Raw genomic sequence first — 144,179 nt, 5'->3', positions numbered from 1 at the left:
CAACACAAACACCCAGTCCCTGGGCAAAGAAAATCATCACCCCCGGTGGGAATCGAACCTGAGACCCCGTGATCCAGAGGCAGCAGCGCTAGCCCCTAGACCACGAGCTTCGGATATTTACAGCCTTGCCAATACTGGCCCCCTCATCTCCGTCATCTCAAACCCATCTAGTCTATGATGTGGTTTTGCAGGCTACAGTGTCAGTTAAGTTGAACTCCAAGCGATTTGTGTTATCGGTAACAGTACAATATTTTCGTTAGTAGGTACTTTCGAAATGGGATAAAATAAAAGGTTATCATATGCTGCCGGCTATAAATTGAATGTAATAGCATATGCAGAAGAATATGGAAACATAGCATCTGAGAGGCATTTTGGCCCTCCACCAACAGAAAAAACCAGTCGCGGTTGGCACGCTAGTAAGAATAACTGAAAATAATGAGGAAAACAAGATATGCAAATAGAGTACTGAATGCAAACTGGACAAAACTAGAAGATGACGTATTGAAATGAATTGGAGGACTCCATGAAATTGCCACTGCAATTAACGTTCGTATGTTTTTTAGTCTGGCTTTGGGATGTAAAATTGTTTTAAAATGTTTTAAATTGTTTAAAAATTAAGGCCTGTTTCATAGTCTGTAAAATACGGTCACGCGCTAGCTCATCTCATGGAGCACCTGCCGTGTTTACCAAGACGTGACTCGTCTGTTCATGTCAGTAGAGCTGTGAAGTTTCACTTGACAGCGTCTGTGTTAAAAATGTCGGGTAAGAGGAAAGGAAGTGTGCCTGTCGAGGGAAAGAAGCCTTACGAAGCTCGTATTCATTAAAAACAAAGACGGAAGTTTGGATCGCTATAGGAAATATGTGCGTATTGTTGACATTGAAAGTGCTTTGAGACTTGGTTAATCCTCTGTGAGAACTGTTTGTGGCAATGCGGAATCCATCTGAAAAACTGTTCATTAGTCATTGTTCAGCTGCGCTAATGTGTTTAAAGTCACCATATCCCGCTCTGGAGCTGCAGCACTAGAGTATGTTACGATGGAGTACGACTTCAGATATTTTGTACGTGACATAAAAGAATGTGATGGACGCAGTATGTAATACACCACATAGCAAATGCACTTGATAATGACTCACGGTCTAAATTAGCTAACAGCACGATTTCAATAAAACACAATACAGCATACAACATACAATGTTTTCTTTTATATGCCACGAATTCCCCTCATGTGCCAACCTTTTCATCTCAGAGCAGTACTTGCAACCTACATCCACAATTATTTGCTGGATGTATTCTACTCTGTCTTCCTGTACAGTTTTTACTCTCTAAAGCTCCCTCTAGTACATGGAAGTTATTGCGTGATGTCTAGACAGGTACTAAGAGTAATATCATCTTGTCCCTTTATCTTGTCATTGTTTTCACTATATTCCTTTCTTCGTCGATTCACCGAAGAACCCCCTCGTTCCTTATGTTATCAGTCCACCTAATTTGCAACATTGTTCTGTAACACCACGTCTCAAATGCTTCGATTCTCTTCTTTTCTGGTTTCCCACAGTCCATGGTTCACTACCATATAATGCTGTGCTCCAAACGTACATTCTCAGAAATTTCATTCTCATATTACCGGCTATGTTTGATGCTAGTCCATGATACTTGCTTTCCGCAAAACCTTGGCAGGTTTCCTCAATTTGAAAATGGCACCTGTGCCTGAATATCGCCTACGACAGTTTGCATGATCAAACTTCAGTACACAGAATTTCTACTTGGTAGTTCACTTTATGTTGAAAGGAGAGTAAATTATTTAATTGGGCTGTAATACCATTTTACAGAATATTAATAAAATATGAAAATACACCACTATATGGATCATATAAACATAATTAGTTGCACTGAGCAGTTTACTGAAAAATAGATTAAATTTTGAATGACTGAATTGAAATTATAAGGAAAATATGGTGCTGCTGCGAGAAACAAAGTTAAGAATTTTATATAACAACATTTATTTCCTGGAAAACAAGAAAATACCCATTAATCACTCACGTTACTGAATAATGTGATTCTATGGAATACTGGCCCACCATAAGAAGTACAGAATAAAAGCAGTAATTTTATACAACCTGCCAGTCATATAACCAACACGTGGTACATAATATTACAATGGCTTTTCTTAACATGAAAACAAAAGTCTGCTTATAATCTCAAAATCATTGAATTACAAATGGTTCAAATGGCTCTGAGCACTACGGGACTTAACATCTGAGGTCATCAGTCCCCTAGAACTTAGAACTAACTAAACCTAACTAACCTAAGGACATCACACACATCCATGCCCGAGGCAGGATTGGAACCTGCGGCCGTAGCGGGGAGGGCGCACGTGGTTCAGGAACCAGTCCCGTTCATACACGTAAGATAAATCTCCTAGGTTTCCCGGCTAACACGAAACAACATTATCAAATCACTCGCGTGAATTTAAGTAGAAGGTTCAGCTCGAACATGAGATGTGGTTATGTCGAGCTGAAGCTTCTCACTAACAAGAAACGCACTTAGGTCGCATGACCATGTGTTATCAGTCCTCTCCACAATTAACATTCAACAAACAAAATTTACAATAAATACACTTTACATACACACTTCACATTCACACAGTAAAATGGCAGTTTAAGTAAAACTAACCATTACTTGGCGATGAGCGCTTCTTCAATACCAAGTGCAGTGAACAAAGACTGGTTCGAAATTAGCTGCTAAACACCATAGTGTGTTTCATTAGCACGGAAGCTGCTGGAAAGTGCAACGTGAGCATGAATGCCTCAACATTCGCTAACTGTAAGAGCAACCACGCAGGGCGTCCGTACTCGCCAGAGTGTAAGCACGGAATGCCTAATCGTCTTTCCTCGTCCGGGATCCACACACGGTGGCCTGAAAGGCTCAAAGAGTCCGTACAGCGGCTATTTGCCAACCTGACGCGACCTGCTAACGCGCGGGGAGCTTATGTCCCTCTGGTCCAGTGCAGTCGCACTCTACGCAATACAAGGTTTGGCTAAACTGTTTCTACACAGTGATAGAACACACAGCAGACAGTCCGCGCAAACAGCAGCAGACGACTCTCATTCACATTTGCAGACAATATTAAGAGTAATAATATTAAAATAATTGTTTATACTAAATACAATTCCGAATAATAAATATTACACTGACCTTCACTGAGTGTCAGAAGAGCACTCAGGTGTGTTTAGAGTGTAAAACTGTTGTGTCGAGCCATGTAGCGGCTCACATGGAGCCGTTACATATGTTTTACCTGTCCACATAAGTTTCAGCATTGTTCTGTAATGCAACATCGCAAATGCTTCGATTCTCTTCTTTTCCGATTTCCCACAGTTCATGCTTCACTATCACATAATGCTGTGCGCCAAACGCACATTCTCATAAATTCTTTCTCATATTAACGCCTATGTTTGATTCCAGCAGACTTCTCTTGGCCAGGAATGCACTTCTTGCCAGTGCTAGTCTGCTTTTTATGCACACCGTGCTCCGTCCGTCACTGGTTATTTTGCTGCCTAGGTAGCAGAATTCCTCACAGTCATCTATTTCGTGACTATCAGTTCTTCTCATTCCTTCTACTTCTCATTACTTTCATCTTTGTTTGATTTACTCTGAATCCGTAATCTGCACTCATTATGCTGTTCATTCTATTCAACAGATGCTGTAATTCTTCCTCACTTTCACTGAGGGTAGCACATAATTAGCTAATCTTATCATTGATATCCTTTCGCTTTAAATTTTTTTAATTCCACTCCTGAATCTTTCTTTAATTTCCCTCCATTACCCCTTCGCTGCATAGATTGAATAGTAGGGGAGAAAGACTACATCCTTGTTTTACACCCCTTTTAATCCGAGCACTTCGTTCTTGGTCTTCCACTCTTATTGTACCTTCTTGGCTCTTGTATATGTTGTATATCAGCCGTCTTTCCCTATACCTCACCCCTAATTCTCTCAGAATTTCGAATATCTTGCATCACTTGACATTATCGGAAGCTTTTTCCAGGTTGAAAAATCCTTGATTTTTATTTAGTCTTGCTTCCATTATCAACCGCGACGTCAGAGTCGCCTCTCTGGTTCCTTTACCTTTCCTAAAGGTAAACTGGTCGTCATTTAACACATCCTCAATTTTCTTTTCCTTTCTTCTTCTGCAATAAAGTTAATTCTAAGTGCTTCAGATTTACCAAAAGAAGACTGTCTCGGTCGGCTCAGGTGGGTTTGATAGCTTAAAGCACCGTTTTGGCTTTCTCAGCATTAAAATGACAGGAGAGGCAGCTGCGGCAGACGAAGTTGGATCTGAGAAATTCAAAAAGAGGTTTAAAGAAATTGTGACAGAGAAAGGCTATACTGCGGAGCAAGTGTCCAACCTTCGTAAGAAGGGCTTTTTTTGGTAACCAATTCCTATCCGCACGTTAATTTCTACTGAAGAAAAATCGGTCCGGATATAAGGCTGCCAAGGACCGATGCACACTTCATTACGGAAGAACTGCTGCAAGGAATTGCAAATTGAAGCCCCTTATGATATACCATTCTTAAAGTCCTACGGCACTGAAGCGTTGTGACGCGGACAGGCTGAGAGTTCATTGGATGTGGACAAATCTTGTTAGTGTGTTATCATGTGTTTCAATATTAAAGTTTTAGTTGTATAAATTTTGTATTAAAATGCGTTTCAGAAAAATTGTAAAGGCTATTTTTGGCAAAAGTACTAAGGCAATCTGCTGCTTTAAACTTAGTGTGTGAGTAAACAAGAACCTTAGAAGATGTATCCCCTCCCCCTCAAATGTTACAGCTGTGACCACGGTACTGACACCATTCGAGCTAAACTGCAGTGCGAGAGTGGTAACACTTGCATGTCACCGAGTCGGAAAAGATCGTAAAATTGGTAAGTTGTACTGATGTGGTGTCTTCACTCAAAGTAGTTGTGCCACGGCATTAAAGAAGGCGAGGTATCGGATCTTCAGCAGACACTGTTGGCTGAAATCGACTGCTGCCGCATGTGTCTCGGATACTTAGCCTCAGGTACACTGTTGGGTCACACGATCAAGATTTAAAAAGTGATGGCAGTTGTTCTGCTCAGAAAGTTACCGTTCGTTAAAGTAACAAAGCCAGAGTCGCTACAAATCTGCATACTAACATCGATAAGCGATCTGCAAATACACACGCAAAAGTAATGCGTATATGTAATAATTTCATACACTAATCAGCAATATATAAAATCTGCCGTAGTATGTAACTGGAATCCATTGCTTAGGGAGTTCCTGCACGAAAGACGTTCCTACAGACTGCCGACCAAATCTGATATTTAACCGGCTATCATGCTTACAGTGGGGTGACAAAAGTCATGGGATACCTCCTAACATCGTCTCGGACCTCATTTTATCTGGCGTCGTGCAGCATCTCGACGTGGCATGGATTCAACTAGTCGTTAGCCGTTCATAACTGAAAAAGTGTGACCGGTGCAGGACTTTTTGCACGAGCTGACTTATCGATTACGTCCTAAAAATCTTCGAAGGGTGGCCAAATGGGTCACTCGAATTTTCCAGAATGTTCTTACAACCAATCGCAAACTGTCGTGGGCCAGTGACATGGCGTACAGTCTGAGCCGTGTGCGGCTCGCGTTGATAGGTTGGCATCATGCAATAGGGATAGTGGCGACTCGTTTTCTTCTTCTGTTTACTGGCGCCACTACGTTTGCTAGCGTAGTCTGTCCGTGAGTGGCAGCAGCAGCGTTTATCGATATCTAGTACCGATACTATCTCTGGAAAGACGAGAAGGGTTTTCCGGGTCGGGTGTGTCGGTAGTTTGGTTGGGACGGAGCAGCAGACAGGTCCGGCAGCGCGAGCACATGCAGGGACCGCCGGCAGCACTCAGGCATTGCCGGATCGAGGGGCTGTAGTTGCGAGGGCCACAACCTCATTGTCCACCGGACCTAGCACGTTTGAGTTGAGTGAACATTACCCAGTAGTGAAACCTCCACTATTTTGTGATCACGCCGTCTGTTCATGCGTTGATGCTCGAGGGTCGCCGTGAGACATAAGCAGCAAGTGGAGCGAGTCGAGTTGGCGGAATCTACACTCCTGGAAATTGAAATAAGAACACCGTGAATTCATTGTCCCAGGAAGGGGAAACTTTATTGACACATTCCTGGGGTCAGATACATCACATGATCACACTGACAGAACCACAGGCACATAGACACAGGCAACAGAGCATGCACAATGTCGGCACTAGTACAGTGTATATCCACCTTTCGCAGCAATGCAGGCTGCTATTCTCCCATGGAGACGATCGTAGAGATGCTGGATGTAGTCCTGTGGAACGGCTTGCCATGCCATTTCCACCTGGCGCCTCAGTTGGACCAGCGTTCGTGCTGGACGTGCAGACCGCGTGAGACGACGCTTCATCCAGTCCCAAACATGCTCAATGGGGGACAGATCCGGAGATATTGCTGGCCAGGATAGTTGACTTAACACTTTCTAGAGCACGTTGGGTGGCACGGGATACATGCGGACGTGCATTGTCCTGTTGGAACAGCAAGTTCCTTTGCCGGTCTAGGAATGGTAGAACGATGGGTTCGATGACGGTTTGGATGTACCGTGCACTATTCAGTGTCCCCTCGACGATCACCAGAGGTGTACGGCCAGTGTAGGAGATCGCTCCCCACACCATGATGCCGGCTGTTGGCCCTGTGTGCCTCGGTCGTATGCAGTCCTGATCGTGGCGCTCACCTGCACGGCGCCAAACACGCATACGACCATCATTGGCACCAAAGCAGAAGCGACTCTCATCGCCGAAGACGACACGTTTCCATTCGTCCCTCCATTCACCCCTGCCGCGACACCACTGGAGGCGGGCTGCACGATGTTGAGGCGTGAGCGGAAGACGGCCTAACGGTGTGCGGTACCGTAGCCCAGCTTCATGGAGACGGTTGCGAATGGTCCTCGCCGATACCTCAGGAGCAACAGCGTCCCTAATTTGCTGGGAAGTGGCGGTGCGGTCCCCTACGGCACTGCGTAGGATCCTACGGTCTTGGCGTGCATCGTGCGTCGCTGCGGTCCGGTCCTAGGTCGACGGGCACGTGTACCTTCCGCCAACCACTGGCGACAACATCGATGTACTGTGGAGACCTCACGCCCCACGTGTTGAGCAATCCGGCGGTACGTCCACCCGGCCTCCCGCATGCCCACTATATGCCCTCGCTCAAAGTCCGACAACTGCACATACGGTTCACGTCCACGCTGTCGCGGCATGCTACCAGTGTTAAAGACTGCGATGGAGCTCCGTATGCCACGGCAAACTGGCTGACACTGACGGCGGCGGTGCACAAATGCTGCGCAGCTAGCGCCATTCGACGGCCAACACCGCGGTTCCTGGTGTGTCCGCTGTGCCGTACGTGTGATCATTGCTTGTACAGCCCTCTCGCAGTGTCCGGAGCAAGTATGGTGGGTCTGACACACCGGTGTCAATGTGTTCTTTTTTCCATTTCCAGGAGTGTATTAGCCGTCTTCTAACGCCTGTTATTAGTTTTGAATTTTGTGTTAGTATGTGGTGAAGTGCAACCAGCGGTATTTTACTGCCTAGTGGCCGCTAACGCCCCCCGGCCGGCCGCGGTGGTCTCGCGGTTCTAGGCGCGAAGTCCGGAACAGTGCGACTGCTACGGTCGCAGGTTCGAATCCTGCTTCGGGCATGGATGTGTGTGATGTCCTTAGGTTAGTTAGGTTTAAGTAGTTCTAAGTTCTAGGGGACTGATGACCACAGCAGTTGAGTCCCATAGTGCTCAGAGCCATTTGAACCATTTGAACCGCTAACGCCCCAGTTATCTGCCCTGGAGGTTAGCGCATTTTTGCGACAGTGTACTTTTCCTCGTCTTGCCGATGCTGTCCAGCATGACGTGTAGTTCAACAGCCTCCTTGATTGCGGTGTGGATTGTGGTTTCCTTTGACTGCCTTGGTTGTAGTGGTTACTTCTGCCTTGCGATGTTTTAAACACTGGATTCTGAAGACGCAGTGCTATCTGTCACTTCGCCCTCCCTTAAATTATTCGATCGTTGTACTGGTTATGCCGGCCGGGGTGGCCGAGCGGTTCTAGGCGCTACAGTCTGGAACCGCGCGACCGATACGGTCGCAGGTTCGAATCCTGCCTCGGGCACGGATGTGTGTGATGTCCCTAGGTTAGTTAGGTTTAACTAGTTCTAAGTTCTAGGGGACTGATGACCTCAGAAGTTAAGTGCCATAGTGTTCAGAGCCATTTGAACCATTTTTTGTACTGGTTATCACATTTTAGTTGGATTTGATAAGAGGATTGATCGGTGTTTAAAGTGTCCCTAGTTTGAGTTGCCATCCTGTTAGGTGAACACAACTTTTGGCTGCCTGTCTCACCGTTTACGCAGCTGTAGGGAATTTTCTCATGTCGATCCTTGGAGCTCTGTCTGTGGATCGCTCCCCTTTTTTATTTGGTCTGATTGTGTCAATTGTTTAAAAACAATATTTTGTTTAAGTTATTCCTATTGCTTGTGGCCTTCAGCCGACACATAATTTTGAATTCTTTGTTAATGAGGCCTTCAACCATCAGTGTAGCTTATGTTACAGTCAGTAATTTTATGATTGTTTTTAAATTTATTTTAATATTTTCAACGTGTAATTGTCTTCCTGATTTGTAATTCAGGCCTTCAGCCGTTAACCGTTGTGTGGTATTGCTTGTAGCTTTCAGCTGACAAATAATTTGAGTTCTTTCTTAATAAGGCCTTCAGCAGACAGTGTAGTTTGTGCTACAGTCAATTTCTTAATGATTGTTTTAAAAATTATTTTGGTAGTTTCAACGTGTAATTGTTTTCCTCACTTGTATTTAGGCCTTTAGGTGCTAATTGTTCTGAAGTATTGCTTGTGGCCTTCAGCCGACAAATAATTTTGAATTCTTATTTAATAAGGCCTTCAGACGTCAGCCTAGCTTGTCTACAGGGATGTGAAGTCCATTAATGATTTAAATAGTCTCCAAAAAGCCGAACATAACCGTTTCCAATCAATGATCTGTTCAGTTGGACCAGATCTAGTCCATTCCAAGTAAACACAGACCACGCCATTATGGAGCCACCACCAGCTAGCACAGTGCCTTGTTGACAACGTTGGTCCATGGCTTCGTAGGTTCTGTGCCACACACGGAAATCACCGTTAACTCTCACCAAATGAAATCGGGACTCGTCTGATCAGGTCACGGTTCTCCAGACTTATAGGGACTAACTCTCTAACCGATATGGCCACTTGACCAGGAAAACAATTCTCGTTGGTCGTCTGCTGTCATAGCCCGTTAGCTCCAAATGTCGCCGGACTGTCCTAAAAAATACATTCCTCGTATGTCTCACGTTGTTTTCTGCAGTAATTTCACACACTGTTGCTTGTCTGTTATTATTGACAACTCTACTCAAATGCCGCTGCTCTCGGTCGTTAAGTGATAGCGTTGTCCGTGGTGAGACGTAATGCCTGAAATTTCTTATTCTCGGGCCATTCTTGACATTGTAGATCTCGGAATACTGAATCTCCTAACGATTTCCGAAATGTAATATCCCATGCGCCTAACTACAACTACCAATCCGCGGTTCATTCACGTCGTGCGGTCATAATCACATCAGAAACCAGTCGGCAGTTGTTATGAAGAGATTAAGAGGCTTTCGCAGTGTGCACTAGCGCGAAGAGTTACATCAAACAAGACTTCTGACTGGAGACCACAAGAACAATAATTTATTATAATCTGTACATCTGTATCGTCTTCTGCTTTTTTTTCCTCAGTAGTTGGACACATTCCTTCCTATTTTTTCTATTATGAGGAACCTTACTCCTAAGGTATTCCATGGATAATACTTTTATCCTTTTTCTGAGTTCGAAATCTCACTCATTACAGATGGGTGCTGCCTCTGTTTTTAGTTGGAAAGCTGCGGCATACGAACTGAAATATAATATCGTTGCTATGGTAATGATTAAAATTCAGCATGAAAGGATACCAATGGTAAGATTCGCTTATAACATTGCTGTGCTCAGTGAAAGTCAAGAAGATTTCGGAATCTACTGAGTAGAATGAACAGTTTAATGAGTACAGTACATGGATTGAGTGTAAATCGAAGGCAGACGAAAGTAATGAGACGTTAAGAAATGAGAACAGCGAGAAACTAAACATCAGAATTGGGGATCACGATGAGGACGAAATTAAGAAATTCGAAGTTTACTGAAGTTAAAAACTTTTGGACCGTTAGGCAGCATCATATTTCTTCAAACAATCTACATTTCAGCCCCTCTGCTGGGATCTTCTTTAGGATCTTGTGCTGTCCATTGTAAATAGAGCACTGTTAAAAATTCTGCTACCTAGGCAGCAAAATAACCACGGAGCAAGGATGACTTAAAAAGCGGGCTATGACAAAAAGTGCTTTCCTGGCCAAGAGAAGTCCAGTATCAAACATAGACCTTAAATTAAAGAAGAAATTTCTGAGAATGTAGGATTGGAGCATAGAATTATATGGTAGTGAAACATGAACTGTGGATAAATCGGAACAGCAGAAAATCGAAGCGTTTGAGACGTGGTGCTATAGAAGATTTTTGAAAATTATGTGGAATGTTGAGGTAAGGAATGAGGTAGTTCTCCACAAACTCGGCAAAGAAAGGAATATATGGAACACATATACAAGAAGAAGGGGCATTTGTTGAGACATCAGGGAATAACTTCCATGGTTCTGGAGGGAGTTGTAGAGGGTAAAAACTGGAGAGGACGACAGAGGTTGGACTACATCCAGGAAGTAATGGAGGACGTAGGTTGCAGTTGCATCTCAGTCTGCAGACTGATGACTCAAATAAATAAATAAATATCCTAAAGTCAGCTGTTTGGGTAGCGCTACATTATGAAAATTTTTGTGTATGTAACGTGTACAGTGTGAAGAACTTCTTCGCAGAACAATGTAGTACAGTGGGGAGAAACCGAATACGGTAACACCCTTTTAAACCGAATATTCTTGTATTCGGGAGAGAGGAGGCTGCAATCTTCGTCAGACAATCCGTAGTGACTCCAACCTACTTCAGGTAAATGCCGGGATGCTAAACCTATAAGGCAACGGGCAACTGCCTGTCCCATCCTTGCGTATTAGATTTATAAGTATATAAATGCAGGCATAAACGGATAACATTATTTTTGTTGTTCTTGAATTATAACGGCAAGATACATTCAGATTCCTTGTAACAGTGTCCTGCGGATGAAAAATACTACTAATACTATTTACGAAGTATTTCTCTTTTGTGTTGTCTTGAGGCGGCCGGTGTGGCCGAGCGGTTCTAGGCGCTTCAGTCTGGAACCGCGAGACCGCTACGGTCGCAGGTTCCAATCCTGCCTCGGGCATGGGTGTGTGTGAGGTCCTTAGGTTAGTTAGGTTTAAGTAGTTCTAAGTTCTAGGGGACTGATGGCCTCAGATGTTAAGTCCCATAGTGCTCAGAGCCATTTGAACCATTTGTTGTCTTGCCTACTCGTATTGACATTTCGGAGTTGCCATATCCGCATGTGGTCTCGCACTGCAAGTCTTCTCCAGAAAGTTGCTGAGACTAAGGGAAGCCCAGAAAATTACAATAGTGGACGAGACATGCAAGGGACATCAGCGTCAAACCTGACGAAACCCCCAAGCAAATCAGCTCTCGATTATCAGTACCTCGATTGTAATCGTGAAATTAAATGCGATGAGACCAATATTGTGGTAAAAACGCGAAGTTTGTTTGACGGCATAATGAAGGTGCCTGTAGAAATAAAATTATCAAAATATCTAATAGACGGGCACCGAGGCTGCAATTTAAACAAGGCTTAGGGCCCAGCACTCAATTTAGATCCCGCCGGCCACGCTCAATGTGCGTTTCTCGGAATATCTCAAAAGTAAAAGGGGCATTATTGGGCGTAATGGAATCGGGAACCGGAACGACTAACATGAAAACTCTATTGAACACGCGGAAGCACACGACCAGACAACAAACAGTTACGTATCGCGTACTTGTGTAGGCGTGTACCAGTGGGCCACTGAAGGCAGGGTTCACCATGTACCGGGCGGTTATAATGTAAGTTCAGCAACTAACAGATGTACAGTGTGGGCCGTAACTATCGTATGGCAGCGAAACTTGGTAGATATGCTAATAAGTCAATGCGATACGTATTTACGCTGGAAAAATTAGTTCCAATTTTGGCCACCAGGCGCAAACCTAGCACTGTGAATGCGTGAAAGACGTATTAAAATATTTCCATATGTAACGGATTAGGCAGGAAAGGTCAATCAAGAGGCATAATGTTGATTCTGTTATTAACCGACGCTTACATAATTTCCACTCCATAAAATATCATCAACTTCGATCCGTGCCAGAAACCGAAGGGCAAATTCAGAACGTTGCTGCGAATCGTGAAGTATCAGTTTCCTCTCTATCTTATCCGGGTGCCTATGTAAAGTCACAAAACTATCCATACTGTTTACCACGTGATGGACAACTCTCGTGACACTGCACGGCCACTAGCATTACCCGGGGCACATGCTGCATGGTCAGTTACAGCAACAGCTATTTCGTCAATCATTATCCACGGCAATAGGACGCCTTGCTCTTCCAGGCGCATCACCGAGCTCACCCTTGTTTTCGAGTTTTATTATCATCGCCTTAAACCATTTAATAACATCGGACAATTCCTTAGGCCTTTCAGTCGGCGATACTCTCTCATTGCAGCACTGTAATTGCTGCCTTTCACAGAAAACAGTTTCACTAACAGCGCACGATCTCCTTTCTCGATGGCCATACTGTTCAGTAACGTAATTTTTTTTTTATGTCATCAGTCTTCTGACCGGTTTCATGCATCCGGCTAAAAATTCCCCTCCTGTGCCAATCTTTTCATCTCAGAGTAGCAATTAAAACCTACATCCTCAGTGATTTGCTGGATGTATTCCTCTACAGCTCCCTCTAAGACCATGGAAGTAATTCCGTCATGTGTTAACAGATGTCCTACAATATTGTCACTTCTTCTTTCCAGTGTTTGCCATATATTCCTTTCGTCGCAGATTCTCCAGAGAACCTCCTAATTCCTTGCCTTATCAGTCCACCTAATTTTCAAGATTGTTCTGTGACGCCACATCTCAAATGTTTCGATTCTCTTCTGTTCCACATTTCCCACACGCCATGTTTCAGTAACATATAATGCTGTGTTCCAGAAGTACTTTTCATAAATTTCTTCCACTAATAAAACTGTATGTTTGTTACGACTTCTCTTGGCCAGGAATGTCCATTTTGTCAGTGCTAGTCTGCTTTTTGTCCTCACTGTTCCGTCAAATATGGGTTGCTTTGCTGGTTAGCTAGCTGAATTCCAAATATGTTGTTACGTTTCGCGGTGTTCTCATATCTGCTACTTTTCATTACTTTCGTATTTCTACGATTTACTGTCAGTCCATATCCTGTACTCATTAGGCTGTTCATTACATCCAGCAAATACTGTAATTCTTCTTCACTTTCACTCAGTATAGAAATATCACCAGCGCGAATTGTACCATTGATCTCCTTTCGCCTCGAATTTTAATCCCGCTCTTGAATTACTTTACTTTTGTTTCCGTCATTGCTTCTTCGATGTAGAGATTGAACGGTAGGAGCGAAAGACTAAATCCCTGTCTTACACCCTTTTTAATCCAAGCACTTCGTTCTAGGTCATCCAGTGTTATTGTTTCCTCTTGGCTACTGTACATATTGTACATTACCGTCTCTCCCTATACGTTACCCCTATAATTTCTAAGAATTTCGAACAGCTTTCCCCATATGTCGATGCTTTTTGCAAGTGGTCAAATCCTATGAGAGGGTTTTAATTTTTCTTTAGTATTGCTTCCATTATGAACTACGTCAGAACTACCTCTCTGGTACCTTTACCTGTCATCTGACACATTCTCAATTTCCTTTTCCATTTTTCTGTGTATTATTCCGGTCAGCAACTTGGATGCACGTGCTGTTAAGATGATTGTGCGACAAATCTCGCACTTGTCGGCTCTTGCAATTTTCTGAATTCTGAGGATTATGTTTCCCCGAAAGCCAGATGGTATAAGCCGGCCGGAGTGGCCGAGCGGCTCTAGGCGCTACAGTTTGGAACCGCGCGATCGCTACGGTCGCAGGTTAGAATCCTGCCTCGGTCGTGGATGTGTGTGATGTCCTCAGATGATAAGTCGCATAGTGCTCAGAGCCATTTGAATCATTTTGAACCAGATGGTATATCACCGGACTTGTACATTCTGCACACCAACGTGAATAGTCGTTTTAGATAAGATATCTGTATGGTGCAAAAAGTGGCAATTCACCCTGACTAAATGAAAGTGTGAAGTTATTCACATGAGTACTAAAACAAATCTGGTAATTTAGATTACGTGATAAGTCACACAAATCTGAAGGCTGTAAATTCTGCTAATTACTTAGGTATTACAATTACAAATACCCTAAATTGGAACGATCACATAGATAATATTGTGGGCAGAGGAAACCAAAGACTGCGATTCATTGGCAGAACACTCAGAAGGTGTAACAGGTCTGCTAAAGACACTGCCTACACCACGCTTGTCCGCCCTACTCTGGAGTATTCCTGTGCGGTGTGGGATCCCCGTGCCGTTGGAGAGTGGAACGGTAGAGAGACAGCTTGAAGGAGGTTCATTGAAACCTCTGCCAGGCACTTTATTGCGAATAGCAGAGTAATCAAATAGATGTAGATGGTTTGTTGCCACTTCAACCACTAATTTTAGAAGTTATAATGGAATGTTATCAATCCCTTCTGCCTTATCTGAAGCCCATCAGAGCTCTTTCAAATTCTGATTAGAATACGGGATCCGCTATCTCTTCTGTACTGACTCCTGTTCCCTCTTCTATCACGTCATCACACAAGTCTTCAGTCACGTTATCGCTTGTTAAATGACGGCGCGGATGTCATACCATTATACAGGTAGTGCATAGCGCCAGATTTGCAACCGGCGACCAAAAATGGAACTAATTTTTCGTACGTAAATCCGTTTCGCATTAACGCTTTAGAATATGTGCTAAGATTCCGCTGCCATACGAAAACTGCAGCCCACATTGGACGTCCGTGAGTAGTTTCACTGTAATTCTTAAGTAATAGAACCCAGTACGTTGTCCTCGATGGTGAGTGTTCATCGGAGGTGAGGGTATCATCTGGAGTGGCCAAGGGACGTGAGGTAGGTTCGCTGTTGTTTTCTATCTACATAAATGATCTTTTGGATAGGGTGGATAGCAATGTGCGGCTGTTTGCTGATGATGCTGTGGTGTACGGGAAGGTGTCGTCGTTGAGTGACTGTAGGAGGATACAAGATGACTTGGACAGGATTTGTGATTGGTGTAAAGAATGGCAACTAAGTCTAAATATAGATAAATGTAAATTAATGCAGATGAATACGAAAAAGAAAGTAACGTTTGAATGCTCCATTAGTAGTGTAGCGCTTGACACAGTCACGTCGATTAAATATTTGGGCGAAACATTGCAGAGCAGTATGAAGTGAGACAAGCATGTAATGGGATTTGTGGGGAAGATGTGGTTCACCTGTAAAGGAGACCGCTTATGAAACACTAATACGACCTATTCTTGAGTACTGCTCGAGCGTTTGGGGTCCCTATCAGGTCGGATTGAGGGAGGACATAGAAGCAGTTCAGAGGCGAGCTGCTAGATTTGTTACTGGAAGGTTTGATCATCACGCTAGTGTTACGGAAATGCTTCAGGAACTCGGGTGGGAGTCTTTGAAGGAAAGGAGGCGTTCTTTTCGTGAATCGTACTGAGGAAATTTAGAGAACCAGCATTTGAGGCTGACTGCAGTACAGTTTTACTTCCACCAACTTATATTTCGCGGAAAGACCACAAAGATAAGATAAGAGAGATTAGGGCTCCTACAGAGGCATGTAGGCAGTAATTTTTCCCTCGTTCTGTTTGGGAGTGGAAGAGGGAGAGAAGATGCTAGTTGTGGTACGAGGTACCCTCCGCCACGCACCTTATGGTGGATTGCGGAGTATGTATGTAGATGTTGATGTACATGTGGATGTAGATGTAATTATAACAACCTGGTACACCGGCTGTGGCCGGCCGGAGTGGCCGAGCGGTTCTAGGCGCTACAGTCTGGAACCGCGCGACCGCTACGGTCACAGGTTCGATCCTGCCTCGGACATGGATGTATGTGATGTCCTTAGGTTAGTTAGGTTTAAGTAGTTCTAAGTTCTATGGGACTGATGACCACAGCAGTTAAGTCCCATAGTGCTCAGAACCATTTTGGATACCGGCTGTGGCTAGGTAACTGTGGCCGACATCGGCCCCTCCTATTGTAGGGCGTGTGTCTACGTGAGTCACAGGAGGATACCGTTGTAAGCAGCCAGACGCAGCTCCATGGTACTCAGTTGCAAAGTGACAGGCTGCGAGACGGAGCCGCATTCCACGCGCCAGCCGCCACTCCCGGCCGCTGCAGACCGCAGTCACCGCCCGCCTATGACGATATGACTCACGCGCACCGCTACTGCGGCTCGGAATGCCAAGTGGAATACTGATCCCAGCGACTATCTGCGGGCTAAGGCGATTTTTTCCGTTTGCCCATACGCTCAGAGAGAGATTGGCTCATACCAATCTGCATCTCTCCCAAGGAAATCTATAATCAGATCTTCAACCTAAGGCAAATTTTAGAAAAGACAACTGAACTCGACATTGTCACACGTCACCTATTCATCAAACGCAAACCAGTAAATGACAGCATAGATGGTTAGCAAATGTGCCGTTCTTTGAACTAGCAACTCCTATCTGTGATAGATGGCGCTGTAAAAGTCAAAATCATATGGCTCACAATTTTAGAAAAACAGTTGGTAACAAGTAGGTTTTTTAAATTAAAAAACAGAACGTAGGTACGTTTGAACATTTTATTTCGGTTGTTCCAATGTGATACATCTACTTTTGTGAACTTATCATTTCTGTTACAGCGTCATTACCTGTAAATACCACATTAATCCAATAAATGCTCAAAATGATGTCAGTCAACCTCAATGCATTTGGCAATACGTGTAACGACATTCCTCTCAAAAGCGAGTAGTTCGCCTTCCGTAATGTTCGCACATGCATTGACAATGCGCTGACGCATGTTGTCAGACAATGTCGGTGGATCATGATAGCAAATATCCTTCAATTTTCACCACAGAAAGAAATCCGGAAATGTCAGATCCGGTAAACGTGGAGGCCATGGGATAGTGCTTCGACGACCAATCGAACTGTCATGAAATATTCTATTCAATACCATTTCAACTGCACGCGAGCTATGTGCCGGACATCCATCATGTTGGAAGTACATCGCCATTCTCTCATGCAGTGAAACATCTTGTAGTAACATCGGTAGAACATTACGTAGGAAATCAGCATATGCACCATTTAGACTGCCATCGATAAAATGGGTACCAATTATCCTTCCTCCCATAATACCTCACCATACATTAAGCCGCCAAGGTCGCTGATGTTCCGCTTGTCGCAGCCATCGTGGATTTTCCGTTGCCCAATAGTGCATATTATGCCGGTTTACGTTACCGCTGTTGGTGAAAGACGCTTCGTCGCTAAATAGAACACACGCAAAAAATCTGTCATCGTCCCGTAATTTCTCTTGTTTCCAGTGGCAGAACTGTACACGAAGTTCAAAGTCGTCGCCATGCAAATCCTGGTACAAAGAAATATGGTACGGGTGCAGTCGATGTTGATGCAGCATTCTCAACACCGACGTTTCTGATATTACCGATTCTCGAGCAATTTATCTGCTACTGATGTGCGGATTAGCCGAGACAGCAGCTAAAACACCTACTTGGGCATCATCATTTGTTGCAGGTCGAGGTTGACGTTTCACATGTGGCTGAACACTTCCCGTTTCCTTAAATAACGTAACTATCCGGTGAACGGTCCGGACACTTGGATGATGTCATCCAGGGTACCAAGCAGCATACATAGCACACGCCCGTTGGCATTTTGATCACAATAGCCATACATCAAAACGGTATCGACCTTTTCCGCAATTGGTAAACGGTCCATTTTAACACATGTAATGTATCACGAAGCTAATACCGTCCGCACTGGCGGGACGTTACCTAATACCACGTACTTATACGTTTGTGACTATTACAGCTCCACCTATCACAAAGCGAAAAGAGTGGTCCAATTAAAACATTCAAATTGCTTTACGTACTACACGAATATGTAATAAAAAATAGGGGTTCCTATCTAAAAAACGCAGTTGATATCCGTTTGACCTATGGCACCGCCATCTAGCAGGCCAACCATAGCGCCATCTGTTTTCCTCCTTCAAGCTAGACGAGTTTCGTTGTTTGCAGTTTTTTCGTTTGGCGCTTATTTCATGAGATATTTAGCCCGGCCACTGTCAATATACTGAAAAATTGTATGTTTTAGTCTGTAGTCGCAGTTTATTTACTTTGCCAACTGATTAACGGTTTCGGTACATTGAACCATCTTCAGGCCATCCTATGATTAAATAATTAGGTTACATAGAACAGTAGTGGAAGAGCAATTGTCAGGAATATTACCCACTACGACGGCAGACGTATAGTACATGGCGAACCTTAAATTGTAGGTAGACTATTACCCCTGGCAAGCAGTAAGTGTGTCAAATACTAAAAGGAAAGGTAAATGTTGAGCATTACATAGATGTAAACTGCTACCAGCAGTGATAAGAGTGTCCCTTACGAACAGAGTTTATTTAATTTATTTTTTCCTCTTTTTAATCGTTTTGAAATGCCGCAATGTAAAAGACATCTAAAAATAGCATAAAACTTTAAGTTAAGAAATTACATAACTAAATAGTCCCCACTGTACTGCACTGTACTGGCTACTGAAACTGGAAGCTAGTGGGGAAAATAGATTAAAACACGTACTTATTCAGTATTGCATTGATCGTTGTTCCACCGGCAATATGTCGAGAATATAGGATGGCGCACGAAATGTGATACCATATTGTATTTGAATATAAACTTTATTGTCAACACAATCTGAAAGGAACAGATAATAAATGAAGAGCCGTCCATGGAGATTTGTTCTAACTCAGCACATGTTCAATATGTCCACCATTTCGTTTCCTAACTTCCTTCAAACGAACACTGAAGTTGGTGATTACCCTACTGCACATGTCTTCCGTATTTTCACTGCAAGCTTGACGAATAAGCCTTCTGAGCTCCATTAAATCACGTGGAAGTTTCCGGACAATTTTTTCGTTTAGGTACCCCCAAAGAAAAAAGTCACATGGATTGAGGTCTGGACTAGTGGGTGGGTGGGGGGGAGGGGGGCAATTTGAAGCCACCTGGAAACGTGAGTGAAATGATCCGCATGTCGAAATGCTCGTGTAAAAACTCCAACACAGTGTTTGCAGTATGTGGCCTTCCTCCATCTTGCATGAACCACTGCGTGTTGAAGGGCAAGGCAGTAGCAAGAAGCTGTGGAATTAAGCTATTGTGAAGCATGCTCAAATAACTCTCGCTGTTCACAGTTTCTTCAAAGAAAAAGGGTCCAATAAGCCCGTGACTGGAAATTTCTGCCCACACTGTAATCCTCGGAGCATAATGTTGTCGTTCATGAAGCACTTGTGGGTTTTCAGTGGCCCAAAAGCGTACATTTCGTTTGTTAACCACAACGTCTAAATGAAAATGCGCCTCGTCTGAGAACCAAACGTTGCTAAGCGTTTCTTCCCTATCCTCCGCCCACTGAGCAAACAGTAGTCTCTGCTGCTTGTGTTCTTCAGTGAGCTTCTGTGCACAGGTCATCTTGTATGGGTACATATGGAGGTCACTTTTAAGAATGTGTTGAACGGATCGTCTGGATATTCCCAATTACACTGCTGCCTTTCTACACGATTTCCCGGGACTTCTCTGTACAGCAACTCGTACCGCTTCAATATTCTCCGGCGAACAAACAGGCTTAGGACGAGGTCGCTTAGCTTCCAATACTGTTCCTTCCTGTACAAATTTATCGTACAACCTGTGGATGGTCTTCTTGCAAGGGACCCATCGTGTGTTAAACTGTTGTCGAAAACGCCTCTGAGTCACAACAAGGCTTTTCGTTTTATGAAAAGGTAACACAATTGCCGATCGTAGTTGTGTCGTCAGTCTTCCATTGTCAGCCATTGCTGCTTACTAGTTTCCTTAGCGGCAGTATCTAAAATTACACGTCATTTCGTAACTCATTTGTTTTTCCAAGGTCTGCTGGTACTGCTGTAGAGATCCCAGCGGGATATCTAACGTGCGTCGTAAATTGCGAAAGAAACCATTGGTAACACATTTCGTGCGCCACCCTGTATGTGACATAGATATAGTTGCAGAAACTCAGAAGGTAACGGAGGAGACATTCGTAGCACATGAGCAAGTCAGTAGGCATATCGGACTGAAAATCGGTCAGTAAAAAACAAAATATACGGTTGCTGGGAAAGTACTTAAGGAGGACATGCCACCCTCAGTAACAATGGGCGATTCTACTTCTGCGAGACTTGAGCAGTGTAAATACCTGAGATCGAGAGTCACCTATTCAATTGACACCCAGGGAGAAATTAATAAATAAATAGTCCAATATTCTAGATATGAGCATAGGTGAGCAGATCCAGTAATCCTACAAACTCCTAGAGGAGGTGGTTTGTCAGTGTCTTCCTCCAACCTGTTATTAAGTGTCAGATGTGTACCTGTGTTGGACTGTGATGAGTGTTTGCACAGTGCATCAAGAGAGCCAGATGCCCTCGCTTCATAAGACATAGCGGAGGGGTTTAGAATTTAACCCAGGACACTGGTGCAAAGACTGGTGAACAGAAATGGCAGCGAAAGTATCGCCTACCATCAGAATTCGAAACGGGTTACCTCCTAGTCGAGTGCCACCGCACAGGAGTGCGGCAGCGATCTCCACCACGGAGGCGGGTCTTATCAAATTATACGGAGATTAATAGCTGCCAATAGAACCTACTTTACACCGAGAAAAACTCTGGGACATTCTGTTTATCGTAAGTCCCCTCACACTGATTTGTACTTTCACACTTCAAGTTGCCATCACTTGTCCCAAACCATGAGTGTGCTTAAAACTCTCGTACACAGGGCTCATACAGTGTCGGATGTTGATAGTTTACCTAAAGAGCTTGCGCATTTAAGAACAGTGTTCGGATACAATGAATATTCCACCCGGCAAATTAACAGGGCATTCTCAGCTAAAATAAGGAACCGGGAAGTGGATAAAGAGGAGAACGCGCCAGCGAAGCCCCCAGCTTTTCTTCCCTTCGTTGGAAACTTTTCCTTAAAAATAGCTAGTATCAGTAGTAATTTTCAGGTGAAAGGGATTTCCTGCCCACCATCTAAGATTTCGGACCTGCTCGGATAGGTGAAGGATATTTATTATTGCAGAAGGTGGGAATTTACAAAATACCTTGCAAGCATAGTATGGCCTATGTAGGACAAACAACACTCACAGTGAAAGAACTTTGGACAGAACATAATCATTGCACTCGCCTTCTGTAATCAAACAAGTTCGCAATGACAAAACAATTTTGGGTACAGCAACATCTTTTTGGGACTCCATTACAAAAGAATCCGTTGAAATACGCACAGCGGAAAATCTGATGTACCATGGCAGCTGCCATTAGCAGGTTAATGTGTGGAATCTCGTCATCTCCTGTCCGCCCCAGGTAGCTGAGTAGCAGCCGGCACTGTAACTCAGCGTGTTCGGTCAGAGGGTTAACTGCCCTCTGTTATAAAAAAAACTGAGTTAATAGGTCAACAACGAACTGAAACGGGTGCCTTGCGACGTCCGCAACGAGCAGATGAAACGAACGTAAACGAACAAAAGTGGTCAGCGCGACGGACTGTCAATCCTAAAGACGCGGGTTCGATTCCCGGCTGGGTCGGAGATTTTCTCCGATCAGGGACTGGGTGTTCTGTTGTCCTAATCATCATCAGTTCATCTCCATCGACGCGCAAGTCGCCGAAGTGGCGTCAAATCGAAAGACTTGCAATCACGTGAGCGGTCTACCCGACGGGAGGCCCTCGTCACACAACTTTTTTTTTTATCTCCGAGATTTGCTCCAGATGAAGACGTGAGTATACTCCGATAACCCCGGCGAGCGGCAGCGCCGAACACAGCTGATCCTTGCAGTTCCACCATCGAAGGACCGGCCGCCGGGCGGAGTGGTCCTTCTGTCACAGTGAATCTGACGCACGCGCTACATAAGGTGGAGCATAGAACGTCTTCGGCAGTCTTCGATGGCTCACCTTAAGACGACTGGAAGGTATCAAGTAAAAATTTCGTGGACTAAATTTTACGACGACCGGCTGCAATCCCCAAATCTCTTCGAACATTGAAAAAACTATCTTCCTCAAGGTATCACTAGAGTCATGATTTATTCATACTTAAGAGACCTCGGTTTACATACGCCTTGGAAATTTGGTCATAAACATGAAAGGATATTGGAATGCTAGATACCTTTGGGAGAAAAGGAATTCCAAGAGTCATTGACCCAATTTGTGATAGAGGAAAATGGTGGAGAGCAACAAGCATGAGCTGTACATTACATATAGAAAGCTCCTCCTATTATAAGAATAGTGAACTCTGTACAGTTTATAGAATAAAAGTCCACTTCAATTGTCAGTGGTTGCTTAATTTATTCCGAGACCAGTTTCGATGCTTAAACCTTCATCTTCAGGTGCCACCAAATAAATAACGAGAACATAAATGTGTAGCTGTCGGGCCAGTCAATCTTCGGGGGTCACACCGACGTCAAACAAATGCGTGGGAGCGTAGGATCAACAACAGCGCCCGCCTGGACAGCACGATACGGGAATGACCGATGACATAGATATAGCTGGAAGAACTCAGAGGGCAAAAGAGGACACATTCGTAGCACTTGAACAGGCCACTAGGAATATGGGATTGAATATCAACCAACAGAAAACAAAATATACGGCTAGTTGGAAAGTACTCAAGAAGCACTCTCAAGGATTAGTCACCTCCGTGTAGAACTGTGCAGGTGGACGCTGTGTTTGCTGGTCCAACGCTCCTGAGCATTTGTTTGACGTGGGTGTGATTGGCCATGACTTACCAACCCGACCGTCACACATTTATGTTCCTATTAATTATTTGATGGCACCTGAAGACGGAGCTCTATACTTCGAAAGCGGTCGTGGAACAAATTAAGAAGTTATTGGAAACTACATCGGATTTTTATTCTCTAAATATTCACGTGATCAAATATTTTGAAATAAGCCAGACTAAGATGGGTATGACACGTTTAATGGGTAAGTGATAGGAAACAACTAAAAGGATATCATATCGAAATCGATCGAGAATGAATAGATTGGGTCATAGAGCAACTGCAGAAAAAAACTGTAGAGGATGGGGAGTTCGAGCGTTGAAGAGTCGTAAGTTACGGGGAACTGTTGAAGTGACCAAGGTTCACACTGAACTGTAGAGCCTCAGAAGAAAAAGAAGTAGTCTGGACGCTTTGTAAGAACTGTAACAGTACATCGCTGAGCAATTCAGAAACTGCTCCTTTTTTTATAGGACTTCTGACTAGTTTGACATGTCCCAGCCACAAATTCTTCTGTGTCTACCTCTTTATCCCAGAGCTTCACTTACACCCAGTGGCCTCAATTATTTGTTGGATTTACTTTAATCCCCCCCTACTGCTTTTACGCTCTACAGCTCCGTAGGTCCGCTTCCGTAGCTGATGTGACGGAAATGTATTAACAAAAAAATAAATAAAAAGTTTTTATTATTATTATCGTTAATTCCCCATTTACGAGAGCGTTAAAACACAATAAATTTTCATGGCACTTTTTTTGCCTCTTCCAAAAAACCTCTCCTATATGCACTGTGTTTCTTCTTCCTCTCTTCTGTCCACTTCTTTCCTGGTTTCTTCTCTTTTGGTGTATCCTCGAATTTCTGTTTCCTGATTTTTTTCTCTGTTTGGTATTCCTTCTGTGCAGATATTTAGTGTCTTGAGGTCTTCCACGGTTTCCTATGCCCAGTTAGTTTTCATCGCATTACTCATCGCTATGTTAAAAATCTTTTTACTCAGCCTATTTTCGTTCATCTATAAAAATGCCCATAGAATTTAGCCCTTCTTTTTCTGATGTTGTCTGTAATTGTCTCTGTCTGTTTGTACAGCTCTTTTAGCGGTCTTTTTATCCAGATCCACTCTCTCTGAACTGGTCCACAGATCTTTCTCACAATTTTCCCCCCTTGCTTTTCCATTTCCTTGATTTTCGTTCTTCCCCTGATTACTGTCGTTTCTGAGACCTACAAGGCTTCTGGTAAGACTACTGTTTCGTAATGTCTTAATTTGGCATTTACGGAAATACTTCTTTTGTTGTAATGGCTCCATGTAAGTCTGTAAGTTTTTTGTAGCTCTACAGCTCTTTCTTCCCTGGCTGTCAAATTTAGTCCTGTTTTCTGTATAATAAAAGTTTTAATGAGTCTAAAAAAATAAAATATACCTTCCTTGTACCCATCTTTCCTGTTTTGAAGACTGGGGCTAAGCTTGGAGAGGTGCTGTCTTTTTTTTTTTCTTTTCCCGTTTCCCCAAAGTAACGATTCACTTCCATGTAATGCTGTGCTCCAAATATTGCTAGACACTCCGCAATCAACCTCACACCATTTGGTACAGGGAACATGTGGTATCGTTGTCCTGTTCCCCTCTACTCCAGAATTCTGAGTGGGAATAAACCAAGCGGCCATTATTTCTCTGATTTTATGGTCATGGTCATTACGTGATACATATGCGGGAGGAACGTACGCTCTCAATAAACCTCTCCATGATACACAGTCCCTCTCTTGTAACCGCTGTAGTTTGCTGAGAATCTTCGTAATGCGTCGGCGCCAACTACTCGATACCGTGACGAAACATAAACATGTTGCTGTTCGTTGTATCTTATCTACCTCTTCAATTTATCCTCCATGGTAATGGCCACAGAAAGATGAACAGTACTCAAGATACGGTAGACCATTTTTTTTTTTTGTAAGCTGCTTCTTTCGTGGACGAATTACGTTTTCTTAATATTCTTCCAATAAATCTGAATCTGCAGTCCGATTTCCCTATTGTTTTTATGTTATCAATCCACTTTAAGTCGCTCCAGACAGTTATTGCCAGGTATTTCACTGTTGTCGCAGTTTCCAGTGGAATTTGACCTATAATGCAATCGAACCGTTGTGGATCTCTTCACTTACGTGCATCCCGTTACATTTATTTACATTGGGATTAACGACCAGTGCAAGATAAAATCTTCGATAGTACGTAGGTTCACTTTGGTATTCTGGCGTTGCGATCACCCAGAAGTAATCGTCGTCGCCCCAAAGCCTCATGGAGCTTCCAAAGTTATCCACTAGCTTATAACACTCGCTTGTGGTACTTCAGAAATGATTTTTACATTTGCAGATTTCGTCCCGTTAAGACTAAAATATTCAGTTCCTGAGTCTAGTTCCACAATTGTCCGATTGTCGTTAAGCTCGGAAACGAGCTAATTAGACGAGAGTGCACACTACATCTAATGCCTTCTCGAAATTGAGAAACACACCGTCAACCTAGACGCTTATTTACGGCGCTCTGAATTCCACGGACAAACAGAGATAGCTGTCTCTCGCAAGTTCCCTGTTTGCGGAATTCATGCCGCTACTTCTCATTAATTTCGTCTCTTTACATTCAGTCCGTAGTGCGCCTTTATTACAGTATTCATTCCATTTAATAGGTCTTGCAATTCTTCTCCGCTTTCACTGAGTATGGGAATGCAGTTAACGAAGTTCGTCATTAACAGCCTTCACTTTGATTGAATTTTAATTCCACCTCGGAGCTCTTCATTTATTTCCGTCACTACTTCTTTGATTTAAAGAGGGCATTAGGGACGAAAGAATTCATGTCCTTCCTGGACCCTCTCAAATCGGAAGGTTTCGTTCTTCATCTTGCATTCTCCTTTTACTCTCTCGGTTCTTGTACATAATCCGACTGTACACCAATTTCCCTAGGCATTTCTTACGACTTGCACCGTTTTACTGGAAAATCTGGGGAACATTTCTAGAGATTTATCAAGGTTTGTTACCACTCGCAGTATCAGAAACGCCTCTCTGGTGCTTTTACTTTCCGAAAGACAAACTAATCGTAACATAAAAGATCCGCAATTTTCTTGTCTTTTATTCTGTATATTGTTCTTGGTTGGTTGTTTTGGGGAAGGAGACCAGACAGCGAGGTCATCGGTCTCATCGGGTTAGAGAAGGACGAGGAAGGAAGTCGGCCGTGCGCTTTGAAAGGAACCATCCCGGCATTACCCTGGAGCGATTTAGGGAAATCACGGAAAACATAAATCAGGATGGCCGGACGCGGGATTGAAAGGTCGTCCTCCCGAATGCGAATCAAGTGTCTAACCACTGCGCCACTTCGCTCGGTTATTGTTCTTGTCAGCAACTGAGACGGACGAGCTCTTAAGTTGATTGTGTAATATTTCTCACACTTAAGTGCCATTGCCGTCTTCGGCACTGAACAGAGGATATTTTTCTGGAAGTCAGTGTTAAGTCTACAGTCTCGTAGAGTGTACAATCTAACTTGAGTAGTTCTTCGGTTTCAACTACCTCCAGACGACTTTAGAAACTTTGAAGGAATGTTATCTGTATAGAGATAGGAAAATGATCGTGAACCCAGATATTGAAAAAATTGAAGAGCCGTCCTCTTTCATTAGGGACGGTCACAATAGCGAATTACAAAAATTCGGTTTTCAGCTAATGATTAGGCAGTGAGGCACAGGCCCCAGTTTTACTAACTTCTAGGAAAGCCTCCTCGAGGAAGTGCACTCTGCAGAGACGGGTTGGTCCTACCGTCGCAGAGTGGCAGATAAAGTGAAGTCACGAGTCGAAAGTAAATTCGGTTGTGGGTCGCCAAACAGCCTGCTTTCACGCAGTGCTCCTTTAAAACCTGCGTTCCGAATCGCGGGAAATATCTCTCGTCTTCTCCTCCCCATCTTTCGCCCTTTCTCTCACTCCGTCTTTCTTCCGCTAGACGGACGTTTTCTTCCCACTCCCTGGTGTTTTACAGCACATGAGGCGATCTCTCTCAGTCGACCGAACTTTTGCATAAAAGTGCCGGCAGAGGGGCAAGTTGGGAGTCTGCAAGTTATAAGGGGCGGCAGGAAGAGGACTCTGGAACCAGAGCCACTCAGGGGGCCGTTGTCATTTCCTCTCGCGACGGCTGCGATTGGCGGGGAGTTACACAGCGTCTCTGTTCTCACAGTCAAGTTGGCCGCTGGGACACCCGCTAGCGGTTTGGAAAACACGCTGTAAACTGACAGCGCTGGCAGTGTTTGTACAAATGTTAGGTGCATGTTTTAAACCATTTGGTGGTCATATCCTCTGAGATCTCACATACAAATACTTTTTCATTAATGCACAGGTGACTAAAATTCTTTTACAGGATGTGCAAACTATAATTGACCCGGAAAAAATGTCATGCGCCTTAAGATAGTTAACCCCAATTACATAGCCCGCAACCGGGGTGGATGATGTAAGTTGCGTTGTCCATCTTAAAGTGTGTGAAATACGAGTTGTTTATAATTAAAGTTCCAGTTTCAAAACGCCGTACAAAGAGAAACACTGATCAAAATTACGCCAAACTTGAGCAGCATATTATTGACGCAGAGGAAAACATCGTGGAACAGAAAACCATTTTACGAACATTTTACCAATAATTGGCGCTGTAAGCGTCTTAACGTAAATGGAGTCGGCTACAAATGGCAGATGAATCGCTAAACGACGGTTATGGTTTGACTTACACATTACACCAACCGTACTGTTTAATGTGCACGGCTGTACAAGCTCGGCAGTCAAGAGACGTGACACTGTTAGTTAGGCAAGTCCACCCCATGGGGCGGGAAAAATCAGTTTCTAATTGTGCTGAGGCCAAAAACAGCATAAAAAACAAAATGGCATCAGTTTTTAATTGCTCTAGGGGCAAAAACAGCATAAAAAGCAAAATTACGTTGGTTTCTGATTGTTGCGAGACTGGTGCAAGATATGTTCAGTATGATGTCCACCGTTTTCTTCCACAAGTTGAAATCGTGAAACAGCACGTTTCAGAACAGATCGGAGTGTCTTGGGGATCACGTTCAGAATGCGTTGCGCAATGGGTACCTTCAGTTCAGCTACGTTCATAATTGGATCACTGAACACAACTTTTTCACGTAGCCCCCATCCAGAGGTCGCGTGTATAAGGTCAGGTGATCTGGACGGCCAGGCTCTAGAGAAATGAATACTGATAATTCTAGCATTTCCGTAATACCTCTGTAGTAGCCGCTTCACTGGCTGTGTAATGTGCAGAGGAGGGCCACCTCGTGGCATAAAAATGTTCTTACCCACACATCCACGCTGTTGGAGGATTGGAACGACGTTGGTGCGCTGAAGATTCTCTTAGCGTTTACCCTTGACGACACATGTAACAGAACCCGCAGGACTCATCTTCTCGAAGGTATACGGCCCTGCTTTCAACGATGCCGTCAACCCACATCACATAGGTGACCTATGCTGAAAGGTACCGGTTGATGTGCGTGCGGATTTTTCCTTGCTCATAATCTGCAATTCTGCGTATTGACATGTCCTAGGAGATGGAACTGGGCTTAGTCTGTCCACACCATGTTCCATGGTCATTCTTTGTTCATTTCCATACGAGCAAGAAATTCCACACTGAACGTTTGTCTTGCTGGCAGTTCAGCAGGAAGCAACTTATGAACAGGGGTGATTTTGTGTAGATACCAACACCGATTGTTTATAGGATCTCATACACCGTGCTCGCTGGCGTGTTCAACGTTCTGGCAATTCCCCCTGCATTGTACGGTCCCACACCACCCTTGGACCTCTCCTGCAATGCTGTCGCCATTTATTCGGTATACGTCGCGGTTGGTTGGTTGGGACCGAACAGCAAGGTCATCCGTCCAAGCGGGTTAGGGAAGGCATTTTCCTGGCGCGATTTATGGAAATCACGGAAAACCTAAATCTGGATGGCCAGACGCGGGTTTGAACCGTCGTCGTCCCGAATGCGAGTCCAGTGTGCTAACCACTGCGCCACCTCACTGGGTGAGACGTCGCGTCAACTACTTTTCTCGCTCTGCCAAACTGCGCTTTAAACAAACCTGCCTTTCCGAATTTTGTAATCATTTTCTCCAGACCCTTGGCAGACATCGGCCCAGTGCCTTCTCTCATACTCCGAAACTTCCGCAGGGCTACTGGCACGTAGTAATCGTTCTTGTACAAAAGCTTTTATCAGCAGCGTACAATCCATGATGGAAACTGTCAAGCTCAGTGTCTCGGTCGCAAACTGAGGAACAACCGTGTGCCGCGCGTCTGTTGGTGTCTTTCCATGACTTTTCTCCCTGCGTCAATAATATGCTGTTCAAATTTGACGGCATTCTGAGCAATTAGTCTCTTTCTACAGCGTTTTCAAACTAGGACTTTAATTACGGACACACTATATTTTAGCGCAACTAATGAAGGATGGGTTGCCTATCTTAAGGCGCATGAAATATTTTCTATGCATTTTACGAGGGTTGGAACTTTAATAGTGTAACTATTTATTTACGGCTCGTACAAAATAGATAAGTGTTTGAAAGTTTTACTGACCTTCGAAGTACTCACCAGCATTGTGTATAACCCTTTGCCAACGATGTGAAAGTCGTAGGATACTCTTAGCAGTGGCAGTTGTGTTGACAGTTCGAGCGGCGCGGTCTATTGCCCGACGGATTTGTAGCAGCTCTGAAGCGAATGCTGTGAAGTGTTTCCATCAGTTAAGGAATCGAGTTGAGCTCACGAGAGCTTAGGTCAGGGGAGTGCAGTTGGTGGCAGAGCACTTAGCAGCCCCATCAGTCAAATAAATCAGTAACAGCTAGCGCTGTACGTGCTTGAGCATTGTCCTGCAAAATGATGGTCAGGTTCTGCAGAAAGTGTCAACACTTCTGCCTCTAAGCTGGTCGTAGGTTGTCTTCCAAAAATGAACAGCATAGAGACAGAAGTGATGACACTCTCTGTACGACCTGACCATTATTTTGCAGGACAATGCTCAAGCACGTACAGTGCAAGCTGTATCTGATTTGTTTGATTGATGGGGCTGCTAAATGCTATACCACCTACTGCACTCCTCTGACTTAAGCCCTCGTGAGTTCAACTCGATTTATAAAGTGAAGGAAACACTTCACGGCATTTGCCTCAGAACTGCTACAGATTCGTCGGGCAATAGACCGCGCCGCTCGAACTGTCAACAGAACTTGCACTGCTAATAGTATCCCAAGACTTCCACATCGCTGGCAGCGGGTTATACACAATTCTCGTGACTACTTTGAAGGTCAGTAAAACTTTGATACACTTATCTATTTTGTACGAGCTGTAAATAAATAGTTGCCACTATTAAAGTTCCAACCCACGTATTTTGTACGCCTATGTAAATAAGTACCTTAATTTGGCCATGGACTCACTGCTCCTTTCAAGCACCTGTTTGGTGGTAAAACTAACTTAAATAAACGAAATTGTCAAGAAGAGTATTACGCTCCTCTGCCGATCACGTGGAAATCGTATGTTTTCTTGCATTGTTGCTATCAACCATGTGTACCGTTCACGTAACTGAGGCACGAGTTTATGAAGATGAGTAGGAAAAACAAATCCCGTAATGTTGGAATACATGTCAGTGGTGTGCTGTGTGACACAGTTACGTCGTTTAAATATCTAGACGTAACGTGGCAAAGCGACACGAAATGGGAGGAGCAAGTAAGGTCGTTTGTAGAGAAGGCGAGTGGTCGACATGGGTTTACTGGGAGGATTCTGGGGAAGTGTAGCTCATCTATCAAGGCGACCGCGTACAGAATACTTGTGCCACATTTTCTTGAGTACCGTTAGAGTGTTTAGGACCCGCTCTAGATCAGATTAAAGGAAGACTTCGAAGCAGTTCAGAGCTATTCATTTATTATTAGAAGGTCTATTAACAGAGTAATATTACAGAAATGCTCCGTGAAGTGAAGCGGGAACCCCTGAAGGAAAGAAGACGTAAATTATCGCGAAAAGCTGTAGAGAATGTTTTCGGAACCAGCATTTGTGAAAGATATCAGAACGATTCTACTAAAACCAAGGAACAACTCGCGTTAAGCACCGCGAATAGAGCAAAGATGAGCGAAATTGGGGCTCATGCGGAATTATAGAGGCAAGCGCTTTTCCCTCGCTCGGTTCCAGAGTGGAACAGCGAAGGGTATGATTAGTGTTGGTACAAGGTAACCTCCATTATTTACTCTACACCATATGTTTTCCGCCATACAATGTATGGTGGCTTGGGAGTATTTAGGTAGATGTAGGTATACTGAGGTGACAAAAGTGATGAGATAGCGATATGTAAATACAGGGTGAAAAGTATTTAAACCGACAAACTCTGGGAGGCTATAGGGGACATCAAAACAAATATTTTTCAATAATGTCATTTTTCCTATGAGGAGTATTTAAACAGGTAGATGAAGATTTCTCTGGCGCCAAATTAATTAAACCAACAAACACTTTTCAATTTTTTTATGACCAAGAGACAACACATTAACACAACCCAATTTCAATGACAGTAGATTTTCAAAACTTCCTCCATTGACACGTAAACAAAGGCTAAACCTTCGGATCATGTTCTGTCTGACACGGGCAAAACCCCCGGGAGTATCCTGAATTGTTTCTGCTGCTGCTACTATCCGAGCAACCAGATCCTCTTCTGATGCAACAGGAGTGGCGTAAACAAAGTTGCGCATCTCTCCCCACACAAAAAAGTCCAGAGGGGACATATCTGGGGATCGAGCAGACCATGGTACAGGACCACCTCTGCCAATCCACGTTTCTGGGAATCGTCGGTCCAGGAATAGACGCACACGAAGACCGAAATGTGCCGGCGCCCCATCATGTTGGATCCACATGCGTTGTCTTGTAGGGAGCGGGACGTCTTCCAGGAATTCTGGCAACGCTGTGGCGAGAAAATTTGTAATAGTGCCTGCCATTTAATGGCCTTGGTAGCAGATACGGCCCAATTAAACAGTCCCCAACAACACCGACCCACACATTAACGAAGAACCGCACATGATGAGCGCTAGTAACTGTGGCATGTGGGTTATCCTCACTCCAAACATTCGAATTGTGCATGTTGAAGACCTCATCACGCCAGAACGTTGCTACATCGGTAAACAACACAGAGGATGGAAATGTAGGATGCATTTCACACTGTTCCAGGTACCACTGCTCTGGGTGTATAATCAACTGGTTCCAGGTTGTGGACACGCTGTAAGTGAAATGGAAATAACAATTGCTCTCGAAGGACTGTTCTTACATTCGGCTGATTCGTCGTGCAATTGCACGAATGCTGAAGGATCCCTCTGTACATGCTGCAAGACAGCTTCCTCAAATTGCAGCGTTATTGCAGTGCGACGGCGTCCCTGTCTAGGTAATCTGCTAAATGACCCGGTCTCACGCAGACGTTGGTACACAGCAGCAAAGGTCGTATGATGCGGGATACGGCGATTAGGGTAAATGTTATTGATAAACCCCCTTTGCAGCTCGTGTGTTGTGGTGCGCTACGTAGTAAGCACCAACCATATCAGTTTACTCCTTCCAGGAGTATCGCTCCATTAGTAAACAGAGACAAAGCACTACTACACTGATGGACAACAGTTGCCTATACAAGTGAAGAGCGTAATATGCCGTGTAACAACTGAAGATTGTAATACGGCGTCTAACAACTGAAGAGCGTAATACCGCCTCCACCGGGTTAAACAATCCTCATAGGAAAAAAGACATTAGGGAAAAATATTTGTTTTGATGTCCCCTTCAAGCTCCCAGAGTTTGTCGGTTTAAATACCTTTTTTTAAAAAAATGGCTCTGATCACTAAGGGACTTAACATCCATGGTCATCAGTCCCCTAGAACTTAGAACTACTTAAACCTAACTAACCTAAGGACATCACACAACATCGAGTCATCACGAGGCAGAGAAAATCCCTGACCCCACCGGGAATCGAACCCGGGAACACGGGCGTGGGAAGCGAGAACGCTACCGCACGACCACGAGCTGCGGACTAAATACTTTTCATCGTGAATGGAGATGGCGTTAGTATCACGAACACAAGATATAAAAGGGCAGTTTACTTACGGATCTGTCATTTGTACCCAGGTGATTCATATGAAAAGGTGCCCGGCGTGTTCTGGTAGCACGATGGTAATTAACAAACTGAACGTGGCTTGGCAGTTGGAGCAAGGAGCACGGACCATTCCATTAAATCGTTAGGGATTTCAGTATTCCAAGATCCACAAAATCAAGAGTGTGCCAAAAATATCAAATTTCAGGTATTAACTTTCACCACGGCCTTCACCTAACGACCGAGAGCAGAGGCGTTAGCTTAGTCATTGATAACAGACAAGCAACACTGAGTGTAATAGCCGCAGAAATCGATGTGGGACGTACGACGAACGTATCCGTTAGGACAGTGCGGTGAAATTTGGCGTTAATGGGCAGCAGACGAGCGACGTGACTTCCTTCACTAACCGCACGAAATCGCCTGCAGATGCTCTCCTGGACTCGCGATCGGATGCACCAGAGTCGACAGGAAAACCGTAACCTGGTCAGATGAGTGCCTATTTCAGGTGGTAAGAACTGATGGTAGGGTTTCTAGTGCGGAGCAGACCCTAGGAAGCCGTTGACCCAAGTTGTCAACATGACGCTGTGCATGCTGGTGGTGGCTCCATAATGGTGTTCAAATGGTTCAAATGACTCTGGGCACTGTGGGACTTAACATTTGAAGTTATCAGTCCCCTAGAACTTAGAACCACTTAAACTTAACTAACCTAAGGACATCAGACACATCCATACCCAAGGCAGGATTCGAACCTGCGACTGTAGCGCATAATGGTGTGGGCTGTGTTTATATGGAATGGACTGATTCCTCTGAACCAACTGAACCGATAATTGACTGGAAATGGTTACGTTCTATCACTTGGAGACCATTTACAGCCATTCATGGACTTTACGTTCCCAAACAACGATGCATCATGTCACCGTACCACAACTGTTCGCGATTGGTTCGAAGAACATTCTGGACGATTTGAAAGAATAGTTGGCGACTCAGACATGAATGCCATCTAACATTTGTGGGACATAATCAGTAGGTCGGTTTGTGCAAGCATGGCTCAATATTTCTGCAGTGGACTGAGCCAGGACGAAGGAGATCCGACACGGTATTAGGGGGTATCCCATGGCATCTCAGTGTGCACCCGAACACCGCAATGAATGGAAAAGTCTAGAAGAAGCTTCTGATGTAAATGGCTGGTGGTGACTTCAGCAATGTTGCTCCCTGCCGCCGTTGGATAAGCAGCTGCCAGCAGCAAGTCGTATTCTCTTAGCTCACTTATTTGTTACATAGTTTAATTCTTAATTTCTTTGCGTGTTTTTGGTACTTGCATTGCTCAGTTCATAAATTTCGGGCGTATTATAGTATTTGAGAGGTGTAGCATCGCGTTTTAGTACCTGAATAGTGTAAAATCGCGTAGTCTCCTTCCGCCGCCAAGCAGTGTGTCAGCAGTGCGCAAGTAGCAGCATTACTGGATTTACTAGGCACTCTTGTATTTTAATAACCGTTTAAATTTTGTGTCGATTTGTTTGCGCTCTCTGTAGATTAGTTCAGACGTTCCTTGCACAACAGTTTTTAGCATGGATAGGGACTGCAACTGCTGTGTTCGGATGCAGGCTGAGTTGGCATCCCTTCGCTCCCAGCTTCAGGCAGTGTTGTCTTCGGTCACACAGCTTGAGGCTGCTGCCAATGGGCATTACTGTGGGGGTCCGGATGGGGGTTTGTCGGGGACGGCCAGCTCGTCCCACACATCCCTCGATCGGACTACGACTGTGGCTGCCTGGGATACTGCCCACATTGAGACTGACCCCTCACCTGTGGTAGAGTGGGAGGTCGTCTCGAGGTGTGGCAGGGGGCGAAAGACATTCCGGAGGGCTGAACGGAAGGCCTCTCCAGTTTGTCTGACGAACCGGTTTCAGGCTCTGTCTCCGGCTGATACTGATGTTCGGCCGAAGATGTCTGCTTGTCCTGTTTCAGAGGTTGCCCCTCAGTCTGCAAGATCCGGGCAGTCGCAGAGGGTGGGCATACTGGTAGTTGGGAGCTCCAATGTCAGGCGCGTAATGGGGCCCCTTAGGGATATTGCAGCAAGAGAGGGGAAAAAAACCAATGTGCACTCCGTGTGCATACCGGGGAGAGTCATTCCAGATATGGAAAGGGCCCTTCCAGTTGCCATGAAGGGTACAGGGTGCACCTATCTGCAGGTGGTCGCTCATGTGATTTGGTGAAGACTGCCAGTCTCGTTGGCGGGATGAAAGCAGAGCTCACTATCTGCAGCATCGTCGACAGGACTGACTGCGGACCTTTGGTACAGAGTCGAGTGGAGGGTCTGAATCAGAGGCTGAGACGGTTCTGCGACCGTGTGGGCTGCAGATTCCTCGATTTGCGCCATAGGGTGGTGGGGTTTCTGGTTCCGCTGGATAGGTCAGCAGTCCATTACACGCAGCAAGCGGCTACACGGGTAGCAGGGGTTATGTGGCGTGGACTGGGCGGTTTTTTAGGCTAGATGGCCTCGGGCAAGTACAGAAAGGGCAACAGCCTCAAAGGGTGCGGTGGTGGTGGTGGTGGTTAGTGTTTAACGTCCCGTCGACAACGAGGTCATTAGAGACGGAGCGCAAGCTCGGGTTAGGGAAGGATTGGGAAGGAAATCGGCCGTGCCCTTTCAAAGGAACCATCCCGGCATTTGCCTGAAACTATTTAGGGAAATCACGGAAAACCTAAATCAGGATGGCCGGAGACGGGATTGAACCGTCGTCCTCCCGAATGCGAGTGCAGTGTGCTAACCACTGCGCCACCTCGCTCGGTAAAGGGTGCGGGGCAAAGTCAGGACATGCGGGGACCAAGCAGCAATCGGTATTGTAATTGTAAACTGTCGAAGCTGCGTTGGTAAAGTACCGGAACTTCAAGCGCTGATAGAAAGCACCGAAGCTGAAATCGTTATAGGTACAGAAAGCTGGCTGAAGCCAGAGATAAATTGTGCCGAAATTTTTACAAAGGCACAGACGGTGTTTAGAAAGGATAGATTGCATGCAACCGGTGGTGGCGTGTTTGTCGCTGTTAGTAGTAGTTTATCCTGTAGTGAAGTAGAAGTGGATAGTTCCTGTGAATTATTATGGGTGGAGGTTACACTCAACAACCGAGCTAGGTTAACAATTGGCTCCTTTTACCGACCTTCCGACTCAGCAACATTAGTGGCAGAACAACTCAGAGAAAATTTGGAATACATTTCACAGAAATTTTCTCAGCATGTTATAGTCTTAGGTGGAGATTTCAATTTAGCAGATATAGACTGGGACACTCAGATGTTTTGGACGAGTGGTAGGAACCGAGCATCGAGTGACATTATACTGAGTGCACTATCCGAAAATTACCTCAAGCAATTAAACAGAAAACCGACTCGTGGAGATAACATCTTGAACCTACTGAAAACAAACAGACCCGTACTTTTCGACTCTGTAAGTGCAGAACAGGAAATCAGTGATCATAAGGCCGTTGCAGCATCCCTGAATATGGAAGTTAATAGGAATATAAAAAAGGGAGGAATATTTATACGTTCACCAAGAGTAATAGAAGGCAGATTTCAGACTACTCAACAGATCAAAACGAAAATTTCTGTTCCGACATTGACAATGTTGAGTGTTTATGGAAAAAGTTCAAAGCAATCGTAAAATGCGTTTTAGACAGGTATGTGCCGAGTAAAACTGTGAGGGACGGGAAAAACCCACCGTGGTTCAACAACATAGTTAGGGAACGACTGCGAAAGCGAAGAGAGCTTCACTCCAAGTTTAAACGCAGCCAAAACCTCTCAGACAAACAGAAGCTAAACGATGTTAGCGTAAGGAGGGCTATGCGTGAAGCGTTCAGTGAATTCGAAAGTAAAATTCTATGTACCGACTTGACAGAAAATCTTAGGAAGTTCTGGTCTTACGTTAAATCAGTAAGTGGCTCGAAACAGCATATCCAGACACTCCGGGATGATGATGGCATTGAAACAGAGGATGACAGGCGTAAAGCTGAAATACTAAACACCTTTTTCCAAAGCAGTTTCACGGAGGAAGACCGCACTGCAGTTCCTTCTCTAAATCCTTGCACAAACGAAAAAATGGCTGACATCGAAATAAGTGTCCAAGTAATAGAAAAGCAACTGAAATCACTCAACAGAGGAAAGTCCACTGGACCCGACGGGATACCAATTCGATTCTACACAGAGTACGCGAAAGAACTTGCCCCCTTGTAACAGCCGTGTCTCTAGAGGAACGGAAGGTTCCAAACGATTGGAAAAGAGCACAGGAAGTCCCAGTCTTCATGAAGGGTTGTCAAGCAGATGCGCAAAACTATAGACCCATATCTCTGACGTCGATCTGTTGTAGAATTTTAGAACATGTTTTTTGCTCGAGTATCATGTCGTTTTTGTAAACCCAGAATCTATTCTGTAGGAATCAACGTGGATTCCGGAAACAGCGATCGTGTGAGACTCAACTCGTTTTATTTGTTCATGAGACACAGAAAATATTAGATACAGGCTCCTAGGTAGATGCTATTTTCCTTGACTTCCGGAAGGCGTTCGATATAGTTCCGCACTGTAGCCTAATAAACAAAGTAAGAGCCTACGGAATATCAGACCAGCTGTGTGACTGGATTGAAGAGTTTTTAGCAAACAGAACATAGCATGTTGTTATCAATGGAGAGACGTCTACAGACGTTAAAGTAACCTCTGGCGTGCCACAGGGGAATGTTATGGGACCATTGCTTTTCACAATATATATAAATGACCTAGTAGACAGTGTCGAAAGTTCCATGCGGCTTTTCGCGGATGATGCTGTAGTATACAGAGAAGTTGCAGCATTAGAAAATTGTAGCGAAATGCAGGAAGATCTGCAGCGGATAGGCACTTGTTGCAGGGAGTGGCAACTGACCCTTAACATAGACAAATGTAATGTATTGCGAAAACATAGAAAGAAGGATCCTTTATTGTAACAAACACTGGTAGCAGTTACTTCTGTAAAATTTCTGGGAGTATGCGTGCGGAACAATTTGAAGTGGAATGATCATTGGGAGAGTCCTTAGAAAATTTAGTACATCAACAAAGGAGGTGGCTTACAAAAAGCTCGTTCGACCTACACTTGAGTATAGCTCATCAGTATGGAATCCGTCCCAGATCGGGTTGACGGAGGAGATAGAGAAGATCCAAAGAAGAGCGGCGCGTTTCGTCACAGGGTTATTTGGTAACCGTGATAGCGTTACGGAGATGTTTAGTAAACTCAAATGGCAGACTCTGCAAGAGAGGCGCTCTGCATCGCGGTATAGCTCTCTGTCCAGGTTTCGAGAGGGTGCGTTTCTGGATGAGGTATCGAATATATTGCTTCCCCCTACTTATACCTCCCGAGGAGATCACGAATGTAAAATTAGAGAGATACGAGCGCGGACGGAGGCTTTCAGACAGTCGTTCTTCCCGCGAACCATGCGCGACTGGAACAGAAAAAGGAGATAATGAGAGTGGCACGTAAAGTGCCCTCCGCCACACACCGTTGGGTGGCTTGCGGAGTATAAATGTAGATGTAGATGTAGAATGTTTTGAAACGCTGTGTAGTTGGTTGTCTCATAACTCCTTCCTGCTAGCAGCGAGAACGCTTGAATTTGGCGATATGGAAGTAGCGTGACGATTGCGAAAATGCGCCCCACAAGTACACACCACTCTAAAAACGTTTCTGAGATAACATATGAAATGACCTGTTCACTGCAGTGTAATGTGTTCTTGTTCAGCAGTAAGCCTTTTAATTGGGCTCTCCCACCTTCGCCAGCTCACACCGTAACATCCTGTATCAGTAATGTTACATGGGACGTTATATAACGCCACTCATTAGCCCAACGCGCCACACCTAGGTGACCGAGGAGCAGTGTCCGCTGCTCAGCGGTAAAGACCGCCTCGCTTGCCTCTGGGCTCTGCCGTTTGCTGCATAGCTGTAATCACATTAGGCGGCTGACGTGCTGCGTCGCTTCACCTGACGGTATCATCAGTCACAGCTCTGACACATAGGCGGCGCGTCTGTGGGTGCCAACATTACGCTCTCCATAGGCCCACCACCATCTGCCTTTCTAATGAACGGACCCCGCGTATATATATATATATATATATATATATATATATATATATATATATATATATATATATATATATACTCCTGGAAATGGAAAAAAGAACACATTGACACCGGTGTGTCAGACCCACCATACTTGCTCCGGACACTACGAGAGGGCTGTACAAGCAATGATCACACGCACGGCACAGCGGACACACCAGGAACCGCGGTGTTGGCCGTCGAATGGCGCTAGCTGCGAGGCATTTGTGCACCGCCGCCGTCAGTGTCAGCCAGTTTGCCGTGGCATACGGAGCTCCATCGCAGTCTTTAACACTGGTAGCATGCCGCGACAGCGTGGACGTGAACCGTATGTGCAGTTGACGGACTTTCAGCGAGGGCATATAGTGGGCATGCGGGAGGCCGGGTGGACGTATCGCCGAATTGCTCAACATGTGGGACGTGAGGTCTCCACAGTACATCGATGTTGTCCCCAGTGGTCGTCGGAAGGTGCACGTGCCCGTCGACATGGGACCGGACCGCAGAGACGCACAGATGCACGCCAAGACCGTAGGATCCTACGCAGTGCCGTACGGGACCGCACCGCCACTTCCCAGCAAATTAGGGACACTGTTGCTCCTGGGGTATCGGCGAGGAGCATTCGCAACCGTCTCCATGAAGCTGGGCTACGGTCCCGCACACCGTTAGGCCGTCTTCCACTCACGCCCCAACATCGTGCAGCCCGCCTCCAGTGGTGTCGCGACAGGAGTGAATGGAGGGACGAATGGAAACGTGTCGTCTTCAGCGATGAAAGTTGCTTCTGCCTTGGTGCCAATGATGGTCGTATGCGTGTTTGGCGCCGTGCAGGTGAGCGCCACGATCAGGACTGCATACGACCGAGGCACACAGGGCCAACACCCGGCATCATGGTGTGGGGAGCGATCTCCTACACTGGCCGTACACCTCTGGTGATCGTCGAGGGGACACTGAATAGTGCACGGTACATCCAAACCGTCATCGAACCCATCGTTCTACCATTCCTAGACCGGCAAGGGAACTTGCTGTTCCAACAGGACAATGCACGTCCGCATGTATCCCGTGCCACCCATCGTGCTCTAGAAGGTGTAAGTCAACTACCCTGGCCAGCAAGATCTCCGGATCTGTCCCCCATTGAGCATGTTTGGGAATGGATGAAGCGTCGTCTCACGCGGTCTGCACGTCCAGCACGAACGCTGGTCCAACTGAGGCGCCAGGTGGAAATGGCATGGCAAGCCGTTCCACAGGACTACATCCAGCATCTCTACGATCGTCTCCATGGGAGAATAGCAGCCTGCATTGCTGCGAAAGGTGGATATACACTGTACTAGTGCCGACATTGTGCATGCTCTGTTGCCTGTGTCTATGTGCCTGTGGGTCTGTCATTGTGATCATGTGTTGTATCTGACCCCAGGAATGTGTCAATGAAGTTTCCCCTTCCTGGGACAATGAATTCACGGTGTTCTTATTTCAATTTCCAGGAGTATATATATATATATATATATATATATATATATATATATATATATATATATATATATATATATGCTGCCACCTGGTATATATGAAAAGTTATTCCACATTTACATCGAACATAGGTGGTGGTCACATTTAGACGTTTTACGACACTTAACTGGAGAATGAAGATTGTGTGCGGCAATATAGTTTTCCAGAGAACCTTGACTACCATCACTATTTTCACTTTGTCTCTTCTTGACATTGCAGATGGGTCCTGAGACACTCGCCGAGACAGTGCCCTGACTACATTAGTGCAGTGACTCTGTTTAACAATCTCTTCATAGTTCGATGTAATGTTCCTTCTGTCATGGATGCATGTCAGAACGAAAAGACACAACTGACTATCGATAGCCGTATTGAGTTACGAAGAGATAAACAGTACATGTAAACATATGAAACTCTGTGGCTAACCGGGAATCGACCTCGTATTTCCCGATTGTTGAGAGCGGTTGCCTTGAGGACACAGGGTACTTCAAAAGGGAGGAAAAAGGGAATTTCTATGACTATTAAATTCTATAGTCTTTCCTGATTACATAGATATATACTTTATAGGATTTCAAGTCAAAAATGACCTGTATATACCAAATTTTAAAGTTACGGTCATGTATGCCGCTAGAACCGCTTTATTTCTGTTACAGAAACCAGTATTATTTCGAAGAGAATTGTGAACTTCCTGTATCCAGCGATTATACAGATGATACATTGCATATGTTGGAAACAGTGCTGGTTTCTAGTGTGTGTAAATGATTATCTTTGCTAGTATTTATTTTTGTTTCGCTGAAGCAGTTTGTTCACGTGTTACTGAATGTTTGTTGGCCAAGTGCTACATATATTTGTGGAAGTACATACCCTTCAGTGTGCAATAAACACGAACTACGCCACGCATCAAGAAATTCAATAAAACGAAATTCTGTGGTAACCAGTTCGAAAACAAAGCGAGCCACACTGTTGAAAGTAACCTGTGTATCCGTTCTTCAGGGAAGAAACTCCCACAGGGCATGCCGCCTGGTGATTCAAATATTTGTGTTAACAATGACGCTGTTTGTAGCGGATTTGTTGTTGTTGACGTTGGTATCTTATCTTGTTTGATAAAGGAAGTAGTGAAATGTAAACAATGTGATGGTGTAGGCTGTTTCGAAATAACTGAACAACAAAGTAGGTGGAAGGGTTTAGCGTCAAAATTAGTTGTTCTGAGTAGTCCTGCAATAAATCTACCCTGAAAATGACTTCTAACAGTGTGCATAATTCATATGATGTGAAGTCAGTGTATGCAATGCGTGCAATAGGAAAAGGAAAAACGACTGCTCAAAAGTTTTGTGATTTGACGGACCTTCCTCCTCCTCCCAGTAGGTTCGGAAAGTATATAGAAATACTTTTAGGTGCCTTAACGATTGTGTCTAGAGCATCTATGAAACGTGCAGTAGAAGAAACCGTAAATATTAGTAGAAACAGGGACACTGCTGTTGCACTTAATGGGACATGACAACGTCGAGGATATCGTTCCGTGAATAGTGTTGTAAGTGCTACTTTTCTGGAGAATGGAAAAGTTGTGGATGTTGAGTGCTTATGTAGGTACTGTCACACCTGCCATGGTAACACTGAAGGACATATTGAATTATGATGGTTACAGTGAAGGTATGGAGTGCAATGGAGCTCTAAAAACATATCAGAGGTCGGTGTCAGTTTATAACGTTACAGATACGAAGTATCTAGGCGATAGGCACTGTAAAACTTTCAATAAAATTAATGTTCAATGTTTATGGTGATACCTTGGTAGCAAAACTGGAGTGTTGTGGACATGTGCAAAAGAGGAAGCTACGAAGATAAATGAAAGAAAAGTTACTATTTGATGGAAAATCTCTGTCTGGCCGAGTTAGTTATTATGGGTTGTCCATTAGACAAACTGCACCTCTGAATGTTGTTACAGCAATGAGAAAAGCTGTATAGGCCACCTACTTTCATAAGTTGTCCACAAATGACTACCCTGTTCACGGACGTTGCCCTAAAGGAGCTAATTCTTGGTGTGGTTACCAAAAAGCAAAATAAAGTGGTCAAATATATCAGCATAAGCATTCTCTTCCTGAACTTCTTATGAATGAATAAAACCAAATTTTAGAGAACTGAGTTACTCTGTTTTGCTTCATGAGGAACTCAGAAAACAAATGAAAGTTTCAACCACTGCATATGGGAACGATAACCCAAGAATGTTTATGTAGGACTAAATACATTAAAAATTGGTGTACCAGATGCAGTGATATGTTTCAATGATGGAGTGATAGGAAGATTGGAAGTCCTGAGAAATTTAGGCATAAAATGTGGCTCTAATATGGAAGATCACTTGCTTGTGTGTGACAGACAAAGGGGACATGAAGCTGAAAGATTCGCTCTTCAAGTTAACAAAGAAGCAAGCAGTGCTAAAACGAATGCCAAGAGGAAGCTTGAAGATGAAGAAATGCTGTAGGATGAAGTCCATGCTTCAGGAATATTCTGAGGCACAGTTTAATTGGACTCATATCTTCATTCACAATTTCCCGCAAGTTGTATTTTTCAGAATTCAGGTAAAGTATTTCCTAAAGTTTATAAAGCATTGCTGTAATTTTTTCTGGAACTCGCAATAGTCCATATTTATGTAGTAGACCTAAGCTTTATTGCAGAATCAACTAAATTAGAGATAAAATAACATTTCTAGGAAAAAATATAAAAATTAAAATGTAACATGCGATATTTATTATTATTGTAATATACATAATAGGTGGAATTAAATAGGTCTAGTATTTCAGCCATCATGTCATCAACATCTCGTAAAAATCTAGTCTCCTTCAAATGTATAAAACTGGATTAAGTGGTACCTCACTTGGAGGAAGCAATTTGGGAAAAAAATTCATCAGTTTCCTCGTAATTTTTTAATAACCCTAAGCAGGTTCAAAAATATTCAAAATACTTCCAATTTGTTTAGAAAGTGTGCAGGATTACCTGATATCAACAAAAACTGTAAAACATATACATTATAAACAGTGGCTGAAAGAAATAGGTGTTGATTTTTACATAATATTGAGCCAGAAAAGTACCTTGTATCATTAACCACTTTGGCTATCCAAGCATGGTTCCAGGACGGACTCAAATCTCCATATTTCTAAGTCTCTGCTTCCCATCTTGCTCGCACAGTTATGTGATTTCCCCACAGAGAGAGATTTTTTGATTTTCTTCGTCAGGATGTCTTGGATTTATCGTGAAAGATACTAGTGCAGTTTATGTATTTAACAGTTTATGTATTTAACAGTGACTAACAAAAAATGGAAATGAGCATTTGACGGAAGGTCCCATCCGGGTAACTTCGGCCGCCGAGTGCAAGTCTTATTTCAGGCGACGACAAATTGGGCGACTTGCATGCTGGTGATGAGGATGAAATGATGATGACAAAACAACATGCCGGGAATCAAACCGGGAACGCTGTATGCGAGGCAAGCACGTAACCACTCAGCTTAGCAGGCGAACTCAGACAAACAAATCTCTGACGACATAATTGCGACTCCTGGAACCCGTTTTCCACGAGAATGGGCACAGAATGGGTACAGCAATCAACAGACAATGTCGGCTCTGAGGCTCAAGATCTCAGAGAATTACAAGTAACATGAAGACACGGAACAAGAAGAAGATAAGAAGACCGATTTCATACCGTTTTCTGGCAATGTACCGTCAGAAATTGGCAGAAGACTGCGACAACACCACAGACCACCAGTTTTCCGCTTACCAACCAAAACATGAGCTTTATTAGGGATAGTGAAAGACAACATGGGTCTCAAAAAAGCCGGCATGTACCAAGTTCGCTGTGAATGCGGAAAAACTTATATTGGACAAACGATAGGCACAATTTAACATCGACGTACAGGACGTGACCACCGCACCCGCTCTCTGCAACACCACAAGTATGCAACAGCAGAACATCGTACTGAAAATGAATTACCAGCAACGAAAGTTGTAGCTATTAACTATAAATTTTGGTGCTGTAATTTCAAAGAAACGATTGAAATTCGTGTCATTGGTAATTTAAACAAAAGGGATCCTAGCTTCCATCTGATTAAAGCTTGGGATCCAACACTCCCAAAAGTAAAACGTGACACGCGAACGCGCTGCAGACACTTCACTCCGTCAGCATCGACTGATGATGACGTGAAGGTTGTCCGCCGACATATCGTGGACTTTCGACAATCGGAACCGGCAGTACAACCGAGAACCATGATATCGGTGAAGTGACCAAGTGAAATCCCGTCAACCGAACACAAGCTCTGAGGGAAATGTATGATACTCAACTTTGCTACAGAACGTACTTTTCAACTTTATATACACTGAGGTGATACAAGTCATAGGAGACCTCCTAATATCATGTCGGACATCATTTTGCCCGGCGTAACGCAGGAACTTGACTTGGCATGGACTCAACTAGTCGCTGGAAGTTCATTGCTGAAATACTGAGTCATGCTGTCTCTATAGCCGTCCATAATTGCAACGTGTTACCGCTACAGGATGAAGTGCACGAAGTGACCTCTCGATTATGTCCCATAAAAGTTAGATGGGATTCATATCGGGCGATCTGAATGGCCAAATCAGGCGCTCGAATTATCCTGAATGTTTTTCAAACATGACAAGGCACATTGTCATCCATGAAAATTCCATCGTTGTTTCGGAACATGAAGTCCATGAAGGGCTACAAATGGTCTCCAAGTAGCGGAACATAACCATTTGCAGCCAATGATCGGTTCCATGCAACGTAAACAGGCCACGCCATTATGCAGCCACCACCAGCTTGCACATTGCCGAGGACTTGGGTCCATGGCATCCTTGCCTCTGCGCCACAGCTCTTACCAACTGAAATCGGGACCAATCTAATCAGGTAACGGTTATCAAGACGTCTAAGGTCCAACCGACATGGTCACGACTGCAGGAGAGGTGCTGCAGGCGATGTCGTGCTGTTAGCAAATGTACTCGCCTCTGTCGTTTGCTGCAGTAACCCATTAACGCCAAATTTCGCCACACTGTTCTAACGGTTCCGTCGGCGTACGTCCTGCATTGATTTGTGGGATTACTTGACGCATTGTTGCTTTTCTATTACTCCACGCAAACGCTGCTTCTCTCGGTCGTTAAGTGAACCATTGCTTAGTCTGTGGTGATAGGTAAAGCCCGAAATTCCATATTTTCGGTACACTCTTGACACTATCGATCTCGGAATGTTGAATTACCTAAAGATTTCTGAAATGGAATGTCCCATACATCACGCTCCAAATACCTTTCCGCGTTCAGAGTATGTCAGTTCCCGTCGTGCAGCCATAATCTCGTCGGAAACATTTTCACATGAATGACCTGAGTACAAATGACAATTCCGCCAAATCACTTCCTCTTTATACACACATCAAAAAAAGTCTGGCATCACCCCGGTTCCCAGAACGCCTGAAGATAGAGGTTGACTGTGGAGATCACAGACTGTGGATATCACATACACAGTCCCATTGACTGTTCAGAGATGTCACTAAACTCGCCCAAAGATGTAAACAACCATGCATGACCAGCGCCTATTAGACGGAGGGGGTCCGACAGCCAATCAGTTGCAGTCACTCCACCAGGAAGGTGGTACACGGCTCGTGTTGTCTGTCTCTAGTTCAACCACGCCTAGACGGTCAATACCGCGGATCGATCGCGTCCGTATTCTTACTTTGTGCGAGGAAGGGCTCTCAACAAAGGAAGTGTCCAGGCGCCTCGGAGGGAACCAAAGCGATGTTGTTCGGACATGGAGGAGATACAGAGAGACAGGAACTGTCGATGACATGCCTCGCTCAGGCCAACCAAGGGCTACTACTGCAGTGCATGACCGCTACCTACGGATTATGGCCCGGAGGAACCCTGATAGGAGCGCCACCATATTAATTAATGCTTTTCTTGCAGCGAAAAGACGTCGTGTTACAACTCAAACTTTGCGCAATTGGCTGCATAATACGCATATGACGTCCATGGCGAGATCCGTCTTCGCAACCACGACACAATGCAAGGCGGTACAGATAGACCCAACAACATGCCGAACGGACCGCTCAGGATTGGCATCACGTTCTCTTCTCCGATAAGTGTCGCATATGCCTTCAACCAAACAATCGTAGGAGACGTGTTGGGAGGCAACCCGGTCAGGCTGAACGTCTTAGAGGCGCTGCCCAGCGAGTGCAGGAAGGTGGAGGTCCCTTGCTGTTTTCGGGTGGCGTTATGTGGGGACTGCGTACGCCGCTGGTGGCCAGGGAAGGCGCCATAACAGCTGTGCGATACGTGAATACCATCCTCCGACTGACAGTGCAACCAAATCGGCAGCATATTGGCGGGGCATTCGTCTTCATGGATGACAATTCGCGTCCCCATCGTGCACATCTCGTGAATGACTCCCTTCAGGATAACGACATCGCTCGACTAGAGTGGCCAGCATATTCTCCAGGGCTGTTTATGGACGACGTGACCAACCAAACACTCTGTGGCATCTACGGCGAATCGCCGTTGAGGAGTGGGACAATCTGAACCAAGAGTGCCTTGATGAACTTGTGTATAGTATACCACGACGAATACAATTCAAGAGGACCTGCTGCTGGGTGTTAGAGGTACTGGTGCGTACAGCAATCTGCTAGACCACCACTTTTTAAGGTCTCACTGTATGGTGGTACAACATGCAATGTGTGGTTTTCATGAGCAATAAAAAGAGCGGAAATCAAGTTTATGTTGTTCTCTGTTCCAATTTTCTGTACTGGTTCCGGAACTCTCGGAACTTTTTTTGATGTGTGTACCTTGTGCACTTCGCCGTCCCATGACTTTTGTCACCTCAGTGTACAGGTCCTTGACAAAACTGGGATAAGTTAAATACATTAGCTGTTTACAGTGCAGAAATAAACGTAAGTCTTAAGGCCAGTTCTGATGTACTACTACGTTCGACTGCACTGTGGCGATCCCTGACTGCTGCTAACTGGAGCTAATCGACCAGTTGGGCAAGAACTCGGCAAGAGCTGCACTCGGGTAGCCTCTTATCCACGTGGTCTGGCGCCTTAGCTCAACGGGCGTGGCACTCCAGCGGTCGGAGGTCGGGCGGCGCCGGTCGCTGTCGCTGTGAGACAACAGGTGACGCTCTAGTGCCAACCTCTGTACACGAAACGATTGTCCCTGGGTCGTATAGACTGACTATGACATCACATGCAGCATATTCACTGCGAAAGTCTTAGGTCACATTAGAACAATGACGTTCAATCTTATCAGAACTAGAAGACAAGTATTTTTATCGTGCTTCTAATTCGCTTTCTTTCATTACGTATATCAGTCACCTTATAGTTTGGAATATTTTCTGCCGTTGGAGTTGAATGCTGAAAATTCGGACGAACAGCAGACATGTAAAAAATTCAGAGACCCGCTGTTAATACCGTAAAAGGTCCGTACAACCTATATGTGTAAACGAGATGCTTCATCAGTTTAGATGGTAATATTTGTGAGAACGGCAACATTGTTTTCACGAAACACTGTTTGATAAATTTGGAAGACTTATATTCCAGGAAAACTATGTGAGTGTGTGGGTTTTATTTTGTCAAGTTGCGCAATGGATTGATCCAACAAGTACCCTTTGGCTCCTGCAAGAAACAATTTCCACCTCACACTACTACAGAAGTCAGCCAGACGCTCCTAATGTACCAACAAGAACTGATTGAAAAACATTCAGCATAAAATATCTTCTGGAGTCGTCTGCTGTAAGGAAAAAGACACAAAAATATTCTATATATTCTTACATAACTAGTGGAATGTTTGAGTACGGGAGTATTGCTAGTTAGTGCAAGAGCAATGTTAAACGAACGAAAAATTTTATTTATTACAAAATGTTCTGAAAAATCACGTGTAACTTTTTCTTATAAAAATAATAATAAATTTCTGGGTTCTTTTTGGAACAGTAGATTGCCTCTTATGGATAGGAAAGCTATTATTTTACAAAGTATGGAAAGGTTCTTTTCTCCCTTTTCTTTAAGAATGTCATTTACTCGGCAGAATGGCTGAGAGCCGCACCTACACAACTTGAATAACTTTTCTAGCTATGGTCAAGGCTCTCGCGTGAGAAATGTAGTGGAGTGTACTGTTATGGAGGACAGATGGGGCTCGCATACACTGTAGCGCACAACTATCTCTTTCTATCTGGATTGACCTTCACCAATCAAACTCTCCCTACACATTGATGAAGTCAAAGACTCCTATCCGCGCCTAGTCTAACTATTGGCGTGGTACACCGGTCAGACAATCAGTCCACCGCGATGCCACTCAATATTCGCTAGCAGGCGCTTAACTAGTACTCTGTCCGTGTTCACACCGCACAACAAGTGTGGCAGCCAGCACAGTGAACAACGCATGATCGCGAGCGACTCAATATAGAGTGTCACTCCAATTTGCTAACGACAGAGGTGCTCTCCCAGTGAAGTACTGAGGAGAGACTTTGTTCCTCGATCTTTGCGCACACATACGAGCACACTCATTCTTGTTACATGTTCTCACTCCAAGAGCGACAACGGAACAGCCCCTTTTTCCGAAAAGTTGCAAGGGTATATCATTCACTGTGTTCCCTCACTCCTCTGACCTTTTGTGTCAGAAATATTCCGCCAATCAGCTTTGTTCTTTTAAACGGGAGAGTGACGTTTCGTTGAAGTCGACCAATGGGGAAATCTGTAGCATCTCCATTAGGCGTATTGTGTCCTCCTGTGAGAACTCCATGACTACGCAGTCGGTCCGTGAAAACATGCGTCTTCTCAGCGTTATCACACAATGTAGCGGAATTTGCTTTTAAGTCGGACACGGGGGTCGTTATCCCTTCGCTCCGGCAAAAGCTGTCTTCTCTCTGGCCGGTCGCTTTGGTCGAATTAGGTACGTTGTTGACCCAGACCTCTGAAGGGATGGTCTTCCCAGTGAGCTGGCTTCCTCTTTAGAACGAAAATTCCTGTGGCCATCATGTTGTGTACGCCAGCCTCTACTTTTTCATCCTCGGTGCGCACTTGGGATTTACTTATTAGATTTGCGTATCGCTTACATGAATTCATACAAAATTGACTCTACCTTATCGAGTTTGGGTTCGAATTAACTGTTTTGATGGGCAGAATACGATTGTGAGGTCGGAATATGTAATAAATGAAGGTCAGGAGACCACGCCACCTTACAGCTAATATTTATACTACCTACAATATATAACTACCAAAAAGTACATGAGAATAATGGTAATTATCTTAATGTATGCAGAGGCACTGAAGTAATGTATTGGGTTGGTGCATAAGTTCGTAGCGTTTTTCCACAAGTTTATATGCATAAAGGATACACATAATAGAGACTTTAGTCACCAATAATAAATTCTCCTTCACTATTTACAGCAAGCTGCCAACGCTGGGGTAACTTTTCTATGCTGTGACTGCAGAAATCGTGTGGTTTTGAGGGCATGTTCATCTGCAAAGGAAGTTTCTTGAGGATTTTTGAAAGCAGAAATTGTGAAAATCAGAGGGCGCAAGATCAGTTGAATAACTGCGGAATGATTTCCGAAACAACTGCTGTGTAGTGTTTCTTGTTGGTCTGGCAGAATGAAGGCATGCAATTTCTTGAAGTAGCAGCACTTCACACTTTTGAAAGCAGAAAATGTGAAAATCAGAGGGTGCATGTTCACTTGAATAACTACGGAATGATTTCGGAAACAACTACTGTGTCTTCCTGGTCATTGTTCTTGAACTGTGTCTGCAAGACGTCTCTGTTGTTGACAGTAAATGTCAGCAGTGGTGGTCACACCTCGAGGAAGCAATTCGTAGAATATCCACTATCTGCATAACGTTATCGTCTGTGGATGTGCAGGTCTTTTCCACAGGTAGCTGTATCTACCACTCCTTTCTTTTCCTTACACTGGCATAAAGATATCATTTTTCGTCGCCAGTAACAATATAGGATAGGACTGTCTGAAAAAAGCTACTCAAATATTTCCAGATCTGTACGCCTCGCCGCAGGTTCGAATCCTGCTTCGGGCATGGATGTGTGTGATGTCCTTAGGTTAGTTAGGTTCAGGTAGTTCTAAGTCTAGGGGACTGATGACCTCAGATATTAAATCCCATAGTGCTCAGAGCCATTTTACGGAATCTAAAAATGGTTAAAAACTTAACAATTTCCTTTAAATGTGCACAAAATGCACAAAATTGTCATCAGTTAGTGACAACTAAAGCCAGTCACTATTAGAGAAGAAATGAATCCTAGAGCTGAAAATGCCCCAATTCTTAATACGGAAAGAACGTCTTAAATTGAAATGGCAACTTACTGTGGGACTTGTCATGTTTTAACGTCTTCTGAATAATGTATATATTTTTCCGACATAAGACGATACACAGAATAGCTGAAAGGAAGCAGCAGTTATGAATGGATTATTTTTTGGCAAATCAGAAAACTGCTGTAATATTTACACTTGTGAAAGGTTACGGGGGCTGAACTGGATACAGACCATTACATGTTAACGGCACTGATACGGATTAAAACAATCTGGGGTAAGGGATCCCGGTCGAAAAACGACGAATTGAAAGTGAAAATCGAAAATCGTTCTGATGCCTCTGACAGTGGACGTCTTCTACTGCAACCTCTTTGCTTTCCATATTTTGGGAGTAGGTATTATGGACCAAGCCAAGAAAAAATTGTTTAGTAAACATGGGCTGTAAAGTTCATAGCTTAAGAACTATGAGCGCATGTTCGTGTTTGCTAGTGAGAAGCTCATCTCTTCTAATGAACAAAGCCAGTGGGGTAGAACAGTGGTTAGCGCACTACTTTCGCGTTCGGAAGGACTACGATTCAGACCGTGTCCGGCCATACCGATTCAGGTTTCCATTATTTCCCTAATTCGCTTAAGGCAATAGTTCGAAAGGGCACAGCCGCTTTCCTTCTACATCCGAGTTTGTGCTCCGTCTCTAATGACCTCGATGTCGACGGAACGTTACATACTAATCTTCTCCGCCTCCTCTTCCTCTAATGAAGAAAGTGCTCATAGGCCTTAAGGTTCGCAGTCTACAGCCCATGTTTACTAAACAATTTTTTTCTTGTTTTGGTCCATACTACCTCCTTCCAAAATACGGAAAGCAAAGAGCTTGCAGCAGAAGGTGTCCGTTGCAAATATATCAGAACGACTTTCACTTATAACTTTAGATTCAGACGTTTATGAACCAGCGACTCTTAACTCAATACATTTACCCTTCTCCATCATCCCTGAAAGTTTGCACATAATTACGGAATCACCCTGTAGACAGATGGACGGACTGAAAAAGGGGTATATTTGAACTGATTACAGAACAGGTCAGCTGTCAATAACGAGGAATGTAAAGGAAGGTAAAGAACTATATTGTAAAATTAATCGTGAAACAGATTCATTTCGGAAGTGGAAAATGATGTACACGGCAGACAAGAATTTGTATATAAAATGACCACGAACAAAAATATTAAAAAAATTATGCAAGAATATAAGTGATAAGTAAGACACAGTGGCTGAACTACTACAACAAATTTTGGAAAAAAGGACACTTTGTAATGTGGAAGAAAACGATGCGAGCGAAGAAGATGAAGAGACAACAGTTCATAGATTAGAAATAAAGCATTTAGAAGATGGAATGTGTTAAACGAAAACTAGAAAAACCCCAGGCATTAACGGTGTTAACTCAGAACTAATAAAATACGTACGTATCTCCCTCACCAAATCCAGGTTTTTCAAGTACAGTATATTGACAGATTCTGGACAAATAACAAAACTCCAGAGGACTAGAATTTAGCTAAAGTGATTACTACTTACAAGAAAGGAGACAGAACCACACATGGGACATAAAAGATATTCTAAAACAGTAACTAGCAGTAATTGTGAAATATTCTGCTAGACGAGAAAACGGCTTTAGGAAGGGTCGACCGTGCGCAGACTATACGCTGGCTATTCGACAAGTCACTGAGAAACAGAATGTTCAATATGAGAAAAAATTTACTATCATATATTGCGTGAAAGGTTTTGATAAATTAAACAGAGAAAAGCTGTGGGAGATAGTGAAGAATACATTTGCACATCATAGAGGTAGTAGAAAGTATGTCCTAAAGATCAGAAATCGTTAACGTAGCAAATGGAAATTCTGAAACAAGGGCAATTTATTTCTTTTTGACATTTACATTTACGACATGCTGAGGTAATGGATAAGTAAACTTTTTATTGCGGGTACAAACAGTTGGTCACATGTTATCTACAACAGATAAGTTATAACGAAAGTTCTTTCAGACCTCGAAAGGCAATTCGCAGCAAAATAATAATAAATGCTGAGAAAGTAGAAAATGTAAACTCGTTCAACTTCTTAGTGAATACTGCCTCATTCACGACAAAAATGGGTATACAAAAGAAACTAGAAAAATGTAATTACATAAACGGAACAACCTATCGAACCTTCAGAACGATGTCAGTACCAATAATGAGATATGGGAAGTGAGTCGTGGACTGTAACAAAATGGAATAAACAAAAAATACAAGCACAATCCCACAGGAGGAGGTATGCTGACATCAGAGAAGTGAAAGCAGTGAAAAGCTTAAATAAACAGATTAGGGAATACGGGAACAACTGGAAGACCATGTCACAAGAAACGAAAACAACAGAATGAAATTAATGATGATACCCAGTGAGCAGAAAATCTTTGGGAAGACTAGGCAAAAGAGGAAAGGTCAATAATTTCAACCAAGTTGGCGTAACAGGGTGATGCCTTTGTTTACAGATAGAGGATCATTCAAATATCTGAGTAACAGTTTGTAGAGACATGAAATGGAACGATCACGAAGGATCAGTCTTAAGTACAGTCAGTGGCAGTTCACTGATATTTTACTGGGAAAATGAAATCAATGTACAAAGGAGATGGCTTTCAAAATACACCTGCTGCTCATTCTAGAATATTGCTCAAATGTGTGGGACCCACACCAGATAGGACTATCTGTGGGCACCTAATGTATGCAAAGAATGACAACACCTACGGTCAATAAGTCTGTTTGATCCATAGAAGAGTGTCACGGAGATGCAGATAAACGTTGATCTGACAGGCGCTTCAAGATCAAAGTCAAGCGTCAAGCGAAAACCCGCTTAAAATGTTTCAAGATCCAGCAGTAAGTGAGGAATCTACGAATATACTGCAATCCCTTACTGCGAAAACGAAATTAGATTAATTACAGCGTGCAAAGAGGCAATCCCGTGCGCCATACGCAAATGACCAAATGGGCCAATGGGCAGTACCCTTTGCCATGCAATTCAGATTGATCTCCTACACTGGCCGTACACCTCTGGTGATCGTCGAGGGGACACTGAATAGTGCACGGTACATCCAAACTGTCATCGAACCCATCGTTCTACCATTCCTAGACCGGCAAGGGACCTTGCTGTTCCAACAGGACAATGCACGTCCGCATGTATCCCGTGCCACCCAACGTGCTCTAGAAGGTGTAAGTCAACTACCCTGGCCAGCAAGATCTCCGGATCTGTCCCCGATTGAGCATGTTTGGGACTGGATGAAGCGTCGTCTCACGCGGTCTGCACGTCCAGCACGAACGCTGGTCCAACTGAGGCGCCAGTGGAAATGGCATGGCAAGCCGTTCCACAGGACTACATCCAGCATCTCTACGATCGTCTCCATGGGAGAATAGCAGCCTGCATTGCAGCGAAAGGTGGATATACACTGTACTAGTGCCGACATTGTGCATGCTCTGTTGCCTGCGTCTATGTGCCTGTGGTTCTGTCAGTGTGATCATGTGATGTATCTGACCCCAGGAATGTGTCAATAAAGTTTCCCCTTCCTGGGACAATGAATTCACGGTGTTCTTATTTCAATTTCCAGGAGTGTAGATGTAGATTAGATGCACTGTAACCTGATTCTCTGAGCGTAGTAGTTAGACTTAGATGTCTCTCTATTTTAGACCATAATTTTCAAATTTTTTGAGATTAACCACTAGTTTACGTTTTTAGAAGTTTGAGGACAAGATCTAGAGCATGCAGCCTTGGTCAGCGCGGCGGATTGCGGAAGGAAAGGTCCCGGGTTCGCTTCTCGGTTTCGTCGGAGGTTTTCTGTGGACGGGGACTTTCATCTTGCGCCCGTAATGTATTGAGGTAGTTGTATAGGCACATCCCGAAAGCCAACAAAAAATCTAGAAAAACAGTTTTTATCTCTGGAGCGTACTGACATGCTTACAGTATCGTCTACTCTGATAAAAACATACTGCAACAAAAATAGACATGTAGCTGTCGTTCAACGAATGACCATTAAAATTGGTTACACGCTGCAGTTGTTTTCCCTTTAGATTTTCTTTTGCCAGTAATGCAAAACTGTGTAAAAATAAATACACGAGGGCTTTTTTTCAGAATGTTCTGCATACGTTGCATGAATGTGCGTGCAAATTACTGTCGGCAGTTACTGGTGAAATAGATAAACACGGGTCATATTTATTCGTTAACACACCACAACAAAACAAACTGGATGGTTTATGACGTGAAATCGTCAGCAGAATCAGCGTGCGACGGACAAAAATTAATGGCTTCCTGCCCGCTTGTTGATTTTCATTGTCTGCTATACAGCCGCTTACTCAGTTTTACTCTGTAAAGCGAGACGTTTATTTTCACACAGTTTGCTCGTTATGTGCTGACTAATGGGACGCAAGGGAAGGCGTTTCTGAGCGTTGTGGAACGCAGTTGTAAATATGTTGAATTGTGCTTTGAGGTGCACTGCTATGTCTTAGGTGCATCGTAAAAATATAATGAATTTCAGCTTAATAATTCTAGTACTTCTCGCTGCTTGAGGTGAAAATGACGAAAGATTAGTCATTAGGGTTTCATCAGAGGTGCCACAGGTAAGTGTGATACGAGGGCTGTTGTTCTCTTTATACATAAATGATTTAGCGGACAGGATAGGCAGCAATCTCCGGTTGTTTGCTGATGATACTGTGGTGTACGGTAAGGTGACAAAGTTGAGTGACAAAAGATGACTTAGACAAAATTTCTAGTGATGAATGGCAGCTAGCTTTAAATGAAGAACAATTGAAGTTAATGCGCATGAGTAGGAGAAAGAAATCTGTAACGTTCAGATGCAGTATTACTAATGTCCTGTTTGAAGCACTCAAGTCCTTTAAATATCTGAGCGTAACGTTGAAAAGCCTTACGAAATGGAACGGGCATGTGAGAACTGTGGTAGAGAAGGCGAATGGTCGACTTCGGTTTATCGGGAGAATTTTAGGAAAGAGTGGTTCACCAGTAAAGGAGACCGCATATAGGACGCTGGTGCGACCTATTCTTAAATACTGCTCGAGTGTTTGGGATTCGTACCAGCTCGGGTTGAAGGAAGACATCGAAGCAATTCAGAGGCGGGCTGCTAGATTTGTTACCGGTAGGTTTGAACAACATGTGTTACGAAGATGTTTCGGGAGCTCAAATGGGAATCCTTGGAGGGAAGGCGACGTTCTTTTTGAGAAACAGTATTTATTTCTATTTATTTATTTATTTATTGTTCCGTGGGACCAAATTAAGGAGAACTCTCCATGGTAATGGAACGAGTCAATACATGAAATTATAACACGATAGTAGAAACAGATAAAATGAAATATAAGACACATATTCAGGTGACAAGTCGCAAGTTTAAATAAAGAAAATCAACAATGTAACACTGGAATTTGCTTAATTTTCCGGCTCTTCCAGGAGCTCCTCGACAGAACAGAAGGAATGAGCCATGAGGAAACTCTTCAGTTTAGACTTAAAAGTGCTTGGGCTACTGCTAAGATTTTTGACTTCTTATGGTAGCTTATTGAAAATGGATGCAGCAGAATACTGCACTCCTTTCTGCACAAGAGTCAAGGAAGTTCATTCCACATGCAGATTTGATTTCTGCCTAGTACTAACTGAGTGAAAGCTGCTAACTCTTGGGAATAAGCCAATATTGCTAACAACAAACAACATTAAAAAAACATATACTGTGAGGGCAATGTGAGAATTCCCAGACTATTGAATAGGGGTCGACAAGAGGTTCTCGAACTTACACCACATATAGCTCGAACAGCCCGTTTTTGAGCCAAAAATACCCCTTTTGAATCAGAAGAGTTACCCCAAAAAAATAGTGCCATACGACATAAGCGTATGAAAATATGCAAAGTAGACTACTTTTCGTGTTCGGATACTGTTCTAATGCTAAATAAACCAGCATTTAGTTTCTGAACAAGATCCTGAACATGGGCTTTCCACAACAGTGTATGAAAATATGCGAAGAAGACTACTTTTCGTGTTCGGATACTGTTCTAATGGTAAATAAAGCAGCATTTAGTTTCTGAACAAGATCCTGAACATGGGCTTTCCACAACAGTGTATGAAAACATGCGAAGAAGACTACTTTTCGTGTTCGGATACTGTTCTAATGGTAAATAAAGCAGCATTTAGTTTCTGAACAAGATTCTGAATATGGGCTTTCCACAACAGCTTACTATCTATCCGATCGCCTAGGAACTTGAACTGTTCCGTCTCGCTTAAAATATGCCCATTGTGTCTGATCAAAATATCGGTTCTTGTTGAATTGTGAGTTAGAAACTGTAAAAACTGAGTCTTACTGATTAGCATACAAAATTTTAAGGAGCAACTTCAGACATGAAAAACGGGAAATATTAGAGAACAAATGTTTCAGTTTGCGAAATATTAGCCGTGCAGCGCCAGCTCTAGTTTCTACCTCACCATCTTGCTCCATATTTATTTTGATTCCACTCTCAAGCATTTGAGAAAATGCTTTATTAAGAGTCAGCTGTTTGTTATTATATATACCGATTTCGATCGTACACCATCATTACAGGACGTAAGGTGAAAACTGGTCAGGTGAAAGCATTTTTCATGTTCCTTATGGGCCCATACAACATCATACTTATTGTACTGGAAGTCCACGAGTAACAGTAACGGCTACCATGCCTCACCTCTCAAGTATATTCCAAAGATCCCTCTGTCTACCCTCTTCTTACTGATGGCGATAGGTTTTGTTTTAGGAAATTTAGGGTAAGTCCAAACTCTTTAAAGGCCAAATTAATCCTGTCGGGAAGGAACTATATTTTCTATTTTGCCAGCAAGCATTACAGTTTTATCGTTGCAACGGATATTAACGTTCGTCATTAATTATTATGAAGCATGGCATTTAAAAATATTGCTTCAGAGTGTAGTATGAAGAAAGAAACAAATTGCGTTACTATCAGACATCCTTCAGCACTCTTCATTTGAAACTTGATCTTCTATCTTCTTTTATGGCCTTCAGATTCCAGTATAGCTGTTTAAATTATATTGACGTCTTTACTATCAAGCTCTACCATTTGCCTCATAAAATCAACAAGAGTCTGATGTTTGAATCCTTGTGCCTGAATATCTTCTCTGATTTCTTCGTTAGCTTCTGGAAGCAACCTCTTTATCAACACTTTTCTGTTCCTATTACTAGTTTCGTAGTGAAAGAAAAAAAGGATGTTTTTTTGGCAATATTTAAATGTTGTTCGCTAATCTTCCACTGTGTCAATTGGTATTTAATGCTGTCATATTTGGAAGTTGATCGGAGGCGCCCTTTGATAATTTTTTTTGAGCTCAAATTTTGCCTTACAGATTCAGGAGTGGGACACAAGTCGACACTGACCTGCTTCGCAGTAATTGTGTTGGTTGCCAGTTTCGGGGGGGAGAAACTGGCAACCAACACAATTACTGCGAAGCAGGTCAGTGTCGACTTGTGTCCCTCTCCCTGTTATATATATATGTCTCTTTTTCTTCAGCCCTCGCTTGTGCTGACTTCTGGCTCAGTAGCCGTTTCGTCATCGCATTGACAAACCGTTGCTCGCTGTCCTCGTTCGCACAGTCTTGTACATTCACAATTTCCTGTCCTGGACATTCGTCATCCGCTCTCTCTGATCCTCGGCTGGTGTTCTACGCCGCTGATACGTCACTGCCTTGCATCTTGTCCTGTTCTACACGTCGGATTTCCACATACAAGAAAAGTAAGAATGTCTCTCACAAAATTTCATCCTGTGCGTATTTCCGACCGTAAATGGACGTTAAAGATTGGCAGTCTGGCAACACAATAGTCACATGTGCTATAACTACCTCTGTTAGAACGCTGTCTTAGGTCTGTGCAGTTGCTGCTTGGACAGCCTTTTTGGTTAAATGTAACTCTGCGTGGTATCTGGCGTCTTAATCGTCACACAGCGACTACAGTGAGTTTTCTACAAAACATTTGCACTTACATACTACAAACACAGGAACTGAAGCACAGTTGTTTTGCATTGGTCAACTTTCAAAGACACCTTTTGCACATCGTGGACACGAATTGTTTCGCAACACCGCATCGACCAGATTCCCAACCTATTTCCTATACACCCTCCACTAATGGTCCCATCAATTAGTACCAACTATTATTCCTGACACGTTCGGGTCCATTACATTTCGTTAGGGCCTGACGTCACCAGTAGGGGTAGTAACATGTGATACGTGGTACTTACTGAATTAAGGAAAACGTGGAAGTGAGGACCCACCAATATAACTTTCTTTTCACACAACCTGTTTATTTAACAATTTATAAACTGTGTTTTACAGATAATCGAAGCATTTAACCTTTAATTTTTTTAACAAAATGAACAAATTTGCAAAATGTTTTGACCTTAAATCTAATGTTGAAAAAGCTTTTAACCTTTGCAAAAGAAATCTGACGTGCTGTATTGCAAAACAGCAAACAATATGACAATGATTACAAGACGGCCGGACCTGCAGCCAGCACGTTATCGGGTGAAACAGCGGTGTTTACTACCGCGCTGGACACAGTCTGTCTTATAAAATGCCCTTCTGCAACACATGAAAACGATATAAGCACCACTGATTGGGTTGTTTTGGGGGAAGAGACCATCAGCGAGGTCATCGGTCTTATCGGATTAGGGAAGGAAGTCGGCCGTGCCCTTTGAAAGGAACCATCCCAGCATTTGCCTGGAGCGATTTAGGGAAATCACGGAAAACCTAAATCAGGATAGCCGGACGCGGGATTGACAAGAGTGATTCAATTACTAAGAACAGATGACTTAACTTTTAATTTGAAAGCTGTATGTCGAAAGATTTGGGGTTAAGATGCGCACCTGTTGCTTAAAGATTAAACAGATTAGGAAACAATATGAGAATGATAAGACTTACTTCAAAGCAACAAACCTCTTAATTTCAATAGGCAACCAAGGTGCGACTGGATTCCAACCCGTCCCTTGCGACAATTTTATTTTGACTAAAGCCCTGGTGACAGTTGGCTGTTAATATTTTCAAAGTTAAACTTATCGTCAGTTATTTAGACCGCTCTGAAGGGAACTTTGAAAATATTACTTGTGAACACTTATTACAAGAGAACTCACTCGGTGGAACCTCAAGATCCATCTAAAATACACCAATAATCACTCGGTCTTTCAAAAACAGAAACGAACAGCTTGGTGCAACAGGTTGTTCAGATTATAACTAATGAGTGAGAATTGCAGTAACAATCAAAGAACTGAACCGGTTAACAGCTAAATCTAACCACAAGGTCCCTGTTTTGTTTAAGGGCAACCTGAGCCTTACTACAATTGTTCCGGATGTATTTACGACCAAGATCTGATTAATTAGAACATTAATGATCGGGTACAAACCAGAAAAGAAAGGCCATATAATAGCGGGACAAATTTTTCAAACAACATCTAGGGTCTTAGTACAATGCTACTGCCTATATCTACGACCAAAGAGCCGACTGAGTAAAAGTCTGAGGTTCGGATACAAGCCAAAAAATAAAAAGGAGTTCAGGTAGACAATGAAACAAATCACCACGAAAATTACAGAATGTTACTCCCCTTTATCAGCAAGCAGCTCCATGGAGCCACGTTGTGTCACAGCGGTTACTGAGTGGTGCCGATGAAAGCCAGGTAGAAGAGGGCAGCCAGGCGACGAGCGGTCGTCCGACACGAATGTTGCCAACCAACCGACCGGATGTCGGCCTGCTGCTTGAAGTCGACGCTGACCCCGGTGAAGGACTCCGGTACCTTCGCTCTACGCAGGCCCTCCTTGCGCAGCTCGTGGCTTCGGCCGCTCGGACCTCGTGACCACCTCTTGTCGCGATGCTACCGCCAATCCGTAAACTGCGTGCTCCCCCGTCGGGCCAGCGAATCCCGTATGTATATCGGTAAGCAAAGACGTTGTAAGAACACAACCCACAGATACCGGCTCTTCCTCCTAGATATTGGAAATTGGGCCGCAAGAGGGATGTCGATACCACACTTGAGCCAGAGGCTCCAGACAGAACAGTCTACTAACTCAATGGCGTCTTGGACAGCAGTAGTAAGAACATCCATCGTCTCAGCAATTTGTTGCGTGTTGTTAATTTTGAGAGTGTCAGGAACAGCGTCCAATTCGCACGTTTGTAGTTTAGTATGCTGCTTGGTTCAGCGTCTTGCAGTGTTTGCTCCGTGTGGAGTATTACGGGTATGTTGTCTGAGTACAGATCGTTTTCAACAGTAAGGTTGAGTGTGCATGTGATGCCCTTGATGAGGGCTACGTCTAACACGTCCGGGCCTGTGCGGGCATGTATGTGGGGACATCCGGCCCTAGTACAATGCAGTTTCAGCCCAGTGAATGTTCACATATTTTCTTGCCGTTCGAGGTACATATTCATTAATTGCAGTAGGGGTGTTTTGCGTTCAAGTCTCCAGCGGCGATTAACCGCGGTGCTGTGCTGATAACTGCTGATATCGCCTATTACTGCGTTCTCAGGTGGGTTGTGCAGCGATATCAGTGAGGTGCTACATTCGTTGAACTTCACCTTGGCGGCCGTCACCTCTAAAATGCAGGGAGCTCGACATCAGTGTGTTCTAAGTTTGTGTATGGTGTACGACAGACGCAGTAACCTGTGATGTTTAGCTGTTTGTGAGGCGTAAGCAGTGTCTCGTTCATAAGAGCGATTCCGATACCCTCACGCTCCATGAACGCAACCATTTCGGTTCTCTTGTATAAGATCCCGTTGGCATTCCAAAACAGGATCCGCGAGTATGTGCTATCGTGTGGGCTATGGTGCTGGTGTGGTGTGTTATCTATGAATTGGAGTACACAGTGGGGTGATAGCAGTTTGCATGTTAGTCCAGATGAACGAGCCCCACAGGAACTGTGTGAAGAGTTGTGAGACACACTCCATAATCTTCATGACTATTTCGGTGGTCGTGAGTTTGAGGAATAATGTCTCCATTACTCTTCAGGGTGTTGTGTTGATGTTGAGAAAGTTGGCCTGTAGGTTATCGATAGCGTTGGCGGCCGCTGGTGCCTGCGTTGACGTCAGGTTTGATCTCGTTTGTGAGTTAGCTGTTTATGGAGTTGTTGGGGGCGCCTGTATGGTCTCTGTCTCGAGTGGGAGTGTACTCTGGACTGTTGGGTTGGTGTCTGAGTTGTGTATCTGCATATTGGTGTCTTGTTGTCCTTGATCTTGTTGTGGTGTAGTAGTGTTCCCTTTTTTCTGGTTGTTTTCCTCCTCCAACTTCTCTGTGGCTGCGAATATCCCTGTGTGGGTGTATTTTCTGTGGCTTGTGTTGGGTTGCAATCCGTGGTCTCCGGGGGTTAGGGCCGTGTTGTTGTTTGTGACGTGTAGTGTAACCGATGTGTGTGTGTGGTGTTGGGTGCTGTCTGACCTTTTTGTGTGTCTGTTCCTGAGGAGTTTGCTGTATGTGTGCACGGTTCTGAGGTTCCTATGTCAGCCCCAATTTGCTGGGCGTGCCAGATACCAATCCAACGAGACATGAGATGCGGGAGGGGGGGGGGGGGGGGGGGGCAGGGGGGCAGACTTTCGGAGATTCGTGTTTAGCTATTTTGCGCCTCAGAGTCTCCTTGCAGGCAAAGCACTTCCTGTAACTGACTGGCTGGGCCACAAGACCGTTGGCGCATTTGCGTGGTGCTGTATGGGAGAGTTTGCCGGGCATTTTCGGCAGCGGGGAGCGAGACCGCATCGAATATCCACAGGCGCAAAACGCTGGCAGTTGTGGCATTTTTGGTGGCAGTTGGGGGGGGGGGGAGGGGTGCGCGACGTGTTGTAGGTTTCTACATTTACGACCGTATGAAGAAACAATTTCATCTTCACCTGGTCGCCTGATTTGACCTTGTTGGCCAGCTCAAACCTGTTTTGCGAAGTTCTAGCTGTACCGAACTCACTCATTCAGTCTACGCGAATGCATTTCGAGCCTAGGGCAGTGATTTCGTTGAGTACTGCTTCGGTCGGGGTTTGAGCACCTGCCCCATTGATCACATGTTGCTGTGCGTCATCCAAGACTATTATGTACGTGAAGTGTTCCAGTTTCCTTTCTTTCAGAAAGTTCAATAGATTCGCATAATCTTCGTTCTGCACGTGCGGTGCGGCATGCTCTCCATTGAGTTTTGAATAATATGTTGTAGGGATGTGTTTTTTGGTGAATTCTTTGTTTGGGAGACTAAAGTCTCTGTAGTTGTGTACAATGACTGGGGGCAAGCCAACTAAGGATATTTTTGGGTTCTGTACGGCTTTGCATGTATTTGGGTGTGATGCAGTCGCATGGTTGTTTGTGTTGTTCCCCGTGTTGTCGGTGTTACTACTTGAGGTTGGCGGAGTCGGCAACAGCACTATGCGGTTGCCTCGTGGGTTTGTGGGCCCACTTGTGTGTGTCGTCTTCGCGGTGTTTGTGGCGTGGACCGATCTGCTGCCACGGTCCGTCTTCCGTTTAGTGCCTGTCCTCTATCGGCCACGGCACCATCTCGGTGCCTCAGCCGCCCGAGGTGATACAGGTGGCATGTCTAGGACATTTGGGCTTGTGTTTGTGCTCCATATGTTCGTGTTTTGGTAATGCCAGCCTCCACGAGCAGCTCGATGAGCGCTTGCTGGTCGGCGGTCTGCCGGTCCCTCAAGAGAACTGCCGTCTGGAACGTGGCGAGTGGGACAGAGACATTGGCGGCGTCAGACGGCGTCTCCGTCGCTTGTGCTGCAGCCATGCTGCGGGTAATTGGGTGGGATCGGGTGGGGGGATTCAACATCTCCACAGCTCAAAGAATTTTATTAGGTGGGGGGGGGGGGGGGGGGAATCAACATCTTCTGCTTTTTTCTGAGAAGAAAAAAGATTTAATATGGGCCCTACATGAGTGGGAAGTCCCTACTACTAGTCAGCGCAGAGTGCAATGCGCGGCGCTTGAAGGAAGCGCGGGAGAAGGAAAGAAGGCTCGCAGAACGCGGGAATGACCGACGTGAAAGGGCCCCTGGTACTGCCTTCCAAGTCCCTAACAAATGACGGGAGAGTCCCGCCGGGGAAGTTTGCAACGAGTGTTGCGGAAGTTACGAGTGGTCGACCGTTACCCGCTGACCACTTGAGAGCGTCAGTAGGTATCCACGAACGGCAGTTACGCCTTAGCGTATTTGCGACCATTCCGTAGACCTATCCTCGGGCAGCTGCGGCACACGCGCAGAGCAGCGGTCCGCTCGGATCGGCTGCTCTACTGCGAATGTAGTCCTTTCCGTGGTACCAATTTTTACTAGCCCACGACCACTAGTTGAAAAATGGTCAAATGTGTGTGAAATCTTATGGGACTTAACTGCTAAGGTCATCAGTCCCTAAGCTTACACTCTACTTAACCTAAATTATCCTAAGGACAAACACACACACCCATGCCTAAGGGAGGACTCGAACCTCCGCCGGGACCAGCTGCACAGTCCGTGAATGCAGCGCCTTAGACCGCTCGGCTAATCCCGCGCGGCGACTAGTACAAGGAATTTTATGTACACCAATGTATCCAAGGAATTTTGTTTATCTGTTTCTTCCTAGTAGGTCTGAAAATAATTTCAGCTGCATACTTGCACAACACTTTCGTCATTAGATCAATAATCTTAGTAGTAACCGGCAGAAAAACTTCCCGTTGGGGGGTCTTTCTTCTTCGTTGATTCTCTGTAGTGAAGAGCTCGATCTATCTCTTTGTTATTATAGGTTATTATAGATAGAGGCTCATCTCACTAGGGGTAAGATAGATACTGCCTACAGGAAAATTAAAGAGTCCTTTGGAGATAAGAGAACCACTTGTATGAACATCAAGAGCTCAGATGGAAACCCAGTTCTAAGCAAAGAAGGGAAAGCAAAAAGGTGGAAGGAGTATATAGAGGGTCTATACAAGGCCGATGTACTTGAGGACAGTATTATGGAAATGGAAGAGGATGTAGATGAAGATGAAATGGGAGATACGATACTGCGTGAAGAGTTTGACAGAACACTGAAAGACCTGAGTCGAAACAAGGCCCTCGGAGTAGACAACATTCCATTGGAATACTGATGGCCTTGGGAGAGCCCGTCCTGGCAAAACTCTACCATCTGGTGAACAAGATGTATGAGACAGGCGAAATACCCCCAGACTTCAAGAAGAATATAATAATTCCAATCCCAAAGAAAGCAGGTGTTGACAGATGTGAAAATTACCGAACAATCAGTTTAATAAGCCACAGCTGCAAAATACTAACACGAATTCTTTACAGACGAATGGAAAATCTAGTAGAAGCCGACCTCGGGGAAGATCAGTTTGGATTCCGTAAAAATGTTGGAACGCGTGAGGCAATACTGACCTTACGACTTACCTTAGAAGAAAGATTAAGGAAAGGTAATCCTACGTTTCTAGCATTCGTAGACTTAGAGAAACCTTTTGACAATGATGACTGGAATACTCTCTTGCAAATTCTAAAGGTGGCAAGGGTAAAATACATAGAGCGAAAGGCTGTTTACAATTTGTACAGAAACCAGATGGCAGTTATAAGAGTCGAGGGACATGAAAGGGAAGCAGTTGTTGGGAAGGCAGTAAGACAGGGTTGTAGCCTTTCCCCGATGTTAATCAATCTGTATTTGAGCAAGCAGTAAAGGAAACAAAAGAAAAATACGGGGTAGGTATTAAAATCCATGGAGAAGAAATAAAAACTTTTGAGGTTCGCCGATGACATCGTAATTCTGTCAGAGACAGCAAAGGACTTGGAAGAGCAGTTTAATGGAATGGATAGTGTCTTGAAAGGAGGATATAAGATGAACATCAACAAAAGCAAAACGAGGATAATGGAATGTAGTCGAATTAAGTCGTGTGCTGCTGAGGAAATTAGATTAGGAAATGAGACACCTAAAGTAGTAAAGGAGTTTTGCTATTTGGGGATCAAAATAACTGATGATGCTCGAAGTAGAGAGGATAGAAAATGTAGACTGGCAATGGGAAGGAAAGCGTTTCTGAAGAAGAGAAATTTGTTAACATCGAGTATAGATTTAAGTGTCAGGAAATCATTTCTGAAAGGATTTGTATGGAGTGTAGCCATGTATGGAAGTGAAACGTGGACGATAAATAGTTTTGACAAGAATAGAATAGAAGCTTTCGAAATGTGGTGCTGCAGAAGAATGCTGAAGGTTAAATGGGTAGATCACATAACTAATGAGGAAGTATTGAATAGGATTGGGGAGAAGTTTGCTGCACAACTTGACCAGAAGAAGGGATCGTTGGTAGGACATGTTCTGAGGCATCAAGGGATCACCAATTTAGTATTGGAGGGCAGCGTGGAGGGTAAAAATCGTAGAGGGAGACCAAGATATGAATACACTAAACAGATTCAGAAGTATGTAGGTTGCAGTAGGTATTGGAAGACGAAGAAGCTCGCACAAGATAGAGTAGCATGGAGAGCTGCATCAAACCAGTCTCAGGACTGAAGACCACAACAACAACATAGATCGTCTTGTAAACAAAAGTGTTCACAAGTTTTGTTGGCCGTATTCGCGAAGGTTTTTAACGCCTCTTTTTTGTCAGGGATGGTAGTTGGAATATTTATGAACAATCGGTATGCGTGGCTTTTCTATACATCTTATAGGCCAACGTTCCGTCCACTCGTTTGACGACATGACATATCCAGAAAATTAAGTTCCTCTTTCTCTCCGTCTCCATGGCAAATTAGGATTTTTGGCGATACTGTTAAGATGTACCAAAAATCATTCAACTCTTCTGAGCCATGTGTCCATACTATGTAAGTATCATAAAGATAGCGGTACCAACGTTATCAAAAGTTTCCCTAAAGAAACTGGCCACACCTGGTCTAAGAGGACTGCCCAGAACCATCCCTGTCATTCTGTTCATAAAAATCATTGTTGTATTGGAAATGGGTTTCGGGGAGGCGGTGTCTGAATAACGGCACTATATCAGGTGGAAATATATCCGCTATACATGAGATAGCTTCGTTCACCGGAATCATCGTAAATAACAATACAACATGAAGACTGACAAGATTATCGCTAGGGTCGCCTCTTTTAATTCCTTAATGAAATGAGCTGAATATTTAATATAAATCTCAGTTCCACAAACTTAAGGTTGCAACAGTCAGGACAGATGCTTAGCTAACTCGATAAGGCGCTACTTTATAAAACCGAAAAGTTCCCGTCTAGCCTGTATGGAATACCCAAACTTCGAAAACCACACATTCCTTTGAGTCCCATTGTGAGTTCTATAGGGCGTCCCACCCATATCGCATTATCATGCGCGTATTTACAGAGAGACTATTGGCATTTGTAAACACCGTAATAATTTCAAAAGAAAAGAGGATGGCTCAAATTAGACAAAACATGTATGTGGACTAGCATTGACAGAATGACGATCGATTACTTTCAATCGAGCATGTTGGTAGTGCGAGAGATGTCTTGTAACTGGGTCACGTTATGATCTATGGTGCCCTCTAGACTTCTTATACAAGCGGCGGTCCCTCGAATTCTGATTGCAATTCGCCGCTTCAACTCGAAGTATGTCTCCCACAGCCGGAGATGAAACGTTAGGGGGCAGTTTTACATATCGACCACGGCCTATCAGCCTGGAAGTTTTAAGTGAAGTTACTACCGGCCGTGAAACCCTACATACATGGCTATCTAATGCGTTTATTTCGGACTATTTGTATTTCATTGGGATTAGTTTTATTCGTTAAGCCCCATATAGTACTGCCATAGAATATCTTTGATAGTACTGTATTTTTGTATAATCTAAAAAAAATGGCTCTGAGCACTATGGGACTCAACTTCTGAGGTCATTAGTCCCCTAGAACTTAGAACTGCTTAAACCTAACTAACCTAAGGACATCACACACAGCCATGCCCGAGGCAGGATTCGAACCTGCGACCGTAGCGGTCGCGCCGTTCTAGACTGTAGCGCCTAGAACCGCTCGGACACCCCGGCCGGCTGTATAATCTAAGTTCGGTATTTTTAGCTCACTACTCCGGAAAAGGGGATAATTTTGTCTACTATCACCAGCGTTTGATTTCGAAGTTCTTGTACCTGTTCGTGGAATGAAAAATGCTGGTCTATTTTTATCAAAACGCAGATGCAAGATATGTTCCTGTTTTGTAGGCGTAACGTGTCGTGTAATGAGGCCTTTTCTTGCTGGAGTACGCCGCAGTTGTCTTCTCTGAGTTCAGTTTCACTTCGTTCTCTCGGCGCCATTCGCTAGTAAGATCTAACTGGCGTTGAAACGACCAATAATTCCCTGTGCGTCCCTGCTCTCCTTATGTATTTCCCTTGCTGGTCCGCTACCCGCATCGTCCCCAGGGAACAATCTCATGGTGAAAAGTGGTCATCAAGTTTTGGCTCACCGATTCTCGCGGAAAGATACTGCAGGTAGGTCGAACTCACACCATGTGGAGGATATAGATGTTACGCTGTTTGCATTAGTAGGAGATAACGTACGAGGAATGTTCAATATGTAATGCAACACATTTTTTTCTGAAATAATATTAGTTTTATCTAGGATTCCAAACCATCATATTACTCCCCTCTCCACTGGCTACAAAACTCTATTTTTGAGTATAATCTCTGTTCACCTTACTGAGAGAGCATATATGCCCCCACTGTACCACTCTACTGGCCGAAGTCGGAGCCAATGTCATATTGCACCAAGAACCTCCATATCATCCATGTTCTGCTTCACCTGGAGTTCATCCTTCATTGGTCCAGACAAATGGAAGTCCGAAGGTGCGAGATCCGGACTGTAGGCTGAATGAGGAACAAAAGTCAAATTAAGTTTTGTGAGCTCCTCTCGGGTGCGCAAACTTACATGAGACCTTGCGTTGTCAAGGAGAAGGAGAAGTTCGTTTGCATTTTTGTGGCAACGAACACTCTGACTATAATTGCATAAGCTTCCGGGGCCAGATTCACTCGACAAAAAAGTTTTCTGGATAACGCGTCATAATGTATAAAACTACTGCTGCTGGAGAATCACCAACGTTTCGGCTGCGTAGATCCAGAAGAAGGCCGCTGCAATACACTTCCCGTCGATCGTTGAGGGAGGGCATTAAACAGAATAACCTCTTCAGAGTCCTAGAAGATCGTCGGCATGACATTATCGGCTAAGGGTGTATTTTTAACTACTTCTTCGCAAGAAAGTTGTTGTGGCGACACTATGTGGGTTACCGTTTTGCTACCGGTTCGCCAGTCAAAACGTTTGACAAAAAATTGTTGCAATCACGCCCGTATCGCGCAAAAAATTTCGCAAAAGTCGTCCTTGTATGTAAGTCTGCAAGCTTTCGTGGCCGTTGTCACTGAAGTTCTAAACTTCTGAGTTATTAGGCCGCGTAATGTTTCTTCTAAAATTTTCAAGAAGAAACATGACGCGGCCTAATAACCCAGAAGTTATTAACTTCAGGTCGTCCTTGGTTTCTCTTTATTGCCGCCTGTTAGGCGGCGAAGAAACCCAGCGGGTACACAACTTTGAATACCCCAGCTGATCGACGAGTTTGTCAGCACTGCCGAAAGACACTTCCTGTTGTGCAACAAGGCGATTGTTTGGGATCCGTTGAGCATCTCGAATGACAGTGTCCTCACTTTCCAGTATTGCAAGAGTCACAGCTATGTGCAACCGGCCGGAACACGGGAGACCGGTCTGGTTTGCGCGACCGTGTTGCAATTATGACAGACGCCTCGCTTAACGACTGCCGTCTCTTTCTTTACTGCCAGGTCTCCGTCTATATTTCATAAACTCGTACGAATATGTGTGGCGGTTTCGTTTTCCGCCACAAGAAACTCAATGACTGCTCTCTGTTCGGAATGCACCTCGTTTACAGACGCCATTTTGAAGGCTATCGGAACTTTGTGAAGTTATAGGAGGTGAAGCGGAAATATTCCACGATGTCCCATAAGAACTCCAACTTCTTTCAATCGAAATTTGCAGAGAAAGAAAATGTTATGCATTATTTATTGAATGCCCTCGTATGCTATGGCTAGTCGCTTCTTCGTACTTCAAATCGTTCAAATGGCTCTAACCACTATGGGACTTAACATCTGAGGTCATCAGTCCCCTAGGCTTATACCTACTTAAACCTAACCTAATGGCATCAAACACATCCATGTCCGAGGCAGGATTCGAACCTGCGACCGTTGCAGCTGCGAGGTTCCGGACTGAACCGCTCGGCCACAGCGGCCGGCTTTCGTACTTTAAGCAGTGACTAGTACTTGTCTGCATACGTTCGAGAACAGAGGGAGAGGCAGCGCGAGTTCCAGATAAGACGTCGCCGGGTCACGAACCGCGGCCGGCAGATAGCGGCGCAGCCGGATGCGGGCCGTGACTCACCGCTGGGAGCGCCACGCGCTGTGACGTCACGAGGCGCGGCAAGGCGCGCGAGAGTGCGTGCCGGCACTGGCGAGTAGGCCGGCCGATGGACCTGTCCGAGTGTACGAGCGCACGACAGGCCGTCTGCGCCTGCGCGAGGCGTGCCCGCGGACCCAGCCGTGACGTAGCGCGCCGCGGAATGCCGAGTCTGTTCTCCGCGATTGTCTGCACAGTTGACGTTCAACAGGAAACAGCGAGCCTGAAAGTCAGTACTACAGTCCATTGTGGGATTCTTTATGAGATATCGATATATTCTCCAAAAAATATCGAAATTTGTCGGAGATACCTTCCTCTCCGATACATCGAACGGCAATATCGAGTGCCCATTTTATTACTTTATATTAAATTTCGTTAGCAGTTTCGGGTAAATATTTGGAATTGTTCTTTTGAAATTGTCGTAGAACATTACACTACTTTCACTGTGTGAAGGAGTGTTACTTCTTTTTGAGCTTTCATCACCTTCAGTCTTTCTACATCTACATCTACATGGATACTCAGCAAGTCACATTTAAGTGCCTGTCAAAGGGTTCATCGAACCACCTTCACAATTCTCTATTATTCCAGTCTCGTATAGCGCGCGAGAAGAATGAACACCTATATCTTTTCGTACGAGCTCTGATTTTCCTTTATTTTATCTTGGTGATCGTTCCTTCCTGTGTGAGTCGGTGGCAACAAAATATTTTCGTATTCGGAGGAGAAATTTGGTGATTAGAATTTCGTGAGAAGATTTCGTCGCAGCGAAAAAGGCCTTTCTTTTAATAGTGTCCATCCCAAATCCTGTATCATTTCTGTTACACTCTCTCCCATATTTCGCGTTAATACAAAACGTGCTGCCTTTCTTCTTCTAGAGCAGAGTTAAATCGCCTTGGCCTCACGCTTAATCACATTGGTGGTAGACAAGCATGATTCAAATCAAGGACAACACGGAATAGTCCAACTCTAATTAAATGCAGTTTACTCGACTGTAATCAGACTGGTTTGACGTGGTCCACCACAACTTCCATTCCTTTGCCAGCCTCTTCAACTCAGGGTAGCACATGCAACCTACGTCACCAGTTAACTTTTGGGTGTATTCCAATCTGTCTTGTCCTACAGTTTTTACCCTCTACAGCTCCCTCTCGAACAGTGGAAGTAATTCCCTGGTGTTGTAACACTTGTCCTATCGTCCTGTCCCTTCTACTTGTCAATGTTTTCCAAATGTGCCATTCTTTTCTGAATCTGCGGAGAACCTTCTCATTCCTTATCTTACCAGTACAACAAATTTTCAACATACTTCTATAGTAACACATTCTCTTCTGTTCCGGTTTTCCCACTGTCCATGATTCATTACTACATAATTCTGAGCTCCAAACGCACATTGTCAGAAATGTCTTCCTCATATTAAGGCCGATATTTGACACTTCTTTTAACCAGAAACGCCCTCTTTGCCTATGTTAATTTCTTCTTATGTCCTTTCTTCCTCTGTCAGCTGTTATTTTGTTTCAAATGCAGCAGATTTCTATAATTTCGTGTACCTTGTGATCCCAAATTTTTATATTAAGTTTATGACTAATCTAATTTATACTACTAATCACTGGTAATGTCCTTCTTCGGATTACTCGCAATCCTTATTCTATACTTATTAGACCACTGCACTCAACAGTCTTATAATTCTTCATCACTTTCACTGATAAAGGCAATGTTATCAGCGAATCTTACCACTGATATCCCTTCATCCCGAATTACACTCCCACTCTTGAAACGCTCTTTGTTTCCGAAATTGCAACTTTGATGTCTAGATTGAAGTATAGGGGAGAAAGACTATATAGCTGTCTTCCACCCATTTTAATACGAGCACTTGGTTCTTGCTCCTCTTTTCATATTGCTGAGCCTTCGTTTTCGTACGTGTCTATTACCCGGCTTTCCCTACAGCTTACACCTATTTTTCTGAGAATTTTGAACATCTTGCACCATTTTGCACTGTCGATCGCATTTTCTAGGTCTATAAAATCCGGGAAGGTGTCATGATTTTTGTTTAGTCTTGCTTCCATTATCAAGTACAATGTCAGAACTGCGTCACTTGTGCGTTTATCTGATCGTCATCTGACTCAATTTACTTTTCCATCCTTCCTTATATTATTCTCTTTTTCAACTGAAATGTATTAGATTTAAGCTGATTATGCAATAGTTTTCGCACTTTTCTGCCCTTGCTACCTTCGGGATTGTGTGATCCTATGTCTCGCTACAGTCTGGAACCGTGCGACCACTACGGTCGCAGGTTTGAATCCTGCCTCTGGCAGGGACGTGTGTAATGTCCTTAGGTTAGTTAGGTTTAAGTAGTTCTAAGTTGTAGGGAACTGATGACCTCAGAAGTTAAGTCTCATAGTGCTCAGTGCCATTTTTGAGCAACGGTCCTCCTACACTCCCCTGCGGCACACCTGAAATCACTCTTACTTCGGAAGACTTCTCTCCATTGAGAATGACATGCTGCGTTCTGTTATCTAGGAACTCTTCAATCCAATCACACAGTTGGTCTGATTGTCCATATGCTCTTGCTTTATTCATTAAACGACTGTGGGGAATTGCATCAAACGCCTTGCGGAAGTCAAGGAGCACGGCATCTACCTGGGAATTCGTGTCTATGGCCCTGTGAGTCTCGTGGAGCTGTGTTTCACACAATCGTCGTTTTCGATACCGATGCTGATTCCTACAGAGTAGATTTCTAGCCTCCAGAAAAGTCATTATACTCAAACATAATACGTGTTCCAAAATTCTACAACTGATCGACGTTAGAGATATAGGCCTATAGGGACTGATGACCTTAGAAGTTAAATCCCATAGTGCTCAGAGCCGTTTGATTTTGATCCTATGTCTCTAAACGGAATGGTTCTACAAACAAAGTTGAAGAGTCATTTGTTTGACATTTCCCCCAATTATGATAGAAATTTCAAAGTAACGTTGTTTGTGCATGCCACCTTACGTAATCGCAGATCTTCCAAATCTGTGTTAAATGATGATAATACCGAAATATTTGTATCCGATTTCATCTTCTATCACGTTATCGAACAATCCCGCAATCGAAGAGTTCTTAAGTTCACTCATTCTACCAACCCCCTCTCTTCTCTGAGTTTAATACTGCAATTCCTCTTCCACTCTTAATGTTGAAACCATTTCTTTTAAATTCGGCGATGGCTGTCAGCCTTCCGAAGCGACGACTATTCCTTTCACGATTCCATTGCAGTTTTCCTATCACTGTTTAACCTTAGCTTCCCTTGCACTTCCGATTTACTTCACTCCTAAGTGAGTCATTTTGCTTTGTCTTGGCCCTTCCCGCAAATTTTTGTACATCCTGCTTTCGTCAATCAATTAAGGAATTTATTCCGTTACACAAGGTTTCTTCGCAGTTACTTTCCTTATATATCTATTTGTCCAACTTTTATGAGTTCTCTTTTTAGAGATGTCCATTCATTTTCCAACTGAATGCCAATTGTCGCAGTGTACTCAGTGAGCTTCATGTGCACCTCATCGCTTCTCAGTACTTTAGTGCCCCCACCTTTGTATATTGGTTCATCGAGAAGTCTCTTAAATTTCATCCTACTCTTCATAATTATGAAATTATCATCTGAGTCCCTACCTGCTCCTGATCAGGCCTTACAAGCGAAAAGCTGATTTCCAAAACTAAAGCAGACGTTATCACTGTGCATTTCTACCGTTTCAGTTTATTTCTTATAGATATGTACTCTCTAATGTCACAGTAAATCATTACTGTTCTTCCGGGTAGCATATTCACGTTAATGTAACACATTATTGTACACGTTGATCCTCGTGTATGGAAAAGATCCGTCTCCGGAATTTGTTTAGCTGCACGGCGCCTCTGTAAAGAGGAACTTAGAAGTACTCAGTATAACATAGACGGTTCAGTATAACATAGACGGTTTCTGAACATTGTGCAGGAAATAAAGTAAACTATAGAGATATCTGGGAAAGAAATCATTGTTTAGGTAGAAGAAAGAAAAATATTCAATTTTGTCGATGACGTTTTAATTCTTCAGAGACGCCATAGGGCTTCCAGACCAACTGAAAGGAACGGATAGTATAAAACAGTAAAACAGCGATGTAGTCAGATTAAGGCAGGTGATGCTAGGGAAAGTATATCAGAAAATGAGATACTAAACGCAGTAGACAAGGGATTTGCGAAAGTAGTTCTTATATCGTGTTTCCCCACTGAATGTGCACTACTGAACTTCTTCGGCGGCGGCCGCCTGTATGTTACCACTGCACTGATTGGGCTCTGGTCTCCGGCTCAAGATGGTGAAGCCAAGTCTCTACGCCACTCATGAGATTGGACGTGAAACCTTCTGGATCCTGGTTGAATATCGCTGCATACGTTATTGCGCTGTTGTGTTTATGCTGCCTTCAGGGATGTGGGAATCAACCTGCCGGACACCTGACTCAAGCTTAAGGTGAGCAGAGTCATAGTGGCAAGTGATGTAGCCGCCTCTTCTCTTGAATGCAATTTCCCGCTCTCGAAATGTTGACTAGTGTTACTACAATCGCTTTCCTTCCATAACTGATTCCTTTCTCTTTTTCAGCCATGGTTTTTCGTGACGGCGCAAACTCTTTACACACTACCACGAATCGCCTTTGTATATCCGCGATGTTTACACCCTTCTTCCACAGAAACCGCTTTGTCCAGTGGTGTCCTTCATGGTCACACTACGTGTTGTCCGCTCGCGCACTAACAGCAGCTTCGAAAAGAGGTTGTACTGTGCAGGGATTCAGTGCTTGTCTTGCCTCCTTTGGATAGCCCAAAGCGCTACATACTTACAGTTGTACTGTACCTTCCATGACGGCCATAAATAAAGTGTAAATCAATATGGAATGCCCCTTACGACAGTACTGGGTGCTACACATTGCAGTTTGAATACTTTGGCTCGAGCCCCCGCGTGTTATGGCCCGAAAATATAAATATTTGTTACACTCAGCTTAATTGAGTGGCCCAGAGATGTGACTGGTCTCAATGTTTGGCTCGTTTTTTCGTCATAAGGTGCCAGCTCACACCTGTCGTAAACTCAATTTTTAAGTGAAATAAAATATAACAAAACAACGCAGGCAGGTATCGCGGTGAAATTTAAAATATTGCGTCGCTCACGTTGATTTTTAATTTGAACAAGTTGTTTATTTTTCTTCAATATATTCACTAAACGCTTAAAATGCAGTCTGAGGGGCTCTTACGTAAGGGAGGCCGTTAATAACTGATACTACAACAGTGCACTATAAAATTCATATGTCGCGGTCACGACACTCGACAGTCCGCTCACAATTCACAAAATACACTCTTGAATGAGATTTTCGTTCTACAGCGGAGTGTGCGCTGATATGAAACTCCCTGGCAGATTAAAACTGCGTGCCTGGCCGAGAGTCGAACTCGGGACCTTTGCTTTTCGTGGGCAAATGCTCTACCATCTAAGCTACCCAAGCACAACTCACACCCCGTCCTCACGGCTTTACTTCTGCCAGTACCTCTTCTCCTACCTTTCGCAGGAGGGCTTCTGTATGGTTTGGAAGGTAGAACACGAGGTATTGGCAGAAGTAAAGTTGTGAGGACGGGGCGTGCGTCGTGCTTGGGTAGCTCAGATGGTAGAGCACTTGCCCGCGAAAGGCGAAAGTCCCGAGTTCGAGTCTCGGTCCGGCACACAGTTTTAATCTGCCGGGAAGTTTCAAATAAACTCTTGTATGCTGTTCTAAACCACTGTATTGCGCTCCACTTGATCGCTTTCGAACGCCGCTGCATATATACTTGTCCCCGAAGGTGGCTACCAACCCATTACTACAGCCAGCTTGGCGGCAGATCCAGCTCTTAGCGTCGCTCAAACTCCCCTGTCATCAAAGATGGTCGCCCTATGCATCCTCGGAACGACTGCCTAACTCGAAACAATGTTTCACAAAATTAATTGCGACTATACTAAAACTCAACACAAAGACACATATGATACATTGGAAAATATGGAAATTTCTCGGGCAATAACAATTTAAAATCCAGTTTTTTTTGTATCTGCCATCGTTTTTTTTACAAATAAAGTTTTTGTGACGCGATATTGCTTTTCCCGGATTTTTGATACTAAATATAAATAAACAAATAAAAGTACATACTTAATATTTCATCTACCTCTTTAAACTTTAGAATGCAGCCGCTAGTTTCGTCTCTTTAAATTTGTTAACAAAAATACATGTACCACTTTAATATCGGGTGGTCAAAAAGTCAGTACAAATTTGAAAACTTAATAAATCGCGGAATAATGTAGATAGAGAGGTAAAAATTGACACACATGCTTGGAATGACAAGGAGTTTTATTAGAACAAAAAATAAAATAAAAACAAAGTTCACAAAATGTCCGGCGGATGGCGTTGGACAGCAAAACGTCAGTGACTGTGCATGAATCGTGTATAAAGGGAGCTGTAATGAGAGAGAGAATCAGATGCGCCAGCAGTCGCAGCATGTTGACGTTACCTGAAAAGGCGCTTTTAATGAAGCTGTAATATCAGAATCGGGAGTGTGCTAGTTCAGCGTTACGATCCTCTCGCCATAGGAAGGGGATTCGAACGGGTAAAGGTCCGTTGACAAATGCAGCTGTGGCGAGAATGATTTCGAAGTTCGAAGCCACGGGCTGTTTAGACGGTAGACCCCGTAGTGGCCGACTGAGCACAAGGCGTAATGCTGCGGAGACAGTTCAGGAAGAAATGGAGACTGTAGCGGGTTCGCCTATTCACGGGGTAGTCAGCGCTCGTGCAGTCGCACGTCGCACCGGCAGTCCATACACTAGTGTTTGGTTGGCACTTAGACGTACCCTCCGATGCTATCCGTACAAAATCCATCGGCTTCATGAACTGTTACCTGGCTATTTAGTGAAGCGGAGGGCATTTGCGGTGTGGGCGTTTCAAAAGATGGCGGAAGATGACGATTGGTTGAGTAACGTGTTGTGGACCGACGAAGCTCATAACACGCTCCGAGGGTCTGTCAACGCCCACAACTGCAGAATTTGGGCTACCGAAAATCCTAGAACTGTCGTGGAAACTCCATTGCAAGACGAGAAAGTCACGGTATGGGTTGGATTTACCGCATCTACTGTTATCGGGCCTTTTTTCCTCGACGAAATGCGTGATTCTGGTTTTGTAACTGCTACCGTGACGGGTGAGAGGTACGCCGATATGTTACAGAATCGCATCATCCCCAGCCTGGCTGAGAAACACCAGCTGGAAAGTACGGTGTTTATGCAGGATGGCGCTCCACCCCATATTGCTAGGCGCGCGAAAGATCTCTTGTGCGCGTCGTTTGATGATGATCGTGTGCTCAGCCGCCACTTTCGTCATGCTTGGCCTCCCAGGTCCCCAGATTATTGGCTTTGGGGTTACTTGAAGTCGCAAGTGTATCGTGATCGACCGACATCTGTGGGATGATGAAAGACAACATCTGGCGCCAATGCCTCACCATAACTACGGACATGTTTTACAGTGCTGTTCACAACATTATTCCTCGACTACAGCTATTGTTGAGGAATGATGGTGGACATATTGAGCATTTCCTGTAAAGAACATCATCTTTGCTTTTTCTTACTTTGTTATGCTAATTATTGCTATTCTGATCAGATGAAGTGTCATGTGTCGGACATTTTTTGAACTTTTGTATTTTTTTTTTTTTTTTGTTCTAATAAAACCGCATATCATTCCAAGCATGTGTGTCAATTTGTACCTCTCTCCATACATTATTCTGTGATTTATTCAGTTTTCAAATTCATACTGACCGGTATATACGGAGGCGTCGAGGTTAAAACGTATAGGTAAAGACAGAGACTGAAATGTATGCAACAAATAACTGAAGATGTTGTACGCATGTGCTGCAATGACATAAAGTTGCTATGATAAATCGATTTATTTTCGCAACCAGTTTCTCGGCCAGGACGCATATCTGTAGATCTTAGCTCTGCTCTTACAGAGGTATTAGAGGTACTAGATATTCTATTTACCAGTTGCCTCAATGAAGAACTTTTAACATCAGAGTCGAAGTGTGCACAGTTTAGCTCTAATACAATAAACGAAATGTAAAGATACGGAGGGAAGTCTGAGAGCTAAACTTTTTAGAAGGTCGCTAAGGCTTAAATGTAGTAACCTTTTTAAACGGATGGAGGCTGCAGCTAGAACAGACGTGTACAGAATTGAGTGCCAGCTGCGCCAGTCCAGACTTACCCGCGCTAGCACTGCTGCAGTACCACTTGCCATGTTTGCCGACACTCCCACGGAAGACGGGCCACACGCCGTAGGCGCCGCAGCCCTCGGAGGGCAGTGCGCGCTCGCCCCCAAGTGGAGTCGGCGCCGCACCGGACGCCGGCGCCGGGCGTCGCGACGTCTGGGCGGTTGCCATGGCGACTGCTGCCTCCCTGCCGAGGGTACGGCGCCGAGAAATCCTGCGAGATATCAATAACAACAGTTCCCACCCCGTCTCTCCCTGCCCCTGCCGCCGCATCCGAGTGGAAATGGAGTGAAATGTCTGCCGCATAAATAGAAGTGATTTCGGCGAAAAAACCCGCCCTGTACAACAGTTCCACACCCAACCAAGTTCTGTGATAGCTGCATCTTGATTTGTGCCTGCAAACCACCTTACTACTAAAACTATTAAATGGCTCACCAAACTGGAGTCATTGTGCACTACAGAAACAGATCGTTATAAAGAGGTTAACATTGACACCAAGTAGTTTTCTTTTGTTATTAAGAATAAAGTCTATTATCTGACTATTAAATTTTAAGAAATTCAGCGACCAGGCACTTGGTTATGTATTTTTATTTCAACTGATACGCGTTTCGGTCTTTAACCGATCTTCCATTAAATACACATTTGAGTCTCCAGTCAGTGCACAGTTACAGCATTGACAGCAAATTGGTTACTGCAGTTGCCCTCTGTAGATTAATAATATTATTTAGCTACTACAATTCACGAGTTGTATACTACAAAATTAGAAATAATATAGTACATTCTATACAGAAGAATTAAGGGGAGGTTTACTATCTTTTGGTTCAAAAAATCCAATTTTAACTGCATTTTTGGACCCATAAAAGTATTTGGAATCCACCCCTGAAACGGTTTTTCCGAGTACGGAAAGGACATGTTTGTTATTCGCGATTGAACAAAAAAATTCATCTGCCTGAAATCGACGTTTTTCACGCGCCAGTTTTTTCCTTTCGGAGGACGAGTTATTGTACCGGTGCTTGGGAGGAAACACACAAAAATCAAATGAAAGTTTGAACGCGTGTGTTTGGAAGTTAGCCCCCAAGCATTTGCATTTTGGTGCGAAGACTGCGAAGATGCGACTTTCCTGGCAGTAAGCAGCTTCAACTAAGGGTATTCAGCAATCCTGAAGACTATGACAACGATTAAGCAGCTTCAACTAAGGGTATTCAGAAATCCTGAAGACTTTGACAACGATGAACGTCACTCTGGGACTCTATTCGACGCAGTTCGCCAAGCATTCGGATGACCACCGGATTCAAGCGGTCGAAAACCGCTTGTCACCGACCGCACGCGCGGTTCTGGAGCAGCGCAGGATGGCCCAGATCGAGCAGAACGCCCTCTATGAGGAAGAGGAAGGACAAGTTTATGGACCCGGAATGGCAGATTGAACGTACGTTGCATAATATTGCATTTATATGTAGTCAAAACTTCGAACGCGTTTTTCTCGATATGAGATTTTTTTAATCGCGCGGTTTGGTAACTTCATATCTCCTGAACCGAATGGCATGGTTCTTTGTTTCCGACGAAGCTAACTAAATTGTCTAGGAATTGTACCGCTTTTATTACGATCCATCAACTATAAATATTTTTACTTGGCCGACGAAATCGAATAATCGATGAAAAAACCATATTTTTTTTCAAATGGCCGCCATTTGGTTTCCTATGGTCCAAATAAGCGAGGTACCATTCCGAAAGAATCTTATATACTTCGCTAACGTCAGCTCAATTTTGATTTTAGACGAACCGACTGACCTGTCATATACCACGCGTGGAGGTCTACATCAAAATTTTGTTTCGTTCCGACGGCACTTCCGCTTTTGCACTTCGAAAATATCAATAACCATTTTGACCAAGTTTGACATTGATATCTACAACAGATCCCGAGAAAACAAAACTCAAAGTACATGCTTCGCTGGTCAATAAGCATGCTCTTGATAATAATCATTTCTTAGAAAAGCTTTGTATGGTAATGCGACTGGTCATTTAACTTTCTGTTTATTTGTTAACCCGCTGGTCATTTAGGCTATCATTTGGGGTGCACCTTTGTGTAAATAAATGTCGATTTCTTCAAGTAAGTTCACTCCCTTTCCCTATGTTCCACAGGGCAACTGCAGCATCCAGTCTGCTGTCGGTGGTGTAAATATGTACTGATAGATTTAAATATGTATGGACAAGAGAGTTTTTCTCGATGTCGAGGTATTTGATAAAATCTGCAAATTGTCGCTACTTCATTCGGCACATCGTTTTGTATGTAGAGAACTAGAGCAGTCCTGGCACATTTCTCTGGGGAACTCATGTGTATGTGATGTACGCTCGCCGTCCAGTACAACGTACTGTTTTCCGTTACTTAAAATGTCTTCGAGTCTGAGAACCTGTTCCGCACGACACAGACCTTCCGTAAGTCTGCATTAAGGAACCGTGATGAACGCTTCCCGAACATACAGAAATACCGAATCTGCCTGCAGCCACTTATCCTTTGTTTGAGGACATCGGGCGAGAAAAAGGCAGACTGTGTTTCGCCCGAGCGAGCTATCCAAATCCGTGTTTATTTCTGGAAAGAAGGTTTTTTCTCTCTTAAGCATATCTGTTACATTCGAACATAGAATATGCAGCAAACCGACGTTAAGGATATTGGTCTGTAATTTTGCGGGTCCGTTCTTTTAAGGCACATGTGCATGTTCCAGTCGCTTGGGACTTATCGCTGAACGACAGATTTGCAATAAATACAAGCTAAAGGGGTAAATACGGAAAGATGAAGCAACTGTTTCTACGAAAGCGATATCCAAAAAATAAAGAAAACAATAAACACAGCTGTGTGGCTGGTTCAAATGGCTCTGAGCACTACGGGACTTAACATATGACGTCATCAGTCCCCTAGAACTTAGAACTACTTACACCTAACTAACCTAAGGACATCACACAAATCCATGCCCGAGGCAGGATTCGAACCTGCGACCGTAGCGGTCGTGCGGCTCCAGGCTGAAGCGCCTAGAACCGCTCGGCTACAACGGCCGGCACAGCTTGTGGAGGGAAAAGAGAATAGCCTATTATTTAACAGGTGACAGTCTGAATTTCCAACACTCTGACAGCAATAAGACGAAACTGATAGTGTGTGCGATTCCATTTGACAGCAGCTGATGATCAGGGAAGGCTTGCAGTACTCTTGCAACAATCCGATTCTCCCCTCGTAGCACAGGGCGTCACTGAAGCTCACCTCTGCGCTCATTTATGCGCTCCAGGACGACGCGGGCAAAGTGGATTCTTTGCACTGCTGTATAAGAGAAATCGTTTTAAGTGAGGGTCACCAGCTTTGACGTGACCCTCAAGACAAATTATTTTGGCTAATCACTTTGCCGTCACTTTTTGAAGCTGCTTCTCGAATCGTCAGTTTTGTTTCTGTGCTATCATCATTATAACTATCTTTTTAAATACTGAAGTCAGAGGGATTGCCAAAAATTTGTGTACGAAGTCTCATAAACGTCTACAAGTCGACAGAATGCGGACAAGTATATTTCTACAGATGCCTTCAAAATAACTGAACACCGTTTAAGATGTATGTGCAGACGTTACTGGATCTATTGTGTAGAAAGTGCGTGGGCATGGGGATTGATGTAGGGAACCAGTGTATGTATAATTTTTTCTGTGCTGAAGTTCGGGTCGATGCAGCAAATGATGAAGAAGATATATGTTACTTGCTTCCGAATTTGTTGGATGAGTATAAAAAGTGGAATTTAAAAATTTATTTTAAGAAGACGGAATATCTATGTTGCGGAGAAGAGGGAAGTATCGTGAACATTGGTGGACATCTAATTAAAATATGTAAAAGGTTTAAGTACCTGGGTAGTATCCTATCACCTGTTGAATGATGTGACAGAGATATCTAACAACGGATCAGGCAGGGAAGGGCGCCTGTCTAAAAACTAAATCCTGTACTTTCGTCGTCAAAAATGAGTTGAAAGGTTAAAATGCATTTATACAAATCCATCGTCGAAGCAATTACATGTTATGGTAGTGAATTCTAGAGAACCACAGGAGTGTTAGAAATGGATCACTTGAGAAGAGCTTGTAAAACTTCGCGTGTTGACCACACAAGAAATGAGGAAATAAGAGAAATTACGCAATTTTGGTGTTACGGGCATAACAGAAGAAACACAGAGTGGTTTGCGCATGTCAAAGGGCAGACTGCCCAACAGAGTACTTCCATGGCAACGTCACAGAAGGAGAAGAAGAGGAAGACAACGGAATGTGTGGCTAAATGGTATCCAAAAAGCGATGGAGAGGAGAAGAATAGACGTGGATGATGAAGAATGGCGAGACAGAGATGCGACAAGCGGGGACAGCTGTAAGACCCCCCGCAACAGGGAAGAGGAATCAAATAAAAGGCTGTTTGCTTTTGCGCCATACGCATTTCGTTTTCTTTTATTTGCCTGTAACACATGTTTATTATTTGCATATAGTAACTGTGTTGTATAATGTTTACAGATATAGTAATATATTATAGCTCTTTAGTTTCTCTCATATTGTAAAGAAACAGCGTTTTGCAGTGCAGATTTAATAAGATTAAATTACTGGTTGGATTTATGTACTATTTTTGGCGATCTTGTTATCACATGTGTGTCGCCCTGGAATTGTACCTCGTTGTCCAGCGTACACCAGGAAGTCCAATTTTTACCAAACACTTCATTTTCACTTATTGTTTGGGTGAAAATGTTTAATGGTTGAGAGTGTTTACTATTTATAGTGTTCCCAACTACCGCTCTGCGTTTGTCAGTGAACTTTTGTTTGCGTAATAGTGTTTGTGTGCAGTTTGAAATTCGCTTGATTGTGGTGTAGGTGGGTGTTTCACCGTTTTTGGTGGCAGATGTTCTGGGCACATGAAGAAGAGTGGGGGGAAGGCGAATTTTGAAGGGAGAAAACACTTTTTTTATAGAAGTGTCCGGGGGGGGGGGGGGGGGGGGGGTTCATACTGTTTTACTATCTAACATGGTCAGTGTGTTGTTACTTACATTGGTCAGTGTATTGTTACTTACATTAATTTTAACTTTTCTGCTGTTTCCAGGTGAGTCTGCAATTAAATTAACTTCATATGACAACAAAGACCAATCATCTGTTTCCATGAAGGACGTGAATGGTAAGTCTATTCAAGAAGTATTTCTGTGAAATACAGTGATGTCTCTCTCTCTCTCTTTCTCTCTCTCTATCTCTCTCTGTATGTGTATGTATGTGTATGTGTGTGTGTGTGTGTGTGTGTGTGTGTGTGTGTGTGTGTGTGTGTGTGTGTGTGTTTGTGTGTGTGTGTGTGTGTGTGTGTGTGCTTGGTATATGGAGAAAATCACATTTAGTTTTGGCCGCTGTCAGTGAAAATTCTACACACTTAACTATTTTACAGCTCGCTAAGGTTTTGATTTTTTCCCCACTCTTGTGACTGGTTTGAAGCGACTCGCCTATATGATTCATATCAGAGTAGTATTTACATCGAATTTTCTCATTTATTTGTAATATACAGAGAGCTTGTTATAACTTCAGACAATGAAATATCTTGAAAACTATGCATGTTCAAAGTGAAAAGTTACTACTAGAAAAGGAGATATCTGTCTGTGGTACAACTGGCCTCCTCATAACCACCCCTCCTGCATAGGCGGGGATCAACTTAGTTGGAAAATTGGGAATTTGTGGTAAGGTCTTATGGGATAAAACTGCTAAGGTCATTGGTCCCTAATCTTACACACTACGTAATCTAATTTAAACTAACTTACGCTATGGACAATACAGACACCCATGTCCGAGGGAGGACTCGAACCTCCGACGGGGGGAGCTGCGCGGACCGTGAAAAGACGCCTAAGACCGCGCAGCTACCCCGTGCGGCGATCAACTTTGTATTTTCAAATGGGAATCCCCCGCTTTCATTGCGTGTTCGGATTCTACCCCAGAAAACACGTACAGTTTACTCATAACATTCTTTTCCATTCGTTATAGATTGCGTTGTAGGCTACCAATATCATGTGCGCCTGTTTTTTCAATTATTAACTAACGCGTTTGAATCTACATTTCATGAATCACCTCGAAGGGAACTATCTATTGACACGTATTCAGCATGGCTTCAGAAAACATCGCTCTTGTGCAACGCAGCTAGCTCTTTATTCGCACGAAGTAATGGCCGCTATCGACAGGGGATCTCAAGTTGATTCCGTATTTCTAGATTTCCGGAAAGCTTTTGACACCGTTCCTCACAAGCGACTTCTAATCAAGCTGCGGAGCTATGGGGTATCGTCTCAGTTGTGCGACTGGATTCGTGATTTCCTGCCATGAAGGTCGCAGTTCGTAGTAATAGACGGCAAATCATCGAGTAAAACTGAAGTGATATCAGGTGTTCCCCAGGGAAGCGTCCTGGGACCTCTACTCTTCCTGATCTATATAAATGACCTGGGTGACAATCTGAGCAGTTCTCTCAGACTGTTCGCAGATGATGCTGTGATTTACCGTCTAGTAAGGTCATCCGAAGACCAGTATCAGTTGCAAAGCGATTTAGAAAAGATTGCTGTATGGTGTGTCAGGTGGCAGTTGACGCTAAATAACGAAAAGTGTGAGATGATCCACATGAGTTCCAAAAGAAATCCGTTGGAATTCGATTACTCAATAAATAGTACAATTCTCAAGGCTGTCAATTCAACTAAGTACCTGGGTGTTAAAATTACGAACAACTTCAGTTGGAAGGACCACATAGATAATATTGTCGGGAAGGCGAGCCAAAGGTTGCGTTTCATTGGCAGGACACTTAGAAGATGCAACAAGTCCACTAAAGAGACAGCTTACACTAAACTCGTTCGTCCTCTGTTAGAATATTGCTGCGCGGTGTGGGATCCTTACCAGGTGGGATTGACGGAGGACATCGAAAGGGTGCAAAAAGGGCAGCTCGTTTTGTATTATCACGGTATAGGGGAGAGAGTGTGGCAGATATGATACACGAGTTGGGATGGAAGTCATTACAGCATAGACGTTTTTCGTCGAGGCGAGACCTTTTTACGAAATTTCAGTCACCAACTTTCTCTTCCGAATGCGAAAATATTTTGTTGAGCCCAACCTACATAGGTAGGAATGATCATCAAAATAAAATAAGAGAAATCAGAGCTCGAACAGAAAGGTTTAGGTGTTCGTTTTTCCCGCTCGCTGTTCGGGAGTGGAATAGTAGAGAGATAGTATGATTGTGGTTCGATGAACACTCTACCAAGCACTTAAATGTGAATTGCAGAGTAGTCATGTAGATGTAGATGTAAACCTTTGTGTCCCAACGTTTGATATTGATGTTCACACGTTACTTGTTGCTAATGTGATTGTACAGTATAAATGACACGGCTAGACAGTGATATGTGTGGCAAATAAGCTACTTGTATGGTGATGTAGTTTCCCGTTGTCTAGGGCGTTTATTGTGGTGAGTTCCCAAACCATCGGAATGCTTGATATTGGTGGCCGCCCCTGAACCCCGCCATAAGGATCACTGATTTCGGTGGGTGTTTCCACTCAACCACCGCAACTCACACGTTGGCCACTACGAAGCTACCGACGGAATAAATAAACCACAACCACTGTGTTAAGGTAAAATGTCCACGAAGTGACAGCGAGGGGCGCACCTGCCAGGGTTAATGATTGAAATCAATCACCCTATAGTTAGAGGCAAGGAGTCTCATCGGAATCAAGCACCCCAATGGTGAGATGCAAGAGGACTCACCGATATCAAGAATTCCGATTGGAACAGAACATTAGTACATCCACGTCTCTGTTCCTAGATCACGCTAAGCGTAGTTTCTAACCAGGCACTGAAACGGCTAACCATATTGCACTGTACAACTAAACTGACAACAAAGAAGTAAATTTCGAACATGAATATCGTAAGTTAGAGTAAAAAGATTTATATTTACGTTGTAAATGAAATGTAGAGACAAATGAGTCAGTTCTTTATTGCAAAAGCATGCACACTTCATATTTGTCGATTACAGAGCCATCTACCATGAATGAAAACAATTATTTGAGTAAAACGTACGTATTTTTTGGCCTAGAATCAGAACAATAAAAATGGGAGGTTGTGAGTCTACATTCCATGTTCAAATGACTCTCCATTCTGTTCGACACATGCTGTAATACTGGCTCTGTTTCACGCAGGGAAGCTTTATCATCAGCTCATATTATCGTTGCTATCATTTCGCCTTGAATTTTAAGCCCACTTCTGAACTTTTCTTCCCTCCACTCGTAAACTAAGAATCCACTTCATTTGCGTTAAGAATATTTATTAACTGTACGATCGGTTTCAGACAATTACAGCGCCTCAGGTGCTAACGAGTGTAGAGACAATAGGGAAAGACATGTTTAGGAATTACCGGAAAATGAGAAAAATTGCAGAAGGCCATGATTCTCACTTATAAACAATAACATAAGCATGGCGGTTGGGACAGTCAACATGGAAAGCCAAATATGGTACTCAGTTGCGGATGCCCACCACATCAAATCCTTTCCTACGTTGCTTCTTTGCAATGAGCACGTGAAAAAAGTATCGTCCCCCCCCCCCCCCCCACACCTCGAACGTACTGAAACTCCACAATCCGATGACGGACGGGAAACATACAACACTAACACCGTCCATTTTCACTTTCATTAGGCTCTTCTCATTATCCTCGGCATGTTCGACAGAAAAGGATCTCGGGATAAACAATTCAAATACACCAAGAATTTAGATAACCGATGTCCTCCGCCATTGTATATATCGCAGGGACTTGATGATGATAAGTGTAGAATAAATACAGGAGTATACAAGCAGCCAGTTTTTCCTTGACGAATTCTCGGATGGAAACAGAAACTCGCTAATTCTGTACATAATACCCTCCATCAATTGCTGTAGAATGGCTTGCAGACTACGTAGAGGGTGTCTTATCTTAACCACCTTCAGAAGCAAAATAATGAAACTTTGCTGGTTTCCAAGATGTTTACAGCAGTACGTCTTTCGTAAGTAGCACCCGATAGTTTTTATTCAGTATTCCACATCCTCTCCTGAATATATTTTCAAAAACGTATCACATATTCACAACATTCAACTTAATAAGAAACAGAAACTTGTATCTTTAACGCCATTTTGTAATACTGCGATCCATTCTGTGGACAAAAAGAGGTAGAACATTAAAAGGTGCTCATACGGGTGATACACGTTTTTTTATGAAAGAATCTGTCACTACTTACAATGTTGTCAACTGAATTACTAGCAGACTGTCTATGATGCTGCATGTTTTGTGGAACTGTTAAATTTGGCGATAGACCTCTCTTATGCATCCCCAGAGAAAATTTCCCGTCACGATACCGAGCTGGCCAATCTATTGATCCTCCACGACGAATCCAACTGGTAGGATACTTTCTGTCAGGGCACAACGTGCAATCCATCATGTTGATATCACGTAAGTATTCTTGTTCATAGCGGCACAGCATCCAGAAGGCGCAGATGAATTCGAGTGAGAAAATTGGCATATACCCTACCAATTTTAGTAGCGTTGACGAAATAAGGACCAATATAATTGTTGCACCAAGCACCCCACATCAAACATTGATTCTCAACTGACGCTGTGTCTTCCACCTGTCAAAGCCACCGTAGGTTTCCGCTGGACCAACAGCGCATGTTTTTCGTGTTTACCTGTCCTTTGCTTGAGGAGAAAAAAGAAGTAGGGGCAGAAGTTCTAGTTGGCGAGGATTTGCTGATGTGCCCACTGACAGAACTGTACGCGATTCTAGAAATCATTCCCACGCGATTCTTGTTTGTTGTACGTGATAAGAATGTAACTGGTCGCGTGTTATAATTCTACGTACACTGTTTTAGCTATTCCAGTGTCCTTTTGAAGCTGTCGTGAACTCAAATGTTGATTCATTGCAACAGACGCGAGAACACTAACTTCGCTGTCGAGAAGATGGGGCCTTGTCCGGATTAACTCCATGCAGAGTTCTTCAACTAAAGATTTTGCTTGTGCTTCCATTTATTTAATTTCAGCTCCAGCAAGTGTGTAAGTTACGTTTACCCCTGGTGCCTGCGCAGAGAGAAGTACAGGAGACTCAAAGTCAATTTTGTGATCCAGAATGAGATTTTCACTCTTCAGCGAAGTGTGCACCGATATGAAACTTCCTGGTAGCTTAAAACTGTGTCCTGGAGCGAGACTCGAACTCGGGACCCCAGTTCGAATCTCAGTCTGGCACAAAGTTTTAATCTGCCAGGAAGTTTCAGTTTTGTGTTACGCTTTTAATTACGTCATGTGTATGTGAATCGTACAATGTCATACGTTTTTGAACAGATCTGGATTACAGAATAAAAAATATAAGAGTTCCATTCAAAAAAACACCAATTGTTGTCCATATCTAGGTAACTAACAGAGTTACAAAAAAGGCAATCGTGTCAGTTAATGCGCTGGTAGATAAACAACATTTGCTTGATATATTTTTTTACTTTACGTCTGGAGAAAAACCTGTTTGGCGTGCTCAAGATAAATGGGATTAAGATGCAGCTGAAGAATGGAAAAAAAATGTGTGTGAAATCCTGTGGGACTTAACAGCTAAGGTCATCAGTCCCTAAGCTGATACACTACTTAACCTAAATTATCCTAAGGACAAACACACACACTGGACTCGAACCTCCGCCGGGACCAGCCGCACAGTCCGTGACTGTAGCGCTGAAGAACGGAGAACAGGACACAACTCACTCTGAAAAGAACTTGGGATAAAGCTGGCACTGGCATTATTGAAGTGATCCACGGAAATCAGAAATGATGGTGAGTGGGGACTGGAATTCGAACCCCGCTCCTTCACAATACAATATCAGGGCCGTCATTTCGCCTTTCGTACAGTAACTGTTCCGAGGAATCTGGAGTGATCTGAATCGGTTCTGGTTCACGATTCAGTAGACACTCTATATGACATTTCAGCATTGGTTTTTGGGACGTTTCCAGCACTCAATGAGGTAAATAATAAAAGGTAGCGATATTCGCATCGTTTGCCCTAGTCGCGGACGTACATGTATTTCAACGCAGCTTTCTCGCTTCGCCAAGCAGATGATACCAGACGAAAGAAAATAAGGAACATATGAGGTTGAATGGTACATAAATTTATTTCTATCGAAATCAAATAGCATACTGCGGTTCATTGTCAGAACACTTCATTGTGCCACTAGCGAGTGTCTGAAAGGCCTTTATGGTCGCGAGCATTGTCCAGGCGTATGAGAGATCCCTAACAGGCCTGCTGAATGGGTGAAGTCGAGCGCGCTTAGTTGGCGGAGTGGAGGCGGGATTAGCGAATCGTGACCAGTCCGTGCGTCATAGGAATGTTGACATCTGCCGAGCAACAGGATCCGGCACGGAGGAGTTGCTGACCTCCGGAAGGGTTCCCAAAGCCACGAGGTTTCCTGGACAATGCGAGTGCGCGCTCGAATGGACTGCTTTCTACAGCACTGGTTTCTCCAATCTGTAATCCGACGAAGTCTGTGTCCTACCCAGGTTTTTAATACACTTTGGCTAACACAGATTTAATTATGTACCATTTCAGTAAAGTGGTTCTGCTATCGGTACTGTTCATTTGGAAAGCTGTATTTGGGAATTACATTGAAGTGCCAAAGAAACTGGTACAGGCATGCGTATTCAAATACAGAGATATGTAAACCGTCAGAACACGGTGCTGCGATCGGCAACGCCTATATAAGACAAGTGTCTGGCGCAGTTGTTAGATCGGTTACTGCTGCTGCAATGGTAGGATACCAAGATTTATCTGAGTCTGAACGTGGTGTTATAGTCGGCACACGAGCGGTGGGACATAGCATCTCCGAGGTAGCGATGAAGTGGGGATTTTCCTGTACGACCATTTCACGAGTGTACCGAGAATATCAGGAATCCGGTAAAATAACAAATCTGCGGCCGGAAAAAGATGCTGCAAGAACTGGACCAACGACGACTGAAGAGAATCGTTCAACGTGACAGAAGTGCAACCCTCTTGCAAATTGCTGCATATTTCAATACTGGACCATTAACAAGTGTCAGTGTCAGAAACATTCAACGAAACATCATCGATATGGGCTTTCAGAGCCGAAGGTCCACTCGTGTACCATTGATGACTGCACGACACAAAGCTTTACGCCTCGTCTGGTCCCGTTAACGCCGACATTGGACTGTTGGTGACTGGAAAAGTGTTGCCCGTTCGGACGAGTCTCGTTTCAAGTTGTATCGAACGAATGGATGTGTACGGGCATAGAAACAGTTTCATGAATCCGTGGACCCTCCATGTCAGCAGGGTACTGTTCGAGCTGTTGGAGGCTCTATAATGGTGTGGGGCGTGTGCTGTTGGAGTGATATCGGACACCTGAAACGTCTAGATACGACTCTGACAGATGACAGGTACGTAAGCATCCTGTCTGATCACCTGCATCCATTCAGATCCATTGTGCATTCCGAAGGACTTGGCCAATTCCAGCAGGACAATGCGACAACCCACACGTTCATAACTGCTACAGAGTGGCTCCAGAAACACTCTTCCGAGTGTAAACACTTCCGCTGGTCACCAAACTCCCCAGACATAATCATTTTGAGCATATCTGAGATGCGCTGCAACGTGCTGTTCAGACGAGATTTCCACACCCTTGTACTCTTAGGGATTTACGGACAGCCCTAAAGGATTCATGGTGTCATTCCCTCCAGCACTACTTGAGACAGCAGTCGAGTCCATGCCACGTCGTTTGCGGCAGTTCTGCGTGATGGCAGGGGCCCTAGACGGTATTAGGCAGACGTACCAGTTTCTTCGGCTCTTCGTGATAGCGAACAACTTTAACACTCACATCGCATAAGTATTTACAGTGTGTTAACTGTAAGATGGCAGAATTGTGAGGGAAGAGGAGGAAGTAAGCATTGGCTGGCGAGGGGTGAGGAGCCGCTGGCGGGGGGGGGGGGGGGGGGGGGGGGGAGGGACCAGTTGCAGTGCTGGCACTACAAATAGCGCATCGAAAGGCTTGGAAGTAAAACTCGCTTTAAATGTTGTTTGTAAACGAAACTGAAATCGTCATGTACTTTGAACGTGTGTATGCGCTCACAAACCATTCATACGACTGCAAAGTACTGTAATATGAATGTGTTTCGAAATAATACAGTAACCAGTGGTGTTTCCATACAGAGCAACACGGTAGAAAGGAAAAATGAAATATAAGGTAATTCGGACGAAATAGGGGGCTCCTTCAAAGTGATCGCGAACAAAATGTCTGAAATGGAAACTCACCTTTTCTTGCCAGGCGTTTGTGGTCATACGCCAGGATGATTCTTGGAAAACTGTTTGCATCTTCCAATGCTTTGTCCTGTGTATGTAGCAGTTCTCATTGAAGATTTGTAAATGGGGTGAAGCAATTTTTTCTGCTCCCTTTCCCTTTCGCAGCATTCGATCACACGCAATATAATTTTGCCAGCATCGCTACGTAATACTGGTGTCCTTCTAACCGTAGGCCTACCGGTAGGGATTGAGGGATTGTTGGCGACTCCCGAGATGGGCCAGCAACTGCATCTTCACTCGTTTTGATAATGTTTAGCACGACTGCACAATAAAAAAACGCAGTACAGTGCAGCGCAAAATAATAACGAAGCAGACGACAATGGCTACCTTGTACAACACAGTCAGCTACGTAATGTTGGCAGCAGTCGAAACTGCGTGCCTACCGAAGCCTACCGATGTTTACCGACTTCTACCGATTCAGGACTAGGGAGAGGTCTGCCATCTAGAAGTACGGGGAATACGGAAACGATATGAAATGGGACTATCACTTAAAGACTAGTATTAGGGAAGGCTAATGGAACGTTGGTCGCAAGGCTTCTGAGAAACTGCAGTGTAACTGGAAAGGGCACTAGTCCGACCAGTTATGTCAACATTAACTGAATTCTTTGTCGGGTCTTGGCAGAGCATGATAATAGCATTAAAGCTTTCGTTTTAAATGGCAGTTCTATTGGTCTATGGCGTCCTTATCAAGAAGCATGACAATAGACGTCGAATTCAAATATGCGTTGCTAGGATCGTATTAGATTTGTATACGGCCTACGAAACTGATACAGAAATGCTCGGGGTACATACTGGAAACGACTGAAAGAAATACCGTATAATTCTCGCGAAATACTGTTGCGTAAATTTAAAGAACATGTACCTGAAGAAAACAGCTCAACTGTGATTCTGCCTCCGTAGTATACGACGCGCGGGAGCTAAGAGTTAGAAGATAAGAGATACTAGTTTGTGTACAGAAGAATATAGACATTCATTTTCCTCCCTTTCAATACGCGAATGGAAGAAGGCAGTAGACTGGTAATGTAGATGGGAAGTACCCTCCGCCAACAACGGTTTAGTAGCTTGCGCAGTATACACTATGTGATCAAAAGTATCCGGACACCTGGCTAAAAATGACTTACAAGTTTGTGGCACCCTCACTCGGTAATTCTGGAATTCAGTATGCTGTTGGCCCACCCTTAGCCTTGATGACAGCTTCCACTTTCGCAGGCATACGTTCAATCAAGTGCTGGAAAGTTTCTTGGGGAATGGCAGCCCATTCTTCACAAAGTGTTGCACTGAGGAGAGGTATCGATGCCGGACGGTGAGGCCTGACACGAAATCGGAGTTCCAAAACATGCCAAAGGCGTTCTATAGGATTCAGGTCAGGACTTTGTGTAGGCCAGTCCATCACAGGGGTGTTACTGACATTTAACCACTCCACCACAGGCCGTGCGTTATGAACAGGTGCTCGATGGTGTTGAAAGATGCGATTCCATCCCCGAATTGCTCTTCAACAGTGCGAAGCAAGAAGAGTTCCCGTCCGGGTCCGGCACACGGCTTTAATCTGCCATGAAGTGTCATATCAGCGCACACTCCGCTGCAGAGTGAAAATATTCTGGAAACATCCCCCAGGCTGTGGCTAAGCCAAGTCTCTGCAATATACTTTCTTTCAGAAGTGCTAGTTCTGCAAGGTTCGCAGGAGATCTTCTGTAACGTCCGGAAGGTAGGTGACGAGATACTGGCAGAAGTGAAGCTGTGCGAGCGGGGCGTGAGTCGTGCTTGGGTAACTCAGTTGGTAGAGCACTTGCCCGCGAAAGGGAAAGGTCCCGATTTCGAGTCTCGGTCCGGCACACAGTTTTAACCTGCGAGGAAATTTTAAGTGCTTAAAACATCAATATAGACCTGTTCTGTGATAGTGTCACGCAAAAAAATAAGGTTGCAAGCCCCCTCCATGGAAAACCACGACCACAGCATTACACCACTGCCTCTGAATTTTACTGTTGGCACTACAACGCTGGCAGATGACGTTCACCGGGCATTAGCCATGCCCACACTCTGCCATCGGATCGCCGCATTTTGTGCTGTGATTCGTCTATCCACACAACGTTTTTCCACTGTTCAATAGTCCAATGTTTACGCTCCTTACACTAAGTGAGGCGTCGTTTGGCATTTACCGGCGTGATGTGTGGCTTATGAACAGCCGCTGGACCAGTAAATCCAAGTTTTCTACCTTCCGCCTAACTGTCACAGTACTTGTAGTGGATAATAAAGCAGTTTGGAGTTCTGTGTGATGGTCTGGGTAGATGACTGCCTGTTACACATGATGAACCTCTTCAACTGTCGGCAGTCTCTGTCAGCGGACGAGGTCGGCCTGTACGATTTTGTGCTGTACGTGTCCCTTCACCTTTCCACTTTACTATCACATCGGAAACTGTGGACCTAGGGATGTTTAGGAGTGTGGAAATCTCGCGTACAAACGTATGACACAAGTGACACCCAATCACTTAACCACGTTCGAAGTCCGTGAGGTGCACGGAGCGCCCAATTCTGCTTTCTGACGATGTCTAATGACTACTGAGACCGATGATATGATGTACCTGGCAGTAGGTGGCCGCACAATGCGCCTAATATGAAAGACGTATGGTCTGGGCGTGCCCGGATACTTTTGATCACATAGTGTACATGGTGTCCCTCCTAAGAGTCGTCAAGCGCATTCTCTTTGGTGTCTCGTCACATATTTTCAGATTCGTTGTTTAGTTGTGTAACTGGTGTCAGAACAAAGAAATACTTCTCAAGACATCATTCATGAGAAGCCCAGTGTCACAGGAAACGTCGGTTTGTTTACCGTCACAAACAAAGAGATTATTAAAGCGGAATTTCACGTGTTCATTCGACAGATCGGTCCCAATTAATTTAGTGCGATAGTCGTTTTACCGACATATATTTACTGAGTCCGTAAAACACGAAGAGTAACCACTACACCAGCATCGACAGCAATGCCTCCGTGACTCGCACTGTCTGCTACTGCCATGCACCACCACTTTAATCTTCCTTCTAAGATAAGGCGTAGGGTCAGTACTCCGTCAGGTGTTCTTGCTTTTCTCTGGCATCCAAGTTGAACTTCACCGAGGTCGGCTCCTACCAGTTTTTCCTTTCTTATGTGAACACGCCCGGGTTCGATTCCCGGCGGGGTCAGGGATTTTCTCTGCCTCGTGATGACTGGGTGTTGTGTGATGTCCTTAGGTTAGTTAGGTATAAGTAGTTCTCAGTTATAGGGAACTGATGACCATAGATGTTAAGTCCCATAGTGCTCAGAGCCATTTGAATTTTTTTATGTGAATAATTCTTGTCAGTATTTTTCAACCGTGACCATGAACTCACGGGTCGATAATATTCACATCTGTCAGCACCTACCTTCTTTGGAATGGTAACTATTATATTATTTTTCTTATCTGAAGTTGTTTCGCCACTGTCACAAATCTTGCCCATCATGCATGATGGTTCAAATGCCTCTGAGCACTATGGGACTTAACATCTGAGGTCAACAGTCCCGTAGAACTTAGAACTACCTAAACTTAACTAACCTAATGACATCACACACAGCCATTCGCGAGGCAGGATTCGAACCTGCGACCGTAGTAGTCGTGCGGTTGCCGGCTGAAGTGCTTAGAACCGCTTTGCCAACAACGGCCCACTTCATGTGGGATGGTTTTGTTATGACTGGCTCTTCTAAAAATCTCAGTACTTCAGAGGGAATTTCGTCTATTTTGGGTGCCTTGTTTCTGCTTAGGTTTTACAATGCTCTGTCAGATTCTGCTCGCGGTATCATACTTCCCAAAATCATAATCACCTACTTCCTCTACTCGTTCTTCAATATTGCTTTTGCTTAATACAGATTTGCAATCTGAGATCTAGATATTCATGCAACCGCTTCTCATGTCTTCAGAGGTCTCTTTAATTTTCCTTCAGGCAACTTCTACCTTCCCAGTAGTTATGCACTGCTTCTAAAGCTTCTCTTTTGTCCTCTATCCATTCCTATTTAGCCATTTTGGGCTTCCTGACAGTTTCATTACTTTGACGTTTATATTCAGTTTTGCCTAGTCTGTTTTCTATATTATTATGTGTTCTCCTTTCGCCATGTAAATTCAGTATCTCATGAATTTTCACTCCTCAGTGCTCGACGCTTCTTGTTCACCAGTACAAGAGTTCTGCCTGATATTGGTTTACCTGTGATTGTTCCTCCGCGCATCCATAATCACGTTATCAACAGTCAACGTGGGTAGCTTTATAAGTGTTGAAACGTCCATGATGGATTTGTTGCTCCAGTAACATAAAATGATTAGACCACCTTCGAAGTCACCGAACTTCCCTGATCGACGCGTTCTGCTATTTCTACTTCTCTATAGGCTACACAATACCCTTCACCTTCTTTTACACTGTTGTGCCCGCCTCTCGTGACAAATGGTTTATTGGTTTCAATTCATTACATCCACTAGGGATGATGAAATGCAACACTGCTTTGAATGGACGGTTTATATCGGTATACACTCCTGGGCATTAAAATTGCTACACCACGAAGATGACGCGCTACAGAATGTAAATTTAACCGACAGGAAGAAGATGCTGTGATATACAAATGATTAGCTTTTCAGAGCATTCACACAAGGTTCGCGCCGGTGGCGACACCTACAACCCCCTGACATGAGGAAAGTTTCCAACCGATTTCTCATACACAAACAGAAGTTGACCGACGTTGCCTAGTCAAACGTTGTTGTCATGCCTCGTGTAAGGAGGAGAAATGCGTACCATCACGTTTCTCACTTTGATAAAGGTTGGATTGTTGCCTATCGCGATTGCGGTTTATCGTATCCGACATTGTTGCCCGCGTTGGTGAGATCCAATAACTGTTACTAGAATATGGAATCGGTGTGTTGAGGAGGGTAATACGGAACTCCGTGATGGATCCCAACGGTCTCCTATCACTAGCAGTCGATATGACATGCATCTTATCCGCATCGCTGTACCGGATCGTGCAGCCACGTCTCGATCCCTGAATCAACAGATGGGGACGTTTGCAAGACAACAACCATCTGCACGAACACTTCGACGACGTTTGCAGTAGCATGGACTATCAGCTCGGAGACCATCGCTGCGGTTACCCTTGAAGCTGCATCACAGACAGGAGCGCCTGCGATGGTGTACTCAACGATGAACCTGAGTGCACGAATGGCAAAACGTTATTATTTGGGTTAATCTAGGTTCTGTTTAGAGCATCATGATGGTCGCATCCGTGTTTGGCAACATCGCGATGAATGCACATTGGAAGCGTGTATTCGTCATTGCCATACTGGCGTATGACACGGCATGATGGTATAGGGTGCCATTAGTTACACGTCTCGGTCACCTCTTGTTCGCAATGACGGTACTTTGAACAGTGGACGCTACATTTCAGATGTGTTACGACCCGTGGGTATACCCTTTATTCGATCCCTCCGAAACCCTACATTTCAGCAGGATAATGCACGACCGCATGTTGCAGGTACTGTACGGGCCTTTCTGGATACAGAAAATGTTCGACTGCTGCCCTGGCCAGCACATTCTCCAGATCTCCTACCAACTCAAAACGTCTGGTCAATAGTGGCCGAGCAACTGGCTCGTCACAATACGCCAGTCACTACTCTGATGCCCAGGCGTATCAAGGCCGTTATTACGTCAGAGGTGGTTGTTCTGGGTAGTGTTTTCTCAGGATCTATGCACCCAAATTGTTTGAAAATGTAATCACATGGCATTTATAGTATAATATATTTGTCCAATGAATACCCGTTTATAACCAGCATTTCTTCTTGGTGTATCAGTTATAATAGCCAGTAGTATAATAAACGATCAGATTTTTTTTAAATTTGATACAATTTATTGTACCATTAATTAGTCTTCGAGCCACAGCATGCTCATCGTCACACGAAGGTGTTTCTGCAATTCTTGCATCTGCGTGGCGAGCCTGATGTGGCTTTATAAGTTGTTTATGTTACAATAAATCGTATTAAGTTGAAGAGTGATTGCCGTATATTATACCGATATGGGTCGCCAATATTTGGGGTGGGCTATCTGATTTGCCTCACCACTGATTTGCCGCTGACGTGGCTTTCTAATTTTTAGATATGGCTTATGCATCCTTTCAGTGAGAATTGAGTGTGTGGGGAACTCAGGTCCCTTTTGGCGTCCATTAACTGTCTCCTTATCGGCCGTCTATGTTGTCGAGTCCCATAAACAAGCAGTGATGAGGCAGCCCTCATGCGACAAATGGGCCGTTGCTGAGGATCCTTCCTGTCTCCCCCCCCCCCCCCCTACCACAACCCTCATCCCCAACACGTATGTATCCGATGGAGAAAAACCTCATTACACGCGGTATTAGCTTGTCACCCTGCATGTGGATCACGTCCAGTTTTGGTCGCACGTTGTCAGTCCTCGTGTAAGTCACTAACTGTTCAGTGTGACGGTGCAACGATAGGGAATGACTGTACTAATGCTTGGGTATTACGTAATGTCTGTGTGTCTATCCACAGCTTATTCAGTCACACATAGACTACTGATTTTGACTGGAAGAATCGTAGGCTGTTTGGAAATTTTTCACCGTTCCGAGATAGTGGCTCCTTTTGTTACGAAATTTACGCCTTAGTTATTTTTTAGCGACAAAATGGCTATTGTAATTTCGTATTGATAATACGCTGCAGATTCCTGTGGTAATTTTCTAAGAAAAAATTTCAGACAGAGCGTTCCTATTTGCTCAACCGCTTAGCAGTAAACTGAATAAGAAATAACCGCATTATACATGTTGTTTAATAAAGCGCCATTTGGTCATCAACTCCATCTTACATCCATATTCAGAAGTGCATCACAGGGAATACTTCCCACTGTAATTCCGGTTCCATTTACGTATTCAGCGCTTGGAGAGTAATTGCTCAAACGCCGTGTGCTCGTTGTAATTAATCTAATTTTGCCCTCGCGATCGCTACATTGGAAGTTTTAGTATACTACTCGATTCATCATTTAAAGGTGACTCTTGAAACTCTGTAAAAGTAGGCTTCCTCGCAAAAGTTTGAGTCTTACCTTCAAGCGTCTGCCACTTTTGTTTCTTCAGCACTTCCATGAGACTCTGTCATGGGTGAAATAAATCTGTAAGCATTGCTGATGCTCTAGATTAGATACGTCAGTATCACCTGTTAGTTCCATTTACTACACGCAACTGAGCAGTATTGTAACATGGGTCGCACGAGCGTTTTTGTAAGCAATCTCCTTTGTAGATGATTGCAGTTTTTTAGTATTTTATCACTGAACCGGAATGAACTACCTGCTTTACCTCCTACTCGTACTAGGCCTATTTGATCGTTACATCTCATATGCATACAAACGGTTATGCCTAGGTATGTGTATGAATTGACCAATTCTCATTGTGATTCTTTTACATTGTAGTCAATCATTTCAGGATTCTACTTTTTTTTTGTCGTCTTGAGAAGTGCACTATGTTACATTTCTGAACACTTGAAGCAAGTTCCACCACTTTCAAACATTATCAAGATTCGACTGTGTCATTTCATACTATGTACGTAATTTATTAGAGTGAAGATGGAGTCCACTGCTCAGTATGCCTAATACGAGTAATTTACGGATACTTAGATAAAATAAGAGACAGAACTATGTTAAACATTTGGTTAATAGATATGGAGATAATGGTTGTCTTTACGTATACCTTATTTTACAACGTTCATGGACAGCGAAACCAAAATCGCCAGCTGCTACCTGAACCCTTGGTGTTCTCTTTGTCTATCAATAGTTTTCGACATGCGGAGCCAGTGCAAGAGACACCATGAAAACAAAAGGTAATAACGGTTCGGTAGGATTGTACTAAGTGTTAAATACCGTACAATTAACTAAGTGTAGGTAACCAGCACATCATTCTCATTATTACAGTTCTTCGACGTCACTGGCAGATAAAGGCCTTCTCTATATTTTTTCCACATATTCTGGTTTTCAGTAACGGATAATCACTTAGTAAATTACACTGAGACGACAAAAGCCATGGTCTAATGATACACACATTTACAAATGGCGGTAATATCATGTGAAAGGGCAGTGTACTGGGCTAGCTGTCATTTGTACTCAGGTGGTTTGTGTGAAAAGATTTCCGACATGATTACGGCCGCACTATGGTAATTGATAGATTTTGAACCCGCAATAGTAGTTGAAGCTAACAGCACGAGACATTCCATTTTGGAAATCGTTAGCGCACTCAATATTCCGAAATCCACAGTGTCAAGGGGATGCCGAGAATATTAAATTTCAGACATTACATCTCACCACGGACTACACGGTGGCCGACGGCCTTCACAGAACGACCGAAAGCAGCAGTGTTTGCATTGAGTTGTCAGCGCTAAAGACGAGCAACATGAAGTAGCCGCAGAAATCAATATGGGACTTAAACGAACGCATCCGCGAGGACAGTGCGGCGAAATTTGGTGTTAATGGTCTATGGCAGCAGACGACCATATGAGTGCCTTTGCTAACAGCACGACATCGCCTGCAGCGCATCTACTGGGATCTAAAGCGACTGGTAAACCGTGGTCTGGTCAGATGAGTCTCGATTTCAGTTGGTAAGAGCTGGCGCCATGACCTGAAGTTGTCAAAAAGGCACTGTGCAAGCCCATAATGATATGGGCTTTATTTACATGGAACGGATTGGGTCCTGTGGTCCAACTGGACCGACCATTGACTGGAAACGGTTATGTTCGCCTACTTGGAGATCATTTCCAGCCTTTCATACACTATGTGATCTAAAGTATCCGGACACCTGGCTGAAAATGACCTACAAGTTCGTGGCGCCCTCCACCGATAATGCTGGAATTCAATATGGTGTTGGCCCACCCTTAGCATTGATGACACTCCACTCTCGCAGGCTTACGTTCAATCATGTGCTTGAAGGTTTCTTGGGGAATGGCGGCCCATTCTTCACGGAGTGCTGCACTGAGGAGAGGTATCGATGTCGGTCGGTGAGGCCTGGCACGAAGCCGGCGTTCCAAAACATCCCAAAGGCGTTCTATGGGATTCAGGACAGGACTCAGTGCATGCCAGTCCATTACAGGTATGTTATTATCGGATAACCACTCCGCAGCAGGCCGTGCATTATGAACAGGTGCTCGATCGTGTTGAAAGATGCAATCGCCATCCCCGAATTGCTCAACAGTGGGAAGTAAGGTGCTTAAAACATTAATGTAGGACTGTGCTGTGACAGTGCCACGCAAAACAACAAGCGGTGCAAGCCTTCTCCATGAAAAAAAACGACCACACCATAACACCACCGCCTCCGAATTTTACTGTTGGCACTACACACGCTGCAGACGACGTTCACCGGGCATTCGCCATACCCACAACCTGCCATAGGACCGCAACATTGTGTGTCGTGATTCGTTACTCCAAACAACGTTTTTCCACTGTTCGACCGTCCAATATTTACCCTCCTTACACTGAGACGTCGTTTGGCATTTGCGGACGTGATGTGTGGGTTTTGAGCAGCCGCTCGGCCATGAAATCCAAGTTTTGTCACCTCCCGTCTAACTGTCATAGTACTTGCAATGGATCCCGATGCAGTTTGGAATTCCTGTGTGATGGTCTGGATAGATGACTGCCTATTATACATTACGACCCTCTTTAACTGTCGGCGGTCTCTGTCAATCAACAGACGAGGTCGGCATGTACGCTTTTGTGCTGTGCGTGTCCCTTCACGTTTCACTTCACTATCACACCGGGAACAGTGGACCTAGGGATGTTTAGGAGTGTAGAAATCTCGCGTACAGATGTACAACACAAGTGACACCCGATCACCTGACCGCGTTAGAAGTCCGTGAGTTCCGCGAGTGTCCCATTCTGCTCTTTCACGATGCCTAATGACTATTGAGGTCGCTGATACGTAGTACATGGCCGTAGGTGGCAGCGCAATGCACCTAATATGAAATACGTATGATTTTGGTGGTGTCCGCTTACTTTTGATCACATAGTGTGGACTTCATATTCCCAAACTAGGATGGAATATTTATGGCTGAAAATGCACCATGTCACCAGGTCACAGTGGTTCACCATTGGTTTGAAGAACATTCTGGTCGATTCGAGCGAATCATTTGGGCCTCCAGATCGCTCGACATGAATCCTGCGGAACATTTATGTGACATAATCGAGTGGTCAGTTCGTGCACAAAATGCTACCCTGGTAATACTTTGCAATTATGGAGGGCTACAGGGGCACCCTGGCTCAAATTTTCTGCAGGGGTCTGTCAACTATTTATCGAGTCCATGCCCTGTCGTGTTGCTGCCATACGCCGAGCAAGGGAAGGTCCGACGCAATGTTAGGAGGTATCCATAAATGAGGAAACACCATCTAGACCACAGTATTTTTTGTAACGAGTACCGATAAAGACTATTTTTAAGTCTAGCATTGAAGGGGGGGAATGAATGACCTACAAACTTTTATCCTATTCCTGGTTTTTATCCCATATCTTCACGTAGTGTCGGGTTAATTATTGGACTGGCAATGTTAGTGGCAGAAGGCGGCCTGATGCCCTTCCTCTAGCACCCCTTTCCGCCTGGAAGCTAATTTGTTTACCGCATCTGTCTGCGTATAGTGTTATCCACTTTAAACTGAGCAATGTTGGCGAATCGTGTTAATGAGCCGGGACATGAGTACCAGCAGTGTATTCACTTGGTCAGACGTGGGAAACCGCCTGAAAACCACATCCAGGCTGGGCACTAATCCCCCTGGCGGATTCAGTCCGGAGCCGAAGCGCCTCTACGAATGCCAGAATCGGCGTACTAAGGAGCTGGACTATCCGGGAGGGGTAAGAAAATTATATTTTATGTTATTACTATCGTATTCTCTTATGGCATAGGAAGAATGATAATGATTAAACAAAGTTATTACAGCACTCATCAGACATAATCAATCACTGACACTAATCTACCATTCTCCTTCGTTATGTATTAATACAAATTACAATTAAACATATATAAAAATAGAAATAAATAACTAATAGGATAATATTTCAGCAGTATCTGGTATCAAAAGTAATTTGGATGAAAAGAGTCCTACAAATTACACTAAAATAACTAAAAAGAAATGGCTCTGAGCACTATGGGACTTAACATCGGAGGTCATCAGTCTCCTAGAAGTTAGAACTACTTAAACCTAACTAATGTAAGGACATCACACACATCCATGCCCGAGGCAGGATTCGAACCTGCGACCGTAGCGGTCGCACGGTTCCAGACTGTAGCGCCTAGAACCGCTCGGCCACTCCGGCCGGTAAAATAAGAAAACTTCGTCAGTTTAAGGAAGAGACGCTTAACCATATTACCAAAGTGAAAAATCTTAGGATGGTCAAAGCAGCTCTAAATCTTTCCCTCTGAGAACAAAATTAAAAGTAACTGTCTTCTTGGAAAGACTTTAAAAAAATAGAGATCACGAAAAACATCCTATCCGAGACAAAGAAATTTTATTTGAAAATCGCCGACATATGTGCTGAAGAACGAAGCATAGACTTCGGTGAGGTAACGAACAGTTTCTGGAAGAGGAGAAAAGGTGCCAAGAATAATAAACAAAAATGGAACCAAAATTATGCTTTAACGCCCCATCGATGCAAGTGCATGCGTGCATGGTTCCTGAAGATGAAGGTGTTTGGCTCTGAAATTTTTAGCATATAAATCAAACATTAATAAATACAGCTGAGTGAAAAAAGATAGCAAAACTGTAGATAAAAAATATTTGTTCCCCCACACCTTCAAGTGTATTATAGTGCTACAAGAAGTACCATTCCCTACACAACTAAAGGTGGCTAGCGGGCTAATGGAGTATGAATAGGCTTGTTCATATTACTATCTCACCATCTTTAGTACAGCAATCCATGGACCACGTTGCATTTTCGTTACTGTCACAGAGTTACCCTGCACACATTTTTGCTGTGAGGATTGCGAACTTTAAAGATCACGTCGTACCTCATTACGAAATTACATCTATAAAATATAAATGTTTCATTATTTTGCTCATTTCCTTTAGTGCTTGCAGACACCGGTATTCGGTTTGCAAAGAAAGACGAACTGTAGAGAATGAACTTCAGTAGTTTATGAACATTATTCTCTTGAGTGAATGCATTTGCTCGGAGATGAAAGGTGTCCCAAACATATTCGTCGTGCGACGAAGTAGAAATGCTAAATATACTCCGAGGGATTGTTCGTAAGCGTTCGGCCGCGGCCAATCTGTTAAGACAGAAACACTTGCATAAATTGATTGTGTCATTTTGAGCGTCCAGATGCCACAATTTATTTTGACAGAAATATTGCTTCCATTTATCAAGAAACCTTACTTACAACCGCTGTTTAAAGTTTCGTGCTCCAGTGTTGCCAGTGCTTCAACACAGAGTACATCTTAATACACCGTCTCTTCTGCGGCATTTACCATCGCTCTCTGCAAAGTAACTGGTGAAACATGGTAGTAGTCTTAGTTGGATCCAGATTCATTTTAGATCGGCATGCTTTTAAAGCATTCTAAAAGATATGATTCCAGTATACCATCGTAACTAAACGGCTTCCGCGTCTTCCGACAGCCACAGCAAAATCAGCACCCGCTGTAGTCGAGATCGATAATTCCCTTACCCTCGAGGGAGCCTCGACTTTGAAGCAATCAGTTCGAATCCTACAGGTGGGATTAATTTTCCCCTCCAGTATTTGGCCGTAACTGGATAGATCGTGCGGAACAGTTCCTAACAATTAGAAACCACGCCGAAGTCCTCAATGTAATGCCACACGTTTATGCAACAGTTTTTTTTTTATGTCCAGCCCTATGACCGACGGCCTGAGAGACTTCGGCCGTTCACGTATTTACTTAAATGAACACCTGCAGCCGTCGTTTTGATGTTATTTTATTGTATTGCAACCAGTTTCGGTGACTTAATACACCTTTATGCAACGTTCCAAGGAGTGAAGGTAAGCAACACCGTTGATTCGTCCTTCGGAAGACTAGTGGCGCGGTGTAGCCGTGCGGTCAGGGGGCCTTGCCACGGTTTCGTGCGGCTCCCCCCGTCGGAGGTTCGAGGCCTCGCTAGAGCATTGGTGTGTGTGTGTGGTGTCCTTAGTGTAAGTTAGTATAAGTTAGATTAAATAGTGTGTAAGCCTAGGGACCGATGACCTCAGCAGTTTGGTCCCATAGTACTTACCTCAAATTTCCAATTAAGCTCAGCGGCCACCACGGAGCTGTTCCAGACGAGTAGGCTAGTTCCAGCACAGGGTTTCACCCTCTCCTTATCCCCACCACGAGCACGAAACTATACACACCCATCACTTAAGACCGGACTCTCACACTTGCGAATGAAAAGTGCTGTTGTGAGCTAAGAAACATAACCTCACCCGTCAGACAACTGAATCTACCTTTCATGGTACCCCAGTCAACAAGCCCATACTACTCTTTCTTTCAGTGACGCCTGTGAATCAAACATTGTGACGCCAAGTCATCGGACACACATTGACGTTTGTTCCAAAGACGCAAGATATGTAAATGATACGAGGTGCATTCAAGTTCTAAGGGCTCCGATTTTTTTTTCTAATTAACTACTCACCCGAAATCGATGAAACTGGCGATACTTCTCGATGTAATCGCCCTGCGGACGTACACATTTTTCACAACGCTGACGCCATGATTCCATGGCAGCGGCGAAGGCCTCTTCAGGAGTCTGTTTTGACCACTGGAAAATCGTTGAGGCAATAGCAGCACAGCTGGTGAATGTGCGGCCACGGAGAGTGTCTTTCATTGTTGGAAAAAGCCAAAAGTCACTAGGAGCCAGGTCAGGTGAGTAGGGAGCATGAGGAATCACTTCAAAGTTGTTATCACGAAGAAACTGTTGCGTATCGTTAGCTCGATGTGCGGGTGCGTTGTCTTGATGAAACAGCACACGCGCAGCCTTTCCCGGCGTTTTTGTTGCAGTGCAGGAAGGAATTTGTTCTTCAAAACATTTTCGTAGGATGCACTTGTTACCGCAGTGCCCTTTGGAATGCAATGGGTAAGGATTACGCCCTCGCTGCCCCAGAACATGGACACCATCATTTTTTCAGCACTGGCGGTTACCCGAAATGTTTTTGGTGGCGGTGAATCTGTGTGCTTCCATTGAGCTGACTGGCGCTTTGTTTCTTCAAAAATGGCTCTGAGCACTATGGGACTCAACTGCTGTGGTCATTAGTCCCCTAGAACTTAGAACTACTTAAACCTAACTAACCTAAGGACATCACACACATCCATGCCCGAGGCAGGATTCGAACCTGCGACCGTAGCAGTCGCACGGTTCCGGACTGCGCGCCTAGAACCGCGAGACCACCGCGGCCGGCGCTTTGTTTCTGGATTGAAAAATGGCATCCACGTCTCATCCATTGTCACAACCGACTAAAAGAAAGTCCCATTCATGCTGTCGTTGCGCGTCAACATTGCTTGGCAATATGCCACACGGGCAGCCATGTGGTCGTCCGTCAGCATTCGTGGCACCCATCTGGATGACACTTTTCGCATTTTCAGGTCGTCATGCAGGATTGTGTGCACAGAACCCACAGAAACGCCAACTCTGGAGGTGATCTGTTCAACAGTCATTCGTCGATCGCCCAAAACAATTCTCTCCACTTTGTCGATCATGTCGTCAGACCGGCTTCTGCGAGCCCGAGGTTGTTTCGGGTTGTTGTCACACGATGTTCTGCCTTCATTAAACTGTCGCACCCACGAACGCACTTTCGACACATCCATAACTCCATCACCACATGTCTCCTTCAACTGTCGATGAATTTCAATTGGTTTCACACCACGCAGATTCAGAAAACTAATGATTGCGCGCCGTTCAAGTAAGGAAAACGTCGCCATTTTAAGTATTTAAAACAATTCTCATTCTCGCCACTGGCGGTAAAATTCCATCTGCCGTACGGTTCTGCCATCTCTGGGACGTATTGACAATGAACGCGGCCTCATTTTAAAACAATGCGCAATTTTCTATCTCTTTCCAGTCCGGAGAAAAAAAATCGGAGGCCTTAGAACTTGAATGCACCTCGTAAGATTTGTTCTTTGATGTTATATCGATTACCTAGGAGGAAGGGTACAAAGTAAGTGGAACTTGTTTGGATTCTTCCTGAAGTATAGTTAAACTATGTTTTCAACTATTATCTACAAACTACCACATATGGTTCATGGCTGACAGCAAGTATTTCATCACAGTGCCATTTCATGGCGTTAATGGTTTTTAAAACAGATTCTCATTTGGCTTCAAAATGCTGGGCGAAAAATCGTCACAGCCTTTCCAGAGCCAGAGCCAGAGACCTGAGAGGCGAGTAATGTAAATTGGACACCATCTCGGTGGCCCAGACAATAACACTAATAAGCAAACGGCACTGATTAATCAAGTCCTGTTTCTAAACAGGACACATCTACTCTGCTACTTAACAGAACCGCTCTCTTTGTAATTACTGCTTTCACTTGAGGGTAGTTGTTTAGTGATCTAAATGGGTTGCCAGTTAATAAGGGGGCCGGCCGCGGTGGTCTCGCGGTTCTAGGCGCGCAGTCCGGAACCGTGCGACTGCTACGGTCGCAGGTTCGAATCCTGCCTCGGGCATGGATGTGTGTGATGTCCTTAGGTTAGTTAGGTTTAAGTAGTTCTAAGTTCTAGGGGACTAATGACCAAAGCAGTTAAGTCCCATAGTGCTCAGAGCCATTTGAACCATTTTTTGAGTTAATGTGGTAAATTTGGCACTGAAAATTATAACACAACGTGCACTTCAGCAACAAACGAAGACCTTATTGAAACAAGCTCGAAAGTAACTCAGATAATCTGTTATAATGAGAATAAAATAATGGACAAACAACGTGTTGAAAAGGAAACTGTCAAATTAACTAGTTGACGAGTTTCTGCGTTTAGGGCAGTTGAAGCTGATGACTGGATGGATAGCTAAAGGAATGAAGACATGATTGAAAATGCTGTGGAGTACTGTTGGTGAACTAAACAGTGTTATCAAAATGGAGTTTTCATTGTGTCTAAAAAAGAAAGTTTACAGGTTGGATTTTTGGGTTTGACTTATGGCAGCGAAACATGAACTTTTGTGGGAAAACTAATCAGATGTTGATGGCTGCTCAACGTGCTTTAGAGAGACAGGAAATCTAGTAAATAGCTCAGGGACGAGAGCGGAGGCTATAGAGAAATCAAGTGGACATCGGTAAGAGTGATATTCAGAAGAATAGAAGATAAACGGAGTCGTACTGGTAGTCTGCCTTTCAGCGTATGACTTCTTATTTTGTTGTTGTGGTGGTATTAGTGGTTCGATGTAATCTCCATCCTAGTCTATCCAGTGCAAACCTCTCCATATTTCAATAACAGCTGCAACCTACATCCACTTGAACTTTCTCACTGTAAAAAAAAAAAAGTGTGACTGGTTGCAGTTGTCAGTTGTGTATAACTTGTTTACATTCAATATACAGTCACGGTTCTAAAATATACGTAATGGATAAGCATTTTTTTACATGCTATCCCATAAATTATATTTTATCCAAAATGTTCTAGTACCTGTTCATTGATTTCTCACTTTACACCTCTAATCTTCACGATTATTCTGTAACAACATATTTGAAAACTTCTTCCCTCTCTTGTCTGAGTTGCTCACCGTCCGCTCTTCACTTCCGTAGGAGCATCCTCCGCCAGCTTTTCATTAATATTGGTAATATAACCTTTCCTTTGAGGATAATAAGATAAAATGTTTTTCAACATCTTATGCAAAACTTAATTACGTTTTCAATTCGATCCAAACTTATCCCATGTGACAACAGTCGTCTCGTACTATGTCCGGCACAGAAACAAAACGATTTAATTGTTTATTTTTAGCTATTAAAATTCACAAAATTGTGAGACAACTGTTGCACAAATGTCTATTTCACGATTTTTAAGTGCACGACTAAGCCGGCAGGTAAGTGGCCGAGAGGATATTAAAAATTTCACTGCAGATTCAGTAGTTTCTGTAGCCAATTTTACGTTGTTTCCTGGCTTTCTCAGACCGTAAGTGCCTTATATAACATTGTTCGTATCGACTTCCTCTACATTAGTGTAGAACGTTGTAAATGGTTATCGTTGAACCCTGTAGATCGGTGATAGCTTACAACCCCGCCTCACTCTCAACCACTGGTCTCTTTTCATGCCCTTCAACTGCTATAACTGCAGTCTGGTTTCTGCGTAAGCTGTATATAACCTTTCACTCCTTGTAATTTACCCCTGCTACCTTTATTATGTCGAAGTATGTCTTCTAGAACACACTGCAAAAATCTTTCCTTTAATGCGCAAATGTTGTAAACCTAGGTTTTCCTTTAAGCATCTTCTAAGATAAGTTCTAAAGTCAATACTTCCTTCCGTGTTCCCACGTTTCTCCAGAAGTCAGACTGAAACACCCCAAGATCGGGTTGTGCTGTCTTTTTTCCTCTAAATTTTTTGGGTAAGTATTTTTTTTTCAACCATCACTCCTTAAATTAATGGTTCGGTTATGGCCACAGGTTTTAGTACCTGCCTTCTATGGAAATGGAATTATTAAATTCTTCTTGAAATCTTAAAGCGAATAAAGATAGCGGCATCGATAGGTGTTAGAGGGTGCTGTAGCCGGGACAGTGAAGGGGAAAATAAGAGGCTGAAATAAACTGAATTAACAGTTGAGGATGACTGGTTTAAGTGCTATTCTGAGATGAAAAGGACGTCACAGATCACAGATCTCATGCAAGCATGCACGAACGCACGCGAACACACACACACACACACACACACACACACACACACACACACACAGCCGCGCGGTAGAGGGGTGAATTGTCACGGTCCGTGCGGCATGGGTGTGTGTGTTGTCCTTACCGTTAGTTTAAGTTAGATTAAGTAGTGCGTAAGCTTAGAGACGCATGATCTCAGCAGTTTGGTTCCATAAGACCTTACCACACACACACACAAACACACACCCACACACAAACACTCTTTATTATATCAAGCAGAGCGAATAACGAGAAGGGAGAGGGTAATGAATAAATGGTATTGAGGAAATTTGAAATGAAAGGGCTATGTGGTCACATGTACTAACGGAAGATAGTAATTTCTTTACTGGGGTGCTGTACTTAGAAGCGATGTAGATTAACTACTGAGGGTGTTTAGGCATCAGTGCACGGGTTGTAAGTATCACAGAGGAACGTGACACTATATATGGTGCAGTGGGCCCCCATTTGGGAGGACCAGACATTAAATTTTTTCCCAGCCATCGAGCAACGGATGAAAATCTATGACGAATGAAGAACGCATCAAAGATTTCTTGCAACATTACTACAATCGACAGCCTGAGCAGGGACACCACGATATGTAGGACCCCAAAAATCAGAGCACACAGAAAAACGGCTAACATTGTCCAGTGGAAGTGCCATTTATTTCGCGCAAATCCTTTTTTACGTGGCTGCCGCGAAACTGCAATGTATTTCGCGTTAAACCAGGGTGTTTTATTAGCAAGAGAAAACTCTGCATCTAGTCACCGCTGTCAGTGCTCTGCCGTACACAGAGCGCTTCGAAGATTAATCCATTTTCCTCAGGTAATAAATATCACTTAACCCACGTGCAGGTCTTTCTACCAAATCCATCTGGAACATATTTTAAAGAGCAATTGTATTTCATGATAATCACGACAAAATTAGGAGTGTGGCGACACTTTTACGCTCTGTGAAAAGATGGTAATTTAGTACCACCAGTGTGCTTGAGATCAAAAGATAAATTATAATTTGTATGCAATCGGAAATTCCTAGTTGTACATCACAACATGCTTAGAGATGTTACTGCCTACTTTGTCGCAGATACATCGTTGTCATAAATTCTGACGGAGCTCCTATTGATCGCCTTTCATTTTCCAATCTACATGGAATACCGGTAGTTGGTATTCATTTGAGACGTATCATAGTTTAGCCACTTGAAAGCCTCACAATCTTTTCCGTCGCTGGATCTGACCATAATTTTGCAGTACAATGCTCAAGCACGTACAGTGCAAGCTGCTACTGATTTGTTTGGCTGACGGGACTGCGAAGTGCTATATCACCTACTGCACTCCCCTGACTTAAGCCCTCGTGAGTTCAACTCGATTTCTAAACTGAAGGAAACACTTCGCGGCATTCGCTTCGGAACTGCTAGAAATTCATCGGGCAATAGACCGCGCCGCTCAAACTGTCAACACAACTGGCACTGCTGTGAGTATCCTACGGCTTTCACATCGCTGGCAACGGCTTATACACAATGCTGGTGACTATTTTGAAGGTCAGTAAAATTGTGAAACACATATCTATTTTGTACGAGCTGTAAATAAATAGTTGCCACTATCAAAGTTCGAACCCTCGTAGTTTAATAGTTGTCACACTGTATCACTGAATCGGTGAGTTAGGCAATAGACCCACATTCTTCTGTGTGGATGTATTAATACATCCGATCTCCTGTGGGAATGTCAGAGTAGCGAACTTGGAGGGAATGGACAGGGGCTGCGAATAGCTGGCGCTCGATGGAAATGCTGATCGACCATGAAGCGTGTCGCGATAATCCGCGCAGTTACGAAAACGCTGTGTCCCGGATGGCGCAGTGGTTGACGCAGCTGCATAGTAAGCAGGAGATCTCGAGTTCGAATCCCGGTCCGGTACACATTTTCACCCGTTGCCGCTGACACCAGTCATCTCTTCACTTCCCTTTCCTTTCCCCCTCTCCTATCCGCAGTCCCCTCCATGAGCTTCATGCTCGCTAGTTTTAGTCTGCCGCCGGAAGATACACCTTTACGTTCGACCACTAGGGGGTGGGGGGGAATCGAAAACTAGCGAGCATGAAGGACATGAACAAGGACTGTAGATAGGTCACACTAGATGGGAGCGTGCCAACACAGGTAATATCATTATCCCCTTCCCTTTCCTTTCCTTTCTCTCCTTTCCACTTTCAATTTATAGAATATAGCAATGAACTGAAGTACTTGAAAACGTCTATCATTTCACAGCTGTTGGGCCGATCGATTGCTTTAAACATGACTGTCGAGAAATAGCGACTTCGGACATTAACGTAATAAAACAAAATGGCTGCACTTTGTAATGCAATAAAATAAAAAATGTTTGCGACTCTTTTTCTTTGCTATCAGTGTAGTGTAATAGAATGTATATGAGCCGTGACTTGTATAAAAAAGAAACACAAGTTAATACAATGGCTGAGCATAAAAGAGAAATAACTAATATAGGAATATGATTAACAGTGTAATATGTTGTTTAATTTAGCCCGACGTGCATAGGCACTCAGTAAACTAGCTCAGCTCTCAGGGTAGATACGTAATCGTCGATAATTAACTGTTCTTTTCGTATTTACTCAACACTACAGATATTATTCCAGGCTCGTGAGAAGTCGTGTGCTTATTGCACTATAGAATATTTGCCAAGTCTGTTCGATGTACACCACTGTAATACGTAACTTAACATCGTGGTCTCAATTCCCAAATATAAGATTACAAAAGTAGCATCTAGAAATGAAATCCTATAACGGAACTGGAATCCTGTGACCCGACCTTTTCTGCCTGGGGTGTTATTTCGTTATATACAGAAAACCTTTAAGTAAAATTGTTAAATTTTTAGTAGCTGCCTCTTGTCTCTTGGGATCTGAAATAAAGTTTATTGTCCTAACCGACGGCACGTCTCGTTGCTGAGCTAAAAGAAAAATGTTAAAGATTTTACTGAGATGGCGCCTGCCAATGAAAATTCTTTGTTAAGGCCCATATCTACTTAATACAATCCAGGTATCAGACTACCAACTGATCGACAACATATACAAATTCTTTTGACAAAATAACTATTATATTTTTCGGGCTTTAAGTACAACTTACATTATCAGCTGGTGCAACAAGATGAGATTTAAGCAAGAACGTCTTCTTAGGTCCGAATCTAAGCAGATAAGATAAGTGAAAGACAAAGGAAAGATTGCTCATGCATATAAGCGCAACAGTCCATGGATAACATGTCCATTGTAGTTCTCTCTCTTCTTCCTTGGCGTACCTGTCAATTATTTTAAAATTTATCGTATCATTTAGTTTAAATTTTTTCTAAACCCAAGTCCACCCAGGAGAAACAGTACAACTTCTACACTACTGGCCATTAAAAGTGTACAGACGTGCTACAGACGCGAAATTTAACCGACAGGGAGAAGATGCTGTGATATGCAAATGATTAGCTTTTCACCTACAACCTCCTGACATGAGAAAAGTTTCCAACCGATTTCTCATATACAAAGAGCAGTTGACCGGCGTTGCCTGGTGAAACGTTGTTGAGATGTCTCGTGTAAGGAGGAGAAATGCATACCATCACGTTTCCGACTTTGATAAACGTCGGATTGTAGCCTATCGCGATTGCGGTTTATCGTATTGCGACACTACTGCTAACGTTGGTCGAGATCCAATGACTGTTAGCAGAATATGAAATCTGTGGGTTCAGGAGGGTAATACGGAACGCCGTGCTGGATCCCAACGGCTACGTATAACTAGCAGTCGAGATGACAGGCATCTTATCCGCATGGCTGTAACGGATCGTGCAGCCACGTCTCGATCCCTGCGCCAACAGATGAGGACGTTTGCAAGCCAACAACCATCTACACGAACAGTGCGACGACGTTTGCAGCAGCATCGACTATCAGCTCGGAGACGGTTATCCTTGACGCTGCTTCACAGACAGGAGCGCCTGCGATGGTGTACTTAACGACGAACCTGGGTGCGCGAATGACAAAACGTCATTTTTTCGGATGAATCCAGGTTCAGTTTACAGCATTATGATGGTCGCATCCGTGTTTGGCGACATCGCGATGAACGCACATTGGAAGCGTGTATTCGTCATCGCCATATTGGCGTATCACCCGGCGTGATGGGTTGGGGTGCCATTGGTTACACGTCTCGGTCACCTCTTGTTCGCATTGACGGCACTTCGAACAGTCGACGTTACAGTTCAGATGTGTTACAACCCGTGGCTCTACCCTTCATTCGATCCCTGCGAAATCCTACATTTCAGCAGGATAATGCAGAACCACCTGTTGCAGGTCCTGTACGGCCCTTTCTGGATACAGAAAATGTTCGACTGCTGCCCTGACCAGTACATTCTCCAGATCTCTCACCAATTGAAAACGTCTGTTCAATGGTGGCCGAGCAACTGGCTCGTCACAATACGCCAGTCACTACTCGTGGTGAACTGTGGTATCGTGTTGAATCTGCATGGGCAGATGCACCTGTACACGGCATCCAACCTCTGTTTGACTCAATGGCCATGCATATCAAGGCCGTTATTACAGCCAGAGCTGGTTGTTCTGGGTACTGATCTCTCAGGATCTATGCACCCAAATTGCGTGAAACTGTAATCACATGTCAGTTCTAGTATAATATATTTGTCCAGTGAATACCCGTTTATCGCCTGCATTTCTTCTTGGTGTAGCAATTTTAATGGCTAGTAGTGTATGTTCTAGAGCTGAAAGGTGTAACTGCGCATACGCGACCATTGTACACTCAGACTGCGTGAGAGACACACGCAAACAGTACTTGCTTTCTGCATCAGCTCTCTAGGGTTCGCAACCGTGAGCTGACAGCCGTGTCGCGTCTGTGTCTGCGCGCAGCACTCTAGCGCTGACGACGTTAGTGTTAATGCCTCGAATGCCTCGGGTTAAACCCTCTGCTGCTGTGACTGACGAGTTGTGTCGTGGTGGACAGAGCTGAAGCGGACGGCCTACCGCAGAGGTGCCGGCCAGACGCCGCCGCCGCCCCCCCCTCCCCCTTAGCACCCCTGGCAGACAGGGGCGGTGGCGGCGCCCAGGACCCGGCGCCCGGGGCGATCCTATCGGGCGGCGGCATTCGCGCGCTCTGACTCTGGCTGACTCCTCTCGCCACGCCCGACACGCTCCCTAATTAATCGGGGACAGAAAGACGGGGGGGGGGGAGGGAAGGGGGGGGGGGGGCTCGTACTAGCGTCCTCGCGCTGGAATTCCAGCTGGAATGCCGTTCCGTGCCGGCGACACCTCCCCACGCCCGGGCCGGGCTGCGACGAGGCCGCTTTGTACGCGCCTCAGCCGGGCGGAATGTTAATGTCTGCCAAAGCCTCCCCTCGATACCATTACTGTACTAACGCGCTGGGCGCAAACAGCTATATACGAGCGGCGCACTCACACCGCGACAAATATCAAACTATTCCGTGAAGTCTTGGGATTCCAGCCGGATAGTGATAACTTCTTGCCTCGATGATTCGGCTTACAACCGTCCAGTCATCTCGGGGTGAGTGTTTAGCACTGGAGATTGCCAGTTCATCTTGTTGTTGTTGTGGTCTTCAGTACTGAGACTGGTTTGATGCAGCTCTCCGTGCTACTCTATCATGTGCAAGCTGATTCATCTCCCAGTACCTACTTCAGCCTACATCCTTCTGAATCTGTATAGTGTATTCATCTCTTCGTCTCCCTGTACGATTAACACCCTAAACGCCGCCCTCCAATACTAAATTGGTGATCCCTTGATGCCTCAGAACATGTCCTACCAACCGATCACTTCTTCTAGTCAAGTTGTGCCACAAACTCCTCTTCTCTCCAATGCTGTTCAATATCCCCTCATTAGTTATGTGATCTACCCATCTAATCTTCAGCACTCTTTTGTAGCACCACAAGCCTCTATTCTCTTCTTGTCCAAACTAGTTATTGTCCATGTTTCACTTCCATACATGGCTACACTCCATACAAATATTTTTAGGAACGACTTCCTGACATTTAAATCTATACTCGATGTTAACAAATTTATCTTCTTCAGAAACGCTTTCCTTTCCATTGCCAGTCTACATTTAATATCCTCTCTACTTCGACCATCATCAGTTATTTTGCTCCCCAAATAGCAAAACTCCTTTACTACTTTAAGTGTCTCATTTCCTAATCTAATTTCCTCAGCATCTCTCGACTTAATTCGACTACATTCCATTATCCTCGTTTTGCTTTTGTTGATGTTCATCTTATATGCTCGTTTCAAGACACTGTCCATTCCGTTCAACTGCTCTTCCAAGTCCTTTGCGGTCTCTGACAGAATTACAATGTAATAGGCGAACCTCAAAGTTTTTATTTCTTCTCCATGGATTTTAATGCCTACCCCGAATTTTTCTTTTTTTTCTTTACTGCTTACTCAATATACAGATTGAATAACATCGGGGATAGGCTACAACCCTGTCTCACTCCCTTCCCAACCACTGCTTCCCTTTCATACCCCACGACTCTTATAACTGCCATCTCGTTGTAAATAGCCTTTCGCTCCCTGTATTTTATCCCTGCCACCTTCAGAATTTGAAAGAAAGTATTCCAGTCAACATTGTCAAAGATTTCTCTAAGTCTACAAATGCGAGAAGCGTAGGTTTACCTTTCCTTAATCTACCTTCTAAGATAACTCGTAGGGTCAGTATTGCCTCACGTGTTCCAACATTTCTATGGACTCCAAACTGATCTCCCCCGAGGTCGGCTTCTACCAGTTTTTCCATTCGTCTGTAAAGAATTCGCGTTGGTATTTTGCAGCCGTGACTTATTAAACTGATAGTTCGGTAATTTTCACACCTCTCAACGCCTGCTTTCTTTGGGATTGGAATTAGTATATTCTTCTTGTAGTCTGAGGATATTTCGCCTGTCTCATACATTTTTCTCACCAGATGGTACAGTTTTGTCACGACTGGTTCTCCCAAGGCTGTCAGTAGTTCTAATGGAATGTTGTGTACTCCCGGGGCCTTGTTTCTACTTAGGTCTTTCAGTGCTCTGTCAAACTCGTCACGCAGTATCGTGTCTCCCATTTCATCTTCATCTACATCCTCTTCCATTTCCATAATATTGCCCTCAAGTTCATCGGCCTTGTATAGACCCTCTATATGCTTCTTCCATCTTTCTGCTTTCCCTTCTTTGCTTAGAAATGGGTTTCCATCTGAGCTCTTGATATCCATACAAGTGGTTCTCTTTTCTCCAAAGGTCTCGATAACATTATGCAAAAAAACTGTCGTGGAGAAGCATGCGCATAGGCAGCTCTAGGTGATAGACCTCTGCAGAGTTTCAGCGCCCTCCCAGAATTTTGCTCGTCTATGGAGCACAGGGGCATATATAATGGTGATAGTACACACGAGCTCACTGTCAGTGGGCTCACGAAGTTAAAATTCAATTTAATGAAATTCACTGTAGATACAAGAATTGCAGTCTACTCAATGAAATGAACAATCTAATGAGTTCGGAATATGGATAGAGTGTAAATCGAAGAAAGACAAAAGCAATAAGTAGTAGCAGAAATGAGAAGAGAGAGAAACTTAACATCAGAATTAGTGATCACAAAGCAGTCGAAGCTATGGAATTCTTCTACCTTGTCAGCAAAATAACCCATGACGAACGGAGCAAGAAGAACATAAAAACTGTGGGGTCTTCCCCGCTCGTCACGTATAGGGTGCATAAAGGATGCTATACACCAATTCAGCACAATCATACTAATATCATTTTTACAAATAAGAAGATTGACAATATTTAAGGCGCACTGGTGAGGTCGAGCGGTTCTAGGCGCTTCAGTCCGGAGCCGCGCGAATGCTTCGGTCACAGGTTCGAATCCTGCCTCGGGCATGGATGTCTGTGATGTCCTTAGGTTAGTTAGGTTTAAGTAGTTCTAAGTTCTAGGGGACTGATGACCTCAGGTCTTAAGTCCCATAGTGCTCAGAGCCGTATGAACCGTTTGACAATTCTTAACTTTAAGTTTACAACGGGGTAGGAAGCGATGGGCGATATGCAAACAATCTAAGTCATTTGCTGCATACAAGGTCCATGTACGAACTGATATGGATCACATGTCACTGCTATCTTAGTACTCTCCTAGTACTGAGCGAATACTGTCCCAATACAGACCGGCCGAGGCTGGCATGAGCTGTGCTTATATTCTCTTCAGCTAGAGGTCGCTCCTGTCGTGGGGCGGTCCTTGTCAGCATAATATTGGCTGACGTCGTCTCATCGCCTTCTTTACTCTTGCGGTCTTCGTCTTCGTGCCCGCGGTTGTCGATACTCCGGAGCAAAGACGAGGTTAGCACTAGCAAAAAGGGCATTTCTAGCCAAGAGATGTCTACTAGTTATCAAACATAGATCTAAATTTGAGGAAGAAATTTCTGAGAATGTATATTTGGGGAACAGCATTGTATGGTAGTGAGACATGGATTGTGCGAAAACTGGAACATTAGAAAATCTAAAGCTACAGACGAATGTTCAAAATTAGTTGCACTGATAAGGTAAAGAATGACAAGGTTCTCCGCAGAATCGGCTAGAAAAGTAAAATATGGAAAACACTGAAAAGAAGAAGGGACGGCATGACAGGACATTGGCCAAACATCAGGGAATAACTTGGTACTAGAGGAAACTGTAGAGGGAAAAAACTGTAGAGAAAGACAGAGATCGCAATAGATCCAGCAGATAATTGAGTACGTAAGTTGTAACTGATGCTCTGATATGAAAAGATCGTCACGGGAGAGGAATTCGTGGAGGGCTTCATCCAGTCAGAAGAGTGATGATTTTAAAAAAAGACTGTTATTACAAAAGTTTGCGTTCTTCGCACGCCTTATCCAGGTGAAACCCACTAACACGACTAATAACTTCTTCCGCCAAACGTATTTCCACCGACTCCATAATAACTGATTCCCATAAATATCTCGTCGACGCCAAGATTTTCGTGCAGCGTAATTCTTAGAATGTCATGTGGAGATACGATGCTCGGCAACGGCCGACTTACTGGGCTGCGAAAGGAGAGTGTGGCGATTATGTTCAACGCACCTTTCACGCACTGTGTGCGTTGTCTCACTAACGTAAGCTTTGACACACTGGCAAGGCATTCTGTAGAATCCTGTGTGTCACTTCGACGAAATATTGCCGCCATATGGGAGGAACGCTCTGGGACTGAACCGCTTCTCTTCCTCTTGATTTTGTGGGTGGTCAGGCTGCTTCCTCCTTAACGCTGTGGAAATGTGTTATGCAGAAAGTCCATTATTTTTGAACACAGGTTGTTGGTGTTAAATCTCCTTTGCAAAGCTGTCCCCATCAGACACAACATGTGCCCGGTGCATCAAATTTGGAAGGTCTCCCATAGTTTATGATGGGTTGTGACAGCTAGACGCCTGTAAATACAGGTGTGTATGTGCTCATTTGGCATCTGAATTTTAATTCTGCGAGCCCGCATCATTCTGACAGAGAGCGCGTATGCAGTATCACCATTACACATTCGCCTGCGCGCCATAGATGAAGCAATTTTCGAAGAGTGCGTGAAACTCGACAGTGATCGCTCACGTAGTCGCAGCCGTTCCGCATGTCTCCGCGCCAATTTTTGGTATAAAGTTATCTATGTGAACTAGCAATCTCCAGAGCTAAACATGCAACTCAAGGTGGCTGAATGGTTGCCAGCCCCAAACATCGTGGCAGAAATTCAGCATTATGCTGCTGCAGTCCCGAAACTTCGTGGAATATTCTTAATGCCGGAAAAATGTCAGAAACCACAAATACGAAACTATTACCCCACAAGCTATCGTAACTCAAGAAGTACCACATTTTCGATGACCGGGACTCACCTGTGCATTATCAGCGTGTATTACACAAACAGAGATCTTGGTGAAATGGCGCTCTCTCTGCTCGTCCACGAGACCCAACAGGTAGTAGATACCGGCGCCAAGATTCAAGCTGTGTTCCTTGACTTCTTGAAGGCGTTCGATACTGTTCCGCACTGACCCCTACTATACATATACATCTACACTACTGGCCATTAAAATTGCTACACCAAGAAGAAATACGGATGATAAACGGGTATTCATTGGACAAATATGTTACACTAGAACTGACATGTGATTACATTTTCACGCAATTTGGGTGCACAGATCCTGAGAAACCAGTACCCAGAACAACCTCCTCTCGCCGTAATAACGGCCTTGATACGCCCGAGCATTGAGTCAAACAGACCTTGGATGGCGTGTACAGGTACAGCTGCCCATGCAGCTTCAACACGATACCACAGTTCATCGAGAGTAGTGAACGACGTATTGTGATGAGCCAGTTGCTCGGCCACCATTCACCAGACGTTATCAGTTAGTGAAAGATTTGGAGAATGTGGTAGCCAGGGCAGCAGTCGAACATTTTCTGTATCCAGAAAGGCCCGTACAGGACCTGTAACATGCGGTCGTGTATTATCCTGCTGAAATGTAGTGTTTATCGGGGATCGAATGAAGGGTAGAGCCGCGGGTCGTAACACATCTGAAATGTAACGTCCACTGTTCAAAGTGCCGTCAATGCGAACAAGAGGTGACGGCGACGTGTAACCAATGGCACCCCATACCACCGCGCCGGGTGATACACCAGTATGGCGATGACGAATGCACGCTTCCAATGTGCGTTCACCGGAATGTCGCCAAACACGGATGTGACCATCACGATGCTGTAAACTGAACCTGGATTCATCCGAAGAAATTACGTTTTTTCATTCGTGCACCCAGGTTCGTCGTTGAGTACACCATCGCAGGCGCTCCTGTCTATGATGCAGCGTCAAGGGTAACCGCAGCCATGGTCTCCGAGCTGATAGTCCATGCTGCTGCGCCGGCCGCGGTGGTCTCGCGGTTCTAGGCGCGCAGTCCGGAGCCGTGCGACTGCTACGGTAGCAGGTTCGAATCCTGCCTCGGGCATGGATGTCTGTGATGTCCTTAGGTTAGTTAGGTTTAAGTAGTTCTAAGTTCTAGGGGACTAATGACCACAGCATTTGAGTCCCATAGTGCTCAGAGCCATTTGACCATGCTGCTGCAAACGTCGTCGAACTGTTCGTGTAGATGGTTGTTGGCTTGCAAATGTCCCCGTCTGTTGAATGAGGGATCGAGACGTGGCTGCACGATGCGTTACAGCCATGCGTATAAGATGCCTGTCATCTCGACTGCTAGTGATACGTAGCCGTTGGGATCCAGCACGGCGTTCCGTATTACCCTCCTGAACCCACCGATTCCATATTCTGCTAACAGTCATTGGATCTCGACCAACGAGAGCAGCAGTTTCGCGATACGAGAAACCGCAGTCGCGATAGACTACTATCCGACCTTTATCAAAGTCGGAAATGTGATGGTACTCATTTCTCCTCCTTACACGAGGCATCACAACAACGTTTCACCAGGCAACGCCGGTCAACTGTTGTTTGTATATGAGAAATCGGTTGGAAACTTTCCTCATGTCAGGGGGTTGTAGGTGTCGCCACCGGCGCCAACCTCGTATGAATGCTCTGAAAAGCTAATCTGCATATCACAGCATCTTCTTCCTGTCAGTTAAATTTCGCGTCTGTACACTTTTGATGGCCAGTAGTGTAGAAGTTGTACTGTTTCTCCTGGGTGGACTTGGGTTTAAAAAAAATGCAAACTAAATGTTACGATAAATTTTATAAATAATCGACAGGTGTCGCCACAGGCGCCAACCTTGTATGAATGCTCTGAAAAGCTAATCATTTGCATATCACAGCATTTTCTTCCTGTCGGTTAAATTTCGCGTCCGTAGCACGTCATCTTCGTGGTGTAGCAGTTTTAATGGCCAGCAGCGTATGTAGACATACTCCGCAAGCCACCACACAATGCATGGCGGAGGTATATTCCATCACAATTAGCAAGTCCGTTTTCGGTTGCACTTGCAAATGGAACGATGCAAAAACAACTGCCTCTGTGCCTCCGTGCGAACCCTGATTTCTCTTGTCTTCGTGGTTCTTATTCGCAACGTAGGAGATGCATCCAGAAAGCAAGCTCCGATGACCGATAAGGAAAACTTAAACTTCACTAAGTAAGAAATGTTTATTGGAATATTTACATAAAATCGCTAGCTGCTTCTCAACATAATCACCACCATTTCTGAGGGATTTATCGTAATGCTGCGCCATCAGTTGTATGCTCATACACAAGGTGTTTCGGTAAGAGCGTGCAAAAATGTAACGGGACATAGAGAACGCAGCACTGAAAAGTTTGATGTAGGGAACCTGGTGTTGGAAAAACCAGCTTAAGGAGATACGGAATTAAACTTTTCTACCGCTTTGTTTAGCATTAATGTTTTCCATCTTATTTACAACTAAAATACGTACAAGTTTACACGTACCCTACTGTTTATTTACGTATACTTTCTTCATTTCCTGCAAGGAAACAAGGAGAACGAGCCTGATTACCAGGAAGTAATGACGCAGGTTTTGTTTACTTTACTTGTCCATAAGGTGGCTCTGTTGTATTTACGTTGCCCCATGACAGGATGTGCTATGATTCAACGACAGACCCATTCATTACTCAGTGCTATTCAGAGACGTACAGTGCAGTACGGTGGAGCAGTACCGCTACAGTTTCGCAGAACTCACTGACGTGCACCTTGTGTATGGCGAAATACGTTGCAATGCTCTCACTGCTGAAAGGCTGTACAGGGAACGATTTCCTAACAGGCGTCACTCGTCACGACGAGTATTTATTTCTCTCGATGGACGAATGCGGGAGTCTGGTTCACTGGAAAGAAGAGACGAGGGACCTGGCAACATGTGGACCATTCGTACGCCCTGTTTTGAAGAGGAGGTCTGCGACGTCACCTGACCTGAATCCCTTTGGTTATTTCGTATGGCGATACCTAAAGTCACTTGTGATTGAGATCCCAATGGATATGGAGTGGAATTAGTTGCCAGTTTTGTAGTTGCCTGTGATGTGATTCGAAACACACCAGGAATATTTGTCAGGGTGCGTTAGAATTTTGTTCACCGATGTCACGCTTGCATTAAGGTTGCTGTCCTTTAATAAAAGAGCACACAATAATGCGATTTTATTCCTGTTATCTCCTTAAGCAGGCGTCTCCAACACCAGGTTCCATACCTCTATGTCCTGTTAAATTTTAGCACGCTCTTACGGAAAACCCCGTATAGGAGTCTGCCACCAATGTCCGGAGCCACGAAATCGCTTCAGTCTGCATCTCAGCCTGGTTGTCGAAACGGTTTCCCGCCAGAAAATGTATCATGAGATGTGCTGGCAGGGTGTATGCTCAATGATTCCCCATCCAAACTAATTCGCCAAATTTCGTATGGCGATGGTCGTCAGACGTCTTGCATTGTCACGCACAAGCGTAATGCCTCTTCTCAACATTACACGTCTCCAATTCTGGTTTTCCATCCTTATATTTTTCAATATGTGACAATACCGATCAATATTTACGGTCCCCCCTCGTGGTAAACTCGCAAAGGAAAACACCACGTCGATCGCAGAAGACAGACCAGAGGGTAATGCCTGAACCTAACGGACTCGGTTGATCAACACAAAACCAGTCTAAACGTTGTTGTAACTCACGGACCTCTCCTGCCGCCGCTGCTATGTATGTCGGAAAGGAACGAAAAACTTCCGGTGAAATTTGGACCGGATAGAGCAAGGCATCTTTTAAGGGGAGCCGGAGGTGGTCAAATCCAAAAAATACGATTTTTTTATACCGAAAATTAATTGGAACATTCCTCTTTAATTTAAACTTTGAATTATTGTTCTACTCGCCCTAGAAGTGGAGTTATTACCATTTTCCCCCATGCTCCCATGCCTGCAGATGAAATGGGCGGCCGCTGAATGCATCTAACACCCTCTCGTGACTTCCTGGCGAACGGCTTCGGATTTTCTTGGCCCGTTACGCATACAGCGCCTTATGTTACGTATACAGCGAGTGTGCAAGGGTTGGCTACATTGTTTTCTGTGACAAATGAAGCGTTGCAAAAGCGTATGGGTGCACGGCTTCGAGGGCTCAAACAAACTTTGGGTTCAAGTAAGCTCAGTGATGGAAAGACAATAGGAGGGAGAGGCAGGCTTACTGATGAGGTGATTGAACGTCTACAGAGATACTATGGGTATGCTATAAGGCAAAATACTAGTTATGTTAGTGACATGCGAAAAGCAGTGTGGGCATTGTTCTTTCATACTGCCTCTTCCAATGAATACCCTCAACACAGCCTGTGCCCAAAAGATTCCTGGTGGAAATATAATGCAAAAAAGGACTACGATCACAAACGTGGTTTGCCACCAGCTGTGATAAATGGAATAAAACCAATTTTTCATGACTTAGCACAGCCAGAATTGTTACACAAATGTCTACATGGAAAGATGCAGAATCCTAATGAGAGCGTAAACAATTTGACTTGGAAAGTGATTCCTAAAAGGATGTTTGTAAGCATAAAAACAGTGCACTTTGGCATTTATGATGCAATAGCAACCTACAGCCAAGGGAACAGTGTGAAATGTGAAGTTCTGAAGGCATTAGGATTTACAGCTGGGGTGAACACTGTACGAGCACTAAGAAATATTGCCAGAGAAAGGATAAGAGGAGCAGAAAGAAGAGAAAGGCATATGAAGTATGATGGAACAACAGGCCAGAAAAGAAGACAGAAGAGGAAGCTTTTGGAGGATGAAGAAGAAGACCCTGATAATCCATCCTATAGTGAAGGAATGTACTGGGAAACTTTGATAGCCACTTCCCGTAAATTAGAATTTTTCGAATATAAGGAACATTTTCTCAAAATCCACTCAAGCTAGAGAGATGAAGTTTTTATACAGCACTCCTAGTGGTCAAACTTACATTGTAACACAGCCATTTGGCAATATGTCCAGTAGTTTCATTTGAGTTTAATTATAAAGCAATTATTTGTAAAAAAATTGGGTCATTAATAAAAAGAAATAATTGGAAGGAAACTAGAAAAGATACTCCAAAATCCTTCTGTCATAACTGCAATACTAAACCACTCTATATGTAAAAAAAATTCAAATTTTTCTATTTGGTAGTTTATTCATAAATGTTTCTCAAACTTAGTGATTTTCACATGGGCAGCATAGGCACCTCCGGCTCCCCTTAAGTCCTCTAGCAACTCAGGAACAGTGCCTTGTTTGTTTCTATTACGAATACGCAACAGGCCTAATCCTGGACATGCTGCTAAACAGTCACTTGGCCAAAGCGAAATATTACAAAATTATAAAATAAGTACAACTACAGTTCCATCAGTTACTCAAAGAGTAGTAGTAAGAACGCGAACCACGCTCTGCTACCAGCAATGAACAGTGAATTTACTTTTTTAAAAAAACGGATTTAAAAATTGCAATCAGAAAGCACCCTCTAAATAAGAAGTTACAGTTTAACACAGAAATAACTCGTTTTTTTTCAGTATGAGCTTTCGGGCTGAGAAGCTTGCCGCTCCCTTTTAAAACGGTCGTAACACATAAACTATGCATCGCGTAGGAGGGATAGAAATGGTACAAAACACTCACATTAAAAAAAATTGCCACCGAAAGTGCAACTTGTCTTTAAAAGAACATTCTTACGGTGGAAGGGTGACAACCTTATATACTAAAATGACCATTTAAATAAAAACCCATGAAGTGCAGTCTTACAAAAAATATACAAACATGCTCTACTTTACACATATACAGCCTCTCAAGATGATAGGCAAGATAAAAACATATTTCAGGAATTCGGCCGTTACACCTTAAGCAATAAATTCGTTCACACCGAATCTGACAAACATGACAGAGGCAGCTATTAACGTATGGCAGATTGACAGGGGGATTACTGAACAACCCTAATCGCAGATTGCTCTAACCCGCCCCTACTCCACAAGGGAAAAACGGACCACCCAATTCATAAATAATCACCTTCCCGCGGGTGGGCAAACGGAGAAGAATGGTGGGACGACCCCCAAAATAAAGCTGCTGGTGACCTCACCAAGAAAACAAGTAGGATTTAACAAGTAAATGAAACAACATATCTCCAATCACTTAACTTCTAATAAACTGCTGTTTCTGGCGAAGACCTGGCGCACCACCCCCAACGCTCTCCCGAACCGTCCGCTGCCAGGCGCTTCAACGGACGCAGGAAGGCGCGCCGATGTCCCGTCTAACGGCGTCGCAGCTCCCACCGACCAGCCCGATGTCGTGGTTTGACTCCTGTTGTGTCGACCGCGAAGCCACCATCCCTCGCTATACGGCACGGCCCACTGGACACACGGGGGGACCTCACATGCGCCGACGCTCAAGGCGGACAAGTCAGTTGGTGTATCAGCGCGAGACCGACCAACCTATCGATCCAACCGTCAATTACCATTGCCCGAGCAACTCGAGCAGACTGGCGGCCTAACGGGCAGACTCAGATGGAGCCGCTGGCTGAGTTCTGTTAGTGGCGGAGTGGCAAGACTCTCATTTTCTGGCTTTAAAGTTTGATCCAAACGACAGACATACTAGCACTCCAACGACAGACAGACACTAACTGTCGCACAAATGCGAACGAGAGACAGACCAGCAATTGGCGACGAGAGACTGACCCCAAACTGACTCCAGACTCACCCACACTGCTCCACTGGCGAGCTCATAGCGCTCCTTAAATGCACGTGAACAGGCAACCTTTCCCCTTTCCCACAAGAGGGAGACACCAAAGCTGCGATTGCCACAGCGGCGCCACCGCCAGAAACGGGGCGCGACTGCTTCACACTACGCGCTGCGCCGTGCTCTTCAAAACAGCAAATTTTACCATGGCTTAGCTTCTTCTTCTTTTTTTTTTTTTCACCGACTGTTTGTTTGATCTTCGAAAGTAAACCACTATGCTGCCAGTGCACGAACTGTTGATTTGTTTCTGGTATGGCATGTGACACCAATGTTACGTCGCCATTGACATGGCTGAGAGACTCATCACCATTCTGTGCGTAACTCTGTAGGAATATCAGTGCTGCGGCCAGACGTCTGATTTTGTGTTCATTTGCCTTGGCACCCATCTTGCATACACCTCATACACCTCTTAAAAACCAAACCACTGAGCGACAATTTCGTGAAGCGACGGGCGGGGTATCTGAAGGAATCGACGAGAGACTTCTGAAATTGTGAAGCGCCACTTTTGCAAAATTGCTAGCCGCACACTTTCCATCAATTCTGGGATCACCAGGAACGGTCGACCGTCTTCTATGTAAATATTGGTTCGTCCTTCATCGAATTGCGTGCACCATCGTCTGACCATACTGTCGCTCAAACTACCGTATCCATAAACGTATCACAATTTGTGATAGATTTCTGATGGAGATTTCTTCTGAGCTTGCAATAATCGGATAACGCTCGACCCTCGCATTTTTCGAGAGACAGTATCAACAGTATTAGAGCAGCCATTTTAACCTAGCACTGTGTGGCAGCCATTGCCGTCACAAGAGTGAAACTGTACTGCATTATTCCCACACACCTCCTCTCTAACCTGCGCATGCGCATTCCTCTCCGACTACATGCCATCTCTGGACGCGATCTGAACTTACTTCCTGGATGCACCTCCTGCTTGGCGGCAGTAGAATCGTTCTGCAGCCTGCGATATGAATGCGTGGTGTGTGTTCTTTCGGAAATGCTTAAAAGAACAAACAGCACGCATTCATATCACAGATTGGCCCCGACAGGCAATGAGTCCACAATGTGGATGCTCATTTCGTTCAACCTATAGCGGGGATGTAAAATTATAGAGCATGGGGAACATGGACGAGAACTGCAGATAGTGGCGCTAGGTAGGAATGTGGGTCGGGCGGGGCACTTGTAAAGGTGTTCCATGAGTTTGAGATAAACGTTGGCGCAGTGGTTACCACAGCTGTCTAATAAGCAGAGGACACCGGGTTGAGAGTAACTTGGTAAGACAAAATAATAACACAATAATAGAACACAAGGGCTAGTCACCGACGGTGCTCCAGGAATCGACCTCTGAGTAGATCAGGCCAAAAACACTTTCACGAGCGATGAGAAAGGCAGCCAGGAGTTGCATTCACTTCACAAGATCGTAACTCAGACTAGTGGCAGTCTAACGAATGACTGATGATAATCTGCTGCAGCTACCTAACGTCCGATAACCAATGCAACGATGGAATACCACGCCAAAGCCGGAACCGGCGGACAGCACTACGTCCTCAGAACGCTGCGCTTAGAGCGTCCGAAAGGAGAAAGGAACCCCTACTACCAGAGTAGAAGAAACACCAACCGACCTACAAATCAAGGAAACTGTCAAAACTACACGCCTTATCGGACAGCAGCAGCAAGGCGAGGAAACGTACACTGCCGTTACATTCACTAACCTCCAGGGCAGGTCACTGGGTCGTTTACGACCACTAGGCAGGAAAAATACCGCTGGTTGAACTTAACAGATAGTAACACATATAATGCAGCAATTAGTAGCAAGAAGTCGAGGAACGCTAATTAGATCCGCCTTCCCCGAGCACTCCACTCACTGCTCTTCGTCTCGGCGACACTGCGAGCAGCAAAACGAACCCAAGTCACTGGAGAATCGCGAGATCTCACAGTGGTGGAGGTTTCACTGCTAGGATTAAAATCCACTCAACTCAAAGCTTGTTGCATTCGGTTGACGACCAGGTCGTGTGCACTCGCAACCACAGCCCTTCCATCCGGCAGCGCATGCGTGCCGCCAGCAGTTCAAACATGTGCAAATGTGCATGAAATCTTATGAGGCTTGACTGCTAAGCTCATCAGTCCCTAAGCTTACACACTACTTAACCTCAGTTATCCTAAGGACAAACACACACATCCGTGCCCGAGGGAGGACTCGAACCTCCACTGGCACCAGCCGCACACCGCCACTGATCCCGGCGTATTCTCGCGCTTCCCTCTTGGCCCCTCCGGATTCCCCAATCGAACTCCTCACTCACAAGACCCGGAATAACAACGATGTCCCTCAAAGATAGGGCCACAGTTACTATATACCGATAACGTAGCTGCTGTCACTAGTGGACAGGCAACGCTTGCGAAAGGAAGTGGCGCCAGTCAGCGCTAGAAGAATAAAACAACCGCAACCAGGTCAACTAAACGATACAGTCTGGCCTCCAACAGAGGATGGAAACCTACAACAGCACCAAGGCGAGCTGCAGCACGGCTGACACTGTAGCACGGTTTTGTCTCCGAGAGACGGGCAATTATACACTGCTCAAAGATATTTCGCCGTCGGGTAAGACATCAAGTATGAGGGGATCTACATCTACATCTACATCTACATCCATACTCCGCAAGCCACCTGACGGTGCGTGGCGGAGGGTACCGTGAGTACCTCTAACGGTTCTCCCTTCTATTCCATTCTCGTATTGTACGTGGAAAGAAGGATTGTCGGTATACTTCTGTGTGGGCTCTAATCTCTCTGATTTTATCCTCATGGTCTCTTCGTGAGATATACGTAGGAGGGAGCAATATACCGCTTGACTCTTCGGTGAATGTATGTTCTTGAAACTTTAACAAAAGCCCGTACTTAGCTACTGAGCGTCTCTCCTGCAGAGTCTTCCACTGGAGTTTATCTATCATCTCCGTAACGCTTTCGCGATTACTAAATGATCCTGTAACGAAGCGCGTTGCTCTCCGTTGGATCTTCTCTATCTCTTCTATCAACCCTATCTGATGCGGATCCCACACTGCTGAGCAGTATTCAAGCAGTGGGCAAACAAGCGTACTGTAACCTACTTCCTTTGTTGTCGTATTGCATTTCCTTAGGGTTCTTCCAATGAATCTCAGTCTGGCATCTGCTTTACCGACGATCAACTTTATATGATCATTGCATTTTTGCCTGAAAAAAAAAACGTGGTCTATTATAGGAGTCGGCGTCTGACAGAGCTTTGTATGACGAAGAAGGGTTAGATAAAATTCTTTCGAAATTTCTAAAATGATTAGAAGAAGTGGCAACCAAACGATTATTCAAGTTAGGATGTAGCGCCTATGAGACCAGAGACAAAGGTTCGAATTTGGAATAACATCATCAACGGGTAACATGGGCGGGTAAGTACGAGAACTATCGCACTATCAACTTCAAATGTTACGCAATCAAGTTGCTGATAAGAAGAATGGAAATGGAAATTGAAGATCTGTTAGTTGATGATCACCTTGGCTTTAGGAAAACTCAAGGCACAAGCGGGGTAGTCCTGCGTTGTTCTTGATACTGCAGGAAAAAACTTAAGAAAAATCAGGGCACTTTCAGAGGGGAAGTCGATCATCAAAAAGCTTTGGATAACGCAAAGTGATGCAAAATGTTTGAGATTGCCAGAAGAGTAGGCATAAAATACAAGGAAACGCGGGCAATATGGAATACGTACAAGGACCAAGAAGGAAGAACAGGCATGGAGATCTTGAGGCAAATACTAGCACTAAGAAGGGCATGAGGTCCCTATCCTAATGAGTAAATATTGTAAATTGAGAGTAAGCGAAAGAAAGATAAAAGTAATGAAGTGTAGCAGAAATGACATTAGCGGTACGCCTACATCAAAACTGGAGACCATGAAGTAGAAGAAGTTAAGGAACGATGCACCTTGTGAACAAAGTACAACATCACATACGAAGGAAGGGGGATATGGGAAGGAGTCGAGCAGGAGCAAACAGAGCATTCCTGACCAAATTAACTCTGCTACAGTAAGATACAGGCCTTAATTTGGTGAAACATAGGCATTAATTCGGTAGAAATACACTATGTAGTCAAAAGTATCCTGACACCTGGCTGAATATGACTTACAAGTTCGTGGCGCCCTCCATCGGTAATGTTGGAATTCAATATGATGTTGGCCCACCTTTAGCTTACAGGATAGCTTCCACTCGCGCAGGCGTATGTTCAGTCAGGTGCTGGAAGGTTTCTTGGGGAATGGCAGCACATTCTTCACGGAGTGCTGCACGGAGGAGAGAAATTCATGTCGGTCGGTGTTCGATAGGATTCAGGTCAGGACTGTGCAGGCCAGACAATTACAGGGATGTTATTGTCGTGTAACCACTCCGCAGCATGCCGTGCATTATGAACATGTGCTCGATCATGTTGAAAGATGCAATCGCATCCCCGAATTACTCTTCAACAGTGGGAAGCAAACATCGATGTAGGCGTTTGCTGTGATAATGCTACGCAAAACAACAAGAGGTGCAAGCCCCTCCACGAAAAACACTACCACATCATAACGCCTCCGCCTTCGAGTTTTATTGTTGGAACCACACACGCTAGCAGATGTCGTTCACCGGGCATTAGCCATATCCACAACCTGCCACGTTGTGTACCGTGATTTGTCACTCCTCACAATGTTTTCCACTGTTCCGTCGTCCAATATTTACGCTCCTTACACCAAGTGAGGCGTCGTTTGGCATTTACCGGCGTGGTGTGTGGTTTATGAGCAGCTGCTCGACCATGAAAGTTTTCTCACCTCCCACCTAACTGTCATAGTACTCGCAGTGGATCCTGAAGCAGTTTGTAATTCCTGAGCGAAAGTCTGGATAGCTGTCTGCTTATTACATATTACGACCCTCTTTAACTGTCGGCGGTCTCTGTTAGTCAACAGACAAGGACGGCCCGTACGCTTTTGTGCTCTACGTGTACCTTAACGTTTCCACTTAGCTATCACGTCGGAAACAGTGGACCTAGGGATGTGTAGGAATGTGGAAATCCCGCTTACAGACGTATGACACAAGTGACACCCAATCGCCTGACCACTTCGAAGTCCGTGAGTTCCGCGGAGCTCCCCATTCTGCTCTCTCACGATGTATTATGACTACTGAGGTCACTGATATGGAGTATCTGTCAGTAGGTGGCAGCTCAATGCACCTGATATGAAAAATGTATCTTTTTGGTGGTGTCCGGATACTTTTGATCACATAGTGTACATCTGAGAAGGCACGAGTTGAGCGCAACGTTCCGTGGGAGTGAATCATGGACTGTACATAAAGGAAAATCAAAGAGTCTGAAATGCTGGAAACTAAGTAGATTCATAAGAAATGAGGAAATTCTCAACACAGTCGGCGAGGAAAGGAATGTATCTAAAGCGCAGACTAGAAGAACGTCCAGAATGACAGAACGGAATAACGCCCATTGTATTAGAAAAGGCCATAGATGTCAAAAAGTGCATAGACGGAGACTGGTAGATATAAAACAAATAATTAAGTATGTTGGATCCATTTACTACTCCGAGATTAAGAGGAGAGAAATTCGCGGCGAGCCGCAACAACCAGTCGGAAGACATGACTGTCTCTCCCTCCTCCCCCACAACAAAACAAGAAGAAGTAGGAAGTACTAATTTTACTGGCAGTATTACCGAATCCTAATTCCTCTCTGTAAACACCAAGTGCACTCCAGTCATTTATCAGTGTGCTTATTTAATAATGAATAATGTGTCGTTCAAATATCATCGAAATTGACTCGCTGATCTCTATTAATTTCGTAATTTACGTTCCACAATGTTATTTACGGTAATGAGTTTTACAGTGAACAGGTCCGCTCTTGAAGAGAATAATGTAATCACAAAATTCATTTAACGTGTCAGCTTCTGTATACAGATACCAACGTTCAGTTATGGAGTTGCAATTATAGTCTATTGTTTCAAGTTGACGGGATGGTAAAATTGAGTTTGTTGTCTAAATTTATTGACTTGAATTCCTGTTGGGTCAGTATCTAATCGAAATGTTTCAGGTTTGTAGTGTGTCGAATTCAGGACTTCCGTGGGTCTATTATCGTATCAATCAATTTAATGAAATTGTGTTTATTAGCATTTAATGTGACTTCCTATTTCCAGTTAAAGCGCTTTGACAAATATCTCACTAATATTAAGTTCTAAGCAGCCCGAAATACTTAAATTAAATTAGAAGACCATTGTATAGATTTGTTGTTCTTGTCTTCAGTTTCAGAGCTACTGCAGCTTACATCCGTTTGAACTTTATTTACGCCACTGTGGCCTCTCTACAGATTTTACTCCGCCCCCCCCCCCCCCCAATCGCCAATTCCACCCCCCACCCCCCTACCCGTATCTGTCCATTAGCAAACGACGGACGATGCCATGTTTCTATTTTCATTTTCTCTGAAATGCTTATCGTCTATGTTTCACTTCCGTATGAGGCTACGCTCCGAACATCTTCCCAAGACTTCCTAACACATTTATGTTGGATGTTAACAAATTTCTTTTTTCAGAGTTGCTTTTTCTTGCTGTCGCCAGTCTGTGTCTTACATCTGTTAGGTGAAACTGGTGTGGGAAGATTCAGAAGATGTCCCAAATGAAAGGACTGGAGCCCCAAAATATCAAACGAATACTGTTTAAATAGTTTTTTTTTAAAATCAGTGACCACTTAATGCACTGATCAAGTTTAGGGAAATTTCTCATATACAGCTACCATTCATTATAAAACACCTGCCATTATGTTTAAATCAAAAGTACAGATTTCCAGAAGTAGCAGCACTGAGATCTAAAGGTAGACAGGCAAGCCAGCAGCTTTCAGTAAACAGCTTTACCAAATAATCTTATTATACAAACAGGTGCAGTTTTTTGGGGAGGGGGGAGGATCAGTAACTACTTAATGCTCTAAGCAAAATTTCTCGTTTATAGTGGTCATTAATCGAAAAACATCGTTTCATAAGTTGAAACCAAGTACAGGTTTTCATAAGCTGCGTACAACTAGTTTTAAAATGGAGGGAGAGGCATGCAAGACAGCAGCCTTCAATAAACAGTTTTTTGCCGGCCAGTGTGGTCGGGCGGTTCTAGGCGCTTCAGTGTGTAACTGCACGACCGCTACGGTTGCAGGTTCGAATCCTGCCTCGGGCATGGATGTGTGTGATGTCCTTAGTTAGGTTTAAGTAGCTCTAAGTTCTAGGAGACTGATGACCACAGATGTTAAGTCCCATAGTGCTCAGAGCCATTTGAACCAATAAACAGTTTTGACAAATAACCTTATTAGGTAGCAAGATGTAGGATTTCTCGACGAGATCAATGACCACTAAGTGGACCATAACAGACAGCTAACTTCACTAAACAAATTTAGGATAATATCTCATACACATCTGCCATAAATTACAAAACACCTTTCATACATTGAAAGTAAGTACAAGCTTTTCATAAGCAATAAACGACTATTTTAAAAGGAGGGGCGGGGTGTCAGACAACACAGTTGCCTTCAATATACAGTTATAGGAAACACCCACATTGCAGTGGGACGATTTCTACCAGGTTTTCATTTCTACCTCTAAATTCTGTGGAATAAAATTTCCAGTGGTGGTTGAGTCAGTAACGCAAAACCAACCAGAAGGTGAAAACGGAGGAGGAAAAGGGAGAGGCAAAAAAAAAGACGCCAAGAGACTGCGCCGCCTCTGCTAGCGTCGAACCGGTCAAAACCAGCAGGCTCCAAACCACGCAAAGATGGTTTCTGAGAGAAACGTCTTAGCTCGACAGACAGCGGCCGCTTGAAAACCAGACGCTCCACTGTTTGTCAGAGTTGACCGTTGGGCCACGCACCACCAAAACACTCCAGCCACTCGCACTTTGAAAAACAAAAAAAAAAAAAAAAAAACATTCCCTCGCCGACCTCAGTCATGAAGAAGCCTTTCCACCATGCGCTTTTATCGCTAGCGAGTGCGCCACTCGCGAGGTCCAAAGTTAAGAGACAAAGACGATCCTAGAGGGAAGAAATCGACTGTATATCAGGCCTACACGGCTCAATATCCTCTCTACTTCGACCAATGTAAGTTACTTTATGGCCCAAAAAGCAAAAGTGCTTCCAGCGTCTCAGTTTCTAATCATAATACCATAATCATCGCCTGGTTTAATTCGACTGCATACGATTACCTTTGTTTCAGTTTTGTTGATGTTCGTCTTGTAACTCCTTACCACGGCATTATCCATTCCGTTCAACGGCACTTCTAATTTCTTTGCTGTCACTGACCTCTGTGATTACTTTTGAATACATTGTGGGAGTGAACAGTGATCAATGTTTCCAGAATGAGATTTTCACTCTGAAGCGGAGTGTGCGCTGATATGAAACTTCGTGGCAGATTAAAACTGTGTGCCCGACCGAGACTCGAACTCGGGACCTTTGCCTTTCGCGGGCAAGTTCTCTACCATCTGAGCTACCGAAGCACGACTCACGGCCGGTACTCACAGCTTTACTACTGCCAGTATCTCGTCTCCTACCTTCCAAACTTTACAGAAGCTCTCCTGCGAACCTTTCAGGACTAGCACTCCTGAAAGAAAGGATAAAATTCTGGAAACCTCCCCCAGGCTGTGGCTAAGCCATGTCTCCGCATTATCATTTCTTTCAGGAGTGCTAGTCCTGCAAGGTTCGCAGGAGAGCTTCTGTAAAGTTTGGAAGGTAGGAGACGAGGTACTGGCAGAAGTAAAGTTGTGAGGACGAGGCGTGCGTCGTGCTTGGGTGGCTCAGATGGTGGAGCATTTGCCCTCGAAAGGCAAAGGTCGCGAGTTCGAGTCTCGGTCGGGCACACAGTTTTAATCTGCCAGGAAGTTTCAGTGATCAATGTGTTACAAATATTTACAATCAAATCACTACTGATTTACCACCAGAAGGAGGTTCTTACTCATTAGTCTGAAGATGACCACAGTAGTGGTCGAGACCGATCACCGTAATAAATAAATTGTGATCAAGACTGTTTATGATAGCAAATCTTCTCTGCGAACTTTAATTCTCTTTACAAATTTCTTTAGTTTCTTTTTCTGCTTGCTCAGTGTTCAGATTGAATAATATCTGGGTTAAGCTACAAACGTCTCTCACTCCCTTCTCAACGACTGCTTTCATTTAATGCGCCTCGACTGTTACAACTGCAGTCTGGTGTCTACACAAATTATAAGTTACCTTTCTCTCCCCAGATTTTGTTCCTAGAACCTTCAGTATTTCAAAGCGGGAATTCAGGTCAACATTACTAAAGGCTTTCCTTACATCTACAAATGCTACTGACTTCTTTAGTGTCTCTTCTACGGTACTTCGGGCAAATATTTCATGATGTGTTCAACACTTCCCCGAAAACCACATTCATCCTTCCCAACGACGATTTCTACCAGGTTTTCATTTCTTCCTCTAAATTCTGTGGAATAAAATTTCCAGTGGTGGTTGAGTCAGTAATTTACAGTGTCTTAGGCAGACAATAACTTACACCTTCAAATATCTCTTGTCAGTGATGTATACCTTCCAAATACGATAGTTTGCATAAACTACAGTGCAGCAATAAAATAAATCCCTAAAAACGCTCTTCCACCAAGTCTTTGATTATACAGTGGTCGTTTCACAAGATAGTGGCGGTCCCTTTCCTAATGTAGCAAATGGCAGACATCTTTACTTTTGAGACTAGTACCCACAGTCAGTAGAATACAGGGTAGTGATCTCGGGGTGTGTGTGCAGCAGAAAGCTCCGACGCTGACGTCACAGCCGACCCCACCATCGCTCAGCAGCCCACCGCTGCCTTACTCTATTGTGTTGTCTTTTTTTTTTTTTAGTGCATCGCGAAAGGCGTTTTGTTTTTGCTTGAAGAGCCACTTATCGTTGTTAGAATGGTGTTGAGTGGTAGTATTGTTGAGTGGTAGCTTCCCTCATAGCAGTAGCGCACCGAAAAACATTGTTTGGTTTGTGAATTGACGCAGCTTCTCGTAAGAAGCGAATTATTTTGAATTTCCTCTTTGCTCTATAAACTCTTAAAATTTGTGCATGTTTGGGAATTTCTCAGGCACATTTCCGCATTTTAATAACTTCCTAGACTATATGTGTGCTGTGTGCAGATGCGAGCTCAGTTGGTGACTCTTCGCTCATAGCACCAGGCGATGCTGTCTTTCGTCACACAGCTTGTGACATCACTGAGGGGGGGGGGGGGGGGGGGGATGAGTGAGTGAGGAGGGCGGCGATGGGCGATACGAGGGACGTCTATTACGTCCCATGGGTCCCCAGTCGGTCCACTACTATGGCCATCCCGCTGGGTACCGCCCGCAATGAGGTGACTCCTAACCAGTGGTTGAGTGGCAGGTCATTCCAAGGTATGACAGGCAGTGAAAAACTTTCCTGGAGGAGGGGGGAGGGCGGAGGAGCGAGCGAAGGTCGTCCTTGGTTCCTCTGACGAAAAGGTTTCAGGCATTGATAAACATCCTCAGTTAAAAGCAGTTGTTTGCCAGCTACAGGAGAAGCCCGTCAGCCTGCTGTATCTGGGCAACCACAGAAGATGGGATTACTGGTAGTTAGAACGCCAACAGTAGATAGATAATTGGGTCCCTTAGGGAGAAGAATCCAGTTTGCAAACCGGGGGGAGTTATCCCAGAGGTGGAAGAGATGCCATGAAGAGCAGAGGGTGCAGCCAGCTACAGGTGTGGCTCATGTCGGTACTAACAACGTGAGTCGCTTTCGCTCTTAAAATATTGATTTTGGACAGCTAGCTTAAGTGGGAAAGACTGCCAGACTTGCTTGCGAGATGCAGGTGGAGCTCACCATCTGTAGCACCATCGACAGGACTGATTTCAGACTTTTGGCACAGAGCCGAGAATGGAGGGTCTGAAACAGAGGCTCAGACGGCCCTGCGACCGTATAAGGCTGCAGTCGCCAGAATTGCGCCATAGGGTGGCGAGAGTTGTGGCTCCGCTTAACACGTCAGGGGTCCACAGGAAACGGCTTTTTTAGCTTACAGGGTTTCGGGAAAATACAGATAAGGCGCCAGTACAAAAGGATGCAGGGCGAACGCAGAACGGGAGTATACCTAGCAAACAATCGGCTAGTAGGTGTAAACTGTCATTGCTGTCTTGGGTGAAAGAACCTGGGCTCCAAGCACTAATAGAAAGTAATGAAGCTAAAATTATTTCAGGTACTGAAAATTGGCTAAACCCGGAGATAAGTTCAGCCGAGATTTTTACAAAGGACCTAACCAAGTTCAGAAAGGACAGATTAAATACGTTTCGTGGTGGGTGCTGACAGAAGTTGTTTACCGTGTAGCGAAATTGAGGTAGATAGTTCCTTCGACCCAGTATGAGCAGAGGTTATACTTCACAATCGAAATAAACTAATAATTGGTTCATTTTACCAGTCCCCAACTCAAATGATACAGTTGCTGAACAGTTCGAAGAAAACTTTGATTTCAGATAGGTACCCTACTCATACGGTTATACTGTAATTGGTAGTGACTTCAATCTACTATCGATATATTACCGAAAATACATGTTTAAAGTCGGTGGTAGGCATAAAACTTCAGAAAATCATTTTGAACCACCACTTCAGGATCCCACTCGAAGCGTAAAAAGGAAGGTTGGGTTTAATGTCAGGGCGACATCGAGGCTGACCTCTTAGCAACAAATAATCCTGGGCAAATAGGGAGCAACATGGCGGATAGAGGTATTAGTTACCATAAGATAGTTGGAGCAAGACTGAATACCGTAACATCGAAATCAGCCAAAAATAAACGCAAATGTATCTATTAAATAAAGAGCAGATAAAAATTCGCTTGTCTCCTTCCAAAGAGACAGTGCCTACTCCTTCGTATACAACTACGTAAGCATATACCAGACAAATAGTATCGACGGCAATGGAAAGATATTTACCAAATAAATTAATACGAGATGATACTGATAGCCCATGGTACACAAAACAGGCCAAAAACTGCAGAAGCAACGAAAAATTTATGTTAAATTTAAAAGAACATAAAACCCCAAACATTGGCTAAGTTTTGCAGAAGCTCTACATTTAATGCAATTTCAGTGTGAGATGCTTTTAACACTTTCCACGTATAAACTCTGTCTCGATAACTGGCAGAAAATCCAAAGAGATTCTCGTCATATATGAAGAATACCAGCAGCAAGACGCAATCAATACCTTCACTGCGTGCAGCAATGGTAATGCTACTGATGCAGTGCCACTATGGCAGGGTTACTAAACACAGTTTTCCGAAATTGCTTCACCAAACAAGACGAAGTAAATATTCCAGAATTCGAATCAAGGAGAACTGCCGTCATTACTACTTAGACGTAGGTATCCTCGGTGTAACGAAGGAGCTTAAATCACTTAGTAAAGGCAAGGCCTCCAGTTATGTTCCTTTCAAAGTATGCCGGTACAGCAGCCCCGTACTCAGTAATCATATATAACCGCTAGCTCGTCGAAAGATCCATGTCTAAAGACTGAAAGCTGCACATCTCACACGAATACACAAGAAAGTAAGTATGAGTAATCCGCTGAATTACAGACCCATGTCCCTAACGTCGATGTGCAGTAAGATTTTGGAACATACACTGTGTTCCTACATTATGAATTACTTCGAAGAAACGATTTATTAAGAAATAACCAACATCGTTTCAGAAAATATCGTTCTTGTGAACCACAACGAGCTCTTTATTCTTACAAAGTAAGACGACAGGAGATGTCAAACTGATTCCATAGTTTTAGATTTTCAGAAGGTTTTTTATACCATTACTTACAAGCGACTTCTAATGAAACTGCGGAATATCATCTCAGTTGTGCGACTGCATTTGTGATTTCCTGTCAGAAAAGTCACAGTTCGTATTAACTGACGGAAAGTCAATGTGTTAAACAGAATGATTACCTGGCGTTCCCCAACGAAGTGTTACAGGCCCTCTGCTGTTGCTAATCTAGGGTTATAAGCGATTTAGGAGACAATTTGAGCAGTCCTCTTAAGCTGTGAAGTCATCGGTTGATCAAAGAAAATCACAAAATTGTTTGTAGACGATATCTGTATGACTCGAAAAATGGCAATTGACTATCAGCCATACGATCATTGTGTCACAGCAGGACACATTGCCAAGAATTCTTGGCAATTTTTACCCTGGTGTAGTTTTTATCCATTCTACATTAGGACATGGAATGAACAGTTGGGAAAGCATGAGCATGACTTGTAGTGACTTGGTTTTGTCACCATTGCCTCGACTTCCTGGTCTCATTTTTTCTCGTAATTTTTGTCAGATGTATGGTCATAATTCCCATTATATATTCTCCAACTGATGATTTACATTTGAAAATAACAATGTAGTTCGCTGAAACAGGTAATGTAACCGCGTTTTTTATATACTGTAGCCATGGCTTCACTATTGTGGTGTTAAATAAACATATAAGTTATAGTATGGTCACACTCCTTACGACAGTTATGTCGGAATATTGAAAAATGGAAAGTGTTAAGTCATCCAAATAAGTAATAAGGGGAATTAGCTACATTTTGGTTGCACGATAAATCAAACGAATCTCAACACTATGAACTCATCTAAATACTTCGAGATTACAAGTGCGAAATAACTTGGAACGATCACGTAGATAATGTGGGGAAAGGGAAGCAAAGACTACGCTTTATTGGCATGATATTTAGGAAATGCGACGGGTCTACTACCGTTCTCTTCTGGAGTACGCCCTGCGAGATCCGCATCAGACAAGACATCGAAAAATTTCAAAGAAGGGCAGCTTGTTGTTTTGTCTTATAGCAAAATAATGGAGGTAGTGCCACGGATGTGATACACGAACTGGGGTGGTATTCATTTGAACGAAAGCGTTTTTTCGTTGCGGCAGGATCTTCTCCTGAAATTTCAATCACCAACTTCTTCCTCGGATAAGAAAATGTTTTGTTGGTAACCATCTACATAAGGAGAAATGATCATCACAACAAAATAAGGGAAATCAGAGCTTGCACGGAAAGGCTGAGGTATTCGCTTTCCCCGCGGGCTGTTCGAGAGTTGCATGTTAGAGAAAATGCTTGAAGATGGTTCGACGAACCCTCTGTCAGGCACTCAAATGTGAATTGCAGAATAATCATGTAGATGCAGCTGCTTGCAGTCATTGCTCTAAAATCGCGTAATCGTACAATAATTTCTCTTTTGCCTGTTTAATCGCAGTACTTTATAGTTTTACTGTTGAAGGTCAGTTGCTAATCCTTGCACCAATCTTTCGCAAGTCTCCCTGCATTTCGGTGCAGCTTTCTAGCGTTGCTAATTTTCTGTACACTGGGTGTTTAACAATTCCTATTAAAGGTTTATAGATACTGTACAGGGAAAACAGTAGGTAAAGTTTTGATAAGGAAACTATGTTCAGAAATGTACCGTTTGAGCAGTTTAAAGATGATAATTGTATCAGCTTGGCAATGCTCCTTGTAATAAAAACTGCAACTGCGAGCCAATGTTTCGTAACAATTAACATTCCTGTTATCGATTAGCCTGACCAGTGTCCCGACCTGAGCCCAATGGAATACATCTGGGATAAGGTAGAACATCGACTTCGTTCCTAACCCTGTGTCCAGCGTGAAACTGTCTCTCGAAAGAGAAGGGGCTGACATTCCTCTACATTCAGATACGTCATTGAAAGTGTCCGTAGCAGAGTTTAAGTCGTCATAAACATGATGGTTGGAGACACACATTATTAATATCGTCTAATAGTTATCAGGATAGTTTATACGATTGTTTCAAAGAATATTTGGCTAATACAGACAAGAACGCGAAGCTGGACTACGAATGTTCAGAAACCAAAGTAATTTCGAGTGTGACCCAAGGAAGCGTAATAGGATATCGAAAGTTAAAGTGCTCAGTGTATAAAGAATTCAAGTTTTATAGGGTAATTACCGTCTTTAGCGACTGTAATTACATTCTTATTCAAACCAGACGCATTTCGCTTTATTTTAAAGCATCTTCAGTTATCACTGTAACAATATGGTATTTTCTCTTATTTGTTTGTTTTGGTCGTTAGTAATTCGCCCTTTTACTCACGGTTTTTTTTGTGGAAGACTAAGAAGAATGAAAAGAACAACAAAAACCTTGAGTAACGAAAAGAATAAAAGCAGTCTGTTGTAATTAGTAAAGCTTGTGATCTGTTAATTATCAAAACAAACAAAATTGCAAGAGAAAATACCACATTGTTACAGTGATCACTGAAGATGCTTTAAAATAAAGCGAAACAGGTCTGGTCTGCGTAAGACTTTTATTACTGCTGCTAAAGACGGTACTCAATCTATACAGCTTGTATGTGTGCAACTGCGGGAAAAAGAGGCCTAAAACACAAAGAAGACAACATACATATAAAAAATTCATGAGACTAGATAAAAAGCACCATGAGATTTTTCGCTGAAGACGCTGCTGTCTAGGGAAAGCGTCATTGTCGGAAGCTCGTAATGCTATGGAGAAAAACGTGGACAAAAATTCGAGCTCGCTTTAAACAACAGATGTGAGGTGAGACTTCTAATAAAGACGAAGAACTCCGTTAGTATCCGACTATATTACCATTGGTAAGCATACAGCGCACGTCGCATCGAATAAGCATTTGGGTAATATTAGGAAGGTGACGAACACGTACAGTCAATATTGTGGGAGGTGAACACTGGTCAAGCATTGCTGGAAAGGATACTGGGAAAGGGGGAATATTTGTCTAATGGAAGCGGTTAAAACCGCTATTGCGAATAATTGTAGAGTATTGTTTCAGCTTTTGGAGTACTAATCTAGTAGGCATGAAAAATGTAGGACGAATTCACAAACGCGCTGCTAGGACCATAACAAGTACGTACCCGTCACACGAAATTGTAACAGTGGTGATCCCCGAATAAATAACGTATATCGTGTGGCTGCAAAATAAGCTTGAAGATCGAACCAGTTGCAAATCTCCCACTTCACGTTACGCACACGGGAAGACAATACGCTCTGATCTATGTGCTCTACAGGAACCCATGGCATAGGCATTGATTCTTGTACTTGTCGTCAGGTTCTCTTCTACGAGACGAAGGACGTCCTTTTCGCAATGATACGAACAGAAGTGATTTATTCGTAGAGAATAATGACGTTGAAGTCACAGAGGATCGTTATGGTCCCCTGGTCATGGGTCTTAAGAGGATGTTTGCTGACCAGGGACGGCGATGCATGATCTGCAACTTTCTCCTATGCTGCCCACAAGGACTGGTACCGCCATCGGCGCTATTAACAACTGTTGGATGATCGTTGGTGCATGTGCATGTCTCCCCAACGCATCCCACACGTACCTAATGCCATTTAAGTCAGGGGAACTGACAGGCCAATCAATTCCCCGAATGTCTTCACGTTCCAAGAATTCCTCCACCTCCGCTGTTCGATGCGGTCGCACCTTCTCATCCATAACATTGAAGTCAGGGTCAAATGTACCACTGAAAAGATGCACATGCGAAGGAGTAGAATGTCAGTATAACGTTCAACGGTGAGTGCACAGTGTTCAACGATCTATGAAACATTATGCCTCTTCACCTCGTAACATCTGGATCACGAAAACGATCACGTTTGACAATGCTCCAGTGTGCATTACGTGATCCCATCTCTCGCAGTATGAGGCTACGTGCAGTGTAATTGTTGAAACTTCCTGGCAGATTAAAACTGTGTGCCCGACCGAGACTCGAACTCGGGACCTTTGCCTTTCGCGGGCAAGTGCTCTACCATCTGAGCTACCGAAGCACGACTCACGCCCAGTTTTAATCTGCCAGGAAGTTTCATATCAGCGCACACTCCGCTGCAGAGTGAAAATCTCATTCTGGAAATATCCCCCAGGCTGTGGCTAAGCCATGTCTCCGCAATATCCTTTCTTTCAGGAGTGCTAGTTCTGCAAGGTTCGCAGGAGAGCTTCTGTAAAGTTTGGAAGGTAGGAAACGGATAGTGGCAGAAGTAAAGCTGTGAGTACCCGGCGTGAGTCGTGCTTCGGTAGCTCAGATGGTAGAGCACTTGCCCGCGAAAGGCAAAGGTCCCGAGTTCGAGTCTCGGTCGGGCACACAGTTTTAATCTGCCAGGAAGTTTCATATCAGCGCACACTCCGCTGCAGAGTGAAAATCTCATTCTGGAAACATCCCCCAGGCTGTGGCTAAGCCATGTCTCCGCAATATCCTTTCTTTCAGGAGTGCTAGTTCTGCAAGGTTCGCAGGAGAGCTTCTGTAAAGTTTGGAAGGTAGGAGACGGATAGTGGCAGAAGTAAAGCTGTGAGTACCGGGCGTGAGTCGTGCTTCGGTAGCTCAGATGGTAGAGCACTTGCCCACAGAAGGCAAAGGTCCCGACTTCGAGTCTCGGTCGGGCACACAGTTTTAAGCTGCCAGGAAGTTTCATATCAGCGCACACTCCGCTGCAGAGTGAAAATCTCATTCTGGAAATATCCCCCAGGCTGTGGCTAAGCCATGTCTCCGCAATATCCTTTCTTTCAGGAGTGCTAGTTCTGCAAGGTTCGCAG

Source organism: Schistocerca gregaria, chromosome 2, assembly GCF_023897955.1.
Source record: "Schistocerca gregaria isolate iqSchGreg1 chromosome 2, iqSchGreg1.2, whole genome shotgun sequence".
NCBI classification, from domain to species: domain Eukaryota; kingdom Metazoa; phylum Arthropoda; class Insecta; order Orthoptera; family Acrididae; genus Schistocerca; species Schistocerca gregaria.
Note: the sequence above shows the minus strand (reverse complement) of the source record.